This window comes from Candoia aspera, chromosome 5 (genome assembly GCF_035149785.1).
Source record: "Candoia aspera isolate rCanAsp1 chromosome 5, rCanAsp1.hap2, whole genome shotgun sequence".
NCBI lineage: Eukaryota > Metazoa > Chordata > Lepidosauria > Squamata > Boidae > Candoia > Candoia aspera.
The window spans coordinates 82,129,820-82,251,715 of record NC_086157.1 but is presented as its reverse complement, the minus strand read 5'-3'; the positions used below and the strand labels follow the sequence as shown (position 1 = coordinate 82,251,715).

General features: G+C 37.9%; 1 protein-coding gene across 3 annotated transcripts; it reads right to left on the bottom strand.

Moving 5' to 3' along the window:
* Positions 1-7,043: 7,043 nt before the first annotated feature.
* CBLB (Cbl proto-oncogene B) lies at positions 7,044-98,440 on the bottom strand. 3 transcript variants are annotated; one of them, XR_010068094.1, is made up of 20 exons: positions 97,881-98,440; positions 97,223-97,397; positions 88,415-88,665; positions 59,644-59,790; positions 52,315-52,471; positions 51,218-51,339; positions 50,425-50,562; positions 49,504-49,591; positions 47,849-47,980; positions 44,540-44,743; positions 40,948-41,133; positions 38,504-38,872; positions 37,777-37,871; positions 21,673-21,813; positions 20,749-20,837; positions 20,524-20,652; positions 18,576-18,719; positions 14,572-14,691; positions 12,831-12,959; positions 9,149-9,235 (listed from the first exon to the last, which is right to left on the bottom strand). XR_010068094.1 is itself a non-coding variant. In XM_063305584.1 (19 exons), exons 2-19 carry the CDS (start codon positions 97,388-97,390, stop codon positions 8,973-8,975), a joined length of 2,943 nt encoding a protein of 980 aa, XP_063161654.1. In that variant the 5' UTR covers positions 97,391-97,397; positions 97,881-98,438; the 3' UTR covers positions 7,044-8,972. The 3 variants fall into 3 exon arrangements, 2 of the variants coding, with proteins under 2 accessions (XP_063161654.1, XP_063161655.1); XM_063305584.1 differs by lacking the exon at positions 12,831-12,959 and having other exon boundaries at positions 7,044-9,235; positions 97,881-98,438; XM_063305585.1 differs by lacking the exons at positions 12,831-12,959; positions 88,415-88,665; positions 97,881-98,440 and having other exon boundaries at positions 7,044-9,235; positions 97,223-97,298.
* Between the last annotated feature and the right edge of the window lie 23,456 nt (positions 98,441-121,896).

The window sequence follows — 121,896 nt, the reverse complement described above, 5'->3', positions numbered from 1 at the left end:
AGAAACACTGCTCTAAAGTAACTCACAGGGGGAAATTTGTCCCCAGATGAAGGAGTGCTGGCAGCTTACTAACAATTGCCCTCTCAGATTGTGGGAAATTGCAGCACTTAGACTCTGAGAGAAGAGTTTACAGGCTCTACTGAGGGAGGCTTAGAAGCCAATCCACCACATTCCTGTGTATACGTGGACCAGTATAAGCTCCACTGGATAGCCTACCGACCCCTCTTCTCTGTCCTTTTAAATCACCTTCACTTTGGGAAAAAAACTAGAGTTGGAGAAGTAAATATAAATAATTGAGTGAATGAAAAATATGGATTGATGTCGTACCATCTGACTTATTGATGATAATGCATGAGTGTGCATGTACATGGTGATATAAACATCAAAACACATGGACAACCATGCATTCTTCCTGAAACCTAATTACAAGACTTCATCAGCAGCATTCAGCTTGCCATTCATTTTAGCATTCATTCATTTATAAGTCAAATAATCTTTTTTTCTGTTCTATTGAGATGTATGCCATTTCAAGGCATCTGCCTATTTTGTTGTTTTATAATGCTCAATTCCTTTTGTTTTTAATTATAAATTGCTAAACATAAGCTGGGATGAACTGAAGCTCTCATTTATCAACCTTTATTTTGACCCACCTATCTGAAATTTATTTGCAAATTCCTAGATCAGTAGGAATCTGACAAAATTCAGTTTGCGACATCAGTTCAGTTCAGAGAAATCAACTCAATTCAACAGTTTGAACCATTTCAGATCATTTATCCAGTTTGGATTTCTGAATTGATTCACAAAAAATGCCTGTGCAAAAACATCCAAATCAAACCTGTTGCATCCTGTTCAATTCTATAATTTGATCTGAGTTGTGATTTGGTGGGCATTTGAACTGAATCTCCACCTCACTTTTTTAAAATTATAGCTTCCTTTCCCAGGATGAAAATAAAATTCAAAAAAATCACTTCTCAGCATGAGCAGCACTACTTGTACATCACTGCATTCCATATATCAGATTTTGAAAAACCTGTAAATATTTTCCTGTTGGACTTAATATATTTAGGATTTTTAAAATCATCATTGAGTAAGCCTCTTTTTCTATTCCTACCTCACCACACCAAATCATTTATCTTGTTTTAAATTGACTGCTAACTTGTTTTGCTTTTTTCAATTTAATGGTCAAGGCTGTTAATTAGAGTCTGGGCCTTTCTGTTAAAAGTACAAAGTGATTGGCACAGACAATTAGGCTCAGTGTGAGGATACACTAAATGCAAAATGCACATGGATAAAAGCTCCCAATTACTGAAGACAGAGTAAAGAAAAGCGGGGGGGGGGGATACACACTATCTGGCAGGACTGATTGCATTAAAGCAGGAGAGAGAGAGAGAGAGAACTGTGCAACCAAAATTAATCATGTCACTGGAGAATATTGAAAGGAAATTGAGCTGCCAGAGTTTCATTCCTCCAGTGGATCAATAACACAAAAACAATTGCAAGCTAAAAAGCATGAGATTACATTTAAAACAGGTAGAACAGACAATATATCCTAAGCATTCAATCTATAGGAATCCTTCTACACTTACTGGTCATGAAGGAAGGGGATTCAATCATGATGTGAAACAACAGCTGACATAAAGATTTCAGTTTTGGATTTATCATTGAAATTTAGAAGTACAGTTTGGAAGGGCATGTGTCTGTTTCCCAGTGTTACTTTGTGAAGAAATCAAACGCCACTGTTCCTTGGGAATACCTTAAATATGGGGCTGCCATCTGCCTTATTTTGATTAACGTGATCCATCAGCCTAAAGCAGTTTTCTTGTTGTGGAACCCAAAAGGAAAATCTCTCTCTGTTCTGATGCACAGTAGCAGAGCACGTCAGTAACAATTTATACCACAGGCCAACTCAGATCACTATGGTGGTCTGGGGAGCTCATTTCAGAATCTTACTAGACAAACCTGTGACACATTGGGTCATCATTTGAAAGGTAGCACAGTCTGATGTGACCAGAATGAACATTAAATTTTATGTGGTCCAGGTTTATGTGGTTTATTGAAAAATATACTGGAAGATCCAGAGCTCCTTTTTTGTGTCCTTTGCTGACTTTAGATCAGCATTCAATTTTATTTCAAGGCCTCTCCTATGCAAGAAACTCCAGTGTCTTGGCATTGACTGGAGATTACTGTTTCTAATCCAGAGTCTGTATAATGACTCTAGGGTTAGAATATGTTGTGACCCACAGGGCCTACTATCAAAGCTAATTCCTATACATAGAGGAGTTAGGCAGGGATGTATCTTTCCTCCTTTCCTATTTAATCTATACATAAACTCACTGGCTAAGGAACTTCCGAACCCAAATTCTCATCCTCCCAGAATTGCAAATGTGAATATTCTGCTATTACTTTATGCAGAAAACAGCCACTATATACTATATGGCTGTGGAAGGAAAACCATGTAGTGGCCAGCACTGAGCTCTTCCTTCCCTTCGTTTTCTTCTCAAGGACTTTAAGGCAGCCTGAAGAGCATTGCACCACACCTACTTTTCAATTATAAAAGGAAAATGCCAAAAGCACCAGAGTGTGGGTGTGTTTGGAGGAAGACTTGTGTTGTAGGAGGAGAGCAGAAAGGAAGAATTTTCAGCTGGGAGTGGAGCAGCTGTCAGCTCAACAGGCAACTGATGGTAGAGGAGGAGCAGGCTTGGACTTCACCAAGCCAGCGGCAGACAAGCTGAAAGGAGAAGCAGAGCCCAGCAGCAACGCCGAGGAGTGCCAGCCAGTCAGCTGCAGATAAAGCAACTTTCCTTTCTCACCCCAGCATGGACTGAGAAACTGCCAAGCCAAAGCTTCAGCAACAGTTTAGAACAGCAGCTGACAGCAGCAGAAGCCAACTTGAAGGTGGTTAAAGACGTTGGTGTAAACTCAAGCAACAAAGAAGAATAGACTGTTTAGGAATAACATATAGACATAGGCGTAGACATGGTGGTATAGTATAGGATAGCATAGGCTTAGTAATAAGCAGTAAGGTAGAAAATAAGTAAGTTTGTTAATCTTTTTTTTTTTTTTTTAATAAAAGCCTCCCTGGGGAAACACGGGAAGATAAAAACAGCCTGTTTGGTGCTGGTCAGTACCATTTCCCAAAAGAAACCCCCCATAGTGGCCATCATAAATTTAATAAATTATATATGTGAAAATAGGCAAATCAGAAAAAATAGAAATTATTCTTAAAATTTTAGTAATAATTCCTTAGCAATAGAACTATTATACTATTTGCCATTCAAATATGGGTGACCATAGTGGTGCAGTTCCAGGAGCCTAGCTCGAGGCAGAGATTGCCTTTTAATACATCACAGAGAATTATTCCCACCAGCTGTAAACATTCACTAATGCCTAGGTCCCTTATAACATGATAAACATCACATGCTAAAATTAATGAACTGCCTACTTGTTTGTGTTAATCCTTGCAGAATGACAATGCTTGGCATTTTTTTAAAAGTTGGTACTGCCTAAAGAAACATGGGGCACCTTGCAGCATTAAATAATAGAATTCAAATAAACATCAAAAAAAGAGAGGAAAATTAGTCCAGGAAGAAACATTGTAAGAAATCAAAATTTCTGAATAAATTCTACAGGCAAGTGACAGTGTATTTCCTAAGTTACTTTAAAAAGTATACTATCTTGAGAAATAAGTTCCAAATAGGCTGAAAGAAAAAGAATAAAGTCATGAGACAATCAATATAATTGTTAGTCTGTTTTTTTTTTTTAAATAGATATTGGAGAAATGCTGAATTTGGTTCTGATTGTACCTTGAATTTAAAGGATTATAAGCATAAACAGCAAAATAAAACTATTTAAAAAAACATGCAAAGAACAAAATGGCAAATTACAGTCATATTTATGGGCGAATTAAATACTATATATAGCAGCAACAAGACTTTTATACGTACAGAGGTGGAAGGACTTACAAATACCAATGATACAAGAATGGATGGTGAAGTTAATGGAACTGGCCAAGATGGCAAAATTGACTACTTTGATTAAAGACTTTGTCTAGCTATGTTTCTATTTAGAACCCACTTTTGGACTTGAAACTGAAAAAAATGTAACTTTAATTTTGGGATTCGAATAGAATTGCTTATGATTATAGAAATATTGTGTACTATTGTTAATTTTAGAGTAAGAGGTTAATGTATCTTATATTTGTATCTGTACCAAAGAAAGTCAGAAGCTATTATTTTCCTTTTTCCTTTTTTCTGCACTCTTAATTTTGCTTTTCTGATTTTTTTTCTATTTCTTTATATTTTATCTCTTGTTGAAAATAAAGTTTTATGAAAAAAATGAAATTCACAAGTTATGACATTTCTAAAATTTGTTTACATTTATAGAAGTATAAATATGTCAGCTCTTATGTACTAATAAGCTTCAGAAACAAACAAAGTAGCGCCTAAAATGATAACTACTGCAGAGAGGGTGACTAGAAACTACATAGATCGTTCTAGGTTTGGCAAGTAATTCTATGTACATAAATGAGCAATTCTAAGGATTTGGGCACTGATAATGAAAAATGTTAATTTGTTAAAGATTGTATCAGTCATAATCAGAGTCAGCAAACTCTCCCATAGTTTGCTGACTGCATCAGCTCTTTAGATGAACAGTTGGTGTGATCAGAATATGCTCACCAGCTGTTTCCTCTAAGATATGGCTTGGTGTGTCATGCAAACTAGCCCTATAGGGCAACCTGCTAGTATTATTTATGCCAAGCCTTCGATGTGGGTGTCCCTGTAAAACTAATAGAAACAAATATGGTCGCTAAACACACATTCTTGAGGTCTGTTATTAGGAGGCAAATTTTGCAGGACAGGGACAAGTCTTGAGTAAACTTAAAATATCTCTCTATATCCCAACAATGAAGGATAAACAACTCAATTGGTATTTAAAATATTTAGGGTACAAATTAGACACATGTTAGAGAAGGGTAGTAGCTAAGAACTATGGAAAACTATTTTGCAAATGCACATCTGTACATTCTGATACCTGCATATATGTATGTGAGAACGATATGCCACAGTATAGCAAAACTAGGGTGATACATGATAGAAAACAAAGAGAAGTCATGTTTTTAACATTAATTTTATAAAATACAAGAACAATATAGTAACTTGAGATTACATAATATTCAGAATTGAAAAAAAGAATGCTGAATAAAATATAAATTGATCACATCACTATGTTTGCCACATTAAACAAGTTTATAAAAGTTTTTTCTTTCTTTCAGATAAAATAGTTATTTAGAAGAAACACCTTCAAAATGAAAACTATTGAAGTCCTTTCAAGAAACCAGTCTGAGAAGCATTACGTTCCAGGTCATCAGGCTATGCCTTATTTAGAAGTCACTTGTCTGCTTCCAAATGTATCAAGCTTTAAGACACAAAACATTTACCAGGTCAGTGCAAAGTAAAGCTTCAAGCTGGAAACAGGAGAAACAGAAGAATGTTTCTGGTCCAAAATAAATTCACATTATGAAAAATCATTAGGCATATTCTTGGGATAGAAACAAACTGGCATTAGACTACTGGTAAGAACAAAGATTGAGCCATTAAACGGGTGATGTGTTAGTTTAGATGCTGAGCATCTGTTCCTGCTCTATAATGTGGGAAGTTATCAACACAATTGGTATGCATCACTATCTGTTTAAACTATTTAGAATTGTTTAGCTGCAAGGCAAGGATGCATAAACTGCCCTCCCTGCCCCCAAGACTTGCATATGTGCTCCCAAAGCCATTCCTAAAACTGCCATCTAATTGTAGTTTTTTTTTTTAATAAAACAAAAAAGGAAGTATTAAGTATGTGGGAAGTAATCATATTAACTTTATTTCACTTAAATCAATTTAGTTCTTGTACAGGACCACAGGACCCCATTCAAGGCCAGGTGCACCCCTTGGCCTGATCAACACCCATCTAAAAATGTAAAATAGGAGTTAAAATATGATAAAAAATATTTCAGTTTTTGAATGACTGTCCATTGGAGGAATATGGTCATACTTCCAACCTAGCAAGTAGCTTATGGATAAACTCCAAAACTGATTCATTTGGCAAGTGTACCATCTAGCACAATATTACGTGCTTAAATACGTCTGTATACTTGTAAGAATGTGTCCCTTATCTCTGGAAACACAGAAATCTTGTACATAATGTTTGCTATTTATGCTTGTGGCTGCTAATTTGCGCACATCAAGCAATTTATCAAGGAATGATTTAGCTTAATATTTTGTTAAATTTATATCCTGCTTTTCCTCTAGGAACCAAATACATGATGCACAGCACTCTCAAAAAATTTACTCCACAATAACGGCTTGGCAGGTTGAGCTAATAGTGACCAATCCCAAGCCACTCAATGAGCTTCCTTGACTGAGGATGGACTTGAATCTGGCCCAAGCCCTACTTCATCACAACTACATTACACAGGATTTCTATTTCGGATGGCTTTCTTCAAAAGCTGCACTTGAGGACCAATAGATGACTTCTGGAACGGTGAAGAGATTTGTAGAAATATTGTTCGTTTGGACATGATATCCTTGTAATCTCTTCAAGAATTTATTTTATTAGATGAATCCTGGATTCTCTTTACTACTATGTTGGCACAATCAATGTAATGATTTTAAACATTCCCATTCATAGGAATTTGGGTTTTCTTTTTTAAATACACTGGGCATGGTCTTCTGATTACCCTAAACTATTACAGTTAAAAACTATGCACAGGCATGCGTGCACAAACATACACATATACAATCCATTTTTCTCCACTAGAACTGGAAAATTTTATTCTATGAGAAAGTATATTGTAGGTGAATTGCAGGCTTTAACTTAGCAGCATATTAACTTTTTAATATATACTTAAATTGGGAGTATTAAAAATCCTTTTTGGATTTTGACTTCAAGAGAACAAGAGAAAGACTGTAATTACACCTTTTGATACATTTGGATTTAAATGTGGTCATATTACATGTTTATTTTTCACAGGGAATGATAGGGCTGAGGTACAATCCTTGAGTGTCAGTGAAAATTCTATTTTTCAGCAATCAATGTAAATGAAGTTAGAGCTCCTACAGTTTTATTAGACATTTCTTGACACTTTTCCAAATGACCAGGGATAACAGATGTAACACTGACATTACAGGGGAATACAGGCGTACCTGGCTTCTTATATTAATTGCAATTTCCATTAAACTGAATCCAATCTTTTGGATTTACCACTGCTTTGGCCTGTCAAAAGGTTCATTGGATGCTGAAATACCACAAAGCCAAACCATATAAATTCTACATGTTGTATGTCCTTCCCTCAGAATCAACATTCATTTGGATGTCTCTAGTCTTGGATTACATAACATATGACCTTAAACAGGTCAATGAAGGATATATGGTGAAGCATGCCCAAAGTATAATATAAATGCCAATTTCCTCCAGCAAGAATGTATTTCATATGTTAGTCTAAAACAAGATAGGGAAAACAATCATCTCAAGGTTAAGTTTGTATTCAGATTACCCTGCTTCAAGTCAAAAATTTCAGAGAGTTTGTGAAATGGAAATTGGAAGATCTAGGGCAGTGTTTCTCAACCTTGGGAATTTTAAGGAGTGTGGAATTCAACTCCCAGAATTTCTCAGCCAGCATGCTGAAGTCCACACATCTTAAAATTGCCAAGGTTGAGAAACACTGATTTAGGGGAAAAAATTGAAATCACTTTTGGAATTATTCTAGGTTGAATATAGCAATTCATTGAAAAACCTGATTTGGCTTGTGCTTCAAAAGATCACTAGCAACTCAAAGCAGAAAGTTATGTCCAAGAACAAAGACATAAGATAGTAAGTTGATCTGGGGACTGAATAAACATTTAAGGAAATAATGCAAATTAATTAAATGCTTTGTACAATTTGTTGCTATAGAAGCAACATAACAGCATGGAAGATTTAAAGTTCCGTTAAAATGATCCTATCCCCAAAGCTGTGATGCATCAGAGAATAATTATCCACACAGGAAATTAACCAAAAACTACTTTCAAAAAGACAGGATAATAATTTACCTGACCACTGATAATATAATTCACTATGATGGATCTATTTCACATACCTACAGTATTAAGGCATACACAGCCTTTCATTAAGCTTACCATGGAACAAAAGTCTAATTTTAATCCCATAACCTCTGGATCTTGAATAACTATACCAAAATGGATTTAAATTTCGAGGTCATTATCATGCAATATTGTATATTTTAATTTTTTAAGTTAACCATTTTGATCTTGAAGCTTAACAACCACATGTCAGAGAAAAGCTACCCAGTGTTGCTGGTCAAAATCCCTTTAAAATAGACCAGAAACAAAGGAACATGTTACACATTCATTTTTCTTTTTCTTTCTGTAAATAGCAAAGGTCTACCAGAAAAATAAAATCAGTAGTGAAGGCCTCATTTTTCTTGCATTTTATTTGAGCAGAAATGCAAAAAGCTTTTAAAGCTCCTTGAAAAATAAAAATGGAGAGTGCACTTATATATGTATAAAAAGTAACTGACTTAGTAAATGGGGCACATCAGTATAAAGACAACTGGAAATGCCTCACAATAGAAAATACGAACAAGAACACAGGAGGACTATCAGCTTGAAAATTGTCATTTACCATCTTGTAAACATGAAAAAAGCATTTCACAGATTAAAAGTTCATGGGAAGTAAACTTCTTTAAATTATTTGTCAGTTCAACCCTGATTCAAAAAATATGGCTAGCAAAAATACAGATTTAATTCACTTATATCTTGAACTGAGCAGTTGATCTTAGTCTGAAAAACTGCTCCAACTCATTCTTTGAAGATATATCCAGGAAAAAACATCTCTCTTGAATCCCATCTCATAATTGTACAATATTTCTCATGTTTACACATACACATATATGGAGAATTAGGCTTGCTGCAAGGTTTTCCATACTACTATAGATTGAGTCGTGGGGAAACGGATGGAGGAAAGCAAGCAAATTCTCTCAGAATGCTCCGTGCTACATCAAGATTATTCTGGGCTATTTCAAGGGCCCGCTTCACTTCTTCAAAAGAATAGCCTTCTCCCATAAGTTTTGCAATTTTTGCATCGACATTTTCAATAGATGTATTAGTATTATGTGCCTTCCTATGGTGTATTTCTGGAGCAGTCCTACGAGGAAGTGGTTTTGGAGGTCTGGCTGGTGCTTGCGAACCATCTATATAAAAAGAAAAAAAAAGAAGAATGGCCAATTGATATTGAAAAAGAAAAGATATTCCTGGTTAATTCAAAGTCATTGGTTCTATTCAATTGTATCACTATCAAAGTTAATTGCAGAATTTGAACTGGATTGTGGATTCAGATATATTTAAACTCTGCATAGATAGAAGCAAAATTGTTATTTGTTTTGTTTGGTATAGGAACATGCCCTACTAGAAGCCACTGAACAATACAAGAAAGATATAATTAAAACTAATTCATCTTATACTTAACTGATTTCATCAAGCAAATGTTTTTTATGAATGGTACTCTGTGCTGTTTAGTTCAAAACCTTCATGTTTATGATCCTCTGTTATAGCAATGTTTATCTCTTTAATGTGCAGTTGCAAAAAATACTATAAAGTATTATTGGAATTTATGAAAATAAGGGATAGCATTTTAAAACATAATTTAAGAAATATAAATGCAAATGAATATCTCAGAAATAATTACATATCAGATGACCTTCCATTCTTAAGGTTTTTGATTGAACTCATTCTAATATATTAACTAGAATGAAAGAGAGTAAGGATACTTATCAGCTTCCTTTCTCCTTCCAGAAGTGCTTCTTAGTTTCATTTTTTACTATTTTTTCTAATACTAATGCCACACTCTCAGCTATGCGGTCCTTTGTTTATTGGCCATACAATCTTCACTATTTTAGAAAAAATATATATTTTCAGTTATCCTATGATTTAGTACACAAATTTCCATTTAATTTGGCTTTAATGGTTATTTGTATTGATACAAATAATTCTGCATTACTGTATTACTCGCAATGTGACTAAGGATATGGATATTTAGAAACAGTGTATTTTAAAAAAATAAAAAGCAATTTCAAATATTAAAACATCTATTTGAAGTTGCCAACAATGAGCATCATCCAGTAGTAACATTAACCCACTGGCTAGTATCCAAAGTCCCATTGCAAACAAACAACCATGTTCAAAAAAACAAAGAGGACTCCATAGTTCAACCCTGAGCTATATATATTCTCTTTTATTGGAGTAAACAATGCATATAGCTTATGCATAGCCATTATAGCTTTACACCAAGGATACCAACGTCTGTATTAAAAAGATATCTGAATGTTTTAACTTGTACAAAACACATATGGGAACATATTACATAAAACTGATGAAATTGAATTTCAGATAAAGATCTGTATTACTACTACTACTAGTAGTAGCATTAGAATATCTTTGAATTTGTTCCCCAAATTGTCAACTATTATTAATAATTCCCTATGCAAACATGTCGATGAAGATTCTCAGTCATCCAGGTGGAATTGTCTGTAGGTTGAGTCATGGCAACTGGATTTCTTTCTTTTTGGTTGGAACATTTCACTGCTTGTCCAAGCAGCTTCTTCAGTCTGGCAAAGGTTGGTAAGGGGACCCATATATGTCCTCCAGGGATTTAGGAACAAGGGATTTAGGAGTAAGACATCCCAAAGACAATCCACACCTCCATGGCACAATTAACAAGCCATTCAGGTGTAGGGACAATGCAGCCACCCTGGAAGACATATATGGGGCCCCCTTACCAACCTTTGCCCTGACTGAAGAAGCTGCCAACCTACAGTCCCTATGCAAACCAAAGCAATATATTGTAGTAACAGCTTGAAGATATTTTTTTTTCATACCCACTATTAGACTAAAACCTCAAAACCCTGGGACAGGTCTTATTACAAAGCAAAATATGTTGAAGTCAAATTTAAACTCATAGACTTAATAAGTTCAGGTATATAAGGAGTTTCTACTGTTCCTACAAGTGCACTGAGGATTATTTGTTCTACTGAACTTGAGATAGTTTTGATTCAGCAGACATTAATATAGAGAATGTCCACAGAATTTGAACAAAGGAATGTTCTGCTCATATTTTTTTCCTGGAAGTTTTAGAAATCTGTAATTTTTCCAGCATAAGTTCAGCTTTGTTCAACGTTATTTACTTTTTATAGTTTTCTGGGGAGCTCTGGGCAATGAAATAGGTCAGGACAGCTAAGTGTAAGACATACCATGGAACCAACTGGATATTCCTTAATTCACTCAATTCAATATTCCGAAGTAGCTATCCAGCAGAGTTTAGAATGGTCAAGCCTTATCATCATCTCCCCCAGAAAACTATACTGGAGCCTCAACGACCACTGTAACAGATTTGCAAGTCATTTCAAGGATAAAATTGCCAGAATGCTACTTCTGACATACAACACCTTAGGTGACCAGTTCTAATGGTTTAAATGTACAGGAATGCTTTCAGGTTTTGAGGCCTCAGATTACAGACAAGACACTTTACTTGCATAGCCTTATACTCTTATAACACCTCTATGTTTTAGTTTATTAAAGTTAGGGGACTGACTAGGCAACTCCAAGGCAATTATAACTGCACCTTTCCACCACAAACCTTAAAGGAAGCAGTAGTCTATTCCTGAAAAGTTCTCCCTGGATCCCTAAGGTTACACTCACTACCACCCAATTACAAGTACCTCTCTCTTCCTAGAAATATAGATCATAGAATCAAAGTTGTAAGGTATCTTTTAAGCCATCAAGTCCAACTACCTTGCCAAGAATAACGGTTTAAAGCTTCTCATAATGAAGACTGTCCAGCCTCTGTGTGGGCAACATGCTTGATGGGGTAGTAATCGGATAGCTGCAGATGTTTTCAAATGACATGATTTTAACCCTTTTCTGGGCTTAGGCCTGGATTTGAGAATTATTGTATCAGATGCCCTTCTGCAGGACAGAGATAAATGGAATGTGATATTACTGATGTTTTGATGTCCATGTAGCTTAATACTGTCAACCAGAGTATTCCCCTGGCTTGTCTCTGAGTTGAAGGCACTGTGCTACAATGATTCTGCTCCTACTTGCACAAACTTGAGTGACTACCTCTCCATCCTGGCAACTAAGTTGCGGGGTACTTGAAAGCATTATTTGTCCTCAGTGATACTTAATATCCATACAAAATTGCTGGGGGAGGTCATCTGGTGTTTGGGGACTAGTAATAATCAATATATTGATGACATCCAGCTCAAGTTCTCTGTAACCTCTGAATCAGGAGAGGCGTATTCCGAACCAGGACAGCAACGAGGTAGATAACTGCCAGTAAACTGAGACTGTATCTTTAAGATTTTAGGGTGGGTGGTTTCCACATATGAGAATTTCAGAAATCTGCTTGCTTTAAAAAGGTTCCTCCTAAAGACATTATTACCAGTGGAGCCTAGTGATGTATTTCCAATTTTGGTAAGTGCATTAATTATATCTTTTCATGGAAAGGAACAGTTTAGCTATATTTGTTCAGGCAGGGGTAACTTCATGTTTGGATTACTATAGTATGTTCTATGAAGGTATCCTTGTGCTTGATCTGAAAGGAGAAACTGATACAAAATGTGACACAGCCAGACTAAGAATGGCACACGGTCATGCACACATTATGCTTCTCCTGAAGCAACTGCCCTGGCTTCCAATTAAGTTGGTTGAAGATTCTGCTTTTTACATATAAGGTCTCAAATAATGTGGGACTAGGATACCTAACAGATCATTTTTGCTGTTACAGACCTGATTGATTGGTAAGATCATCAGAGGAGGTTCTGCTGCGTGTGCCGAGACTGACTGAGTGTCATCTTGCGGTTACTCGCAGACAAGCCTTTTCTGTGATGGTGCCTGTACCCTGGAATGCTCGCCCACCTGAAATTCATGAGGCACCTACTGTTACATCTTTTAGGTACCTTGTGCCTGGATTTCCTTCTATGAATGTTGGATGGATAGCTTTGCTTTGTTTAATAGGTTTTTACTTTGTCTTTACTGTTGTATTTTAATCCTTTTGATTGTAAACACGTTCAGTATCTGACTGTATGAGAAGCACTACATAAACATTAAAGATACATCATGAGTTTGCACAATATTTCAACACATTGAATTATGGATTTTTTTCTTAGTAGTAACTGTGATGTTTCTTCTTTTTCTAAGCTAGTAGTGAACATCTAGATTCTAACACTAACAGTTATAAACCACTGTAACCAAGACTGACTCCCAGCAATTTACAAGACAATTAAAAAGAGAAACACAGATTAAAAGCAGGAATGAAAACAATGAGTAACATTTAACAGCACACAACTTTGATGCCAGCCCTAACCCAGGAACAATAGATAAGCCCTGTGGAAAAGCTCTAGTTTCACTGCCTTGCAAAAAGATTAAAGGGTTAATACAAACTGAAGCTCTAGAGGGAAGGTTGTTTCACAAGATGGGACCAACCACCAAAAAACATTGCTTCTGAGCCTTCCCCTCTCCTACTTCTTGTATGTGGGAAACTTTGAGTATTCCTAGGACGAGCATGTAGCACCAGTCAGCTTTATGTAAGGAAGGAGTCCTGAAGGTACCAGGGAACTAAGCCATATAGGACTTTGTACCTGGAAACCTATTGTAAGCCTAAGAGTTAAATGACACCCTATTCAGAATTAAGAATTTAAAATGAAGCAAGTAAGTGCAAAATAAGAGGGCAAGCTGAAATATTTTCACACAACTGAAAACAAGTTTATCTCTGGGAAGCTGGCAGGGACCATCAGAAATCATTCCTCATCCTCAGCTGACCCACAGAACTGCCTGCCATTTTGCTGGGGGGTAGAGGAACAAAGGGAGCCACAGACCATGAGGAAAGCTGCAACCCCGATCCCCATCCCAGCATGTCCCCAAGTGCCCCCTCTCTCCAGGGAGGAAGAGGGCTCACCCATCAACCACTGGCACCCCCCAGCCAGCCCTACCTCTCCAGCAGGCATCCAAGTCGTCCACTATGATTAAAAGATTTCAAATTTCAGCCTCAGTTCCAAAGCAGCCAATCACCGCTTTTGCCTGTTGGGCTTTGCCGCCAGCCAACTGGGTGCAGGGGCCAGAGGGAGGCAGGGAAGAGGACAGGGGTATGACCTTCCCATCTCCCCTTGTGCCACACAACCTACAGGTTTCTGTGAAGTGTAGTTAGGAGGTGCGGTGGCATGGAAGCAGCCATAACTTTGCCGGATTTCAATCCCATGGGAGTAATGGGTCCCAGATTTTGGACACATTCTGTAATTTAGGCCATTTGAAGTATCTTGGTTCAAAAACTGTTGCCTTATGATGCACCATTTTGCCCAATTGAAGGTTACAAACATAAACAGACATGAGAGTTTTAGTAATATATAGATATATATTTTGAAAGATTTAATCTGAAAGATTAAAGCAACAAATTCATCTTTCTGGAATGATGCAGGAAGATGCCAGAGAAACAGTCCTGCAATTTTATTCCTGTATATTATGTTTTAATTACCTGAAGAAGATGGCAGTTGGTCATAATTCTGGGATGTTCTGTGGGTCTTCATATTTTCACCAGTTGATCTTCTAACAGGGGGTAAAGGAACTGAGCCATTTGCAGGATCAAAGAAAAGATCTATGAAATGAAAAATAAAATCTTTCTACGCATTTCTGTTCATAGGATATAAGCTGACAAAAGAATTTGAAAGTTTGAAAAAAAACACATAAGAGATTAATGGTATAATACATTAAATTTTAATTTAATTGAGCTGAATTATAAGGTCCCCCTCGTGCAAAGGACTCCCTTCTCATGCAGATTTCACCTTCCCTTTTATGGTTTACTGTGCTAATCAGAGAAATTGTGGTTAATACTAACCAGCATTTCTTTCAGTTAGGATTTCAGATGAAGGTTACAATATAGTGTGCTACTTGATCATATTTAACTGTTGAGATATACTGTCAAAAAGTTGTAGAAAACTTGAGGTACACAATGGAAAATATGTGCTCTAGAAGTCTTACAGATTTAGTCTTCATGAAATCTTTCTATCCACCAGTTTGTGGCTATTGCTCCCCACTCACCTGCTACTGCTTTGCTCCAATTTGTATTTTGTAAACTTAGTTAGATCTACAATAAAAAGCCACCCATGCAACAAAGCTTCTCAGAGCTTTCTTGTAGCCTCTTTAAAGATTTCTAGAATAAGCTGGATATTTCCTCTTCAGTGGGAGGAAAAAAGATTACTCTAGGTGAAGATACTGTACCTTGCATGAAGAGGGTGTCAAACTAAAGGTTATTGGCAAAAAGTTAGTAAACACAGGTATGCTGTACTTGCTCTCTTCAACAAAGGAGAAGAGTTATGTTTAACTAATAAAAATTATCATATATAAATGCAATTATTTTTTTACAACAATTACTGGAACTTTTCAATCACTCAAGCAGTAGCTATTTCAAAATGAAATACTTTGAGAATGAATTAGTGTGCAGGCTAAACAACATTTCCAGACCAAGTGCTGCACTTGGTTTTGAATAGCATGCTGGGAGCTTCATGCCCTGAGATAACTACTAGAATCAGGACAGAGGCTAAATTTGATTTCACTTCATTTAGTTTTGCATTGAGTTAATATTAAATTCAGTTACTACGATTACTCTCTAATCATGTTTTTAATTTTCCTCTCATGTCCCTTTGTACTTTGAGAACCTCTGGAAGTCTCTGAGGACTACCCCTAAAGACTTTTGAGGGCCTCATGTAAAGTCAGAGAAGCAAGCATTAGCAATATTCAATAAGAGACGCAGGGCATTAAAAATTAAAACAGAAAGTTAAATTTATAAAATACATAAATTATGCAAAATTAGACTTAGCTAATTTTACCATTTTATAAAATTCCAGAGGTAGAGGAAGGACGAAGGGCAGAGCAAACAGCTCTAACAGTTATAGATCTTCAGCCAGCTACATTAATAGTCTGCAGCAGAGGGAAAGCAGAGAGCAGTAGCTATGGATCCTCCCCTTCTTGAATTTCCAACTTTGCTTCCTGCCTCTCACCTTCATGAATGTGTTTTAGGTACTTCCTGAACCAATTTTTATAAACTGTACGAATTTTTATAAAGGTGCTAACTTTTATAAAGGCACGTTTCTGGATATTGCTTTGGTTAGGGTAAAATTGCTTCAAACGAAATAAACAATTGCCCTACACCATGAAAGACAATGAGTAGTGGTTGTCTCCGCTGAAGTTTATCTCAGTGTTTCACCATACAATTAAATCCTGATACAGAAATAATTTTACACTCTTTATTAAATGTACATTTAATAACCTTGGATAAAATATTCTGGCACAGGATTCAACTGTAACTATCCAACTTACTTTTAAATAATACTCATTAAACAAAAACTACTTTTTACTTAATTTTTTCATAGTAATTTTATTAAAGATTACAGTTACAACAGTAAAAACTAACACAAACTAAATAAGAAAAAAAGAAAAAGTGCAGAAAAGAAAGAAAAAGGAAAACTTGAAAGAGAAATAGAAAATAAAAAATAAGAATATAATAATAAAAAAGAAAATATATAAAGAAATGAATTCCCTCTTCATCACAACAAGCATCAACAATTTTAATAACTTATCATCTTCTCTTAAAATACAATAAATGATCTCTTATTCCCATACCCCATCTCTTATCTATAAACAAATCCATAAAGTCTTGTCATTTCAGTTCTGATGTCACCAAAAATCCAGTAAGGTTACCAGAGCAAACAACGTATGTCATGTTCACTGTACATCGTAACGTTTCACATGCCATGGTGCTGACGCGTGTTTCTGTTGGGAGGGAGCTGCTGTGAAACCTTGTGCCAAGCTCTGTATCTATGTTCATTTCAATGGAATGTGTTTGGGTTATGTGCTCTGCTCAAGGACTTTTCCCGTGGACCAGCAGAAGCCGTTAGGAGCACCTGGGATTGTGAGCCTGGGAAGATTCTACGGGGGGACGGATCTCGTTTGTACTGGTTTTTTAGTTTGCATTTGGCATGCTTTTTCCACTCTCAGCTTTCTTTGTGATCCTGCATACTATTCTTTAATAAATCAGATATCTTTATAAACCTGTTCATGAGTCTGATGGTGTTTTAGGATAGGCAATCATTACAACATATCTATTTTAATCTTGATCAAATAAAACAACTTTATATTCCTTCTTTTACTTCTAACAATCTTGATCTTTAGTCCCATCAAATAATGTCCTACAACTTGATTTCTTTTCATTTTTTCTTTGTCCCTTCTCACAAAATTCTTCAAAACGTTAGCAAGTCTCTTTTGTAAATCCAATATAGGAAAATTATCCAGGTCACTCTCTTGATTTGTTATTTGTATATCCCTTTCAATTATTAAGACATTGGCCAGTTTCTTTTGTATGTGAGCGTAGCATCTTTCCATATCATTCTTGTAGCCTGTCATTTTTAAATCAATTTTCAGATCAGTCTCAGTCTTGTCCAGTAAAATTTGTTCCTTTTTCATAACATCTTTTAAACACAATAGACACTATTAAAATTAACTTTTGGGTCCATTGTTCAAAAATATCCTTCAATATGTTCAATGTTAAAATATTTTGCTTCATTCTATAATTGTAAGTAGAGTTTGAATGTTCTTCTCCTTTAATTATAACCTTTAGTTCCCTCTAATTTCCTCTAGTGTCCAATTTAAAAACAAAAGAATTCAAAACAGAAGCATTTTCCCACAGGAAGGATTCTTTATAATTAATTTCAAAATCTTATTTCAAATTTATCTGAACCCTTAGTCCATTTGTAGCTTTCTAAAATCAAAGTCTTAATCATCCTATTGCTGTTTATTCCCCCCAAAAATATTTTTTTAGGTCCTTATAATTGTATTTAAAACTTCTTTTGCTAAGGATTGATGGAAACTCACCTGGTGCTTTCAGTCTTGTCAATCAAAGGTTCCTAATAGCTGAAAAGCAGTTAACAAGCAATTTCCAAAAGTGATTAGAAAAGTAGGTGAACTTAGTGTCCTTTCAAAGATGCTGACCGTGGTTTGGGCAAGATGGCTATTCCCTCGTCTCCCAGAACGCTAAACCTGCCGGAGACCTCTGTCTTGCAGTCACCTCGCAAGGAGCAGCTATCTGGAGCACTTGTGGGCGATCTCTCCTTGTCCAGAGAAAAATTAACAAAGAACCAATCTAGTCGCCAGCTCTTCATTCCACACAGTCGTTGGCTCTGCTTTTTGTGGAGCCATCTTCAGTCTGCCATTTCTTCCCTGGAAGCCAGAACTCCTAACAAAAACTACTTTTTAATTTGCAGATCACTATAGCATGAATACTACATATATTTAGGAAATGGAGGCAATTAACTGTCTTATTTTTCTAAATAATTTCATAACATTCTTCCATTTTATAGTGCACTCCTCCAAATGCATAGTTAGAAGTATGCTGAGAAGTAGCTGAATATTCGAGGACATTTTTTTCTAACTAAACCTCTACTATAAAATCAAATCATTATCACCGTTATCATCATCATCTCTTACCAGCGGAAGGGAGGTATAGTTCATGTCCAGACAGAGGTCTGTTTCCTGTAACAAGTGGCCTTGTTTGCTCAATGAAGCTATGGCGTGCAGGGGGTGGTGGAGGTGGAGGAAGGGAAGGTGGTGGATTGTCAGACAAATCTTCACCTGCATTGACAGAGAACATATTGTATAAACCCATTTTCATTAATAGATCTTTCTTCAAAAGTTTATCTAGCATTACAGTGACTTCAGTAAGGACACTGTAAGCTTCACTTCTAAGTAATTTAAGCTTCCTTCTATCTCCCTAAATCCCTTGCTATTCCTTTTCTATGGCTTTTTAGCAAGTTTGGAAAATAGAATGGCTAATTCAGCAAAAGATAAATCTACATACACATTGGTCAACAAACTCTTATCTCCTTCCCAAGTTATAAAATTATTAAAGCACATTTGGGAGATACACTGGTTGCTTCCTTGACCTCTTCAACAATCTTCTTGGCTGAGGCTATAGTCAATAAGAAGTTGCGGGACAGAAATGTTCAGCTGTTAGAAGCAGAAGTATTTTGGGCTTCAAGCAGCCACCTTGTTTTTTATCTGAATCCTATCTGTGGATACAGAATCACCATGGACTCAAGACTGAAGAAAATTGTTCTACTGGCAATTTTTCTCTCAGGTTTCTCCTTGGCTACAATACTGTTTGGAGGAAAGACAATCAGTGCTACCTCAGTTCAGTTATTTGAGATACATACAGTACTTCAGGATTTCAATCTAGACTTGTCCCTTTGCAGGAGCCAAACTTTTTAGCAGCTATATGAATTGAGGGGGAACAAATTTCCATTAGATCAGTCCTCAATTAAACTCCAAGGGTATTCTGATTGATACAATGGAAATAAATTTAGCAAAGAAAGTAAGAATAAAGGACTTTTGCTTCCCCATTTCTGTGTCAAATGTGTGGGGTTTATTTTTTTTTGGGGGGGGGGGTAAAAACTTCCAGCTCAATATTTTCCTCATGGAATGTAAATTTCTTTGATGAGTACACACTTTGAATCTGTATCCAGACTCAACATTTATGCTGGTAGAAAGTTTCTTCATTTGCAAGTTATTTCTCCTTCCTTTGTCCAAATCAATGGTATACAACACTGCAGGAACCTACAGTCACTACTGCATTTTATGTTTCTTTTCCCTGAATGAGGTTTGTAAAGCTATTCAGGCTCTCCCACAGCTGACGCAAGACACAGCCCCACCTTCTCGTGACATCCTACATTAACTATAGTTCTTGGAGGTGATTCCACAAAATAAAAGTAAAGTTTCTGGCTAGAGAAAAGTTGCTCACCCTTGTTTTAGGTTCAGATACAAATAAATAACATAACAAAATATCCTAGTCTTCTTTTTTCTCTAAAGTGAAAACACACACACACACAAAAACTAAAAAAGGATTTGTGAACTGCTTGAGGAATAACAGCCAGGCCAATCCAGCCAATTACAAAAAAAAATATGTCCTGCTAAAATTGATGATCTAGTTTTTGGGGGCAGTTATATCTCCCCCCCCCCGCAACTTTTGGGATATAAATTAAAATAGAACACAGCATTTTTCTGCAGTATTATAATTATGCTGTTATATTTCTGACTATCTGAGATGGAATTTAATTCATTTTGATATTGAATAAAATGTCTACATCTAGCTAAATTTATATGCAGAAGACAAATACGTAAAATTGGCCAAAAATATTAGCACTGCTTAATCTAATACCACTAGATATTAATACATCAAATAGATTATATTATCATCATTGGCAGCAAAATGTATTATTGGATTGAACTAGATATATGTAGAATACATCCATAAAAATGAGGCTTCAGTTACTCAATACTGATTTAGTGTAGGATATTACATTTAGCCTACATATAGCTTTGTTTGAAGGACTTATTATAAGGGACTCACTGTATTGGAGAGAAAAAAAGAATATATAACCTGGAGGGTGCACCAGCAAGTCATAATCAGAGGACGTTCTATTGAGTATGGATGCATGTTTCAAATTTTCCCTCAAAGGAGGTCGCACAGGCGGCAAAGGTATTGGGATAGTGGACTCAAAGGCTTCTCCTAAACAACAAACATTTAAAATACCTTAATTTTTAAAAAGTAATATTTTAAAAACAGCATATTATTTTTTCTTCTCTAAACATGTACTACTCATACCTATATCAGGATGTTTCAATTTTTTCATCTCAGAGGACGTATTGTGCATTTCATTAGTTATTCCAGAGCACTGACCATTCTCAAATACACTGTAAGCAAACATAAAAACTGGAGTTTTAATGGAAGTCATATGGAATTAGATGCAAAAATGAAATGCAAAATGAAGATATTTAAGCTAGTACTAAGAACTAATTTACCTTTGGACAAGTTCAACTCTTCCCCCCTATCCCTGTTTTTAATGACTATCAAATGTTTTAATTTTTAATAAAAGACAGCAATATCATTTTCTAGCACCAACTGCACATCAGCTGAATAAACAGAGGTAGAACAGAATTAAGTCAAACCAAATAAAGTTTAATGAAATAATTGACAATTATAACTTCTTTCACACTGCTTCTATAAAGGTAAATAAATTTATGAATTCTTAGTTAAAGAATAAATTGTTCTTGCTAAATTAAAAAAAAGTACTAATACAACCCTGGTAAGAAAATCAGTAAACTCACCAAGGGCAAAAATCTCTCAGCTATAAAAAAAATCTGTCAGGGGTGTGTGTGTGTGGTGTCTGTGTGTGTGCACACTGCTGAAATATATATTAAAAAGGTGATACTCCATTAAGATATTTAAACTATAATTGTTAAAAGCTGAGAAACTAAGAATTATATTCTGAGGAAGTACAAGCCAGCAAAAAAGTGTATTCTTTATACTGTAAAAACCAACAAAAACCAAAAACACTGTAAATAATGCCTAACATTCTAAAAATTTAGCAGATAGGTACTGATACATGATACCAAATATTTTAAATTCTATGTAAAGAGATAATTTTAAAAGTAACATTATAATTATGATTAACATCAATGAAAACATAAAACCAAATTGAATGTCATGCCAAATGGTTGCTCTACCATCATCTTCAAGTAACCTTACCGAACATGAGGCTTTATATTATGACAATGAAATGATTGTGAAGGCAAAGAAACAGGATGCGATGAAGGAATCTTGTACTCATCATCTTCTACATGCTCTCTTGATTTTTCAGGAAAGGAATTTATAACAGCAACAGAAGACCTCAAGGGAAAAGTACACCAGATCCACATGAGTTTTTGTTGATACAGAAAATAAATATATCAATCACTGCATTACGAATGGATTGAATTATATTTTTCTATTTTATTGCCACAGCAAAGCGAAAAATAGAGTAGGTATGTGCAGCTTAATGAGACACAAATGTGTTCCACTTCCTTAAGGAAGTAGTGCACTTTGCTCTCTTCCCTCTTCTTCCATACACCAAGGAGACGCTCAGAAACTTCCAGTTTTGATTAACTGCAGCTTGCTCTACAAAACAAACTCAGACATCCCAATAGAGAGAGAAACAAAGCAAAACTTAAGTTTAAGTCATACTATGCTATTTAAAAGAAATTAGAAGACCTGAATATAAAATTAAGGAATCATAGCTGCATTTTGTTTGCGTAAAAACTTAGACTCTATATTGCATTTCAGAAAACAATTATTCCCTGAAATCATTCAGTGAATTAACAATTAATTTATAATTTATAATGAAAATTATCATTAAAATCTACATCAGAATACAAGATTTTTGTTGTTTATTTGTTCAGTCGCTTCCAACTCCTTGTGACTTCATGGACCAGCCCACACCAGAGTTTCGTGTTGGTCGAATACAAGATACTATGAATCTATTTCCCAACTCTGAGAGCCCGAATGTAATTTTAGGAACATTCACGAATTATGTATGGATTCAGAGAGATGTTTTAAAAGTAGATATTTAAGAAGTTTGGCTCGTATTACAGTTCTCTAAAGATTCTGTTTATACTTGCAAACACCTCAATGCATAAAGTTATGGCTTGTTTAATGAAACCTGCCTATGTCCATTTTTGTTAGCTTTAGGACAATTAAAAGTGGATACAATGGGAGAAAAAAGGTCCAGTGTGATGCAAGGGAGTGGAAGAGGTAACTAGCTTCAAGCAACTATAATTTAGGAGGAGGAACATAAGAGAGGGAACATTCTCCCTTCCAAAGCAGGCTTTTAAGTGTCAATTTTCACTATTATGCATTTTGTACTACACAAATTGTAGAAGGTATTTCAGAGCAGTTATTACTTGAAAAAAATCAACCTATATAAAGTATAACCATGAGGAAGGTGGCTTTTTAAATTAATTTCAATAAGAAGTACATAACATTCAGTGAAACAAAAGGATTATAAAGCTGAAATGCAAGATTTCACTACATTTTGTAAAAAGTCTCAAATGAAACAAGAACAAAACAGAGATTTGTGGTTTTTTAAATCAGTAACTCAACTGAATATTTCACTTGCCAGCAGGAACACTATATATACTGTAACTACAGAAACTGAATTCAATTGGATTAACAAAGATGTGATTCAAGATTCAATATTATACTTAAACTTAAACCATAAATATGACATGCTTAACTAGCACTGATCATGTGAGAATCCAGCCTGCCTCTGACTCAGAAAACAAAACTCTTTCTGAGTCAGAGGAGGAAATAGAAACTTACCAGGCTGAAACCGGGAATGCGATACCCAGAGATGAGTCAGCAGGGAAGAGCCACAGGCGCTGACTGGCCAATCTTCTGAGGAGGATTTGAATCTTCCAATTAGCATGCGCCAACGACAGGCAGAAAAGCAGGTGAAGAAGGCAGCCCGATTGGCCGCAGAAGGGAACAGGTGTGCGAAGGATCGGCATAAAAGGCAGACACACGAAGAGCAAGCTGCCGGAGACAACTGATCCTACAAGCCTGCAGCTTCTGCAGAAGCATCCTTACCAGTGTCTGTTACCAAAGAGGAATCAGTGCCAGTGTTCTGCACCGAACAGTACTTGAATCCTGCTTCTGCTGCCACCAAGGATCTTCTCGTCGACCCCAGCAACCTCAGTCTTGCGTCCAGCATCGGACCTCTGCAGTCACCTTGTGCGTGTTCCAGGCACGCTTCTCGCCCCATTTCAAGATTCCAGCCATGTCCAGAGTCTCCAGTCCAGCCTTGTCATGCCTCCAGTCCAGTTTTGCCCCAAGGCTTTGGTGCAGCCTTGCAATGTTTCTAGCTCGCAGATTAGTTCCAGGTCTCCAGTATGGGTTCAGTGTGCCCTTGACCTCCAGGCTCGCCGTGAATCTCCGGTCCAGTTCAGTCATGCTTTGGGTGCTCAACCTTGTTTAGGAGTTCCACAACTATCTGGCTGCAAACCCGAATTGCTCCGAGTTCTCAGCCTTGCTCTGAGTTCCTAATCCAGAGTATCCAGCTGAGTCCAGCCTTGCTTCAAGTTCTCACCCTTGCTCCAAGTCCCTAGTCCAGAGAATACAGCCTAGTCCAGGGCTTCCAGCCAAGTCCAGCCTTGCTCTGAGTTTTCAGCCTTGCTCTGAGTCTTCAGTCTCCAGTGTCCAGTCCAGCCTGAGCCATCGAGTCCGGTCCAGCCTGGTCCTTGGATCCCAGAAGTATCCAGGGGGCACCGGTCAGCGTTGCCCAGTGTTCTGGTGCCAGCCTATTTCAAGTGTTGTGCCAGTTCAAGGTAACTCGACTTCAGTAGTGCCTCGCACTCCAGCTTCTCCCACTCTCCCAGTCTCAGTTAAAGAGTCCTCCCCCACTGCCTTGCTGCTGCATCCTCTTGCAATCTTGCTGGTTTCTTTGTTGCTGCCCCGTTGGTCTTGACTAAACTCAGTTCTTTCTTGATTCTAAGGACTTATTTATTGTAAATAGTTATTTAATAAAGAGTATTTTTGATATTTAATCTGCCTGGCCACCTCTAAGTCTGATCAGGACAGATTATCTCTGGCCAGAGGAAGTTTGCCCCTGATGCGCTTCACCATGGCACAAATGGGGCAACTTGCAATGTACTCCTCCATATCCTTTCATAGGGATGGCCACCAAAATTGCCATTACACTAGGTGTAGAGTTTTCACAAATCTGAAGTGCCCCACCACCTTAGCATCGTGGCACTGTTCCAGGACTTTCCATCTCAAGGTTTCTGTTATGTATATCTTCTCTCCCTTCCACCATAATCCCAACTTTTCCACCAAAAAGGTTTTATTGTTCTGTAGCCAGCCATCTTGGAGAACTGCAGACTGAAGTTTGGTGTGTAAGCCCTTCTCCACCCATGCAGCCATGCCAGCTGTCCAGCTATGAGTGGGAGCCACCATCCTGAATTGGGCAGGAGAAAGGACAGAATCCAACCTCTTCTCTCTCACTGTTATGTTGGGGTAGGTGAGATAACATGCCAGCCAGGAAATTCCTACCACCAGGCAAGTACTTTAGCATGAAGTTAAATCTACTAAAGAACTATGCCCACCTGCTATGTTTGGGATTCAGTTTTCTTGGGGATTTCAAGGTCTCTAGATTCTTATGGTCTGTCCAAACCTGGAATTGGTGTGGAGCTCCCTTGAGCAGGTGCCGCCAGGTGACAAGTGCTGATTGTACCGCAAAAGCCCACTTCTCCCAGATGTGCCAACGCCTCTGTCTCCAAAAATTTGTGTGAGGTCTCAGCTCTCCATTTACATCTTTTTGTAACAGGATGGCCCCAATGGCTATATCCGAGGCATCTGCCTGGACGATCAGGGGCCATGCGGGGTCGAGGTGTCTTAGAACCAGCTCAGATGTGAAGAGTACTTTGAGGTGGTCAAATGCATCCTGGTATTCAGCTGTCCATTTGATCAGGACTCCAGGTTTCTTCATTGTTTTTGGGTCTCCTTTTCCTTTCATCTTCAGCAAGTCTGTGAGGGGCAGTGCTACTTGGCGAAGTGAGGAATAAACTGCTGATAAAAGTTGGCAAATCCTAAAATACTCTATAGTTTCCTCCTGGTGCGCAGTGGTTCCCAGTGACTATATCTCTGACCTTAGCCGGGTCCATCTCCACACCCTTACTAGAGATCCTGTACCCCAGGTAACCCAGTTGCATCTTGTGGAACTCACAGTTCAAGAGTTTTGCATACAGTTGATTTTTAAACAGCCGCTTCAGAACTTCTTTCACCAGCGTCAAGTGTTCATTGTTTCAGAGTAGATTAGGATGTCGTCCAAATAGACTAAGATGCCTCGGTAGAGGAAGTCATGCATGATTTCATTTATGAGGTCCATGAAGGCCCCTGGTGCCCCCTGCAGTCTGAGCGGCATAACTAGGTACTCAAATGACCCGAGTTGGTAGTTAAATGCAGTTTTCCACTCATCCCCTTCTCAAATCCGTACCCTGAAATATGCCTCTCTTAGGTCAAGTTTAGTGAAAATCTTCCCTCGTGAGAGGTGGTCCCATCGGAGAAGTAAATCTGCCTTGATTTCCAATTTACTCTTGGGTTACAGTCCTGGAACCAAGCAAGCCCTAAGACCACAGGGTGGATGGTGACTGGGGCCACTAGGAATCTCAAAACCTCATGTGTTCCCACCTGCATGATTACTGGCTCAGCGTAATATTTAGCAGGGTCCCCTTGCATGTCCCCATCTAGTTGGGTGAAGATGATGGGGTCCTTCAGCCTTTCTACCCTCAACTTCAGTTTAGCTACCATTGAGCGGGGCAGCAGGTTACGAGTGCACCCAGAGTCCTGCTAGTTCAGCATGGTCCCCTCCCTCAGTGGCCTAAGCTGGGCGCTCACCATCAATACAGGATAGTTACCACTCATCATGGGGTCTTTGTGCCCATTCTCACATGCCTGTCCCTCTTCAGCTGAATCTTCTGAGTTCTCACAGGCCTCATGGTGTTTTTTTTTCAGTAGCCGCCGCTGCTGGTGCCCCGATCTTCCGGGCTGGGGTGTTCATGTCGGTTCTACTGCCTTTTGGCTTTCCTTGCCAGTGGGGGGTATGCAGTCAGCTGCTTGATGCCCCTCTTTCCCGCAAGTGAAGCATAAGCCCTTTCGTGCTCTTTGCTCTCTCTCATCTCTTGGATGGTCAGCTGTCTTCCGCTCAAAAGGGTCTTTTACAAATGTTGAGTGCTTTCTGGTGGCATATGACCATTGCTGGCATCTTACTTGGGCCTGCACTTCCTCAACTTCCCCCACTAGGCAAATCCAGTCCCTTAATGATTTTGCGTTTCCTCAGGCCAGGGACCACTCTAAAATTTCGGGGCATAGGCCCCCCTTGAAATGTTCAATTTTTAGGGACTCCGGCCAGTTGGTAAGTCTCCCCACCAGAGTTCTGAACTCTATGGCGTACTCTGATACCAACTTGCCTCCCTGTCTTAGGGTATGCATACTAGTTCGGGCCCTTACCACTGCTAGTGGGTCTTCAAATTGCTCTTTTAGTGCTTTCATAAAGCCTTGGAAATCTCAAAGTTCTGGGGCTGCTGCCTTGTGCAGTCCCTCTAACCATTCCGCAGCCACTGCTCTGAGGCGCCCCAATACGTATCGCACCTTGGCATCCTCTGAACGGAAGGTCCCCTTAAATTCTTCCATGAACTCCTTCATGTGTATAAGAAAGCATGCTAACTGCTTAGGGTCTCCACTGAATTTGATGCTCAGGCCTCGGTCTCCAAAGGATTCGTCCCTCTTCCATGGGCTACTCGGTCCTGTAGGGGTTGGCTATCCCGCATACCAGGCTCCCTGTGCAACAACCCCCCAGTTGTTAGGCCTTGTTGCTTGTTAGGTTTGCTGCATTCCCGCCTGTAGATGGCACCCACCTTGTCATCACGCCTCTTGCTGCAGATTTGGCCTGGTTTTTAGGCCTCTTAGTTTCAAACGCCCCCCCCTCCTCCAAGCTTCACTCACTTCTATGGGGGTCGGGGTTGGTGCTTCCCAGGGGCTCAGCATGATCACCTTCCAGGCAGGAAATCCTCCTCCTCCAGGTGCAGCTGCCGTGCTTTCATGCCTAGGCTGCATCCCTCTCCCTGTCGTTGCTGGGCTTAACGCTGCCTGGGCCGGGTTTTTGAGTTTCCTGCCTTTGGGCTGCCTTGCCTTTCTCTTTGCTCTGCTCGCTTGTTTGCCTATTTGCCTGGGGCTAGGGGTCCTCGATTCCCAGGAATCCAGTGCCACCCCCCCAGGCTGTAGGCCCTCTCCCCTTGCCTTCAGGGGACATTAGCATTGCGGCTCTGTCCCTTGTCATGGGGGTTTGGGCTCCGCAGTCTAACTTCCAGAGCAGGTCTTCAATTGCCCCTCATAGGGCTGACACATCTCGCTCTAGATGCACCATCTTGCTGCCCGACTCCACTGGTACCTTATGCTGGGGTTGGAGCTTGCTGCCATCTCCCCACTTGCACTTGGGTATCAGGGGGTCTCTGAGGTCTTTAAATCACTTTAGATCCATGCATTGCCCTATGGGGCCCCACACACTCCTGGGTTCTGCTCTGGGTAGGTTGTTTCAGGCCTGCGGCCCAGTGTCCTCCATTCTCCCCATGGTTTGGGAGCTCGGCCATCTGGGTTGTCTGCATCGCTCTGCCAGTTGCCCTGTGTGGGCTGCTTTAGGGTGCTCTGCATCCTCCAGTAGGGCCACCATTGTGAGGAAAAAGGAGTTGTGGCTTTCTGTGAGGTTCTTGATCTTTATGCCCCAAATCCAGCAACTCACATCACAAGCCACTAGAGATATGCGTAGTTCTTTATTGGAACAGCATCAAACTCTGTTAAAGCCACGAATGGGGCCTACTTCCTCCCGGCTTCTCTTTTAAGCCTCCTGCCTTCTGCTTCTGTCCTGCCCCTTCCTCTCTTCAGCTCTGTGTAAGGCTGGAGCACCCAGTCGCAATTAGCCATTGTGACTGGGTATTCCATCCTTACAGGTTGAAAGCTCACGAGCCCCACATAGAGTGGGCAAAGACTGCAATTTCATTTCCAAGTCCATGATGCTCCTCTTATCTCTCTAGTACCTTGGCGTCCAGTCAAATACAGCCTTTGAATTCCTTGATTCCACCCCAGCTGCAAGATTTTGCAGACATTTTTGACAAGAAGGACGTGGATCAGTTGTCGCCTGTATAATTGTGCCATTGAACTGAAAGTGCCAAACTTCCTATGGGAAGGATTTACTCATTGTCAGAACCAGAAAGAGCTGCCTTGAGAGAATTCTTAGATACTAATCTGAAAAAGGGGTTGATTTGACCCTCCACCTCTCCTTTAGCCATTCCAGTCCTCTCCGTCAAGAAAAAATCTGGTGAGCTGCGTCTTTGCTTTGACTATTGTTTAAATGAAATCACTGTCAAGAACCGGTACCTGCTGCACTTAATATCGGAACTATTGGAAAGAATAAAAGGGGCCTGGGTCTTTACCCAATTGGACCTATGTGGGGAGTACAACCTCATTCGAATAAAGGTGATGAGTGGAAGACTGCATTTCGCACCCAGTACGGACATTATGACTATACAGTCATGCCCTTTGGATTGTCGAACTCTCCTGGTATGTTTATGCACTTCATGAAAAATGTGTTTCAAGATCTGCTAGATCGAAATCTAATCATCTACCTAGATGACATCTTGATCTTCTCTTCTTCCTTGTCAGAACATTATCAGCATGTATGTGCACTACTGCTACGCCTTCGAGTGAATCACCTGTATTCGAAATTGGAGAAATTTCAATTTGCCAAAGACCATAGATTTCTTAGGACACTGAATCTCTCATGCTGGACTGGCAATGGAGCCAGAAAAAGTCGAGGCTTTGCAATCCTGGCAATCTCATAGGGCCAAGGACATTCAGAGATTGTTGGGGTTTGCAAACTATTATAGAACTTTTATTCCTCAGTTTGAGAAGCTTACAGCTCTGCTCTCGGACCTGTTCTTTTCGCAATTGAACTTCTGAGTCACGTACATTCCGTGTGGGCAAAATCAAAGAGCTAACACTTTATCTAGAAAACCTGAATATGAGAGGGATTCTCTCCCTCTGCCTCCTCATTCTGTAATTCCCGTAGAGAAATTTGCAACTACTCAAGATGCTGGGGATTTGCTCCAACAACTTCAGAAACAGCATCAGAACGACCCCTTTGTAAAGAAACAGAAGAGTTACTCCAACTCCCAGCTGAACAAGAAACATTATGGAATTGGAACCATGAACTGCTGTTTCTGTGGTTGGCACTATGTTCCCCCTGGGGAACTTCATTAAAGAATACTTCATTGGTGTTATGATAACCTAGCCATGGGCCATTTTAGCTTCTTCAAGTCTCTGAATCTCATCTCAGGAATTTTGGTGGCTTCACATGTTACATGATGTGAAACAGTATGTCCTTTCCTGTCCAGAATGTTGGAGGGCAAAGAATCAGATGGGTAAGCCTTCAGGACTTCTCATGCCGCTTCCAATGCCAGAGAAACCTTGGGAGGTGGTATCAATGGATTTTATAACTCATCTTCCAAGATCCGATGGAGCCGCAGCTATCCTTCTTGTCATAGATAGTTTAACCAAGATGGTGCATTTTATCACCTGCCCAGGACTACCTACAGGTCAAGAGACTGCACAATTGTATATACAAAACACTTTTCACTTACATGGACTGGCCAAACGAATAATAACTGACCGCAGTGCACAATTTACAGCAAAATTTTGGAAGGCGCTTCTCCAAAACTTAAAGATCCAAGGAAATCTTCCATCTTCTCACCACCCCCAATCAGATGGAAAGATTAAACGTGTTAATGCCACCTTAGAACAGTACTTAAGGTGTTACATTAACTATCAGCAGGACAACTGGTTCAAGCTTTTGGCCCTCACCGAATTCACTTACAATAATTCAGTACGTTCCTCAACTAAGACCATACCTTTTATGGCCACTTAAGGTTTCCATCCTCACCTATTTCCCCTAGAACCACCACAGTCATTGTTCCCTGCCTCTGACCGATTCATAGAAGAGCTCCAAGCTTGTCACCAGGTATTGCGGAATCAGCTGGATCAAGCCAAAGCTAATTATAAAAGATTCGTTGATCGCCATTGGAAAGAGGGCAGCAGATTGGCAGTAGGGGATTATGTTTGGTTATCAACTTGAAATCTACCTTCAGCACGCCCTTCAAAGAAATTAGACCATAGGTTTGTGGAGCCCTTTCCCATTGAAGCAATCATCAATCCTGTGGCTTTTCATCTTACTTTACCCAGACATATGAAAATACACCTGGTGTTTCATCAGTCATTGTTGGTTCCTGCCACAACCTCAAGTCCATTGAGAACATCCAAGCCTGCTCCGCCGCCTCTTCACATTAATGGGGAACCAGAATATGAAGTCTCTTGGATTCTAGATTCTCAAAAGAGGCATGGGAAGCTCCAATACCTCATTGAATGGAAAGGATATGGTCCAGAGGAGAATTCTTGGGAGTTGGCTTCTGACATACAGGTTCCAAGGAAAGTCGCTCAGTTTCATTCATGTTACCCCCTGAAACCAGCCCCCAAACTGTGAGGGAGGGGTATCCTGGGGGGGGGGGATAGTGTGAGAATCCAGCATGCCTCTGACTCAGAAAATGAAACTCTGAGTCAGAGGAGGAAATAGAAACTTACCAAGCTGAAACCGGGAAAGCGAAACCCAGAGATGAGTCAGTAGCACGGGAAAAGCCACAGGAGCTGATTGGCCAATCTTCTGAGGAGGATTTGAATCCTCCAATCAGTGTGCGCCAACAACGGGTAGAGAAGTGCAAGGAGAAGGCAGCCCGATTGGTTGCAGAAGGGAACAGGTGCATGAAGAATCGTCATAAAAGGTAGACACGCGAAGAGCAAGCTGCCAGAGACAACCAATCCTACAAGCCTGCAGCTTCCGCAGAAGAGTCCTTACCAGCGTTGGAGACAGCATCTGTTACCAAAGAGGAATCAGCGCCAGCATTCTCCACCGAAGAGGACTCGAATCCTGCTTCTGCTGCCGAGGATCTTCTGCTCGCCGAACCCAGCAACCTCAATCTCATGTCCAGCACTGGATCTTGACAGTCACCTTGCGCACATTCCAAGCGTGCTTCTTGCCCCATTTCGAGATTCCAGCCATGTCCAGACTCTCCAGTCCAGCCTTGTCATGCCTCCAGTCTGCAGTTTCGCCCTGAGCCTTTGGTGCAGCCTTGCAACGTTTCTAGTTCACTTAGTTCCAGGTCTCCAGTATGGATTCAGTGTGCCCTTGACCTCCAATCTTGCCGTGAATTTCTGGTCCAGTTCACCTGTGCTTTGGGTGCTCAACTTTGTTTAGGAGTTCCACACCTATCTAGTTGCAAACCCGAATTGCTCTGAGTTCTCAGCCTTGCTCCAAGTTCCTAGTCCAGAGTATCCAGCTGAGTCCAGGGCTTCCAGCCGAGTCCAGCCTTGCTCCGAGTTCTCAGCTGTGCTCTGAGTCTTCAGTCTCCAGTGTCCAGTCCAGCCCAAGCCATCAAGTCCAATCCAGTCTGGTCCTTAGATCCCAGAAGTATCCAGGGGGCTCTGGTCAGCTATGCCCAGTATTCTGGTGCCAGCCTATTTCGAGTGATGTTCCAGTTCAAGATCATTTGACTTCAGCTTCAGTAGCACCTCGCACTCCAGCTTCTCCCAGTCTCCCAGTCTCCGTTAAAGAGTCCTGCTCCACTGCCTTGCTGTCTCCTCCTGCAATCTTGCCAGTTTGTTGCTGCCCAGTTGGTCTTGATTGAACTCAGTTCTTTCTTGATTGTAAGGACTTATTTATTTACTTAATAAAGAGTATTTTTGATATTTAATCTGCCTGGCCGCCTCTAAGTCTCATCAGGACAGATCATTTCAGGTGTAACATTTATAGGCTCCTCTTCATCTGTAAGAATTATACCAAATCACATCATTGCTCTGGAATTCAGTTGTCAACAATGACCAGCAAAGTGTTTCTATGTCATGCTTTATTGTGAGCTTCTCACATCTCCTCTTATAATCTAATGAACAGATGATAAGCACTGGCAAGTTAGATTTACTCATAAAAGCTTGTATGTTGACAGAATCAAAACTGGATGTTGGAGTGCCTGCTCCATAATAACTATGAGCAAATGATAGTGCAGATACACATATGAGGTATTATTTCTGTTTATACAACTTAGTTGATCCATTGTGATGAACATGCATAGATCAGGTAAGCATACATAACATACAAAGTAATAAAATCACACAGAATAGTCATAACAATGCATTCTGGCCTGTGTATTGAAACACTAAAAACTGTTCAATTGCATATTCTTTACTTCATATCACTAAACTTTGTTGCATACACATTTTATACAGTACTTGTTACTGAACATAAAGCCACATTTACAATCAATCCACAAAATGACTTAATGTACAAGGATTTTTATTTGCTTGAATAAAGTACCTACTGTTAAAGAAACATTTTTGACAATGTTTCTTTAACAGTATTTAAATGTTCTTAGTTTACAACATATGCTATTCTTAGTTGTATTTTTTGTAGGGTTTTAGTTTGGCTTGATTGATTTCTGTATTTAAAAACTTGTTATTCTAAATCAACTGGAGGTGTATTAGATGTGCAGTAATGAAAGAAAGAAAGAAAGAAAGAAAGAAAGAAAGAAAGAAAGAAAGAAAGAAAGAAAGAAAGAAAGAAAGCCGTCTGATATTTTCCTGCATTTTTTTAAAAAAAAACTCAGGTCTCGTGTTTTATCAACTGCAGTACGTATCATGTGGCTTATGTAAGACACCAGCATTAATAAAATAACCAATTTCCTCAAGATCCACTCAGATGTTCTTGCATCTGCCACTTCCTGTTTACAGATTTTCTTGACTAGAAAGAACACACTCTTGCCTTTATACTTTCAGCCTATAATAAACAAGGATGATGGCAACCTCTCAAAGAGGTGGTATCAGAGATATTTATATTACCTTATTCACAGAATTGAAAGTGGGGGGGGATTCATTTAGTGGTGAAAAGGAGTATTTATGAAGCAGAGTCCCTATAGAAAAAAATAAAAAATCTTATTACAAGTCCTTTTATTAGCACTATAGCTAATCCTGGGTTTTGTTCCCCCAGATATTTGTGTGCGTGTGTGAGACGAGAAAGAAAGAAGGAATGAAGGGGGCTCAAAATCCATCATCCTGTCTCCCTTAGGTAGTTAATTTCCTATTCTGAAGTTCCAATTTGAAATTTTAGGAAAAGTAAGTTCTTTCTTACTCCCTTCTCTATTTTTCTGATGATGGCAGGTTGGGGACCATCATAACAACTTTTCCTCAAATCTGGCCATTGCAACTGCCAGATCTTTTTTAAAACTGCTTTTGAAACAGTTTCAACAGCATCCTTCCATGCAGTATCAAACACTTCTATAATTAATTAAACATTTCATTGTGCATGTGCCTTGGAGTCAGTGTTGACTCTTGGTAACCGCCTGGACAAGTCCCTGCAGTTTTCTTGGCAAGATTTTGGAAGTTATTTGCCATGGCCTCTTCCCTAGGGCCGAGAGAAAGTGACTGGCCCAAAGTCACCTAGCTGGCTTGGTGTCTAAAGTAAAGCAGAACTAGAACTCACAGTCTCACTGTTTCTAGCCTGATGCCTTAACCACTATACCAAACTGGCTCCTTACATCTGAACTTATACTATAGTTGTTCATTTGTAAGAAATGTCAGGATTTTTAATTTATGGTTTGACTCAGACTTAGTCATACTTAGCCCAGAATACATCCCACTGGAATTTTACCAACAATTCATTTTAATAGGTCTACTCAAAAAATACTTTAAATATTTCTTTTATGTACCAAGCATTTTATGCATCAAATTATTTCATTAATATTTAGTAACTCTGTATGTCAGTTACTTAAATTTTCATGCATCCAGTTTTAGAATGGTTAAGATGTACCCATTATCTATATACTACTAAAACTCTTGTGTCTATTTGTAACCTTCAATTGAGTGAAACGGCGCATCATAGGGCAACAATTTTTCAACCAAGGTACCTCAAATGGGCTAACTCACAGAATGCTTTTACAGAATGCATCTAAAATCCCACCCTGAAATTTGGCAAAGTTGTGGCTGATTCAGTGCCACCGCATTGCCGCTACTTCAGTGTTGCCATACTGCCGCGGTCAGCCTCAGTCACATGATTGTCATTTCCAACACTTCCTGACAGCTTCCCACCAATCAATGGGGAAGCCAGCAAGAAATCTAAACTTGACTGTGATTGCCAATGCTCCCTGCAGCTTCCCACAAGCAAAATCAGTGGGGAATCTGTCAGGAAGTTGCAAGCCCAAAGCCAGTTGGCAGGATGGAGGGAGGGAGGGAGGGAGGGAGGGAGGGAGGGAGGGAGGGAAGGAAGGAAGGAAGGAAGGAAGGAAGGAAGGAAGGAAGGAATAGAGAGGGAAGGAATGGAGGGAGGGATGAAGAGAAGGAGGGAGGGAGCGAAGGAAGGAGGGAAGGAATGAGGGAGGGAAGAAAGGAACAAGGAGGGAGGGACGAAGGAAGATTAACGATGCTCCATGCCAGCTTCCCACAAGGAAACTCAATGGGGAAGCCAGCAGGAAATCAGAAGTCGGTCCCACTCCCACTGTGTTTTTGCCCGCCCATGGTCATTCTGTTTCTCTGTTTAGGTAAGGAAATATCTCTGAAATGATGACCCAATGGGTCATGGGTTGTTGAGTTATGTAATTAAAAATGTTATTCTGCACAGAATTTTAACTATTACATTACACTTCATATTTTCCATTTTAATTTGAGTTATTAGTGAATACAAAGAAACACAATATTGTTTTATCTCTACTAAGTCATTTTCTTAGCATCAACTTACTTTTTATTAGATGGCATTATGTCATTTACATAATAGCATTTGAATGAGGTGAATACATTCACAGTCTCTAGAAGACATTTCAGCATATATCATAGCTTGTCAGAAAACAGTGCATTTGCATTCTGTTCTAATTTTGTTTCAGTATACATATTATTAGCTAATAAAAATATTTAAATATCTGACTTACTTAACTAGCAATCTTTAATGAAACTATGTGAATTCTCTTCCCAAATTCTGTCCATTTCAGTTCTCAAAATATTAACAAGCACCCAAAAAATCAAGACGGCAGTCATGTCAATGCTATCAGAGCCCCACCCATTTTGTATATTTGCTCACAGCACATACCCATATAAAAGGATGTAGCTTTGATCATGCTGCTGCAACAGCTGTATCTGTCCTATTTCAGCCTTGCATACATACATGGTTTCTTGGAAGATTATCAGGTTTATTTTCAGGTAACAGAGTTAGCAATGTATTCAGGAATGTCAAACAAAGCAAAGGCTTGCCTACGAAATCTAAAGTTGGCCCAAGATTCAAGAGCCGGGTCAAGGCTGGTAGCCAGTCCAAGGGTCTAAGGTTTCAATAAATTCCTACACAGGGATGACACCTGAGCTAGACGAAATTTCCAGTAAAGAGAACAAAGATAGCCAAGCCTCTTATATAGGCTGCAACCAACTGCCACTCATTGGAATGTTTACTCTGTTGCTTGGCAATAACCTAATAGAACCTCTGTTCTGCCTTCCTCAGGTCACTGAATCAGAACCAGTGAAGAAAACTGTCTTGGAGAAATCTGTATCTGAATAGATTCTAGCCACATCACAAATCCAGTCAGTCTCAATAATGTTACTGTTTTTGAATAACCTTTTTACAACTGAGTGAGCTGTAGTTTATAAAACAATTTCTGAAATACCTCCTCCATTCTGAAAACTTTCATTATAATCATACATGTCAAAACATTTTGAAATCGAAATGCCCCATTTCTAGCTCAAAATTCAGTAGGAAATATATTATTACTAAGGAGTTTTATAACACTAAAAATTCTAAAAACATATAAAAAGATTAAAATATTAAATCACTGTAAAGAAATAAGTATAAATTTTAATAAATCAATCAGATATAAACAATAACAAATTATACATTAAAGTTGTTAAAGTATTGACAACATCCTTCTACATTAATGCCTCTTACAAGACATAATTTTTTTCAGGATAATTTAAAAGCATTAAACTAAAGAGATTGAACTAGGCAAATCTGCTGACATAAAAGGAGTGTTTTATAAATGAACAATAATTTAAACTGGAGATTTAATGTTTTGGGACCAATCTGGCTATACAATATGTATAAGCTTAATCATTTCTTAATCATTTCTTCAGATGTAAAGGAAGCAGCATAATGCTCTCCTGCTGATTCTGAAAGGATAATTCTTTTATCAGAGGAAAATACTAAATGGACAGTGTCAAAAATTTACACTATCTTATTAAAGGCCTCTGGAATGCCTTTAACAACCCACAAAACAGCTATGGGAATGTGATCTTGCTATAAATGTGGAAGATGAGAAAACTGAATAATCTGTGGAAATAGAAAGAATTTTTGGTATAATTATAGAAAATTGTTGAGATTAGTACACTGTGAGTATTCTACCATGATCATCCTAGCAATTTCTTTTTTAAAAATGTGTATCAGGATTCATGTGAAAAATGTGTTAATGTTAGAACAAATCAGCATGTCTAGTGGATTGTCCAATGACCCAACAGTCTTTAGGGAGATAAATCTATGTTTCCCCAGTTTTAGCAAGTGTCATTATCACTGTTTAAAGAGGAAACTAGAAACCAACCTAATGATGCTTTAAACAGAATTTTATTTCTCCTGGCAAAGAGCCTGCTCAGGAGCTGTTGTTTCAGCAAATTATACAAGACTAACTGTAATCTGATTGTTCCTTTTTATAGTGATTAAACAGAGGTGAAAGAGAAAAAGACTGGTTAATTCTAGCAACTATCTTTTGACTTTAGTGAATCCCATATTGATACAAAACTATTATTTCCTTGTTAAGTCTGATTTTTCAGAGCTTTGTATGTACCAGAAGTTCTATGTTTTTCAAGAACTTGAGTAAAGAATGATATTCTTGTAATGTATAATTATGAAATGCCTGTCAACAGGATATGGAGGAACTAGGGTATGGTAACTTTCAATATTTATTCACAGCCTTCATCTAATGCTCTTGTAAAATATTTTTAAAAATATTTTCTAATTCACCCTTGTACAACGTCTGTGACTTCTAGACAAATGGACGAAGATCTGAAAGGTCCCAAATTTGTGAACATATTCTATTCAATACATAATTCTAATTTGTAAAAATAAAAAGAAAACAAACTTTTAACCAGCTGAATTTTCCTTGTAGTTTATATAATCAATGTTCTTAAATTTAACATTGAACTTACTTCATATTTGGCATGACTGAAACAATTGGTGGAGGGGGTGAAAGGCGAGGTGGAACATCATATTCTTCATTACCTAGATGGCCGTTTGAAAATATCTGCAACAGATGAATTTCTCAGAATGGTAATTTGTAAACTATATACAAATAAAATGTTCAGTTAAAGCATTTTTGGAACCCATTCTCAACTTTAATTTTATGTTTCATTCTGCATGTCTGCAAATTGCCTGTCATCAATATAAATTCCATGTGTTCAGCACTATAAATAATTCAGCTAAGGTTCCCTCACACACTTTAATAAACATATTCCTTAAAAATGCCTGACAGAGAATTATTTGCTTTTAGCCATTTTATTATATAATCTTCAAACATTATAATTAAATGGGCCACTAAATGATAAGATGCAATTATCCTTCTATTGTTTACAGGCATTTGTGTTAATTAAACTTCATGTATCGCATCACATATCTTTTATGTTAGTATCTTCTAATGGTAATTCAAGACATAAGAATTTTTGCAGAAATCTTGGATCATAATCCATGCGACAATGTTTTCTACTGATATTTGAGTTTGCAGTAAGTCAGGTTTGGGATAATAGGGAAATTATCATTTCCTACTAAATGACATTCTATTATTTGATTATTCCCACACACTCCTCTGGATCACCAGGCTTCAACAGCAACACTCTTAACTAAAATTAAACTTCATGCATCATACCATCTATCTCTTACCTTGGTACCTTCTAAAGGTAATTCATGGCATCTGTGTTTTCGCAGAAATATTGGATCAGAACCCATGCGACAATGTCTTCCATTCATATTTGAGCTTGCAGTAAGTCCAGGTTTGGGACAATTATCATTTCCTACTATACGACATCCCATAATTTGATTATTCCCACATACTTCTCTGGGGCACCAGGCTTCAAGTGGCATTGGTTGATCTCTGGCAGATACACTTTCAGGATGATGCAAATGTCTACTTAACCTATTATCTGGAGGAATGGGTGGGGGCCTTTCTGGTGGAGGTGGAGGTGGATCTCGAATTGGTGGTGGTGGTGCTGGAAGAGGCTTGTCTTGTTTCCTCATCATACATGGAGAAGACTAAGACACAACACAGATTAAAATGTTTCATTAAGTATATCATGTATGTTGTTATTGTTCAGTCATTAAGTCGTGTCTGACTCTTTGTGACCCCATATATTTAGTGACAAATACAGTATTTTGTATAGTCACCTTCATACATCACTGCTTAAAATGATGAGCATCAAATAAAAACAATAAACACTGAAAACCATTTGAATGAATCAATACATACACACCTAAATATAAAAACAAATTGATTTCAAAGTACCCAGTTTGTTGTTTCAAATCAGTATCTGTACTCTCTATTAAGACCAGAAACCTAATCTTTTGATGTCAGTTAAAATGACAAAATTAATTAAAATGATATCAATAAGCAAACTTTTTGTAAATTTCAATAAATTAATATCCAACCATAATTGAGTTAACATGTAAAAAAAAGTTGTCAGGTCAGGAAATAAAACACTAATATAGTACATTGCTAGATGTTTGCATACAAATGGGAAGAACATATTCTCAATAACTTTTTTTTTACTATGCATCCAACATTCAGTTAAAAATCTGTGTTTAGTTTTCCAGTTATAATCCAAAGCTGGATTTTCTTTAGTATGCTTATGAAATAATTATTTCCCTTCTTATACAATATTATGTTTATTGGAAACAGAAATAGTTTCTACAATTTTCTTTTAACCAGTTGTAGACAATAGGCTCAAGTCTCCCACATAATTTTATTTGCTCTAATATCTGACAAGTGAAAATAAATTGTAGAATATGCAAGTAAAGTAATTAATTTTACAAAGTATCTTGCGATTTTTGAAAAGAACACAGAACGGTGTGTGTGTGTGTGTGTGTATAAAACAACTATTATGAAAAAGGCAGATCAAAGTATCAGTGTTAACATAGAAAGAAGCAGAGCTCAGAGTTCAACACTGAAGATACACATATAAATCTATATCACGGTTTCTCAACCAGGATTTTGTGGAAACCTAGGAGTTCCCTGGGAAATCACAATTTATTTAAAACATTATTTCAAATTTGGGCAACATTTACCTCTTTAATGTTTCATTCTTTTAGTTTAAGAACACAGTTAATGCATATATACAGGCCTACACATGAAGCAAATATAATAATTTTGTAACCTCTGGCCTATATTGAAGCCTGAACGTGCAGGGGTTCTCTGAGGCCTGAACAATATTTCAAGGGTTCCTCCAGGGTCAAAAGGTTGAGAAAAGCTGATCTATATATATCAATATAAATAGCAATAGCAATAGTTTATGCTTGCTCTAATTGCTGTTGGAAATCTTTAGTACAGTTGGATAGCAAACTCTAGGATGACTGTAAAACTGACTTTAAATTTAGGCCCGTGTGCAGGTATTTTTTTAAAAAAAAATCTGTTCAATCGTGCCTGATTCTCAGAGACTGCCTGGACAAGTCCCTGCAATTTTCTTCGCAGGATTTTCGGAACTGGTTTGCCATTGCCTTCTTCCTAGGGCTGAGTGTGTAGCCCAGAGCCTTAACCACTACACCATCTGGCTCTCATGTGCAGGTAGATAAATAAATATATATATAAAAGAACAGAGAATTCAGAACAATACGCATTAGGAGTATATACGCAAAAGAACCAAATGTAAAAGGATTTTGTAATTGTTGGTTTACAAAATACCTGTACAATTTCCTCACTGAGCACAAAAGCTCACACTGAACTTTTTCCAAAGACATAGAATATTGGCTTGATGAAAGAAAAACATGGAATTAGGTGCAGGAATGACCACAAGTTAATTAGGTGAATTCAGTAGATTTGAGTAAAAGGAGAAAAGCTCAAAGAACAGCAGTTGAAAGTGAAAAGAAACCATAAGAGTAAAGAATCAAGGAAAAATGAAAAGAAAACAACCTTTAGCCAATGATCAATGATATTCAACTGCAGTGATCTGCATGTGGTTGGGCTTGTGTGTGTGTATGTGGGCATGTGCACACATGCATGAAATACTCATTCTTATAACCATGAAATTGGGAAGAGAAGCTTAAGAAGTCCTCAGTATGTTTCTAAGAAAAAGAATGATAAACTCTTATGTTCTATCACTAAATGGTACTTTTACCTTTGGTGAGCTTGTTGGGCTGGCGCAAGGGGATCGGGAAACTCCTTTCTGTATTAGATCCAATCGAGGAGGCACTGGTGGAAGGGTAAGATGGGATCCTTGTATGGTATCAGGAAGTGGTTTCCTTCTTTGAGCAAGTGGAGATGATCCTGGAGATGTCACAGGGGAATTCTGTCTTTCAGTACACTGCAACAGAAAATGTTATGAAGTATGTAATATTCATTGCTCAGGAAAAGCAGAAACATGCAAGTTCTTACTAAGCACCTGTCAATGATGACAATTACTATTATTTACATTATTGCAGTTATATCCCACTTTTTCCAGGAGCACTTAGCAAAACTCAGTTCTTCTTTCTCCTCACCATTTTATTCATAAAATACATCACCTGCTCATTTAGTGACCACAATCTGTTCCTTAAATCAGAAGTGAAATGGTCACTAAGCGAACACAAGAGAGAGAGAGAGAGAGAGAGAGAGAGAGAGAGAGAGAGAGAGAGAGAGAGAGAGAGAGAGAGAGAGAGAGAGAGAGATGCTGCAAAGGTTACTGGATGCTGCCACCTCATTCAGATAAAGTTCTCTCGTATGGTGTCCTATGCCAGACCCTAAAAAGTGCTAAGGCAAGTTAAAAAGTTTGGCTCTGTGATCTTAATTAGTTGATTAGAACCTCCCATGCACTGCTGCCTGAATTTTACCAGACCTTAATCAGTTTCACATTGAAGGCTTTTGTTGTCAGGTGCAGGAAATTTGGTCATAAATGTGTGCAATGGTGTGAAAATGATTTTTTTTTTATTTTACTATTACCGCCGTATTTGAACAGTCGCTAAACGTGGTAGCTGCTAAACAAGGAGTGGCTGTAGTTCCGTCAGGTTAGGCTAAGAGCTTCATAGACAACTAAGGATTTGGTGTTAGGGTTGTTGGATACATCATTCCCATTCACTAAATTGTTTCCTTCCTGGAGCAGAATAGAGGAGAAATTGCCTGCTTTTGCCAGCCTTTTGTCCCATTTTTGCCAGTTAATGTTCTGTTGTTTTGCTGATGTTTAATAAATAATCCATCTGCATTTTCATCTTCATGAAAAGGTTTAATAACAAAGCAAGAGGTGATAAATCTGCTCATTCTTTTTCTATGTTTACCCATACTTTTAATATGCTGTTTATTATTGAATGATTTCCCCTAAAGTGTCTGTTTCTGTTTATATCAAAGGTTTTTGTCTAAAACAACTGGAAGTCCTGTTCCCTCAACACAGGTAACCCAGCTAAAGTCAATGTAATCCAGTCTGTTATCAAAGTTAGACAACTAGCTTGATAATAAAGTTTGAAGTTTGATGCCGCTAGACAACCTCATTCTTTCAAATCTTGAAATACCTTAAATTTAATCCTCAATCTTTGGTTCGATCTTTAAAAAAGTTTTTTATATAAACTATCATATAAAGCATATATAACATATAAAGCTAGTTATTTGTCTCTGTCAGTAATTTAGCTTTTTTAAAAAAATCTGTTCAGTCATGTCTGATTCTCAGAGATTGCCTGGACAAGTCCCTGCAGTTTTCTTAGCAAGGTTTCAGAAATGGTTTGCCATTGCTTCCTTCCTAGGGCTGAAACAAAGTGACTGGCCCAAGGTCACCCAGCTGGCTTTGTGTCTAAGGAGGGGTTAGAACTCACAGTCTCCCAGTTTCTAGCCTGATGCCTTAACCACTACACTAAACTGGCTCTCCTTAGTAATTTAGTACCCTATCTTTAATATTTATTGGAGTCCTTTAAAACATAAACCTAAGCTTTGGCAGAATGTTCATTTTTATAGCTGCAATTCTTCTTAAACAAGACTATTTTAACTTTCTACATCTTATACTATCAGCCATTATATTTTTCCAAATCAGTGGATATATTTTTTTTAAAGATCTTTAGAATTCCTTATCAAGTAAATTCCCAGGTATTTAACCTTTATAACAGTAATATTGAAGCCCACTGTTTGTTGCTTTTCTTCTTCAGGTAAGTTCCATTACAGTTCTTCGTAATCCGATAAGTCCTTTAGATAAGTAAATGTAAGTAGAATATCATCAGCATATAATTTCAATTTCTGTTCTCAGTTTGCTAATTTGTTTCCTGAAAATATATAAATATATTTGTGCAATGCATGTATGTGTGCACATGTGTATATAAATATACTGTCCTAACAGCCAGGAAACATGCTGAGACAAGGAACTGGTCTCTAATGTTTATTGCTAGTACATAACAGGAATCCTAACAAACTGAAGAAGCGTGGGAAAAACCCAGCCATATAAACCCCAAAGGTTAAGGCGGTCCCGATCTGTGTCTCTTTGAATGGCTGACCAATTCCTCAGTGCTACGCATGCGCCTGACAGTCTGGATGGGAGCCCCCTGCTCGCCATCCTTACTCATGACATATACACATATATGTATACACACACACACACACACACACACACACAAACATACAGAATCATCCCAGTGGGCAACTTTATGCAGGCTGGATAGCAGCCACCAGGATTGCCACCTAGTCAGAAAGTTCAAGCAATACAAATTGTATCATTATTTTTGTTGTTGATTTTGTTTGCATTTGCTTCTTTATTTATTTTATTTGTCAAATTTTGCCACCGCCCATCTCCCCCCAGAGGAGATATTACCTTCATTTATTGGTTTTCTGTTGCAAGTTAGGTGGGAGCAACCCCAGAACTCTACCCCCAGATTACTCTATCCAGGCTAAGGTAACAGCATCACAGACATAAATACAGTGTAAATACAGCCATTCAAAAGTTTGTTCTAATTATGAATAAAGCCTGCTTTCAACTGAGCTTCATAGAGATCTGTTACAATGTTTTGTTCTATTCTTAGAACTCTCAAAACAGCTTGAAGTATACTAAAATATAAAATATATTAGCAGTATATATTTTTTTTATTTATCTAATTTATCACCGCACATCTCCCCGGAAAGGGACACTTATTATATTCATAATCAGTTACGGAAATAATATCTTCAGCTATAAATAACATACATATATGAATTGGTGACAAAATAGGGTGGCGGAGTACCCATGGTCCTGCAGATAACAAAAAGCTACAACATCAGGGATACTAGGAATTGTAGTTCAGCAACATCTGGATAGATGCAGCTCACTCTTATATTTTAGAAATTTGCCTTTAACTATGACTAGTTATGATAATTAATGGAATACCAGAGTGAGTCTGTCCCTGCAGCTGGTTTTAGACAGAAAACAACATAGAAAATACTGATGTATCCACACCTTTTTTATGGAAGCACTTTGAGGGCTATAATTAGGTATAAGCTGCTGAGCGAAATAGTTCCCTGTAATAATGCAGAAGGGCTCTTCTTATTTTTCAAAACAGTCTCCAAGAAATGAAATGAAATGAGGAAAGAAAAATCAGTTTATACCCAGTGAATATGCAATTTTGTGATCCATATTTTTATTACACTGTATAATAATGTGGTTGTGTTAATGTTTAACAAAATTTATTAATTTAGCATGTATTAAACAAATGGCAAATCCTTTAATGAATGTGGAAACTATATTGCAAACCGCAAAGACATTACATATTTCAGGAAAAAAGAAATACCTTTCGCACAGAAGCTAATCGATTCATCATCAAAGACTCTTCTCTGTCATCATCATCATCTAAGTCAAGCATAGGAATACCAAAGCTATCCAAAATGCTGCAGCACCTTGTGTTTTCATCTCTGGGATCAAAAGGGTCCACAATTATAGGTTCAGTTCCTTTGATTTCACAACGACAAAAAGGACATCCTTGACCATCAGATTCCTGCATTATGAAAAATAAAAACGTTTAATTGCTGAGAACAATTTAGCATTATTTTACTACATAGAAAGATCTTACGGTAATGAAAACCAGATTAAAGCACACACACATGCAGATGCAAACACATATACATATTTATATATATACCAAGGAAACCAAGAAAATCCAAACGAATACCAGTACCAGAATTTTCGGTTACATATCATGTTGGGGAAGACTAATTGTAGTTGGACAGACTATTAATTATGTAAAATATGCTGAAGGTAAGAAAACCTTCAGCATATTTTACATAAATAAGATAAATTCATGCCTTTTCATCGATCTTAGTACTCAATTGTATTGAGAAATTGGAAAATTGATATTATTATCCTAGGTGTTAGGGAATATAACTTTCTTGTCTAGGAAAAGGCAATATTCCTTACTGATCAAAGAATGAAGTAATATGTACTACTTTGGGAAGATTTTAGAGTATTTTACAATAATATTTTGTATTTGATTATACGATAGTACTATATGGTATTTATTAGTATACCACTGATGATTTATAAGTTTAATAATTAAGATTTTTTTTAAAAAATCTTTATTTTCCCTATTTTTTTCTAGTTTCTATCATTTTTTTAAAGTTTAAGGATTGTTTCATTTAATTGTGATTTTAGTATACTTTAGTGTTTTGTCTATATTTGTATTTTTTCTAAATTTAAATAAATAAAAAATGTCAAACAAATTGGTGACAGCAGATGAAAAATTGCATGTCGCTATTTGTGAGCCTTTGGTTTTTATCTGATCGAATGATTAAGCGCCATCAAGTTGGTGTTGACTCTTAGTGGCCACACAGATTCTATTTAAGTAAAAGCAGATACAAGATCAATAAACTGCCTCTGAAAGGAGAAGTTGTAGTTGTGAGAAAGTAGTGTAATGAGATGGTGGATCGGTAACATAATCAATACAAGATTCTTTTAAGAAAAGCTATATTCAATGCATTTCTATCAAATATTTCATTCAGGAGCTTAAGGTGCCTTCCTCTTTTAATTTTCACAACAATCGTGAAACAGTTAAATTGTAGCAATTCATCAAAAGTTACCAACTGAATTTCATGGCTGAATGGAGATGTGAACCCAGATCTCCTTAGTACAATGATCACATCACAGTGGCTTTGTAACCAGTATTGTCTATAAATGATTAAACTTATATTTGATTTTCAGAACAGAAGAATTCTAGGTAATATTGTGAAAAGTTTGGGGGGCTACAAGTATAAACTTTTGTATTATTAAGGACTAAGCTGAGGTAAAATTCTAAAATCTCAAATCAGAATAGCCAACTACCATTGTCCCTCCTTCTTATGTATTATAACTATTCATTACCATCACTTCTAAATACATAAATTATATACTTTTATATTTTAAATACATAAATTATGTATTTTTACCTAAGCCTTGTTAAATATTATAATGCAAATGAAGGTTTTCAAAATTCTTTCTACTGAGAGACTTAAACATTAATTGGACCTGGTCAGCTAAAAAATTAGTGGACGTTACCAACCCTGCTATAACTAATATGAGCTTATACAAATGGGTTATTTTTGTCTGTTCTGTTGAACTGAACTACAGAAGCATAAAGAATGCTTCTAAAACCAAAAACAAAAATATGTACAAGCTCCAACCTATGTAACTCAGTTTGGGCTTTGGACAGGTACCTGTCAGGTTTTAAAATGTTTGCTATAGAAAAGGTGCCAATTTATTCAAAGACCTCTGCTTCAGGCTTTAAGTTAAGCTTTGAATCTCTGCAAAATTATATAAAAATAAAAATATATATATAAAATGTTGCTATATTAATCTATAAGTGGAAAGCAGTAAGAAACCTTTGCTTTAGATAAAAAAACTCATCTCATCTTACCTTAGTTTTATTTATTTCAGTGCCTTTAAAACAAAGGATACCCAACATGCACAGGGACTGTTTGACCTTCAGCATAAAATATCCTGCAAATACGATTTTGTATTCACTGAGGAGTTGGAGTACCTTATTTTATTAAGTAAAACAGATGCTTTATTATGAGAAAAAAGTATTGGCACTCTCTCCTTAGGCATCTCTAACGAGCCATTATGACAGCAATTAAACACTAACCACTGGCAAGTAGTAACTGAACTGTTACAATATGTTCCCTTCATCAGCTTGTTAATTATACAGAAGTTAAATGTGCAATGAAATTTGTTTTAAAGGAAATGACTGTTAATGAAAGGAAAACCTAATACTCCATTTCCTTAGAGGTCACTTGCTAAAGTTTACAGCTTAAGTGGAAATTAAATATTTTTGTTTCATTAAAGTCTGAGTCTTCATTCCCAATGATGCTGTGTCACAGAAAAATTCTATGATGCTGTGCTTCTAATTCTATATTGTTTTCACAACTGCTCCCAGGAGAGAGAATCCCCATCAATGAACAAATGGAAAGTGTTTTTTTAAACAGGGATTCCTATCATTTGTGTAGCCTCTCTCAATATTATAAATCGTTAATTCTTCTGATTAACTGATTTCAGAAGTTACAAGTCAATGTGGCAGATGAAATATTTTTACTGGCTGAATGTTCATCTTAGGTGGGAAAGTTATACCGCTGGTTGAATTTTGTCTCAGTTATTTGGGAATACTTTTCTTTCCCAAATACACATTTCTTTTACCTATTCCCAGTTTTACACATGGCCAGTTATGTCCCTTTGCTCTTACAAGTGTCAAACCTTTAGGAGCCACTTAGAAACAAAAAGCAATTCAGAGCCTTTTTTAAGCAGATTTACTGCAAAGGAAAAGGGAATTAAGTTACATAAAACTTGGCAGTTGGGTATATTAAAGTTAGTGCTCAGGTTTGTTAATACAGAGATTTTTTGTTCTTCTTGCTAACTACCTACTGATACACTGCATTTTCCAGATAAAGAATATAAAGTGTTCTATGCTCGCAATATTTTGCAAGATGCCTGCTATTTCTTGCATATGAACGAAGTATAAGTTAGGATTTATTCCTACAATTGGTATCTTTAAAACATTAGTAAAAGTATAGAACAAAAAAGAGTGAAAAGTAGAAAAAGAACATGTCTATGAATATGGTTACAGAAAGACAGTTACCTGCCATGCTGTCAGGCAAGATGTACACATCAGATGTCCACAAGGTTCAATCTTCACATCTTTGTCATTTTCAGCACAAATTTTACAAAGCTGGAATGTGGAACCCATTTCACAATACAATTCATATTGTTCCTGGAAAGGAATGACTGCAATGAAGAGCCTCTGAAAATTATAATATAAGAGCTACTTGGCTTACCATTCAGATTATAACTTCTAAGCCATAACATACACTGGTGAGACAAACTGTTATTGAAGACATTCATATGATAAAATATATGTGTTATAGTTTTTCAAACTTGTAAATGTATTTACACGAAAATCCCATAACTCATAAACAACCATAACAAACCACCCACACAGTCTAGTGGCACCTTAACTAAAATGGGTTGTTCTGACCCAAAACTGTTGCACAAGAGTATACTTCATCAGATGAATGACACATTATTTTCAATTGTATTCAAACATTACCAGTAGGGGCAAAATTTTAAGCAGAGAGTCAGAAGAAAAAAAATGGGAACAATTCAACTATTTTCTTTACAATCCAACCCCAAAGCCTACTATCAGCTGTATCTGTTAATGATAAAAAGACACTAGTTCATTAAAATCTATACCTAATAGATTAATTCAGGTTTCAAAAAGCCCAAATACTTTTAGTGGTTTATGCTAAACTAATATTTCAGGACTTTTAGAAATGCATTATATTTTTCTGATATATATTGAATTTGGTATCATTTAAATAAGTAGTGCTTTTTTTTGTAATACAATTGTCATATTGATGATACAAAGTCTCAACTAGCAGCAGAAACTGCTACTGCTTAAAGTATGTTTTGTTAGACTTTTTCCCTTAGACTTTTGAACAAATATTGGTTGCTGTCTCTTTGCCATTTTTGAAATAAATTTATTTAAATTTAGGGGAAATACACAAAATATAGGTAAAAATACCAAAATATTCTTTAAAAAGTTAAAAAGAACAATCCTTAAACTTAAAAAAAGGGATAAAAACCAGAAAAAGCAAACAGAATCAGGAAAAAAAAACCCAAACAAACTAAACAATAAAAAATAAAAATCTACCTGTCTCTGTCATGGTTAATTTCCTTTTAAAATGAAAACTAGCTATGGCTAATCTTCTCCACAGGAATAGAAAATTCACTGAAGTGATCTACTTATGGAGATACAAACTTAAAAGATACCCATAATAATCTTGGCAAGTCTCTTCTTGCCATGGTTACTCCTGTCAAACCTGGGTTTTAAAATCATACTCAAGCTTTTCATGCTCCTGCCAGATGTGTTGAACTGCTGCCCCCAAAACCCTTCATCAACACAGCCATGCTGACTGCTATCAGCCATGCTGACCTTTTGTTATCAGGGGACACAGTACGTATTAAGCGGTGTTTAAATATGCTTATATATACATATTAATATATTTAATGCCCTTAGTTCTTTTCAGAATGCCTTCTACAAACCTCTTCTTTCTCATCCTTTTCAACTAATTTGGCTTCTTGTTTCTCATGTTGGTCTGAGCATCCTTTAACAGCAAGTTTTAATAAATATTTTTTTCTGAAAAATTAATATATATATATATATATATATATATATATATATATATAAAAACAGACAGACAAACAGACAAACAGACAAACAAACATACATCATACCTGTGTAACTTTTATGTGGTCATGTGGAATAGGTTCACATAGTCCTGTCAGATCAGGATTATAACTTCGTCCATCTGGATAAAGATAGCTGAAATGCAAATAAATAATTTTTGGCTCGGCATTTATATACTTATTGAATACTTAGATGATGAGTTTGAAAGTTTTTGTCTTTTCCATTACAAGCAGCCCTCAGTTGACAACGGTAATTGGAACCAGAATTTCCATTGCTAAGTGATGCGGTTGTAAAGTGTGACATCACATGACCATGCTGCTTAGCGATGGTGGTCCCAGCAGTCCCCGGTTGCTGTCATTAGGTGAGGACCACACAGGTGGCTAAGCAAGGACCTCACGTGATCATAAGTTCCTGCCAGCTTTCCCATTACTTTTGTTCATGGGAAGCTGGCAGGGAAGATCACAAATTGCGATCACATGACTGCAGGTTACTGCAATAGTTGGAAATCTGGGCTGGTTGCTAGAACTTTGGGGATCAGTCATAACTACCATTCATTCAGCACCGTCGCAAGTTTGAACAGTCGCTGAACAAGTGGTGGTTAAAAGAGGACCACCTGTATCTCTTGCTCAAAACTGCCTTCCAGAACTGCCCGTTCCTCATCGAAATGTCTGTATTCTTAATGTTTTGCCATATATACTCTCTTACTGCACTTCACTTTCCAGCACTAATTTCATTTCACAGTTGACCTCATTCTAATTCTGTTTGCCCTAATCTGGGACACAAGACAATTTCTCACTGCTTTAAGGGAAAACTAAAGTTACATTTATTTGAGGAGTTATGAAAAAGGAAATTACACTTTGCAATTAAGATAATCAAATTAGATCAAACATACTTATGTGTTACTTATGCACCTTATGTGTTAGCAAACCAAGTCTTCTGTTTATAAAGTAATAATAATTTATACTCACAATCCTTCCCGGCTGCCATCAATCAGAGCTTGAAATAAAGGCTTATTGTGAGGTATGGTCTGTAAAATATTTCCATCACCAGTGACATAACCAATAGCCCACTGCCCAAGTCGAGTGCAACTTAATCTGAAAATGTAGCTGTAAAACAAAGGACAATGCTATAGTTAATAAAAGGAAAAAATGGTTTAAATTGTGTAGTCTAAATGTACAGTTATCTTTCCAATTTGACTAAAAAGTGGATAAATAAAATCTCATGTAGTGCTTTGTGCAAACCTAAGTATTTTGTAATATAGTTGTGGTCAGATCCAGTGCCAAGCTACAACTTCACTGGCACTTATTGACTAAGAGTGTGTTATAAAGATTAAAAAATATGACTGTCAATTAGTTCTACTACACTGTCATTTCCCCAATACCCATCTACTATGGCTGTTATTTTAAGTGCTTTTGTTTTGACATGGCTCACCATGTCACTAGTTTTCCTGTCACCACTGTTTGGAAATGAAGACAACACAAATCATTTTCTTGTTGTAGATCTTTAGCTGCTCTCAGCAGACCTAAATACAGACTTCAAGTTTCCCTCCCTGTCTAGATATTCTTCATGAGGATAGTTACTATTTCTTTGAATCATTTCCTCCCAATCCCCTTGAACCAAATCATCTCTTACTGCAAGGTTTGTTTGTAGTCCCATGTCATTAAACTATGAAATTTGCCATCCATCCAGAAATGTGACTAATTAGTGGCAAACTTCCATAATCTACTGGGTCAAATTGATAAGAAATATTGAGTCCATTACCTTCCTGGTTTGTTGCTATATTTCTGTAACCGTGCTTTAACTTCATCGTAAGTCAGAAATGCCATATATCCAGGATGAGTCACAGCTAAGAAGTTCCAGTTTCTTAATATTGAACCCCAAGGCTTAACACAAATGAAATATATACAAAAATGTATTTATATGTATATACTTAATATATTACTGTATTCTCACTTCACTTTCCTCTAAGGATAATGAAAATATTTTCTGTAATATTTGCTACCTACTCATCAACGCTAAGAGCCATGTGAAGTTACAATGAAAGATAAGGCTCATTTTAATGTAATGTTCACCTTAAAAAACAATAGCTTAGAAGCATGCAAAGCATTAAGAATCTGAATAGCTATCCCAAGTTACTGGAAATAATCCAAGCTTGAAACAACCACATTTCAAACCCAAAACTAATGAAATCTAAAAGATCTTTCTGTTTTTTATTAGAATGATGAAAGCAGCATCACATTGCAAGCTCCCCCCTTTGAGCTGTATGTGTGACATCATAATATATATAGAAAAGGAAAAAGCTTCTGTCATCTACTGCTTTCATCAGTCTGCCCTTCACCCCTTAACACTTACATTATGCCTAACTTAAACCAATTTCGCATTTTGACATAAAAATTTAGAGTAATTAAAAATAAAAAAATAAAACAGCACATGAAGAGAAGGGAAACAGGATTAATGTGCAACTTAATAAATCATGGTTTATTAAGCCAAGGTAATTATGTCTGAACCAGAACAGAGTTACAATTCAAACCCAAGTTTTCATAATATACTGTAAATTCATTATTCCAGCCAGTCACTTTTAAAATTTGTATGTCTGCCTTTTAGAGTTTTATGCTATGTACAGAACTAGTAATACAGCGTTAATTGTCTCACCTCTGCTATGACAAACTTAAATTATATCATATTTACCAAAAAGGAATAGAATCCTCAATTTACAACACCACCTACCAGGAAGAGTGGATAGGAAAAAAAATAAATACAAAATCCTTCCACACCTTTGCCTAGAATTGCAAAATCCATCTATATTCATATAATACAGAAAAGTAATGTTCAGTATTACTTCATCTTAACTAAATTACCTGAAATAATCTTGTGAAGATATCAAATTCAAAAACTGAAATGTAGTCATTGCAAGTTAGATCAATAGTAGACTTCAAAGCCATCGCTTCCAGACCAGAACTAATCTGATGCACCTCGTGAAGACATTGTCGGAATACTTTCCAAGGCACTATGGTCCTAGAATAAGAAAACAATATATATATATATATAAAGTCAATGGGGAAGCTGGCAGGAGGTCGCAAATGGTGATCAAGTCACTGCAGGATGCTGCGACCACATGGGATTCACCTAATGATGGCAACTGGTACTGTCACAACTGCTGTTGTAAGTCAGCAGAGTCATGTGACATCTCACTTTACAACCGCATCGCTTAGCAGCGGAGTTGCTGGTCACAATCACCATTGTTAGGTGAGGACTACCTGTTGTTTTAAGAAAGGCAGTTGGTGAATTAAGCTCCTTTTATTTGACTCCAAAAATAAGTAATCTTGTCTGTTGTAACCCAACTTATTGTGGACTTCACCAAATTAGAACAATTCTTCCTGTTTACCAAGTCTCTTTTGACACTGATAGAGAGCTCCACCACATTCCTTTAATATCAAAATAAGATAAATTTCCCCAAAAAGTTTAAATGAAAACTAACATCTTGGACATGATGTTGAAATCATAAAATGATCCAGAAGTGGTCAGTCAGAAGGCTCTGCAAATCCTCAGAAAGAGATGCTTCACAGTGTATGGAAGTATGCAGGAAGCATCTCTCTTCAAATCATTAAGCAGCCATGTTTTCTCAGGTTCCTGTTGCTGTTTCATAAGCTACTCCCAGCTGTCTGCATCCATGTAAATGCACAGCAGTATCTTTTTCCAACACTGCATACTTCACAAACTGTTCTTCCTGCTGTCTTCATATGAAAAAAAAAGGCCAACCACAGATGCTTTTATGATTTAAAGAGAGGTGCTCTGTACATGCTTCCATGTGCTGTGAAATACCTCGTCCAAAAGATTTGCATATGCCTATTTCATCAAAGCCCTAAGTCCTGGGCCTGCATCCCTCTATCCCTCAGTCCCACTCTGTAAAACCTCTGTTCTCCTTGTTTTTAAAGATGCACTGCCACTGAGAATTCTTTTCCTCTCTTCATCTCTGCAACTCAGTAGATCTAAATTTTGCCTTCTACCTGATTTGTCCTTTTCCTTTCCTACCTGGACATACAGTTTCTGACACTTACAATTCCCCATTTTACTTTCCACATGTCTGAGGCAACCTTTATTGCTCCAGTATTTAAACACCATAATAACAATAACAATAACAATAATAAATCAAATTTATATGCTTCCTAACTTCCAGTGACTCTTACTATATTGTAATTGGAAAACAAACTTTTCTCCCAGTTATTACCCTTCCTGTGAAACCTAAAAAGCATCTTAGTATCTCAAACAAAATTTCTAATATTACCCATTATGCATAATCCTTAGAATCTAGTTTACAAAGGTTTTTAGGTCCAGATCTTAATTCTTCAGTCTTTTAAAGAATGTAATACAGAAAACAAATTTTGGCCGCTATAACTACACATCTCAAAAAAAATACAGTAACATTTCTTTAAAAATACTTCATGAAGGGACACTGACAGAGCAATAAGTGTAGAATGTATTTTTTAGAAGATTCAAAAATATTCAGAAAATACGTTATATATTTTTCTCTGTCTCTGTATTGCCATTCCTCCAGAAGCTCAAGGATGCATCTAATGTTATCCTCACAACAAACCTATGAGGTAGAGTGAGCTGGCTCACTTATTGAGCTTTCTGACTGTGAGGGAGCCTGAGTACACCCAGTTTATTTATTAGGTTACTATCCCCCTTTTCATTCAAGTGCTTCCCCCCTTACATCTTATCTATGAATTTTGAATTTTGAATTTTCAGTATTTCTGCATATATGTGACCTAAAATATGATCTTTTCTCCACACAAGTCCTAAAACTAGATAAAGAGAGCCCAATTAAACAAATGAGTCACAAACATTATACTTGTTAATTTATTCATTCAGGAAAATGATCTGAAACTACATATTTGTATGTGGTAAAAATACGTGAATCTTTGCTTTCAGTAACTGGTGTGTCCCCCTTGGGCAGCAATAATTGCGACTAAATATTTCTGATAACTGTTGATCAGTCCTGCACATTGGCTTGGAGGAATTTTAGCTCATTCCTCTTTACAGAATAGCTTCATCTCAGGGATGTTGGTGGGCTTCCTTCCTGACTTGTGTGTTTTGATCTCTGTCTTGCTGCATGACCTACCTTCTCTTGAGCTTCAGTTCACGAACAGATACCCTGACATTTTCCTGTAGAATTTGCTGGTGTAATTCAGAATTCATAGTTCTGTCAATAATGGAAAGCTGTCCTAGTCCAAAGTCAGCAAAGGAGGCCGAAACCGTGATATTGCCACCACCACGTTTCACAGATGGGATAAGGTTCTTATGCTCAAATGTAGTATCTGCCTTTCATCAAATATAACACTTTGCATTCAAGATAAAAAGTTGTATTTTGGTCTCATCTGTCCACAGAACATTCTTCCAATAGCTTTTTGGCTTATCCACATGGTCTTTCCCAAACTCCAGATGGGCAACAATGTTCTTTTTGGAGAGTAACGGCTTTCTCCTTGCAACCCTGCCATGTACACCACTGTTGTTCATTGTTGTCCTGATGGGGATCTCATGAACACTGACAATGCAAGAAAGGCCTTTAGTACCTTAGAAGTTATCCTGGGCTGGTTTGAGACCTCCCTCCTTGAGTACTACATGCCTTGCTCTTGGTGTGCATCTTGGTTGATTGACCACTCCTCGGGAGGGTAACAAAGGTGTTTAGTTACCTCCATTTGTAAACAATCTGCCTAAAATAGTTTTGTAATCTTTTCCAGCCTGGTGAGCATCAACAACTGTTTTTTGGCGGTCCTCAGAAATCTCCTTTGTTTGAGCCATGACACACTTCCATGTACCTGTGTTGTGAAGATCAGACTTTGATAGTGAATATCCTGTCTTGAAATAAGGCAGGACCTCCCACATTCACGCCTGATAATCCCCCATTGATTGAAACACCTGACTCTAATTTCTCCTTCAAATGAAGTGATTATCCTAGAGGTTCACAGATTTTTGTCATACACAAATATGTAGCTCTGGATCATTTTTCTCAATAAATAATGAACAAGTATAATGTTTGTGACTCATTTCTTTAACTGGGTTCTCTTTATTTAGTTTTAGCCATGCTCTGAGATGGAAGCTATACACATTTGCTAAATAAATAAAATAACAAATATTGTGTAGTCAATTATGTAATATAAACAAACATAAATGCAAGTTTTGCATGTGGAAAAAGTAAATACGCCCCTACATTTATCACTACCTCAAACATCTAAAATTAGAAGTAGATGTACTAGATCAGGGGCAAATGATTAGAACATCATTAGAGAAGACCTGGGAGAAACTTGTTTTATCTAAACCTCAGATTTAGTTTGATTTGCTCTTAGTTGTTGAAGTTTGTGGTATCACCATGCCCAGACTGAAACAGCTCACTGGGGCCTTCAGAAAGAAGGTTACAGATGCGGATGAGTCTGGGAACAGATTTTAAAAGTTTGTCAAACAATTGGACATTAAACAGTCCACTGTCTGGAAGATCATCTACAAGTGAAGAAGATTTCAAACAAGTTCAGCCCATCCCAGGAAGTTCAGCCTGAGAACAGAATGCAAGATGCTGAAAGAAGGCTCTAAGAACACCAGAATTTCATTATGTGACCTACACATAATGCACAAATCAGATCTACATTGGAGGTGTGCCAGGAAGAAACCTCTGCTGTCCAGAAAGAACATTGGGCAAGACTAAGTCTGCTCATGAACACTTAGGCAAAGTCCAGGACTTCTGGAACAATGTGCTCTGGACTGATGAGCAAAAGAGTTACCTGGCCACCATACCAGAAGACATGTTTGGCAGAAACCAAAGACAGTATTTCACCAGAAGAACCTGATACCAACTGTAAAGCATGGTGGTGGAAACGTTATTGTTTGGGGCTGTTTTACTACGTCAGGGCATGGGAAGCTCACCATCATAGAATCCAGTAGGAATTCTTCACTGTACTACAAGGTGTTTGAGAATAATGTGAGAAGACTGAAGTTCAACCAAAAGTGGACCTTGCAGCATGACAATGTCCCTAAACATTCAAGTAAATAGAGAATTCAGGAATGGCCAAGTCAAAACCTGGATCCAAATCCCATCGAGATGCTGTGGGTTTGTACAAGAAAGCCCCTAAACATCGCACAGCTTAAAAAATTCTGCATGGAGGAATGGGAAAAAATTCCTCTCAATGGATGTCAAAGACTGGTAGACAGGTATAAGGAACACCTACTTGAAGTTGTTTCTGCCAAAGGGGGTAATACCACATATTAAAGCCAAGGGTGCAGGTACTCCTCGCTTATCAACCATTCATTCAGCGACCATTTGAAATTACTACAGCGCTGAAAAAATGGACTTACAATTGGTGCCTGAAGATATGGCTGTTGCAGTGCCCCCACAGTCATATGGGCACTTGACAGCCCGCCTGCACTTACAACCGCAGGGGTGTCACAACCCCACCTGCCTATCTCCCCCCATCTATGCCTTTTTGGCCCCCTGCCACCCTGTGCTCCACTGCCCTGGCTGACCTTGTTGCTGCTGCTGCTGACAAGGCATGCCCAGCCAGGCTTCAGCTGTGGGGGGGAAAAAAGCAAGCAGCCCCTTTGCAAAGAGCTGCTGGGTGGGGCTAAGCTAGCTGCACTTTAAAAAAAGCTAGCTCAGCCCTACCCAAGAGCTCTTTGCCAAGGGGCTGCCTTTACCATTTTTTACCACTTGCTCATACTTCCTTTTGCCACTCCTGCCACCTGGAAACCTGGATATTGCTGAGGGCCAAGGAATGCTTCTAGGCTTCAGATCTATCTTTTCAGAAAAAAATGCAACTCCATTCAGAATAATCTGACTCCTCCTTCCACAGCCTGTTTGATTACCTACTAACAGCACTTCTGTCTTAACTGGATTAATTTCAGTTTGTTTACCCTTATCAAGCCCGTTTATGAGTGTATTAAAGAGTCAAGGAATCAACTTGGAAGTTAGATGGCAAGGAGCAATAAACTTGGAAGCTCCTTGTTCCAAAAAGCAGAAATACCTCTACAGCATAGTGGAGAAGATGGAAACCTGTAGGACATCATGGGCAAATACCCGAGGTATCAAAGAGTAGTATATAGTGTCACTTTCTGGAAACAACTGATAGAAAGGAATTGAATCATTGCAAAACAGTGTCCCCAAGATGCAACCCTACCCTTATTTCAGGAGAATAGCACAACCGATATTACTAAAAGCTATTGAGAAGTCCAAGCAAAGCTAGCAAAAACATATACTTCATATCCAATTCCTGGCAGAGGTTATCCACTAACAGACCAAAGCAATTTTATTCCCATTTCCTGATTGGGATCCCTGTTAAAGTAGCTACTTATCTATCCTCCAGATGTGCCTGGATTTCCAAGGCCCTTGCCTTCTCACTCATCATAGACAGATGTGGTAAATTTAAGACCAGACCTTCCTTATCAAAGAAAGTAGTTGTTCTTTTTTCTAAATGGCCTTTTAACCAACTTAATTAAACTGGAGGACAAATGACCCCCTTCAAGGAAGATATTAAGTCTCTTTCAGAATGGGGCCACACCCACCTTGACAAGTTACATCAGCCAAGATAAGCAAAAGTCAACTAAATAGATGCAGCCTGCCTACATCTTCAAGATCCACAACTAAAAAAAAAATGTTCAAAACAATAGGATAAATGGTATGTACTCCAACATTTAATATTTGTGTTAGCATGACATTTAACTATAAGTTATTGATTTTAACTATATTGGTAAATGTAGTAAATGACGTATGAGGCTTGGCATTAAACTAACTCACTGACTAACATTCAGAATGCCCTAAGGAGGCACATTTGCTCCATTATCTGGTTAAAACATGGTTGCAATTTGGTATTCATTAACTGCTGCTTTTAATTTTTGATTTTATGACTGCTTCTGTTACTATTGATTAGCTTTTATCTTGTGTTGCTTTGAGCCAAAGTTTTTTGTTGTCTCTCCCTGTTATTTTTTTGCTGTTTTATCATGTTTTGATTCCTGCCAATTGATAATTATTCATACTGCCTTATGACCATAGCTAACTTTTCCTCCTTAAAATCTTCCCAATAAAAGACTAAATATATTATTTATAAATGTAAAAATAGTAAAACACTGCTGTCACATTACAGTAGTTACACAAGATTCTGTTGTTAATGGCAATGTCTTCTTACTGAGTTTTTCACTTAATTCATACACTCATTGTGATTTTACTACCTAATGCCAAGTTATTATATCATTAACTTTTGCATTATAGCCAGGTAAATCCTTTGGTACACTACACGTGATGTGTAAACACCTGCAATTATATACAATAAACCAATTCAACTATGTGTCCTTCATCAAGTCTTCATTTAGTAACAATAAAAAAGCTTATTTTCCTGTGTATTATATATCACACAAAGTTGCTGTAATCCCTGAACACTGGTTCTGCGGCTATCAATTAAATGTATTTCTCATACAAATTCAAGAAGTCATAATCAGTTTTCAGGTTTTTATAAAGAAGTATCACTTGACAAAACACCCTAATAAGATAAAACAATATCAGAGCTTTTTTTCATGTACATTGAAATATACACTCCTGATTAGATTAGAGATATTTAATATTTTGTATGTTTTTAGGCTGATTACTGTAAAGTCTTGAGAGTTTGTTTGATTGGAGTGGCATATATGCCGAAGTAATAAATTAAGAAATAAGAAGCATTTTCCAACTACCTTTTTATAACAAATATAGTTTCAAAGATATGATCTAAGGCAATCAGACTTGTTGATTAAAGGAGCTTTCATAAGCAATAGGTTTCAGGTGTTTCTTTAGACAGTACTAAGTATGCTTCATATTAGCAATTTTTGAGAAGCTATCAAGTATGCTTCCATCAGCCATTTTTGCAAAAATATTACCAAAAAAGTCAATTTTAACAGGAGGGGGGGAGAGATGTCCATTTTTAAGGAATCTCCATTAAATATGAAAGTGCACCATTGCAGGGATTTATTTGTTGTATTTCTTTATTTCTTGTATTTACTGTATTTATTCCATTTGTAACTCACTGCAAATTATGTCATTTGTGTGATGACATTATACAATTTACATGAATGGATGTAAATGAAAATAATAAAAATAATAAAAAAGGCATTCAAGAGAAATAACCACTAGCAACCATTCTACCTTCTATACTGATATAGCTGATACTTACTTTTCTCCAAAGAACTTCTTCCAGAATTCTGCAGCATCTGCTTTTGTGATACGAAAGTTGTCACCCTGGAACTGGGCATTAGGGAAGATTGCCTTTATTTCTGCAAGCATATGACTGAAGATGAGGGACAATTTTGTAAGATTTCGCCTGCCAATACAAAAAAGAAGAAAAAACATAAAATTTGAACAAAAATTCCACTGAACAGAAAAAGGGCTACATCATACAATAGGAATCCCCTTTCCTAATATTAGGAAATAGCAGCGACTTATAATTGAAGAAGGTACACCTAAAGACAAATAGAAAATGTAAAGGCAGAAGAGCCACCTGAGAGGAAAACAGCTTAAATCACTGTTGACAAGCAAAGGGCCATCATGAACTGGGCTAGGGCACAGAAAACACTCCAATAAATTTGTTTTGAATAGAGAAGGCAGTCTATATGTTCCAGAATTACTGCTTCTACATATAATCCTATATAATCTGGGTAAGGTGGGGGAGCATAATAGGCTTGAAGAGAACAATTTAATTTTTGAGATAAAATCCACAAAAAGGGATAAAAAAGGTAAGCAGAGGCATCTGCACTATAGCCAGTGAAGTCAATTGACATAACTTCATTTCCAGAACTTTTTTTTTAAAAAAATCCAAACTGAGGGCAGTCAAAAAAAAAAAAAAAAGGCACCTTAATTCTTACTTGCTGTGAAATCCAGGCTAGCAACAGGCTACAGCTACCCTACTCTCAGTCAATACCATCAGAAAGCAAGCTGGTTGGGTTGCCTAGGCTGTTTTTTGTCAGCAATTATGGAACAAGATTGCTTTTGTGACACCTGAGCAGTGACATCACTAGGTAGGCCATACCCTGCAGGTACATAAAAGAGGGACTTCTGAAGTAAAGCTTGTTAGAACTTGACATTCCTGCCTGGAAAAAATTGGCACATTTCCAACTAGTTCAACTCTTTCAGCTGTACTAAGGAAGGGTACAAAACATCTGAACTTACTTGATAAAAATAAAATTAGCTTCTACTGAATTATTTGAGTATATTATCCTACCATTGATTAATATACTATCTCAGATTAGTACATTTTCTCCTCTTTTCCTTAGGAAAAGGAGGGCAGCAAGTGAGTTTGAGTATTGAGTTTAAAATCAGAAAGTGGCTGTGGGTAGTAATTTAGGCTTAGATAAATATTTCCTTAAAAGTCTCTCAAGTCTTTTCAAAATCTCACAGCACTGACTACCCGTACAACAGGAAAATTCTAGCAGTTTTAAAAAGTATACAATCTCTGGTAAAGTTATTGTCTTGGCCTACTTAAATTTGTAATTTACTTTCCCCCACTTCCATTTATTTTGGTCCAGCTAAGCCTAATGAGAAATTCAAGTCCTATTGATATTGTTTCTAAATATTTTCCTAACTAAATGAAAACTCTATCACTATGACAATAGCAGACAGTAAAGTGATTTAAAGACTAATTCATTGTGACAAATGTTTATGGACCAGAGTTTTAACCATGCTACAAAAAACTATATTTTCTATAACAGACAAATTTAGGTAATTTCCATAGAAGTTATTGGGTTCGGAAATGAACTTAAAGTATGGGAATCTGCAGTATGGTTGTGATGAAATATTCATTACAAGGAATCAAAAATTAATCAAAGGACAATGTCCCATTAAACAAAATGTTTTCATTTTTTGTCTTCTAAAGCCTTCAGTTTAATTTGCTAAGCTTAGATACCTATAATAATCTGCAGAGTCATTTATTTTCACATTTCTTCAGCATTCTAATTCCTTACTCTTTCATTAGATTCACAAACTTCCTTCATTCTGTCCTAAAGAATTAAAGTGTATATGCTGACTTCTAATCACTTGGAAACAAACCTCTATCACATGTCCACAACTCGTTGACTTTAGTAGCCTCATATTATTTCTAATAGTAAGCAAGAGTACAGTAACAAGTTCCTCCAAAGGCTTTCCCTTTCTATCTAAGCAAATTGACACTTTGCTTTTCTAACAGAACTGAAAAGGGCTAGTAACAGGGCATATGACATCAGCAATGTTTTCAGGTGGTAGATATCATTGGACAATCTCACTTTATGGCACAGGCACCAAATAATAAATTGTAATATTATTACTACCAATACTAGTACTACAATAATGGTAATACAACAGCAATAGTGTTAAAATCCTGTGCAATCTCAAGCACATATAAAACTTTTTACATGGCAACACAAACATATTTCCTAAAAATACCAATATTGGGCAAGATTTCAGCATTTTTTTTTTTAGAAAAAATCAATTTTAAGATATCATCTATAGTAGGAATCTTAAGGTCAACCCCTATCATATAGCATCATTTCCTACTACCTTGCAGGTCTGTTTTTGCTGAATTTAACATTATTAAAGGCTATCCTTGCTATGCCCAAGCATTTTTTTAAAGCAGTGTTAAAAAGGTTAGGTGATTTTACTTTTCGTATGAAGGAACAAAAATACAGATTTGTATTCCTTACATGCAACAGTTTATCTTTGCAAATCATTATATTCTTCTTTTAATTAACCCCTTATTTCATTTATTAGTGAAAAGGGGAATAGAATTGAGAAGGGGGGAAAAAGGTGTAAATAGATTTGGGGAATGAAAAAGGCTATACAAGAACATACAAGGCCACACTAATCAATCTATTTAGATGCAAATTTATTTGCTCTTTAAAAGAATCTACCTGCAGCTGGAATGAAATAGAGCTTCTTAGGAAACAATACAAGCTAAGAATAAGGTGAAATCTAGAGTGATAGGTGGGAGGCAGAGCCACAATTGGCCAGGGTAAATATTTTGTTTCATCTTGTTGCTACCTTTGTTTTTGTTTCGTTTTTTCTTTCTGACATTCTTATACTGTTCTCCTTTTCCTCTTTGACTACTGGGTTTACTTTAGGGAATTTAAAGACTATTTGTCAGAGTTCTGAACTTATTATTTGCAAAGGCCTTTTGCCACTAGGCCAAGGACTAGTTACAACTTTAGGACAAGTCATTCACACATGAATTAGATATTCCAATTTCCTTCACATGATTTTTTTCAGTCTCAAAAGATTATAACCTGGATACAAATAAGTATCTTAGAATCAGCTAAAGATACACATGGTAATGTTTCTCTCCCTAAAAGCACATTTCCCATGGTTCTCATTACTGTTTTTCAAACCTTATTCAGCTTCAGAATGCATATGCCACTCTGATCCACTGGGAGTTAGAGAGGCACAGAGATGTTAGTAATAAAAATGAATGAACTAAAAAATGTCTGCCAGGTAGAATAGGGAGTTGCTCTTCAAACAAGCATAAAGATTGTCCATTGCATTTTATTATTCTGTGTGATTAACTTAGGAGAAGACATTCAGTATTTTTATTATAGAAACTATTTCTAAAAAATAAAAATGCCATATTACATTCCCCATAGCTATTGTCTACATTTCTTTTGTTCTTAAATTCTAGGCGAAAGACTGCAGCCTAGGGAGGACCTATTCAAAGAACAACCAGACAATAGACTAGACTCTGCCACTGCAGAGTTCTAGATGACGAAAAAGTAAAGCTGGTACTTTACTGTTAGAAACCACCCATGCCACCACCAACAATTTCTGTAAGAAGTAGGACTGTGGTTTTACAAAAAGAAAGAAAAAAATTATGCAAGTATCCAGTTTTAGTTTTTGTTTGGCTAACTGGAAATCTAACACAATCCAACTAGAAATACTTTTCATTAGCCGTGAAATGTTACATTGAGTATTTCATATAGCTATTACGTTTGTTGTGTGTACTGTTTCCAGTACTGTTTTGAACTGTTGATTTGCAATGTGATGTTTTAGCAATGTTACTGCTTTACCCCAACTGGAATGCAATTTTTGAAAAAAGTTAAAAATAATGAAGCAAATCAAAAGCAAAGCTTAAAAAAAAAGTAGTTCCATAGCTACCAAATGACAATACAAGATAAGCAACTGGGCAATCAAACTTCTGATCTGAAGAACATTTGGTGATGGGGGGGGAATCCTTTTTTATTATTTTCAGAAATATCAAATAGTTTTCTACGAGCAAAATTCATTTCAACCCATACCTGAGTGCTAAATTATGACTTAGGATGTATGAACATATTAAGTAATGATAGGGAAAATTGTTTTGAATCTGTAACATTTCAAATTCATTCCTGCAGAGCCAATTTTTTTTCTGTTTCTACAATTCAGTTTTAAATGGAAGTGATGAATAGTTTTCACAAGAAAACAAAAAGACTTCACCAGCCCAAATATTTATTTATGTACTTTATTTGTATGCCACCCAATCCCAAAAGGCTCCAGGCAGCTAACAATCCCATTATAAAATACAAGAGAAGAGAGAAAAGAATACATTATCATAAAAGAGCCAGTCAGAAATAATAACAACAGGCTAAAATCAGACACTTGCAACCACAGTACCAACCAAAGAATCTCCTCCTGTGCTGGATGGAACATACAGGTCTTAATAGCTTTCTCAAAGCTCAGGAGGGACAGGGTGATGAAATCTCTCCAGGACAGGAGTTTCAAAAATGGGGACAGCTACTGAAAAAGCCAACCTCTGAGGCCTTGTCAGATGGCAATCACAAAGGGACAGGACATGGAAGAAGTTCACCTTATTCAATCTTCTCATAGAGGCAGATGCATACAGGAGGCCGTCCCTCAGATAACTAGGTCTGGAGCCGTATAGATCTTTGAAAGGGATAACCAGCACTTTAAATGGTTATCCCCTTCAATCAGTCCCAGCAACAAATGCAGGTCCCTAAGTAGTGGGATACACCCATCATTGCCTAGGCAGACACACTGTGTTCCAGCTTTAGTTTCCAAATATTTTTCAAGAGCAGCCCCAGGCACAGCCCATTACAGTAGTCCAAGCAGGAAGTGACTAGGGCCATTTTTAATAATATTTTTATTAAAGTTTAAAGATACAAAGATAAAAAACTAATACAAACTAAGAAAAATATTAAGAAGTTTTAAAAAGTACCAAGAAAAAAAGAAAGAAAAAAGAAATATAAAGAAATGACTTCCCCTTTCATCACACAAGTAGAAACAATTTCAGTAACTTGTCACCTTTTCTGATACTACCACAAAAGATCTCTTCTTCCCATATCTCATCTCCTTTTAGAAACAAATTCTAAAGCCTCATCATTCAGTCCTAATCAGCAGAAGTCTATTAAGAGTTACCAGAAATAACAACATATTTAACCTCAACCAAATAAATCCACTCTATATTCCTTTTCTTTTGACACAGCAACTTATCACTTTCTCTAAAAATGCAACAAAATATCTCTTCTTCCCATATCTATTTCTTGTTTATAAACAAATCTTTAAAGCCTTGTCATTTGGTCCTGGTCTGCGAAAATCCACTAAGAGTTACCAGAAACAACAACATAAATATTTTAAGCTTGATCAAATAAACCACCTTTATATTCCTTCCCTTTGCTTTTAACAATCTTGATCTTTAATCTCTTTAAATAGTGTCCCAGAACTTGATTTCTTACCAATCGAAGCAAATATTTGTAGCTCAGGGTTGAACTGTGGAGTCCTTGGTGCTCTCTGAGCCTTGTTGTTTTCCTGCAGATGTTTCATTGCCATTCATAGTCTGGCAATGAAACGTCTGCAAGAAAGCAACAAGGCTCAGAGAGCACCAAGGACTTCACTTGGTTTCTTTTCATTTTCTCTTCTCAGAAGCTCCTTCAAAACTTTAACGCATCTCTTTTGTAAATCCAAAATAAGAAACTTATCCAAGTAGCTCTTCTGGTTTATTATTTGTATATCCCTTTTAAATATTAAAGCATCAGCTGGTTTCATTTGTAAATCCAGTGTAACATCTTTTTCCAATATCATTCACATAGCCTGACGCTTTTAAATCCACTTTCAGATCTGCATTTGAATCAGCCTCAGTCTGTTTTGTCCAGTAAAATCTGTTCCTATTCAATAACCATTTTTAAATCCATTTTTATAATAGCAGATAATCTTAAGAGCAATTTCTGAGTGCACTGTTCCCAAATATCCTTGACTTCTTCCAAAGTAAGATTATTTTGCTCCATTCTGTATTAGTGGGCCTCTTCTCCTTTAATTATAATCTTTAATTCTTTCTGATCCCTTTAGTGTCCAACCTTCAAAGTCTCATCTTACCGTGTTTTTTTTTCTAATCAACAGCATTTTCCCACGGCATTTCCCCATTTCTTATATTTAATTTCAAACTCTTCATATATTTTTTACTGAATTCTAAATAACCCACATAAAGGATTCTTGTAATTATTTCAAACTCTTATTTCAAATCCATCTGGCCCCTTAGTCCATTTATAACTTTCCAAAATCAATGTTCTAATCACCCTTTTGCTGTTTATTCCAAAACAAGAATTTTTTAAGTCCTCAAACTAGCATAAAACTTCTTTTGCCAAGGATTGAAGGAAACTCACCTGGTGTAATGAACCTTGTCTTTCTGAAGGTTCTTAATATCCAAACAACCGTTAACAAGCAATTTTCAGAAGTGATTAAGAAAGAAAGTATGCAAACCTGTTGTCCTTTTGAAAGGCACTGACTGTGGCTTGGGCAAAGATGGAAAACCCTCAGCTCTGCTCACTCCCAGAGCTCTAAACCCACCGGAGACTGCTGTCTTATAGTCTCCTCACAAGAAGCTGCTGTACGGGGCGTGTGTGGGCTATCCTGAGTCCTCTCCTTGTCTAGAGAGGAATTCTGAGAAGCCGGTCCATTCACCGGCTGCTGCAGTCATCAGCTCCGCTCTGAGTGGAGCTGTTTTCAGTTCACCATTGCTTCCCTAGTCAGGAAGTGACTAGGGCCTGAATGACTATGAAAAAAGACTCAGGAATTGCTGTAATGTGACACACAAGATGTACCTGTGCAAAAGCCCTTGTATCTGCTACCTGTTTCTCAAGCAAAGCTTTGAGTCTAGGAGGACATCCAAATTGCTTACCAACTCTGAAGGAGGAAGTACAACTCTGTTCAGTCAAAGATGGCAGAAGCCTGCAAATCCAAAGCCACTCCATCTTAGAGGCATTAAATCTGATCCATTACTCCCTATCCAGACCCTTACAGGAATTGGTTCAGCACTGCACCAATCACTTGTTTGGCCTGAAGCTGAGATGTGTAACTAGATATCAATAACAAACCCCCATGCCAATACATGACCTGGTCCAGTGGTTTCATGCAGGTGTTGAAAAGAAGTGAAAAGAGTAATAGTAACAGACTTAGAATATAAATTAGGACTGTGCAACACTATAACTTAGATCTCCAGCAGGTGTTCCTCAGCATGCAGAAGTACAAACACAGTACTTATCTAAAACAGCTTAAAGCAGAGACATCCTTTTCAAGAGGCATGACACAGTCACATGATCTGAGGAAAAGATGTAGCTGGTTTAAGGTATGGCAGAGAGGTGTTAAGTTTGCATTCCTTTGTAGTCCAAACTTTGTTTTGGAGATTAAGCCTATAGCATTGCATAGCACTAATACTAATATTAAGCACATATTTAAAATCTATTTGAAATCTTAGCCTCTAAAAATTCAACTTTTTAAAATTAAGACAGAGCAGAAATTCACTAATTTAGAAACATTAATATTTTGAATATATATATAACCATAGAATATTCTGTAAATAACAGTTACATTAATGAAAACATTAAACGTTCATAGATATATTGTTAAAGGCTTTTAACTGAACTGTATTCAGGGGAAAAAAACAGTAACAAAAATGATACAAGGCTAGAAACAATGAATACATGAATAATGACTTTTAAACTACACACCACTTTTTAACTTACTAATGCTAAGTTCTTCTGTGCCTTCACTTTAACATTCTGATAGCAATATGATTTATATGGAAATATGCCATTGTTACAGCTTAAATGCCTGAAATTTCATGATAATTATTTTTAATTACATTGGTGGGAAAGAGATGAGAGTAAACTGCCCTATTTTTAACTGCAAGACAGATTGAGAGGTTTTGGAAATGTAAACTCTACTTTATTGGTCACCAACAGGGCAACATCTGAAGCAGATGGCCGCTGGTACTCCTTCAAAAAGTTTTGCCAGTGCAGGTGTGTAATTGCACTGGAGGACAAAATAGGGAGTTTTTAAGGGCCTGGCTCCATCCATTGGGTAGGTCACGTGGTGGGTGGCTTCTCTTTGAAGACCTTTTGATCTGGATCCACACTGTTTATACAGGCTTTAGCTGTAATACTGTACACCTGTGCAAATTAGTGCCACCTGCTCACCTGGTCTGACAATACCTTCACAACTAGCTGAACCACCCTCAGCTCCAGTTGGTTGAAAGGCAGCATCAATTCATGACAGGACCATAATCCCTGCACTGATCTGTTTGTGAGGTAGATTTCTACCTCATCAGGCAAGCACCTGAGTGGTCTCTGAGACATTCCCTATGCTAGTTAGTCTAAGATTAACAACCAATGCAATGATTCAGCTATCCTACTTGGCAACACTATTTCTTAGGTAGAATCAGTTGATTGTGGGGTGGGAAAAGGAATAGCCACTGGAGCAGGAAGCAGACACCACTGGAGTAGAAGTAGGCTTTGATAATTAATCCAGAGCCTCAACCATTAGCCCCATCTAATCTTCCCAAATCTCATGGGGCTCAGGGCAAGCATTTATTTTTATTCTTGGTTTCCACTAGGGTAGAGTTGACTTTTACTCCCCAAATAGCTGCTTCTTCAAGGACTTTGCTGCAAGGTTGGCTCTTGTTTAGTGGATCCATGAACCACTAATGTATTGCACTTCAAAGGCCTTGGAGATGACTGAAAATTATAAAGAATACACTAACATGTATTCTGTGAATTCCACTGTTCCAGTTAATTCGTTAATGCCTTCTCTTAAGCAATGGGCTTCTACTAGGATCTTTAATTGGAGATCAGGTGTGCATATCGCTGACATCTGGGTGATGATGGGAGAGATGACTGCAGCTGATTTCCAGTACTGTTGGTTCATGGGCTTGCCTCACCATTCCATGTGTTCTATTTTGTTGGGCTTATGAGCACTTCTCTTCCCTCTTTTGGAACTATTAATATAGAAGTCAGGACTGCTACTGGCTTCAGTGCTGCTGCTCCTCTTTTTCAAGCCTCTGAGAAAAAATTAGCATAGGAGCACTGTCTCAGGTGACATCACTTGATCTCCTCTCAGGCCACTGGAGAGGATTACCACAATTGACTGTACCTGGTACATAGTCCAACAGTGTTATAGAGGTGTTTGATGTTGATGCTGCTGCTTGATTGCTTCACTTTGCTACAGTAACTCTGATGATCATTTCCTTGCTACTTGGGGTTTGCTCTGATCCTTGTGGCTGGCAGACCTCCTCCTTAGTTTCTAATTCTTGGCCATCATGTGGCCTCTTGGTTTGACCCATTTTTGGCGTACCAAACAGCTCAGTTTTGGATGCCAGAGATGCCTAGCATGCTCACATTTGGCTCACAGTGCTAGCCCTGCCTACCACCTTTTCTGTTCTCTTTCCATGGCTTTTTCCAAATGCTCTCCCAACTTCCCCACTTCTTCTTTCATCTTCCTAGAAGGTATGGCTAATGATTGAAGAAAGGGGGCTCTTCTAGAGACAGAAAGAAGTCTTAAGTCTATCTTCTATCTAGATTAGGTGGACACAACTTTTCCTATTTCCTGTCATTGTCCGGCCATAGATCTGGAACATCTGGTTCAGGTTTTTTTTTTAGTTGTCATAGAGATTTTTTTTCCAAAAGGCTTTTGTTGGCAAGTTATACTTTTATGCTTTGATTCTGATTTCTGATCCTGACTTAATTGTTCTATATTGTATTTGTGAAACTGTGATTTCAAATATTAAAATGGAACAGTGCTTTTACAGTAGACAGGATATAAAAGTCAATAAAAATGAAAAAAGGAGTTTAAATAAACTAAGTAACACTACCAATTCAAGAAATCAACAAAATATAATCAATTCTTATCACTTGAGCAAATTTATTTTGTTCTGTTTTGTTTTGGAAATATGGTGTTTGCCAAAACCCTAATTATTATGAATTGACATAAGAGTTTTCTGTAGGACTGCATACAATGCCAAAGTAGATTTTCTCCCCCCCCCCTACTCTCCAAAGCTGTTCTGCACTTAAGAGACCTTGAGGAACAGGGGGAAAGCCAAATCACATAAAATTGGGTGCAACTATAATTTACATTTCTTCTAAGTTTTAACTAATAACTACATTTAATTAAATATGATTACATGATCACCCAATTTTAAAGTTGTGTGTCTTAAATATGATATAGCTTTTAACTGTCATGTTCCCCATTGCAAGGCATAAGTGCATCACAACGAGGAACATGCCCATCAGGAAAGAGGAAGGGATAACCATTATCCTTTAAAGACACACATCATCCCTTAAGCACCCAAACTCCTAAAACAATCACCAGGACAATAGAAGCGCACCTCGGACAGGACATGGAAACCATTAACAGATCAGGGGAACTCCCACACATTACCCCAGGGGACGCACCTGCACCGGATGAAGGCAAAGAGACAAAGGAAACCATCGGAGATCACCCGAATCGCCCATCGTCAGACCCATACCAATTCAAATCACCCATCCGGACTCGGCTTGGGGAACAATGGGGGGTGGAGGAGGACAAGGTCCGCCACCAGGGTATAAACGGGGTACCCTGCTACCACGCCTGCATTCCCGTCTTTTTCTCCGTATGCATTCTGCTTCAATAAACCCGGAAATCCTTAGACCCTCTGAGTCCGTGTCTTATTCAAAGTAAGGCTACCCTGACATTAACTGATAGTTTTATATTCTGTTTTCTTTTATTTATTTATTTATAAATTTGTTTTATGTTGTAGGATACTATTATTGTTATACTGTATTTGCTGTGTTTTATTATTTGCATTAATGCTTTTAGCTACTTTGGAGCAGTTTGTGGAAAAACAAGATATAAATTTAAGAAATAATGTAATAAAATTACCAGATGTATATTTACATTTGAAGCAACCCCTTCAGATGAGATTTTTCACTCTTGAGAAGGTACATTAATGAGTAATTTCGAAGCCCTTCCAGAATGGACTGTCTGCTGCTACTCCATGATGTATTATTTATTATTTATAAATCCATGATTTATTATTCCCTATTCTATTTCCCTTGATCTTTCTTCTTTTATCTATTGGTACATCACAACATCTTTCTGCAGCTTATAAAATCTCATTTACTAGGAGAGTCAAATAGTTTCCCTTAAAAGTGCTTCACATGTACTTTAATACAACTTCTCAGAATCTTTATGATGTGACAATTTTCAGATTTCTTTTTTGAAGTCATAGTGCAAGGGAGAAAAGAAGTTTTCATGTTTGAAAGCACATATCTTATAATTTATAACTCCTAAACTTCTGACTGGACAGTGTCTTATATCTTACATTTGAGGGGTGTATAACCCTGTTCTCTTTTGAATTCTTCTGTCTGGCCCAGTGCTACAAAGGAAGCAGCAAGCCCTCACTCAATAAAAACTGATGCTTTCTGCTGCTGACTGGCGGTAAAGAATTTGATTACCTGGCTGAAGCAATCTCCATGGCCCCAATACTGTTTTATTTTTAAAGTTTCAGTTCCAATTCAGCATAGTGGAAGGAACAATGTCGATCTTTTTACTTAGATAAAAAAGAGGGATTATCCCATTTACTTCCATTCCATTACCTTTCAAAATCTCTTTGACCTAAAAAAAAAGAACCTTCCCTCCAAAAACTGTCCTCCCAAACAATAGCACTGTTGTTTGCTAGATGCATGTGCACATATAAATAGGACCCTTTTTTCTTGTTTCAGTCAGAGGTATGCTGTTTCTAGCTAGGACTATATCTCCTCTGTAAAATCCCACTGAACAAACCTCACCTAGGTGATTAGTCAGGGGGGTCAGAGCAAGATCTGCTGGTCAAGGGAGGAGGAAACTTGACTTTAGTACTGTTTTCTCTCCATCCTGGGGCAGAGCTCCACTCCTCAGACAAGTGGAGGATACTGATGCTTCAGGCAACCAGCCTGCTCAACTATATCCATTAGCAATCTAGGAGCTGTGGGGAAGGGTCAGAAGGAGGAGCTGCCCCCTTCTGAATCTGAGTCCAGGGCACACGGTGGAAGTGGTGGCCCATGAAGCATTAACAGATTAGCCACTTCTGATGAAGTTGGTATGCTGTAGGTTTGAGGGCATCATGGCATAGACACCATTTGACCCTAGATAACCTTAAATACCAGTTGAAGGAATTATCCAAGTATCCTTCCTACCTCTAATTGTCTAGTTGCCTGTCACACAACTGTGACAAGGCATCTATTCTCAAGCAGAGCAAAATCACCCATGCAGTCAACCCCAATCTGTTCTAGGTAGTCTAGCCTCTTCAGCATGGTCTTTGATATGAAAATTGTCCCTGTAAGAAGTACAGTACGACACTTATCCTGGATGTCTCAATATTTCTTAGTTTTTTTAAGTTAGGAACTAAGTGAACAGCACTTTCTGCAGAATATAGTTTGCAATCAAACAGGATACATATGTGTGATATCTTCAACAGCTGATGCACCACATATAAACAGTCTCTTCAAATGGAACTTCATGGAACCTCCCATATCTTGGAATCAAGTTGTTCAAAAATGTTCTAGAGAAAGCTCTTCTAAGATGTTTGGGCAAATAAATTATTAAATACTTTTCTATATGGAAGGCTAATTTGTGCTGAACCAGACACTTTAAGGACTTAGAACATTTATGGAATGTGATATTATCTTAGGCAGCAATGACCCAACAAACAACTTCATTTGAAATTTGTTGGCCTTCACAACTGATTGGACAGGGAATCCATACTGTGAGATGGTATTTGCAAGTTGGGCAGTCCAAGTGCAAGGAGACATATTAAATGTCTGTTCTTTGAAACACAGCATTCTACCTGGGTTCATGAATAAGATCTTCAGCCAATAGTTGAATACTTAAATTGCTAGGTGACTTTGTATATAAGGTATACCCAACTCTGCCCTTACTGCTGGAATTGGCCTAGATTTGTCCACCCCCATAATGCTTTTCAGGAAAGCAGATTGTTCCAAAAAGGAAGCATTTATGTATCCCCTTAGTTTTGCACCATATGTAATTAGTAGTAATATTTCAGTGTTTTTGATGAATTAGGGAATCAGGGTAGCTATGGCTGGTGAGCTGCCTTATGACACTGGCTATAGTCATTAAAGAACTTCTCTTGAAATGTGGGAGCCAGGAGCCTGTTTCTGTGAAAACAATTCCTAAGTATAGATAGGACTTTGCCTCATCTATAAGTTCCCTGTCCAAATTCCAGGTATACCTAGTCCATCTTTTCCCAAAGACAGACTTAGACTTATTTATGCTTATATAATTAAGTACACAGTATGCAAACTAATTCACATAATTTGTGCAATAATATCATAACACATGTAATGTCACTTGCCTCCCTTGTCCTTCCCTGCTGACACACATGCATATGGCTTGTCGTGTTATCTGAACATAGTAGTCCAATGGAACTAGGATGAGTTAGAACGATCAGCAGAGTTTTACAGTACAGGCACCTTCAAGGAATTCATACTGATAAAGTATTACTTTTTGGACAAAATGTAGAATTTTATAGAAGAAAAGAAATAAATAAATAAAAGGTAGTTTTGATATTTTAACAAGAAAAAGAAGCAACACATCACTGGCATTGAAGAAAAAAGTGTCTAAGCTACTAGTAGCTGTATTTTTAAAAAAAGTATTATAGGCAGGAAATAACAATCAGCAAATCCTTTTGACTAAGTTGTGTAGCAAATATTTATTCTGTTTATATATCTTTACATTATGGATGCCATTAAAGTAGCCAAAATAAACTGATTTAATTGATGAAACATATTTATTTAATTCACTCTATATACAGTTACTTTTATATTTGGCAAAAAAATAATAAATGTTATCAAGTTGATGACTAATATCTGTTCTATCTATATTTTACTATCTATTCTAATCTTCAACTCTAAAACTGTTAAAATTAATATTAGAAAATTAGGATAACTGACTTTACTGCTGCTAGAGGCAAGAATGTATTTGTTCATAATAAAATGAGGAATATTAGCTCATGAATGCCTTGTTTGATTCATGGAAAGTACAGAAAAGTCATTAAGCAAACTCTGTAGAAATATTACAGTTATTGGGATGATTATTTTATCTATGTAAATCTATCTCAGGATTATATACATACATAATATTCACAATAATATTTTATGATTCAGGAAAGATGTTATTCTCAGTCTATCTGCATTTAAATCTGTCAAATGTGATATATTAACAATTACATAAATATTAGATTAGGAAGAATATTCAAAGGGATCTCCCACTGAAGTCATCCAGCTTAGCCACAATGGACAGCTCAGTCAGATCTTGCTTGTGTATGGTCTGGATAAACGATTAAGCAAATTACTTTTTAAGTCTTGATATAGAAATATGCTGATAATTTGATTGTCAATACTGTTTATGCTAAATTAACTTTCCACTCTTGATATTTTTGCCTGCTTTAACTTCAAACAGAATTGTGTTTCAATAAAAAGACACTTGCCTCAAAAATGATTCAAGATAAATACTCAGCATTTAATAACACAGCCTATTAATTTAAGAGAAATTTAATAGTATATGTCAAAAACTCTTGAACATATATGGTAATTGTTAAACTATCAGCTTAACTAAAATTAAGATATATACAAGGAATTTTGAATACAGACAATCACTGTCAGTGAAAAAAATTATGGACAAATGAAAATTAAAAGGAGATTTTGCTGAGGAAATTAAAAGTTGTCTTGTGTAAGCACTCTTCCTTCCCCCAAATCCCAAAACAAAAAGTGAATGAATAGAAGCAATGGAAGAGGCAATGCTACATATGCCACCTTGAGCTTCTGCATGGAAGATGGCATATAGATCTACAGAAAATAAATAAATAACCGATAGATTAACCAACAAATAGCTATGCATATCACGAGGCTGGGGGGTGAGAGGTATGCTTGGTAAAAACTTAATGCAGAATAATAAAAAATACTGAGTGGTTAAGTTTGCTTACACCATCAAACTACACAAGACAGTAAAATCAAAGAACCAGGATTATGAAGAGTTCTCATAGTTAGAACTTTGGTGAGTTCCAAAGATCCCACCAAACTAGGTGAATAGGCTTCAAAAAGGCTATTGCAGTTCAATATAGGTATGTACAAAATGATGCGCACTGGCACAGAAAGGCCTAAATTCACATCTTAATTAAAGGGTACTAAGATGGTGTGACTGATTTCGAAAAGGATAATCTGTTGATCCATAACATTATTCATATGGTGTATACCTGCTGTAAAAAAAAGTAAAAGAAAAAAAGCAGATTCAAATCTTGGAATCATTAGAAAGAGAATGGAAAATAAAACAGACAATTCATTAATGACCTTTTCATCTATACTGAACCTACACTTGGAATATGGGCTATGTCACTATACATCAAAAAGGATATTGCAGAGCTGCAAAACTGCCAAAAAAAAAAAAAGTACAAAAAGAGTAGCCAAGATAATTAGGGGTTAGAGCAGCTCCCCTACCAGGAAGGACTGGAGCTTTTAAGCCTGAGTGAAAGACAAATAAATAATAAAACAAATACAAATTAAATAAACAAACATGACAAAGTTGTATCAAATCATGAATGGATTAGAAAATATAGATAGAGTTTCTCCTCCTCTTGCAATGTTAGAATAGGAAGTCATCTACTGAAACTAACTGCAGAGTAATTTGAGACCTGTATAAAGTACTTCTTTATATAAATGCATAGCTGGATTGTAGAATTTGCTGCCATCCAATGTGGTGATAGCTTTAAAAGAACAGACCAATTCATGGAAGGCTAGGTATCAATAGCTATTAATCTTAATAGCTGTTTTCTATTTCCTGAATCACAGGTATCTTGTTTGGAAGCAACAGAGTCACTTAACCACATAGAGTGAGGAGTTTGCAGGGGTGTTTTCCACAGAAATCATTTCTGTAGGAATGGCTTCATTTTGTTTGTCAGTCCAGACAATATGATTTACTATTAGAAAGAATCCTATGAGTTTTGTTTATTTTCATTTTTAAAGAACAAACTTTGGACTTTGTAAATAGGTACTACAGAACTCAAGCATATGGTGTATATGCCCATAGAGGGAACAATACTGTCAAGTGTTATTTTGTTAAGTTATGTTATTTTGTTAAGGAAAGCTTTAGCAAAAGATGAGTGAATCATTATTAGCCTGCCACGGTTCTACTCTGTGTGCCCCTTCTGTCATAAAAATCTGTTTCTTACATTTAACAAAGCTACACTATACGATTAAAATTCATTTTTTCCATAACATTTTCTATCTGCTATTTTCCCATTTTCACATACTTAGAGGACTTCAAAGGGTAACACAGATTTACAACTATTTTTCTTATTTCTTGTAAATTTTGTGGGGAACGCACTGCTCATTAGCAATACATTTCTGGCAGGGATTCAAGTGGAAAAAGTAGCGATCATGTCTTTTCATAAAATTGGAAGGAAAATACTTTCATTCTTCCTCTTACATTTTAATCCCATTTTGGTTGCTTAAAACTTCTTAGCCATCAAAACAGAACCATGCTACAACCCACATTTTCTATTAATCTAACTATCCTATGAGAGCTTGAATCAAATGTAATGTTAAGACAAAAATTCTGTAAGAATTCAAGGACATTTCCATTTGCATGTGTTTAGAGATATTTCTAATTATCTAGCCTGTTAACACATCAAGTGTTAATTTGCCAAAAGAAACTAAAACATCTTTCTGCTGTTCTCACCTGCCTTTTAACTAACCACAAAAATATATAAACAGGAAATCTGTTCTCAGTATGTTATACGGCAGAAGTTTTTACAAAAATGTTTGCTATTTCACAATGGCAACAAATTTTAATTATTCAATATTTCCATTTCTTACAAAGCATTATAAAAACTACATGTGATAAATCTGTTTTATTTCTAGTACATTAATCATACCATGTAAATACCAGCAATAGCATATAAAATATACTTCCACCATGAAATTTGCTTAAAATGAATGCAACATCCATCAAAAGAACTATGTATTCACTAGCAGGATTAGGAGTCTCCACATTTTTCCTCAGACAGCACAATTTGGGTTTAGACAAAACAAGGTTGAAGTTCAATCCAAGAAAGATGGAATGGTTATTTGTTCAGCAACTATGTGGTGGTTGGGTGACTCCTACTGGATTTGGTGAGGGTCTCATTCTCTGTGAAAGAGTAAGTCTACAAATAGAGTGCCTCTGAATTCATGGCTCTACTTAAAACAGCAGGTGGAAGCTACAGGAATGCCTTTACCCAGCTTTGGCTGGTACACCAACTGTGATCCTTTCTGGAATAAGAGGCTCTCGCAATCGTCATTCATGTCCTCACTACTGAATCACTGCAATGCACTCTACCTGGGGATGCCCTTGAAGACTATCCAGAAACTGCAACTGGTGTAAAATATAGCAGCCCACACATACACACACTGATAGATACAAGTCAATTCAGCAATACAGCACCTATTTTCTAAGTGGTGTACTGGATTCCAATGGACTTCCTACCCTGTGGGATATTTATCGCAAGATTAAAAAACTGAGGCAATGCTAACGAGTCATCCTAATTATATATAAGACTTCAGACATACAAAACAAAATAAATCTTGTTGAAAATGGTGAAGAGAGGTACAACATTCTCATGAAAGCTTATGCAGGGCATTGATAACTAGCTCTATATGACACTTCCCATCTGTAAGTTGCATGCAGTATAGCATAAAAATACTCAGAAAAGTAAAACTGGCTGTACAGTTAATCAAATTCCAAAAATGGGTTTGGCTATCTTTTTTCTCTATCACCTCAGTTTTGACAATTAAATACCAGGCCGAGACACTGAAAGAGAAAATTTTGCTTGGACAATTCACAGCCACTTCATTTCACAAAACCCTATCATAAATTGCTTATAAATTATAAATACTACAAAACAAAATAATAATACTGTGTTTCTTGCATAATAAGCAGGAAAAAAGTGAACTTTAAAATTTTATAGACATAAAATGTAAGATTTCTTGAAAGAAACCCATTTTAAAAAATACACAAATGGAAACTGGATGAACTCTATGTGAAACTTGAAACTATTTGAGGTTTAATACCTATTTTTAATGTCCCAAGGCAATTTATTAAGAAAAAGTATTACATAATAAAAAAGCTTTTAAACACAGAAGTAAGAATATTTAAAACAGCCAGGATTTAGTTAAATTAAAATTTTAATTAACTTGTTTACAATCTGATGGAACACTCTGGGCTGACTGAAACAGCCCCTTCATCTTTTGTGATGGAAATAATACAGCAAGGTATCTTTGTTACCTATCGTTTCTTGCTTAATCTAAACCAAGGTTAAAGGCTTTGGAACAACTAGGGCAGGAAGTAAAGTTCAAATTCTTTCTTCATGGGCTGCCTGAACCCATTAACCACTGTTGCTCAGTTGAAATGAAACAGGAAACTAATTCATAGAAAACTTCCTGGTTTGGCTACTGATGAGAAGGGGACGCACACATCCAAAAGGCAAGATATGATCATCTAAACTGAACCATTAAGAGCATTAACATTTTGAATGATTAAGCTTTTTATGTGCAGAAACCTGAAGCATTTACTGTTCTACCACTGACAAAGCAAACTAAAATGGCTAACGTGGCAGTGACCCCTTCATATAAAGATGAGGGGAGCGGACAAGCCCTTGCATGTGCCAGAAAGCAAGTACTAGACTAATGATGTCCAAAATAAAGTATAAAAATACTCAAGTGGCAATCAGTGGTGGGGGGGGGGGGGAGAGAAAAAAAAAGAGAGGGGAGCTACCAGAATGTCATTTTTATAACGTTTCTTAATCCTTTTTGGGTTTTCGTTTTAAAAACTTTTTCTTCAAAATATTTTCTGTATGTATATGTATGTTTTTCCTTTCTCTGTATTTCCTTTTTTTGTTTGCATGTTTTATTTAACCAATGAAAAAGAAAAAATGTAAAAAAAAATCAATAGATTTTTAGATTACATGTTTTTCTACAAGAAATATTTTAGAAATGACCTCACTGCATTTACAGGTAGTCCTCGTTTACCGACCACTATTGGGATTGGCAATGTGGTTGTTAACTGAAGCAATTGCTAAGTGAAACTGTGACCATGCTTACAATCTTACTTCAGCTTTCCTTTGCTTTACAGACCTGCAAAGGTCATAAATTCAAGGTTTGGTCGTAAAGTTACTTTTCCATCATCGTAACTGTGAACTGTCACTAAACAAGCAATATCTATATGTTGTTGGAGATGCAGTGAAATTAATGCTTTATTTAAATATATTGTTTCATTTGGGAAAGAAGTTATTGCATGTATTAACTCTGAGAGTTAATATTTTTGGATGTTTATATTCTTTTGAAGTTTATCGCTATCATATGGAAGTTGATATCTGAACAGAGAAAATTGATTTTTTGTGCTTGCTTATACCCAAAAAACTTACTGTTCAGCATGGGAAAAACAAACATATGACTCCAATTATTCAGTAATCTGCAGAACTGATTAATGTAGATTAACTACGGATGACTGTAACAAATTATGGCTTTCATTTATTGATGTGTATGTGTAATTACATGCTCTATATGTTTTTGTTTTTGTTTTTTTCTTTTATAATTTTTTTTTTGCATTAGCTAATAAAAAAATAAAAACAAGACAGACAGACAGACAGACAGAAGCCATCTTAGAAGTAGCAGTTTGTCCGTTTACTCCTCTCCCCAACAGGCAAGTCTGGAGCACCAGCCTCAGTTGAGAAAATTTACTCATCCTTTTTCTTGACAATAACTAGCTCTGTTTCCTCCTACTTGGCATTCTTTCTCTGGGAGACCAGCTTGGGAAACCCAGGTCTCTTTGAAGGGTTGGGGGAGTATTACAGGCCAATAACAGTAACTGGCAAAGCCAATAACAGTGAGTATGTGTGTGTATGTGTGCATTATTTTTTTATTCATTTTCAAATAGAATTGTTCTCACTATATCCTAGTAACACAATCTAAATGAAATTTTTCATAATGATGATCTCTTTCTTTCATATTATATTTATATCCCAACTTTCTTCTATGATAAAACTAATTATTACAATTAAAGACTCCCCAATCAATTTTCTACCAAGGTACTGAGCAAATCAGGAGCTACTAATCTAGATTTTAGAATGCAAAGATATTCTTTTTTATTCCTTTATATACTTCAGGGTTTTAAAGGATTGTAATACAACCTGAATTTTATGCAATATTCTGCAAGTTGGCTGTTACATTCTGCCTTATTGGCCAACTTCAACATTAATTATGCATGAATATAGTGTTCCAATATGAACTCCAAGAAACTTAGTAAATATTACTAAGTCACTGACATTATAGAGAAAGCTTAGATGAGGAAATAAGCACTGCTAAATTACAAACTTGTAACTGGAAAAAAAAAGTTTAGAAGTTCAGTTTTGAAATCTGAGGGGTACTTATGTCTCAATGCTGTTGAATCGGAACTACCTAGCTGATTTTGGTATACCTTCTTCAGAAACCTAGCCTGATCTGAGCCATTTTCAGAGTCAATCTTTCTTTTGCCCTTCCCACACCTCCCAACCAGTGCTGTTCAATTTTTGCTAAGTCATCCTGCTGACAGAGCCCCAACCTCCCTTACATAACTTATTTGCAACCTACAGGTAGTCCTCGACTTACGACGGCAATTGAGACCAGAATTTCCATCCATAAGCGATGCAGTCATAAAGCGCGACTGCATCACTTACAGACAGCAATCCCTGCAGTCCTGGTTGCCGTTGTTAACTGAATCACACAGTCATTAGGCGAGGCAACTTCCTGCAGGCTTCCCACAACCAAGTAATAGGGAGCTGGCAGGAAACTGCAAATCCCAGGCAGCTTGCAAGCAGGCCAGCAGGCAGGTATGTAGCTGCTGCCAGGTGGGGGAGGGCACGAGAGGGTGTGCAAGGGTACAAGGAAGGTGCAACGAGGCTTGGGGAGGGTGCAAGGGACGTGCAGCAAGGCTCAGGGAGAGTGTGTGAGGGTGCGCAGCAAGGCTCAGGGAGGGTGTGAGGGGGTGTGCGAGGGTGCGGAGGAGGTAGGACAAGGCTTGGGGAAGGTGCAAAGGATGTGCAGCAAGGCTTGGGAAGGGTGCATGGAGGCGCATGAGGGTCCGAGGGAGGTGCGAGGCTCAGGGAGGGTGCACAAGTGGCCAGCGCAATGCAAGCACAGGGATGTCCTTGACTGTCCTTGAGATGTCAAGAATTGTTATTAAAAGAACTATTTGCAATTTGAGATGGTAGTAGCCACTTTTAAATCACAAATAACACCCAACTACAGGGACTGCATCTTCTCATTCAGCCTATCCACCCTTATGCAATTTTGCAGTTTTTGCCTGCATGGTATGACCCACCCGTTTTTTCCCCCTTCACCCAGGTGATTTAATTTAAGTTCATGGTTTTCAATTCATTTTACCTGTGTCTGATTATTACTGATTATAATAATACAAACTCTCACGTGAAAAAGTACACCCTTGGTCTAATACCTGGTCCCCCTTTGGCAGAAACAATTTCAAGAAGGTGTTTCTCATAACTGTCTACCAGTCTTTGACATCAACTGAGAGGAATTTTTCCCCACTTCTCCATACAGAACTTTTTCATCTGTGCAATGTTTGAGGGGTTTCTTGCATGCAGAGTCCATTTCAAAGCAACTCTCGGCATCTAAATGGGATTTAGATCCGGGCTTTAATTTGACCGTTCCAGAACCCTCCATTTACTGGAATATTTAGGGACATTGTCATATGGCAAGGATGACTCAACTTTCAGTCGTGCTTCAAACTTCTAGCAGATGGTCTCACATTATCCTCAAGCATGTACAATGAAGAATACGTAGTGGATTCTATGATAGTGAGATGCCCAGGCAGCTCCAAACAATAATGTTTCCACCATCATGCTTTACAGTTGGCAAGAGGTTCTTCTGGTAAAATGCTGCCTGTGGTTTTCACCAAACATGTCTTCTGGTACGGTGGCCAAATAACACTATCTTTGCCTTATCTATCCAAAGCACATTGTTCCAGAAGTCCTGGTCTTTGCCTAGGTATTCATGAGCAAATGTTAATCTTTCTGGACAGCATAGGTTTCCTCCTGGCACACCTCCCACTAGTTAGATCTAATTTGTGCAGCTTCTTTCTTACAGTAGACTCATGCATTTTGACATCAATAGTGGTGAGAGCTACTGTACCTGTAGGTCACATGATAAAATTCTGGGGTTCTTAGAGACTTCTTTCACATCTTGTGTTCTGCTTTTGGGCTGAACTTGCTGGGATGGGCTGAACTTCTTTGAAAACTTCTGCAGATGATCTTCTGGACATTGGAATGATTGATGTCCAGTGAGCTCTTTCAAACTAAGCATGGTGATACCATACACATCACCAACAAAGAGCAAATGAAACTAAATGTCTGTAGTTTAAATAAGACAGGTCCTTCCCAGATCTTCTCTAATGATGTTCTAATCATTTGCACCTGATCTGGTGCATCTGATTCTAATTTTAGATATTTGAGGTACTGATAAATGTAGGAGTGTATTTACTTTTTCCACATGCAAAATTTGCATGTATGTTTATTCAAATTACAAAATGGACTACAAAATGTAAATGTTGCATGACATTTGTTATATTATGCCCCCTTTATCAATATTCTTGAAATGAAGATCAAATATCTATATGTTGAAATATGTTTAAAAAGTAAAAAAAATGTCATTGAGTGTACTTATTTTTTCACAAGACAATTGTTTATTGTTTATTATTCCCATATTCTAATAGGATAGAGAGTGTCTATGCTATATATATAAACATACAGATATCATGGAACCTTTTTCTTTTTCTTATTGGATTCCCCAAAACTGAGAATTTTCACTGTATTTAGGAGAAGAGCCATGGATCATCACATGGAAACAAACCTTTTCAATGGTATGGTTGTAGGAGATTTTTTCTAAACATACATTCCATATACTACTTTTCATCTTAACCTCAGACATAAGTTAATATAGCTTCCAACCAAGGCTTTCATGGTTTTCAATCAAAGGATGAACAGATCTAATTATTCCCATTTTATTATACAGTTGAACTAACATGTATTTCCATGTTTCCAGATGAAAGAAAAACTGTAAAAAATTATTGTATAAATCCTATTGTGCAAAACTTGAAAAACAGATTTTTTAATAACAGAATCCTCATAAAGAACTCTTAAGCAGTTGGGATTAATTCTCCTATGCTCATACACACACACACACACACACACAGGGAGAGGGAGAGGGAGAGGGAGAGGGAGAGGGAGAGGGAGAGGGAGAGGGAGAGGGAGAAAGGAAAAAAATCCCAACCCTGCCATATAAAATCTTTCAGAACTAGACATGCAATGTGCTACTTCAAAGTGATTGCTGTACATATTTGTTTATTCCAACTACTTTTTACATAAATAGCCACACTTTCATATTTCAAATTAAAACAATATGTTGTTAGAAAATTATTCAAATGAAGTTAGTAACAGTTGCTCAAAGTGTGACAATGCTTAAGCACCAACTAGTTTGGTCTTAAGTGATCAAGTATATACTTTCTGCCAAAGGATAAGCCAGTTCTACTGCGGAATATTTACCACTCTGTTAGTCTTAACAGGGAAATGATTTGTGACACAAAAGGAAGTCTGAAACTCACAGACTGAGTTCAAAGATAACATGCCAACCATAGTTATTGGTATATAAAGTAGAATTGCCTTAGTCTTAATAAAGATTTCTCCTTGTTCATGTTTCTAATGACAGTGTCTCACTACCACTTCAACAAGCCATACAGTATATCCATCAGTCTCAGGTTAACTGTTGGCACAGATGTTACAATAGTGAGTTATATGGACATGGTTTCTTGATTTTATTAACATATCTATATTAAAGTGTAATAAATGGAATCTGGAGTACACTATTTTAGGGACTCTCCAATTTTGTTAATAAGTTGTACTCCTGATTAATTAAAATATCTAAGCTACCAAAAACATGTACAGGACATATATGGGTTGATGTGTTATTAATTGAAGCATTTCCAACATCAGATTTTGTCATCCAATAAATTAGTGGATCAGTTTTATTATCATAAAATTCCTTTAAATTATATTTGAAAGAAAAATATCTTTATTTCACTGATATTTGTGAAGAAAAATATCATCCATCTATTGATAGCAATAACATTACCATCAGGTATCTGTTAATATGTCCCATTCTATTCCATCTCCCCACCTGTTCTTGCCTGTGCAGCTAAAAAGAGAAAATGTAAGCTTCTTTCCAATATACTACTATTTCCCTCTTGCTTTGCGGTGCCCTTGCTACTCCACCAGACTTTTTCTGTACCTAGGAGCATACTGTATATCGTAAGACATTTGATTTGGGAGGCAATTCTCAGTGTCATTAGCAATTAGAATTGCTAATGAAGATATCAAAGTGGTAGATAGCTTCTGCCTTTTAGGATCAATCACCAATAGTAAATGAACAAGCAGTCAAGAAATACACCACAAACTAGCACCTGGTAGAGCAGGCCATGAAGGCCCTGAAAAAGATATTCAAATGCCGTGATGTCTCTATACCTACAGAGATCAGAATAGTGCAAGTAATGGTATTCCCTGTGACACTCTATGGAAGTGAAAGTTGGACTTTGAAGAAGCAGGATAGGATGAGTATTGGCACTTCAAACTTTGGTGTTAGGGAAGACTCTGAGAATACTATGGGCAACCAAGAAAACAAACACATGGATCATTGAACAAATCAATCCAGAGTTCTCACTCAAGGCAAAATGAGCATGCTCAAATTATCCCACTCTGGACACATTATGCAAAGCCCTAGCTCTCTAGAGAAGGCTGTAATGCTGAGAAAGGTGGAAGGGAAGAGAAGAAGAGGACAACCAGCAGCAAGGTGGATAGACTGAGTTACAGTGGCAATGGGTGCACTGTTGGAAGACCTGAAGGACCAGGTTAGTGACAGATCATCACAAACATCTATTTATGTGGTCACTAAGAGTCATCACTGACCTGATGGCACATAATCAATCAATCAATACCAAAAATATTTATAGAAATATATTTAAGGCAACTGAAGAAAAGAAAAAAGGGGAAAACCTCAGTTTTAACCAAAAACTTACTAAGGCATAATTCAGGGATTACGCCCATTTCATAAAACAGAAAAGCACATTCTCTCTTTTCCATACCCTCTTTTATCGATTTACAAGGGTCAACTGCACACCCTTCAAGGTATAATATGCAATGATTGTGTCTATCTAAGGGTGTAAATTTGCTACTGCAATGTTGAACTTACAGAAAGGGGGTTTCAAATACATATGGCTAAAACCAGATGAACAAGTTGTAAGACTGCAGCCTATAATCTGCATACACAAATGAAGAAAAATAACTTAAATAAATTAAAATTAAGAGAACAAAGTGAATAAATCTAGGAAAATTGATGAGTTCCAAGAATGAACATACTATTACTGTGACAGCTGAAAAGAAACTGAAGAGGTTCAGCAGGAATCATGCAAGCTATACCTGGGGCAAGCCTTCTGCCAAGACAATACGTACATCTAGACGACTGCAAAGAGACTCTGAACAAGCACATTATGTATGAATCATAGGAGTTCACAAAGAATAACTAGTTACCATTCAAGAAACATATATAAAACTAATATCAATATACTCCAAATTGCTTGCACACACACACCAGATACTGCTCATGGTTTCTTTCCTCTGCCCCCATTCCTCTACTCCTAATTCTTGGTGTGTCTTGATTTCTTTAGACTGCAAGCTTGAGAGTAGGCTTTGTCCCTCTTCTTAAAATGAAACTTTTTCTGAGATCATAATTGCCTGAAAAACAAACTAAAAGTTAAGGAAACAACTTAACCCTGTTGGCTAATCATGAAGGGGTCTTTGATTTGAATATGTATATAATCCATGGATGATAAGAATATGATCTCTTCAGTTATTTGGGATGGAGATCTATTGGAAAAGAGGTCCTTCCCTTCCACCCCAAAGTAATATTTGATCTTAAGGACCCCAACACCCCCACATTTATCCCTGTCCTTAAAGGCATATGCAGAAAACCCAAGGCATGCATGCATTCATTCATTCATTTTTCAAATTTCTATCACTGCCCATCTCCCCTAAAAGGGGACTCTGGGTGGTTTTACATGTCCCTTAAGTAATTCAGAACCTTCATTGAAGAAGTCCTCCCTGGACCCTGAGGCTTAGAATAACTACAGTCCAGTTACTACTTCTGGGGGGGCAAGAAAATAGCCATTCATCTACAAGTGTGTTTGAAGGAACCCAATTACCTAGCTCTGTCTCACTCTGGTTCAGGCCTGGATGTAGCACAGACTCTCTTCCTGAGATTCTGGCATATGTTTGTACAGGGAACAGACAGTACTATTACTAGAATTGTCAACGAAGTGAGGTGGCTGTGCATGCATGTGAATGCACAGATTCCCTTTGGAAGTCTTCAAAGAAGTCATGTCAAACCTTGCAAAGGATGCAGCTGTTTCAATGTCTTTACAAGGAGCAATTGATCACACTAACAAATTTTGAAAAACACTCCTTTGAAAGCATTACACAGCCTTAATGCATATACCTACATTAGAGAAGAGACTCTGTAGAATATAATTAGCTTAAATTCAAAATTGAAAAAAAAATATTGGGGGATAAAAGCTGGTTAAGATAACAGAAAATTCTATGTGTGCTGACCATGAAATAAGGACTTGTGAGTTCAGTAGGATTTATTCTTTGTAGGTATGCTTCATATTAGTGATTGTATCATATTTCTACATTATTCAATAACATTCATGTGCTTTATATGGAACTCAACATAGTGTCTTAAGCAGTTAACACACTTTCACCTGTGCTTTGAATTGCCATTTTCTTTCCTCATGGCACAACACTTATCACATACACAATATGTGTGTGTGTGTGTGTGTCATTTGTTACTAATTGGCTAACTTCAGGTAACAAGCTAAGTAAATTGAAGCTATTCTGCTTTGCATTTGTTGTAAGATGTTCCATTGTTTTGTACCATTTATAAAGCTGTTTAGTGGGCTGTATGGGGTGTCCAGGGAGGGGTAGCACCTCTGGTGGAGGGGCCTGCCATGCCCCTTTTTAGGGCTGCTCATTCACCCTTGGTCCCCACCTGGTGCTAAGCTCTCATCTGTGGCTCCAAGTAGCTGTAACATGCACAGCGGCCATTCCCTGGTAGACCATCTTGACAGACAGGCCAAACCAGGTGAGGGTAGCTGATGGGTCTTCGACTCTCAGCGAGATAGGGGATTTGTCTATCTCAGCATGTGAAGTCTGGCCCTGGCAGATTGAATGGTGGAGACTGATCAACAGTCCAATGGTCAAGAAGGCAGGCCCAGCAGGCATTGTGGAGCACTAAGAACACAACAAGACACTTAAGACATCCTGCTTATCCATTGCAGCAGGAGAGGTCTCCAGCTGTAATGGTTCTCCATGCCACTGGATTAAGGTCTTTTATGCTGAGAGTGTGGGACTGCCCCTGTGCAACAGCTGTTCCACTTAAAACTGCACAGGTTTATTAGTAACAAGTGATTTAACCTTTAAATATAAAACTCTGTTTCTATGTATATCCATTTGCTGTTTTACTCTGCTTATTAATGGGGAAAAACCCCTTCTAAGCTCTTTCAAATATGAAATGATGGGTTAGGCCACTTTAATTTAAAGTCAGAAATCAAGAAAATCTTTCGTGCAATACAAAAAGCAAAGAGGTACTAAATTCTTCCACTCATGCTTGCCACCCACTTTCCTGTCTCAAAGTCAAAAGGTTCTCCTTGTTTTTGAGTATTTCTTTCTCAAAGCAACACCTCTAATTATCTATTTTTAGAAATTAACTTTATCCAATGTAGGAATCTTTGGTATGAAAAATTGTTTCCTATAAACGAAATCAATACACCAAGCAGGTGGATACCTTTATTCTTACATCACAGAAATTGTTAATTTTAAATGAAAACATGCTTGGTACTCTTCATTTTAAATTATGAAATGGCTCTAGCCAACAGAAAGAGATTGCATTTAAAATTGCCCCAAGCTGTTAAAGATATTAAGATATGGAAGATATTAAAATGTGGCCTGCATTCTAGGCACTAATGGTTAACATTAAAATGTGAAGTATTAACTAAAGAGCATATATTTTAAAGCATGATAATTATTTCACATAAATAAAAATACAGTTCCATAATGTGGTTCAAAAATATCATATAGTACCATTAACTCACAAGGAAACAAGTGTGAGCGTTGACATTTAGAAGCCTTCACAAACACAGCACTAAACTTCAATTGGCCTAACAGAATCTCCAAAACTATTTTACAAATAAGAGGAACCAACTCCATTCCAAATTGGTATTTCCAAACAAGTTAATCTTTATTTGTCCTAAACATTCTAAGGATCCATAACCAAAGCTCAGTTGTGGCTCTCTAAGAAAACACACCTAAATTGTGCAACATAAACTTGCACATTCATTAAAATGTTATGTATTTTCACTTTGAATAGCAACAAAAAGTCTGATAAATTACTACATGGTTCCTATATTCAGAAAGTATGTACAACATTCCCAAAAAGAAAAAATATCTAAATATACACTGAAAGTATTAACCAATTTAGATGGATATGTAAAAATTCTCTTACCTGTCCTGTGACTGCTCCTCGTACATTCTCTCCTTTCCCTCCTTAAAAAGCCTTATAGCTCGTTTTGACTTTTTCATGAGACTATCAATATAGATTTTAAAATATTCATTTTCACTGAGCTGTGCAAGTTTCTGGTTGTCATCATACTTGCTCAAAATAAGTCGCAAGTGTTGGTAGGTATCCGGTAAAATGTCAAGTATGTAAGGTGGGCTATTTTTCAACTGAAGTTTGGGATTCTGACACAGTCTGACCTACAATTAAAGAATAATTTACATAAATTTAACAATAAATTCACCCAAAGTCAAAACTTTACTGTACATAAGAAAATGGTGGAAAGCTGACACCTAAGCTATAACATTATCCAGAACTCAACTGTCCAAATAGAGAGACCTATTGTGAATGCAAGTCAAGAACACTGTTGGTTCCTAACTTACTTACTTACTTGCTTATTCAATTTCTATAGCTGCCCATCTCAACAAGTGACTCTGGGAAGCTATAGAAATCGAATAAATTTCTATAGCCGTTGACAAAGGCTGTTGAAAGAATTTTAATATTATTGATCAACAAGAAGAAAAAGCAATAAAAATAGCAAGAGTTAAAGACAAAATTGTACTGAAATCAGACTGTATGATTTCCTCATCTTATAGCTTTATCAGGATATTTGAATAAATACAGCACCTTGCTGGTCATACATCAAAAGTGAGGAAAGAGTGATATTTATCTCTTGTCTTCTATTTATGTGCTTTTAAAATTTTACTTCCATTACAAGCCATAGGAAGGAATTAATTGAACACCATCCCCAAAACAGATTTAAGTTTCCACTCCAGGTATGGTACAGATTTGTCAGTCTATCTAAATCACAAATTCGTCCAAACAATCTGTCACAACCAATTATGTTACCATTGTTATTACTTATTAGAATTCTTTATCTCCTACCTTTTCAGAGGAGCTCAAGGCAGCATGCATAATGATCCCTCCTTCTATTTTTCTCCAAAACAACCTTGTAAGGTAGGTTGGGCTGAGAGAGAGTGACTGGTCCAAAATCACCCAGTGAGATTCCATGGCTGAGGGTGAACTAGAACCTCCCTACTCCTAGTCCAACACTTTAACTGTCACACAACACTGCCTTTCATAATATAAATTATGACATATATTACTGCTATTGTTATTGTATATTATCTGTAAAATCATTTATCATTTTTCATTATGAAAATAATATCCAAACAAGCTTTATATTGTCTTTTATCTTATTAAGCTGTTCAGAGTCCTCTGGAGTTGGATGGCCTCTGAATTCAGTAAAGCAAATACATGTTAAAGATTTTATTTTTTTAAAAAAATGTATGGAAATGAAAATAGGCATCTTCGTCATCATACAGATATGTCAAAACTTTACACATACTGCTTATGTGTAGCAAGTATTCCATCTGACTAAAGAGACAGCACACCCTACAAAAGAAAACAGTTCCCCTTTCAGAGGCTCTTCCATTACACTGGAGGCCAATACACTTAAATAGACGCAACAGAACAATTCTGCAGTTACCTTGGTATATCAGTTAAGGTTTTTGCAATGGGCAGAGCCAATTAAAAGAAAAAAAAAAGTATACTGTCAATATTTTGTCTTTGCTATATGATTAGGAAAACATATGTTGTATGCAAAATAATATACTAAGTTTCCCTTCTCAGCTAGTGCTACATTTCACCTATTGTATAGTTATTTATTCTGTTTTTTTAATGTTTTAATAAATAAACTATTAAAAATATTTCAGCTGAAATGAATTGGTCCAAGGGTCTTATCTGGGGTTTCTGAGCATATTTTCTAATGCAACTTTTAGATATTTGTATTATTCCATAGTTCCTATGAACAAGATGACTTGAAAGAACATTCACTTTGTAGTAACAAGACGCCAGTAAGTCAGTAACATAATTTTTTTACAAACTGAATTTGTAATGGGAATTTTAATTTCCCATTAAAATACATACACTTGATTATTTTCTAAGGTTACAATAATTGTTCAAGAGCATTTTAGTCTAAATATTGAGTGCATATTTCTGTATAAGTAGTACATAATTAAGCAATAGGTCACATTTAGCTAATAATAAACTGCAGGAAAAATATTTTTGGCTTGTTTTAAAAAGGCCAAGATTCCTTTTTTGTGAAAACACAACTTTTAAGGTTTTCCAAAGAAGGGAAGGGGAAATCACAAGGTTTGATTCTGCACACCAAATCACTCCTTGTATACTTCTATACAAATGTGAACAACTAATTGCAATCCCACGGTGGAAAAGTGGTCCTTGTAAGTCTGCCCTTAAACAGTTCTTCATAAGGGAAAACTTCAGAAACACTTCATCCAACAAATAATAAGGAGCAATCTAGTTCCTTTAAGAATGTTTCATTCACTGCATAGGGAATGCAGTCAAACAGTTCCAAAACAGTTTTAAAGTATAAAAACTATGCATTATTTAGTTATTTATATGGATCTGGACAAGTATAAAGCAACTGGCCCAGACTTAGTTGCAAAGACACTCCATTAAAATTAAGTAAACATCTTACATACTTTATCACAGCTAAAAAAAATTTCTTATGAGATTATCATTCTATTCTATACCAAAGGATGGTTATAAAAATATACATATAAATGAAAGCAGGCTTCCTTAGCACAGGAAATCAGAATGGCCTCACACCCGTTACACCACTTCCTCATATACAGAGTTAATTACTCTCAGGTGCTAAAAATTTGGCCAGAATGAAATTGGCCCATTTCAACTGCTTGCCTAATAAACAATAAAATATCAACTAGATAAACTGGTTTACCTGACAACAAGCAGATCCCAAATATTTTAAGTCTTTTTTTTTTTTATCCAAAGAACCAAAACCTTTTTCTGCAAGGAAAAAAAAAGCCTAACTATGACAGAGTACAGAATAAATTTCCATAAACTAGTTTTAGTTTATATGAAAACCATGTGCCTATTAGCAAAGATACAATTGAAACTAAAATTTCAATTAAAAAACAAAGTGAAAAGATTTATTGATGACATTTTTAGTGGGACAAATTAAATTCCTGAGCTGACAGCTGTAATTTGTCAATAACAATCTTGATAAATTACTAGGGTTTTTTATCCAATATTTCCACAGTCTAATTCTCCATTAAAGAGGTAGAAAATTAAGAGATCCTCCAATAAAACTGTAGAAATGGGATAAAAAAGCAAATACTTCTTTACTTGGCACTGGTTAACATATATGACCATTGCTGAGAATTCTGTAAGAATTTTGTCCCTACACCAGGAAAGCAGTCAAGTTGGGAGAATGCTGGACTAGCCTACAGTTTGTTGTAATCATGAGTCATTTAACAAGACTGTGTCCTATTTTACACTACCCAGTTTACAGACCATAATATATGACTACATATCACACTAAGCCCCATTCCCCAACCCACATTACTGCTTAATATGATGTACAAACTCAGTCATAGTCAAGGTAAGAATTTGCTACCACCAGTGCTGCCAACACTGCTCATTTTGGTGCAAGGAGAGGGGTTGTTGATTGTCACAAAAAATATTAATTAAATATTTATTATTAGTTCTTTGTATGGGCCATTTGACAGGGACGCGGTGGCACTGCGGGTTAAACCGCTGAGCTGTCGATCGGAAGGTCGGCGGTTCGAAACCGCGCAGCGGGGTGAGCTCCCGTTGCTCGTCCCAGCTTCTGCACACCAAGCAGTTCGAAAACATGCAAATGTGAGTAGATTAATTGGTACCGCTTCGGCGGGAAGGTAACGGCGTTCTGTGAGTCATGCTGGCCACATGACCCGGAAGTGTCCTATGGACAACGCCGGCTCCAAGGCTTTGAAACGGAGATGAGCACCGCCCCCTAGAGTCGGACACGACTGGACTTTACGTCAAGGGAAACCTTTACCTTTACCTTTACCTTATGGGCCATTTAACTGGAAAAAGTGATTCTCTGTTTTTAAGGGTTAATAGTAATAGAGCGACATTGGGCTAAGGGTAGCATGTATCAACTGAGGTATTAGGTATATTAAATGCAAATTAGAAATAAATAAATAAATAAATAAATAGATTTATTTCCCTGCCTTTATTATTTTTATAAATAACTCAAGGAGGCAATCATACCTAATACTACTTCCTCCTATTTTCCCCACAACAGCAACCCTGTGAGGTGAGTTGGGGTGAGAGAGTGACTGGCCCAAGGTCACCCCCCCAGCTTTCATGCCTAAGGCGGGACTAGAACTCACAGACTCCTGGTTTCTAGCCCATTGCCTTAACCACTAGACCAAACTAAAGATTGGAAATCTGAAATGTTTAGCCAATGGGAAGGTATTCCCAGAAGCAAAGACAGAGACAATGAAACAGCGTGCTAAGAGCTGAATTTAAAATTGTGCCACATATCAGACTGATTTGGAGAGAAAAATAATACATGTAGAGAGAGAGAAATAACAATTCAGGGCACAAATGGAGGCAGGAAAATCAGAACTACTGACAGAAAGCCAATGGGAAGCAATGAAATTTGGGAACAAGCAAGGTTCCTCCTAGTCAACCCTAGCTGATATTGAAAAGTTAAACAGGATTAGACCTACTAAATTGTATTTGGACAGGAGACAACCAGGGAAACATCAGCAATGTAAGCTAACTGGTATCATAGAAGTAACTGCTGAGCAACAGAGTAGCTGTATTTTGTTGTGAACTACTTATGTGTTAAGAAAAGCAATATACACAATTATACATTGACTATTCATAAAAGACCCTTTGGGGGGATGCCGCTTTCACGAAGTTTTCTAGGAAGACAATATCGGTGACTCAGTCCTTGCACAGGGGACCTTTCACCTTTCATTCATAGAAGAGAAGCATGTACTTATCCTTATTTATCAGAGGTTTCTGGCTAAATATTAACATGCATGGAAATACAGGTTCAAATATAGAAGTTTTACATCACAAGAATGTATCTCCTCTCCCTTCCAATCAGCTTCCAAAAGATCTTTCTGACAATCAAGATACATACAAGAATAATGAGGGATTGCTACATGGGCTATCATAAGATGGAAAAATTATTCTAAATAAGAATTACATGCACAAAATTTTGATAAACCAATTCAAACATCAGAACAATACATTGCTCAGGAGAGCACACTGAACTGTGGTGGGCAGGGGGCATGCAGGAGACAGGAAGCTGTTTTTGAAATTCCTTATCTTAGAACATTGCTCACTATATTAAGGCACTTCAAAAATCATGTGCTGGTGAGGCATAGTCCAATCTAAACAAGAAGATTAAACATTTTCATATTGTTTCAATATCAGTTATAAAATGAAAATATCATCGAAAAGCTTCTGAAAGCTTGGTCCCAAAAGTAATAGTGTTCGATTTTGACCAGTGAGCTATTGATTATGGATAATCTGAACACCTAAACAAACTTTAACACACAATTTTCTAAATCTAGACTTAATCAGTATACACTCTGCCATTTTGGGGTGGGGGGGACTTGCTATCACGTCCATAAAGCAATTTCCTGTACTCTCAGTTTTATGTTGCAGCACAGAATCTTAGTAGATTATCCCAGATCATCACAGTATCCAAGGAGAAACTTAAAACTACACATACTACAAAACTTAAGATGTGACAAAATATCTCAGCAGATATGGTTTTTAAATGGCATGCCACAGAGGTTTAAACCCAAGGACATTAGAAATCTCTCTCAAATCAGATAAATATCATGATTAGTATGTAAGTTTAATTCAAAGGATGAAGAAAATTAATATGAATTTATAACATGACATTTTAAAAAATCTTTCCCATAGAATACCAAAATTAAATAAAATTGATATATTAAACACACATTTCACTGAGCCTTTAAAAAACAGAAGCAAAATATAAAAACAAAACCCAATTCAGTTAGAGTATCATAAAAACAAGGATTTTTAACTTTAAACTAAATAAGTATTTTTCACATACACAGATCATGGGAAGGAAATATAACATTTTGAAGCTCAAACAAATCAAAATCCTACTTGATTTTGTAGACCAAGTACTAACAAACTTCACAGTCGTTGGGATCAAAGCCATGATTCCATTTACCACACTAACTTACCAAAATAGTATCAATCATGGTTTTTAATATTTGTGTTGCTGGTTTGTGTTTTACAGTTTTAAACTGCTACCATGTAATAGTGCTGTGCAAATCCTTCAAAAGAACCTTCTCAACTGAAAGAAGTGTGGCAGAAAAAAGTGTGGCAGGGGGAGAGAGAAAGAATTGATGTCAAGGTATGCATCTGAGTGTGAAGCCTTTTCTCTAGTCTCAGAGAAAGACATCCAACTGATTCCATGAACTGGGATTGCAGGCTAATTGTTCTTTAAAAATTAAAATAATCAAGAAGAGCTGGTTCAAATTCTTTTCAAATCCCAAATCCACTAAAAAAGATGGTTCCAATTGTTAAAGCAACCTTTTTCTAGAGTCATGCAGCTGTTTTGGGAACTGCTCTTGACTGTTTGCATAGATACGTGCATGCACATATCACAGCCAAGAGACCCAATGAATCAGCCATATAAGCCTAAAAAAAAGATATGGCTGCTTTAACAGTTTGAAAATACTGGCTTCATTTATAGTCTGTGCTGTTCTGAACCAGCTCTTTAGAAGAATTTTTGCAGCTCTAATATTCAATTGTTATAAGATGTCTTGAAATCTGAGGTAAACAGGCAAGATATATTTTAAATAAATAAAACCAAAAGTAAGGAGTCAATATAGGTATCTTATATTGTGCATTTAAAGCATGGCCAACACTTTTAAAAACATTTTTACTTTGGGAAGACCATAATTAGCAGTCAAGCATTTTTGCAAAATGCTCCACATTCAATTTCTGGTATTTCTGGTCAAAAACATCAGAACAGAAAACGCTGTGAAAGATTCAGGCCCTAATAGGCAATGCTAGACTGTATAAATATTCTGAATTGGCAAAGCCAACTTATTATGTTTACATTCAATGTAATATAAGAGCCAGTTTGGTGTAGTGGTTAAAGGCATCAGTCTAGAAACTGGGAGACCATGAGTTCTATTCCCACCTTAGGCGCAAAGCCAGCTGGGTCACCTTGTGCCTGTTACTTTCTCTCAGCCCTAGGAAGAAGGCAATGGCAAATCACTACTGAAAAATCTTGTCAAGAAAACTGCAGGGACTTGTCCGGGCTGTCTATGAGAATTGGACACGACTGAACGAATTTTTTAAAAAAGTAATATAACTAGAATTGCGCACCTATATTCTGTAATTTGCTCAAATTTCAAGTTACAGTATTTCACAGAATTATACAGTTGGAAGAATAACCCAGGTTACATCATGTCCATCTCCCAGGTTAATACTGGAATCCAGCAAAAGTCTATACAGCCAAGAAAGGGACAGACCATAATCTCTGCACTTAATTGTTTTCACTCTTAACTGCTTTTACCCTAAATAAAAGTTTGTTTGTTTAAAATTGTACTAACAACTATGATCAAAACTTAAAAGTGGAATTCCAAACAAATACAGATTTGGAATTGACAATGACCTGGGCAATTAAATAAAAAGCTTACAGGTCTTCCACACTGAGTTAACAATAAATTTATACTGGTATTTTAAATTCTGAACTGATTCTAAGGAAGCAGGCATTGCAAAAATATGTTTTAATCTGAGTTACTGCCACACTCTTGACAGTACTTACTATCTTTAAACAACTTTCATAAAAAAAAAAACTAACTTTCATGAGACATCCAAAGCAGGTAGTACATCAGGATTCAATTCCTGGAAAAAGCTGTAACTAACTTGCCACACAACAGTAGTGGGAATAATACAATGCATAAATCCCCATAAGTAACTTGTGTACCTTGATTATTAATGCAAATGCTTCCAAGTGTTTATATCAGGCCTATTTCATGTACAGAATCCATAAAGAGGGATTATTAAACGTTTGCGTGGAAACATGTACTATTAGACAAATAGATTGGTGATCTCTTGAAAAATGTTTTATACACTGTGTGTAAGAGTATCACATAGTTCTATGCATTTAGCATTCTCTACTTACAATTATGATGTTTTATATATATGACAGTGAAAGCACCCACACAAATCTATGCATAAAATGTAATTCTGAAGGATTAAAAATAGGTCATTATATCAAGCTTATCACAAATGGTCCATATATAATTTTAAGAATGTCCTACCTCTATAACAATAAACAATGTTTTAGTTCAGGAAAAAAAATGCGCTCAACTCCTTCTATCTGTATTTCCTAATAGATGACCCTACTGCTATAATCTACAAAGTAATTCTAGTTACTTACTAAAATACTATTACATGTTTTATCCTACAAGGATAAATAATTTTTCAAGATCTGGTTATCATAATACAATACATTTTAGTGGGCCATTACAACTGAAGGCAATACTTAAATTGTTTGTTCATTTGATCAAAATAATAAACCTATTTCTTTCACAGTAGATTTGATTACATGCATATGATTATCGTAAGAGTAGTTCTCAGCCTGGTTGTCTTAACTGAAGTTTCATTTTCAAGGAAACAGTGTAACAACATGAGCCAAAGTGGTATATCTAAAACAAACTGTATATTCACAATCCTACAGATATCTGAAGAGCTTAAGAGTACAACATTTAATATTTCTTCTTTTGTACTGAGAATAAACACAGCTAAAGGCAGAATAAACATGGAAGATCTCTCATGAACCTGAAAACACATATTGTTTCATTTGTCTAATCCAATAATAACAATTCCAGTGTGTGTGTGTGTATTTGTTACAAATATAATTCACAGACTCACCACTTTATCCATTAATTTCCAAGTTTTTTCCACAGTCCTGCGATCAGCAGCTGCCTGCTTGGGGGGGCCAACTGCATCCTGAATAGCATCAATGAATCCCAGAATACGCCCTTTGCGGGGGTTTCCTCCTCGGCCACCTGGGTTCCGGCCATTGAGGGAATTGGCCATCTGGGATCTTAATTTTATAAAAGAAAAGAAAAAAAATGTAATGCTGTGATATTGTTGCTCGCCCTTGCCCAAGCATAAAATAAATCAACACTGATTTCGCATAGTCACTGAAAGAAAAAATATATGTAACAGTATTGTGGGAGTTTTAACTTTTAATGGTTAAGCAGAAAAGCCTGGTAATCTTTATCAAGAAGAAATTCGATCAAATGTCACTGTCTGTTAATCGAGCACATCTTATGGAAATATACAGTCTTAATTGTCAAACACATTACTGCATTTTCCTTCCAGCTCTTTTTATACCCTTAAAAATGTTATCAGCCCACTCTCAGTTTGCATGCTCACTCTCCCTTGTTAAACTTACTTTCACAAGGGACAAATACATTTAACGAGTAACAAACACCCACCCCAGCATCTGGTGGAAGAAGGGAGGTGAAAAATTACATCTCTTACATCATGCATGTAATTGGTCAGATACATTCAAAATACGTACAAGTCTGCAACTATACACGATACTTGTATGTAGGTACTGTTGTGGTTTTAAAAAGTAACGAGAAAAGAAAATAAATTCCAGAGAGGAAGGGAAAGTTGCTTTTGTAAATCCACAGTGTCCAAGATTAGTTCCAAACAGCCATCAGTCTCCTTTCCCTTCCTGGCCAGCGTTGGAGAGGTCGAAGGTTAGGCAACAGTGTCCCCAAGAAGTGTCTCCTGGTAAGCTTTTCTGCCTCCTCACTTTGATCTCTCGTTTTCTCTTTTCCCTGCCTCCCCTCCGGGCACACAACAGCACGCAGCACAGCCCGTGTTATTAAATCCCAGCAGTTTTCCTGGTTCCGGTTTCTCGTTAAGCGCTCTTCGTCCCTCGGAGCAGCGGGAGCAGCCAGCAGCACCACGCGACACGCCTTAAGCCTCCGCAGCGAGGCCGGCAGGGCCAGCAGTGGTGGGACGCCTCTTCCCCAAGTCGTCGCGGTTGCTGGGGTTCCAGAAGGAAACATGGGGAGTTAGTTCGCCACCGCGGGCCCGTCGCAGCGGCGGCAGCGCTGTTCTCGCCCGCTCTCGCTCCTGGCTCGGCGGCGCGAGGGTAAGGGGCGTGTGGGGGCGGGCTGTGGGGGCGGGGCTAAGAAAAGACAGGGCAGGCGGCGCTGAGACCCGCCGCAGCCCAGCCTTTTCGAAACGGCGGGCGAGTTGCTTTAGTTCTGTTCTCGCGTTCGGAATACTCTGGTAAGAAACCCGCACGCCGCCTGCGTACTGACACGCTCGCGCCGGCCCTTCTTCCCTCCCTGCCCCCCCATTCTAACGGTATTAGGGTTCAGTTCCCAGATGTTGCCCAATCCAACATGAGCGCGTTTCGGGAGGCAGGCGGCGGGTGTGGGAGAGATAACTGAGACAGAGACGCCGAAAGGACACACATTCACTGACCTAAAGAAGCGAGACCTTGCGAAAAAAAGGGCAACAAGGCCACAGAACTCCCTTTTCTCCCCCTCCCAACTTAAAGAAAATATGCAGGGCAGCGTTGGGAGTAAGTTGGTCCTCCAGTTCCTGATTGATAAAGTAAAGGGCCAATGAAAGCTCGGGAAGGACTTCCGGCTCTGCGCTTTCCTCCTCTCTGACTGTGATTCAAGTATTAGTTGGAAAGGTGAAGCGGTGGGCGACTTCGGGACTTCTGCATAATATCTGTAAAAGGGCCGGAAGTAATCCATATAGAAAAGAAACTGAAGCGCTTCTTTGGAAAAGACGACTTGCATAAGTAAATAGCCATCGATTACGACGGTGGCGAAATGCTTAGATAGTCATTAAGGGAAATCGTATTGTAGCCCAAGGCTTACTGTATTCAGTAGCACTGTGTTTCCTCACTCCATCGTCCTGTGCATGCATGGACTTGTAAACCAGTATTCAGAATAGTGTGTCATATTGCCTATCAAATTAGTAATCCTGTAACACTAGAGAGAAGATCTTTTTGAACTCCATAGTACTTAAATTCTGACTAGACATAAAGAGGATGGCATTGAATGAAACTTCCATTTGCCACAAGATGTGAAGTAACCAACTTGGACTATAAGATGATGCTCTTACATAAACAGCAAATTTATGTAAGAGCATCAACAGCAGTAAACACAAATTGCTGGCAAATTGAATAATGGAGAATAATGGAGTTGCACTTAGGTCCATCTGGTAGGCTGTTGACACATTTCCTCTGTGCACGAAATATTCTTGAATATATGTTTCATCACAGAGGCAGGAACAGATGAATTTATTTTTTAATAGAAGTTTATTAAGTTTACAGCAAAGTTAAAAACTACAAAAAAGCAAAAAAACTACAAAGAAAAAAGTGAGAAAACAGAAAATGAAAAAAAATATTTTTACATAACAAGGTGACTTCCAACTTTCAACAACAGGAATATACAACAACTTCCATAATTAATCCCTTACTCTATCTAACCAAGATCACATTATTTCTATCAGTCATTTCATTAGAACATTATAAAAATCATTAAACACAATTGTTCCTTCTCTTAAATAAACAGATACATAAACCTCAAAATCAACTCACCGCCAAAAAACATTTAAGTATTTCCTTCCTACCACTATTCTATATATTTCTGACCACTATAATAAAAATCAAATTATAAAAACATTTAAATTGTTTACTTTTATACTTAATAATGCTATAACAATCTTAACCCTATTAAACCTAAAACCAAACAGCTATTAATAAATCTTATAAATCTCAAAAAATCAAACTTTAAAAACAATGGAATAAATCTTCATCCAAATCATTAACAAAAAATGGAATCATATGAGCCTTAATATCAATCCAAATACATGTTCTTAATTCTTTATCCCACATTGAAACATACCAGAGCATTTACTTGTCTCCCTGTTACACTTAGGGCATTTTTCATTAAAAAAAAAAAAATCAAACAGCCCAACTGCCCCTCTTAGGAACTCAGACTTCTCAGCAGAAAACCTCCCACAGAACAGAGCCATTTCACTCCCAAAATATTCCCTCAGCAAAACATGCCCATCAATATCTTGCAAGTCAAACTGTCTTAACCCCTTCAACACCAAAGCATATTCGTCACCTGGCATTTCATCAGAGACTCCAATCTCGCTGTTGGTAAAGACGTCTGGATTAAACTCTTCCTCTTCCTCCAGAACATCCTCAGCCAGCTGACAAATTTTAAAACTGATATTTTCTGCAATATCCTGAACATCTTGCAGAATAATTTGAAAGGTATCATGAAAAATCTGTTTGAGTTCACAACAAAGCTCAGAACAAAACTCTGAGAAAATCTCCTTAAGCTCTTCCAGGCAGTAGATTATGGCACCCCCCCCCCCCTAGATACTTGGCTAGCGCAGATAGGAGCTAATGAAATGACTAATGAAAGGCTTCCAAGAGTAATTGATGAAAGGGAATTCTAGGATGCAGTTCATCTAGATCTGGAACTTTATACTCATTCAAATTGTGTAGGATTCTTGATCACATTTCTCAAATTAAATAAGATTCTTGATCATATTTCTCTAATGTTTAAGCTTTAATTTTCTGCTTCTGTAAAGCTTCTACTCCTTCACAATTTAGCCATACTATATGTATTTTCTTGTTGACAATACAAGTTCTCAGCAAAATATGATTTATTTATTTATTTATCAGATTTGCCACCGCCCATCTCCTCCCACCGGAGGGACTCTGGGTGGTTTACAACAATATAATCCAAAAAACAATAAATATATAATAAAATTCCAATATAAAATACGCTATAAAACAATTTCACAAAACTAAATGTAAATAAAATCCAGATGGCTGCGGTCTCATTCAGTCATTGCGTAGGAGGGGCACTTCAAGGCACTAGCCAACCCTAAGTATGACTATTCCCCTCCCTGCCCCAAGCCCGGTGGCAGAGCCAGGTCTTCAACCTCCTCTGGAAGGCTAGGAGCGATGGGGCTAACCTCACCTCCAGGGGCAAGACGTTCCAGAGGGTGGGTGCTATTGCAGAGAAGGCCCGCCTCCTGGACCCCGCCAGATGGAATTCTCTTATCGATGGGGTCCAGGATTAATTAATTAAGTAGATCTTCTTTTCCTTTCTTACCTGTTAGCATTTTGCTGTCTTGAATTAGTGTAAAAATCCAGATCTGGATGGAACATTTTCACATGTTGCAGTAAAACTTTTAAGCGTCAGATTTATTTCATAATAAACCTCTTCTGAGATAATTTTCATGAGTATATAAAACATTTTGTGTTCTTCCCCCGTTTGCTGTCTTCCAGTCAGAAAAGTATCTGCCATTTTGAATAAAAGGCAGGCGAAATGGACTTAAATTCAGCCCTTAATAGAAAGCAAATTATATGAATTACTTACAAGATTTTTGCTGCCTGAGAACAGGAAAGTATTTAGGTCTATCATTTTGATCGTATGAACAAACATGTAAAGGAAGAACTATTCTTTCAGCAGTTCAAAATATGTTATTATCCATAAAAAAAAGGCTTTTAGCACAAATGAAGCCCTTATTTCATGTCTATAAGAAATTATCTCCAATCTTCGGTTTGCTGATTCTGGAAGAAATTTTTGATCTTTGATGTCTCAAAATGTTTGGGATCACACACAACGTTCTGTATAAAAATTATTTGTGCAGCTTAGTATTTTCATGGTAATGGCATATCATAGTACAACATTGATATCTTAATATCTGTATCACATTAAGATCTTAGCTGTTCCATTAGTTGTCTTCTGGTTAACTATTGTGGGAACACAATGTTGGACTAGATAGGGCTTTGTTCTAATACAGCAGGAGTTCTTATTTCTGAATAAAAGTTTTTACAATTTTGAATCTAGGCTTCCAGGGTCCTATGTACTGTAGATGAAAGCTGCATGTCTATTTTCAGCACTTGATCTAAGGTATATAAGCAGCTAGAATGCTGCCCTTTCCTACAACAGCCCAGCATCACAGTCTCTTGCTGCCAGATGTCCATTCACGTTGCCCATCCATACTTGCTTTTCTCCACCCTTTTCCTGGTTACCCATCTTTGGTTGAACATTAAGATAACATTGAGAATGCCAAAGAATAGCATGCCCACAGTCCCCTGAACTGGCCCTTCCTGCCTTCCTTCCTGCCTTCCTCTGATAAAATCAAGAGGAAAGCTTACTTTTGCAGTTTTCACCATTTACAGGTAGTTCTCAGGTTACGATGGCAATTGGGACTGGGAACTCTGTGACCCAGATATAAAGTGCAACATCACATGAAAGCGTCACTTAGTGGCAGCAATTCCAGCAGTCCCAGTTGCCATCATTAAATGAGGACTGTGTGGGTCATTAAGTGAGGATTTCACATGATTGTGACTTCCGACTTCCTGCCAGCTTCCCTTTGACTTTGCCTGTGGGAAGCCAGCAAGGAATGTTGGAAATCATGATCAAGTGATTGCAGCTCGCTGCAACATAATGGCAAGCTGAGTGCCGAGCACCTGGATCACAATCATATGACCACAAGGATGCTGCAACAGCTGGAACTCTAATAAGTCCTTCTCATTCAGCCCGTTGTATCTCTGAATGGTCACGGAATGAATGGTTGTAACCCAAGGATTACCTGTATCATAATTACTGAAGACAGGACCAATAATTTGCTTCAGGCAGCACCATAGAATAAATAAAGGCAGTAGTTTTTTCTAGCACTAAAATATCATGGATGACACTATTAAAAGTTGATAGTTTTAACTGTAACTTTAGGTGGGCATAAGAACTCTCTATTCAATTTTCATATACAGTATATATAGTTTGTTCCAAAAACAATGCCCCTTGCACTGTACAGGGTATTTTTTCTAACACTAAAGTAATCAGACTGATTAACTTAGTTTACTCTTTATCTTAGATTTCATCTGTATGGGCAGGCAAAAGTTTCTGGGAACTCACTATAAAGAACAGTTAGTTGAAGGATGGTATTTCCAAACTTTTAAGTGCAGGGTTTAATTTTAATTTTAATTTATCACATTATCAAAATGCATAAGCTTAGGTTCAAAACACCTTTCCCCCTGAGGAAATTAGTTTATTTTCGTTGCCATGTCCCTTTTTAAATAATTTCATTCCAGCTGCTGAAACAGGTGCAGGGGGCTCCAAGTAAAATGTAACAATATTCTAATGCCTTAAAACAACCTCTTTCATTTCTCAAATCTGCTAAATAACATTACAGAACATTAATCAGTTCTGATTGTATTCAAGTTTCATTGAGGTACATATTTTTCAGTTTTTCTGTCGAATTGTTTTTTTTTCCATGTTAGGAAATTGGACTTCTAATCAAATTGAATTTTTTATAAGTAGTAAAATTGTGTAGCTTTGCAATGTATCATTTTCAGTTTTAAGAAAGACTAGCTCAAATAATCTCTAGCTTTCATTTGGATGAATTTTTAGCATAGGGTGCTATCCTTCCTACATTCTTTTGTCTGTTTATTGCCCACTTAAGGTGAAGGATATTTAATTTTCTTGCAGTTGGAGAGTGTTTTGTTGTTTTAATTTAAGCTAGGCACATTAGAATATATGTCTCTGCAGCTACCCAGTGTTTACTTCATCGTTACCCTCTACTGGCATGCTGCTACAAGGGCAGAAGAAGGCCTTGGCAGAAGGAAAAAAAAAATATTGCTTTCTGTTATTTCAGATCTACAGGTGCTACCAGTATAGTCTTGTTTAGCCCTGCCAGACCACATTCAGCTGTCTCAACTGAAAGAAGTGTGACAGAAAAAAGTGGCAGGGAGAAAGGGGGAGAACTGATGTCAAAGTATGCATCTGAGGTTGAAGCTGTTTCTTCAGTCTCAGAAAAAGATACCCAACTGATTCTACAATCTCAGGATTGCACACTACCCGTTCTTTAAAAATTGAAATATTGCTAAGTGGTATAAAATCTTGGAAGGGGTATTCCTAATATTATCACTTCCAATGGTATGATTTTAAATTAATATTACTGTAGCCAAAGTAAATGTATTTGACAGTATTAATATGTGGTAGTTGTATTTACAATAGAAGCATTTATAATAAATGTGCAAGCTACTTCCTCATCTCTAAGACCCTGTATACAAACTACACATGTATTTATTCTTTTAGTAATCTTATGTTCCTCAAAAAGGTGATTTGTATTGCTTCAGAGGGCAGTAATATAGAACAGAGACAACATATTTGAAATTATTAGTGTGAGGAATAGAAAATAGAAAAATGGATCTGGCTGTCAAAAAATAAGCTGAAGGAACATGTACTTTAGCCAATTAAATAACATAATAGGCATAGTGCTTTTGGCACAGTACAGTAGATTGTAGACAATCTTGTTGCATTCATAATTATATTTTATAAAGGGGCTTTATCTTTAGAAAGTATGATCATTTTTGGATTTTTTTTTTGGAAGCCTTACATTTTTAAGCATTAACTAGTGAACATATTAGTAAGAATCAGTTTTGTTCCTATCACCTTATAACGTGCAGGCTTTGGTGTACTTTGGAGCAGATTATTAATGAATGAATGAATGCCAGTGAAGTATTTAAGGCTGTCCAGTACCCTGCAGAAACATGTACACCCTAGAACATTAATCTGTAAAATGTTAAATTTCAGAAATCGTTTTTTTTAAGAGCTTCTAGAAAGGCAATCCAGTATAGAAAGCACTCCCTGAAACTAGGATGAATGAAAACCATAAACAGAGTATTGAAAATCTCTCAGATTGAAAGATACTTTCTTTTTACACTTGTCCTGTTACATTTATGTAGATTGAAATAGGACACAGTCAGAAAAATTAAGAAGGCTTTCATAATTTAGAGGCTGAAATCTTGATGCAGAAGACTTGGGTATCTTCTTAGTACTGGAGGAGGAGGAATCCACTGGATAGACATGAACCAACTGCTTGTACTTTGGGACATTTATCTGAATCGCTTACAGAGTATTTTCTGACTAATAGGAAGATGCAGACCACAAAGCACTTTTCAAACTCGTGACCCATTCTAAAAATTGCGAAGAGAATGACTACAGTATATGAATAACTGTGATAGTTATGAACACAGATGTGAGAATTTAGGACATTGAATTCAGTAGGTTGTTTGCCATTGATTTCAGCAGGATATGTACCTCTGTGGTAACTGATTTCAGTGTGATGTGGAATTCTCTGAGACCCCAAACAGGCTGAACATACAGTAAATTATCAAAAATCTAAAATTATGGTTTTTGCCAATAAACTAAACAACGAGCTGGGTTAATTGAACAGAACAGGATTGAACAGGTATATTCCTTTAAATATCTAGGAGTAGTTTTCTGTGATGAGGTCCTGGAAAACCCATCATGAATATATTAAGCAAGTGGCATCAAGATCTACACAGGCTATTAAAAGTTTTTGTTGTTGTTTTTACTCCAAAGGAGGTGAACTGATACCTCCAGTGTTAAAGCCTTTTGAAACTAAAACATTAACCCAATACTTTATGCAGCTCAGGTTGGCCTATATATGAAGAAAAAACATCCTAGAGACAATTCAAACCAAGTTTTTAAGGTATTTTTTTTGTTGTACCCCAGGGCACCCCCAATACGTACTCAGGCTTGAGTCTGGGATATCCAAAATTGAACATAGGGCATGGAAACTATCAACAGCATATTGGTTAAAGATCAGATTTTGTCCTACAGAGTTGCTACTGCTACTCTTATCTGACAATTATCTCTCACTCGAGACAAAAGCAGAAGAGCAGAAAATTAAGACTATCTGAAGTGTCTGTACATTCCTTATTAACTTCAGACTTTGTTCAGGCCAAAAAGCTGGTGATGCAAAGATTGGAAGATGTTGAATATCAGTCTGATGTCAGCTCATGCTCTCAGAGCCCCAGAAGTATGCTAGACATAGGCTGTTACGAACCTGCAAGATCCTTCTCTAGCTTCAGAAAAGGATTTTTCTGGGCCAGGCATAACATCCCCTCTATCTGTGCTATAATCTGGCAAGTATGCCAGTATTCCTCTAGCTCAGCACACTTGGCCTTGTGATTCTGGGGAAATTGAGACAATTCAACATGTTTGTTTGTTTTTTACTGGAACCTTTATAAGGACCTTAGGAAAGACATTATAACCTGTATTTTACTAAGTACTGCTGTGAGAACAGACAATTTTTACACCTATTCCAAGAGTCAAACCACAAAACCACTTACACAGTAGCCAAATTTATAGTTGCAGCAGTTAAAACAAGACAACAACTAAGTTCAAATATAACTTGACAATCCTTTCCTTTCTTGTAACTGTTTGATTTTATCTAGTGGTATCTATTGGTGATCTCTGATCATAAGTAAAGAATGTTATTTGATTTAAATAAATAAATGTCATGCTCTGTGCAATGCAGATCAAAAGAGCATCTGCTAATTCTGTTAAAATGGCATTGCAAACTAAAAAGAAACAGCTATAGAAACCAATTCCTAGCATTCCTTTTTCTAATCTTTTTAGTTTGATATTTGATGGCTATAAAAAGCTGAACATTCTGAAGGCGACCTACAGTATTATGGTTTTTTTTTTGTCTTCAGCTTGTTTCTGAAGAATGGCAAAAATATAAGCACTAGGTTGTACCATTGTGGAGAGTAAAAAATAAAAGCTTCAAGTTGAGTTTGACTCTGTATGAATGCATCGATGTAGCATTACTGCCAATGATACAGAAATAGTTGGCATTGTCTTCATCATGGATCAGTTTTTGACTTCTAGTCTTGTCTACAACCTTGTACTCCCTGGGGGTCTTCCATCCATGTACCAGCGAAGCATAATCATGTATAGTTTCTAGCCAAACAAAGTCAGCCAAATGCCACTACCTGCTAAGTAACTGTGCAAAAAAAAAAAAAAAAAACGAAAACTAATACTGATTTTGTTTGTATTTTTTATTCATCTTTTTATGGCATTACTCCACAGGAATTTTGCTATAGAAAAAGAAATCCTGCTGCATTATATTTTATTCAGCAAAAATAGTTTGTAAACTATTACAAGGTCAAGGTCAAGATTTTGAACAGTCATTGGTATCTGTCTAGTACATAGATTTGGCTCAAGCAAGGCATTTTAGGTTTTGACACAGAAATCCAGACGGCTTCCTCACCTTCAGTAAAATAATTGCCAGAAATAATTCTGTCCACTCTTTTTCCATGGAATGAAAACTCATCTGAAGCCTTGAGCTTCATGATCTTCTTTGATAGCACCTTCTGAAAAAAAAGAAGCAAGAGAATAATAGGTGTACAGCCACAGCTCCTCTGTAGTCTCCTGGAACATTTTATTGCTTATTCTTGAATTTCCTTCCTTGATCCAGCCTGACTTTTCCATGAATCATGCATGATCTGCTCATCTTTATTAATCCCATTTATGCTATGTAGATCCTAAAATATAGGATGGACCAGCCCACGCCAGAGCTTCCTGTCGGCTGTCAACACCCCCAGCTCCCCCAGGGATGAGTCCGTCACCTCTAGAATATCATCTATCCATCTTGCCCTTGGTCAGCCCCTCTTCCTTTTGCCTTCCACTCTCCTTAGCATCAGCATCTTCTCCAGGGTGTCCTGTCTTCTCATTGTGTGGCCAAAGTATTTCGGTTTTGCCTTTAATATCATTCCCTCAAGTGAGCAGTCTGGCTTTATTTCCTGGAGGATGGACTGGTTGGATCTTCTTGCAGTCCAAGGCACTCTCAGAATTTTCCTCCAACACCACAGTTCAAAAGCATCGATCTTCCTTCTCTCAGCCTTCCTTATGGTCCAGCTCTTGCAGCCATATGTTACTACTGGGAATACCATTGCTTTAACTATGCGGACCTTTGTTGTCAGTGTGATGTCTCTGCTCTTAACTATTTTATCCAGATTTGTCATTGCTCTTCTCCCAAGGATTAAGCGTCTTCTGATTTCCTGACTGCAGTTAGCATCTGCAGTAATCTTCACACCTAGAAATACAAAGTCTTTCACTGCTTCTACATTTTCTCCCTCTATTTGCCAGTTATCAATCAAGCTGGTTCCCATAATCTTGGGGTTTTTTTGAGGTTTAGCTGCAAGCCAGCTTTTGCACTTTCTTCTTTCACCTTCATCATAAGGCTTCTCAGTTCCTCTTTGCTTTCAGCCATCAAAGTGGTATCATCTGCATATCTGAGATTGTTAATGTTTCTTCCAGCGATTTTAACCCCAGCCTTGGATTCCTCAAGCCCAGCTTGTCGCATGATGTGTTCTGCGTACAAGTTGAAAAGGTAGGGTGAGAGTATACAGCCCTGCCGTACTCCTTTCCCAATCTTAAACCAGTCCGTTGTTCCGTGGTCTGTTCTTACTGTTGCTACTTGGTCGTTATACAGATTCTTCAGGAGGCAGACAAGATGACTTGGTATCCCCATACCACTAAGAACTTGCCACAATTTGTTCTGGTCCACACAGTCAAAGGCTTTAGAATAGTCAATCAAACAGAAATAGATGTTTTTCTGAAACCCCCTGGTTTTTTCCATTATCCAGCGGATATTGGCAATTTGGTCCCTAGTTCCTCTGCCTTTTCTAAACCCAGCTTGTACATCTGGCAATTCTCGCTCCATGAATTGCTGAAGTCTACCTTGCAGGATCTTGAGCATCACCTTACTGGCATGTGAAATGAGTGCCACTGTTCAATAGTTTGAACATTCTTTAGTGTTTCCCTTTTTTGGTATGGGGATATAAGTTGATTTTTAACCAATTGGATAGCCATTCCTGTGTTTTCCAAATTTGCTGGCATATAGCATGCATTACCTTGACAGCATCATCTTGCAAGATTTTGAACAATTCAGCTGGGATACCATTGTCTCCTGCTGCCTTGTTATTAGCAATGCTTCTTAAGGCCCATTCAACCTCACTCTTCAGGATGTCTGGCTCTAGCTCACTGACCACACCATCAAAGCTATCCCTGATATATTGTTATCCTTCCTATACAGGTCTTCTGTATGTTCTTGCCACCTTTTCTTGATCTCTTCTTCTTCTGTTAGGTCCTTGCCATCTTTGTTTTTGATCATACCCATTTTTGCCTGGAATTTACCTCCAATGTTTCTAATTTTCTGGAAGAGGTCTCTTGTCCTTCCTATTCTATTGTCTTCTTCCACTTCCATGCATTGCTTGTTTAAAAATCATTCCTTATCTCTTCTGGCTAACCTCTGGAATTTTGCATTTAATTGGGCATGTCTCCCCCTATCACTGTTGCCTTTTGCTTTCCTTCTTTCTTGGGCTACTTCTATTGTCTCAGCAGACAGCCATTTTGCCTTCTTGGTTTTCTCTTTCTTTGGGATGTATTTTGTTGCCACCTCCTGAACAATGTTATGAACTTCTGTCCATAGTTCTTCCGGGACCCTATCCACTAAGTCCAGTCCCTTAAATCTATTCTTCACCTCCACTGCATATTCCTTAGGAATATTAGTGAGCTCATATCCAGTTGATCTGTGGGTCTTCCCTAATCTCTTTAGTCTGATCCTAAATTGTGCAAGAGGAAGTTCGTGATCTGAACTACAGTCAGCTCCAGGTCTTGTTTTTACTGACTGTATAGATGTCCGCCACCTTTGGCTGCAAAGGATGTAGTCAATCTGATTTCGGTGTTGTCCATCTGGTGAAGTCCATGTATGAAGCCGTCTCTTAGGTTGTTGGAAGAGAGTGTTTGTTATGCAGAGTGAGTTGTCTTGGCAAAATTCTATCAGCCTACATCCTGCTTCGTTTTGTTGTCCCAGGCCATGCTTACCTGTAATTCCAGGTGTCATTTGACCACCCACCTTAGCATTCCAGTCTCCTGTGATGAAAATAACATCTCTTTTAGGCGTATTGTCCAGTAGGTGCTGCAGATCCTCATAGAACTGCTCTACTTCAGCTTCTTCAGCATCTGTGGTTGGGGCGTATATTTAGATCACTGTGATGTTAGATGGCTTTCCCTGAATTCGAATTGAGATCATTCTATCATTTTTTGGATTGTATCCAAAATTATGAAGGCTACTCCATTTCTTCTGTGGTCCTCTTTTCCAGAGTAGTAGATCTGGTGGTCATTTGATGTGAAGTGGCCCATTCCAGTCCATTTCAGTTCACTGACGCCCAAAATGTCTATCTTTAATCTTGACATCTCACCAATAACCACATCCAATTTGCCCTGGCTGATAGATCTTACATTCCAGGTTCCAATGGTGTGTTGATCCTCATAACATCGGATTCGCCGTTCACCACCAGCACCGTCGGCCGCTAGCCGTCCTTTTGGCTTTGAGCTAGCTGCGTCATCACGTCTGGGGCTAGTTGAACTCATCCTCTGTTCCTCCCCAGTAGCATTTTGACCATCTTCCGACCTGGGGGTCTCATCTTCCGATGGTATACCGACATATCTCTGGTTGTACTGATCCATTTATTTTCATGGCAAGAATAGTGGGGTGGGTTGCCATTACCTTCCCCAGGGATCGCATTTAGTCTGACCTCTCTGTCATGACCTTCCCGTCTTGGGTGGCCCTTCATGGTTTAGCTCATGGCATCATTGAGGTGCTCAAGCTCCAGCACCACGACAAGGTAACGATCCTTTGCTGAAGAAACAACAACAAAATTTATACCCTGCTACAAGACAAATACTATTTCTATTACTATCACTGTAGGAAGTAAATAACATAAAGGTGATGTGATTAATATATTTTGTTTTTCAGTATAATATAGATTAAGAACCGGTAGCAAGTAGGTCCTTTACAGAGAATTTAGTAGGCAATTTGATTTCTATTTCCAGTATATAAGATAAAGCATCTACAAAATATGTGGAAGGCAAGGGGGAGTAAAAGATGAAGCAATATTCAAAAAATAATGTGCATTTGACATTTAGGTACCATTCCTTTAAGATTTTTTTCTTAGGATGAGAATACCACTGTTCATTTAGAGAAAATCTGTGATCTTGCTATAATCATTTTTTTTTGTGTGTGTGATAATACTGTGAGTATGGGGTTTCACACTGCTATACTAGGCTTATCTGAAATTCAAAGCTTTGGAAAAAACAGATTACACTGAAGGACTTCTGCAAGTATATTTTGAACTATATTCTGAGACCTCACAGTTTCAAACGGTGCTTAACAATTACAAGATTGGACTATGAACAGGTAAATTTAAATACTTAACAGTAAGTGTCCATGATCTTGTGCTAAGGGGCTTTCCCCTTTTCAGTTGAATTAGCCTTGTTAATGTCAACGGAAGTGAAAACTTTAACCACAGGCAATGTGTCTTTGCAGTTGTCAAATCTCCCATTTCTTAATTCTGCAAATATAAAACTTACAACCTTTAAATAAGCTTTCCTTATTCCAATATTTCTATCTTGCACAATTATATTTATGCACTGTATATTCTTGGGCAGTATCAGAATCTTATTTAACCAGTTTGATCAACATATAATTATCAAATGCTCAGATTTAAGCAATTAACTTGCATCAGTACAAGAAATTCAAGAACTCTTACTCTGATGGCGGGAGGATCACTTGAAAGAAAAAGATTAAAAATTGATGCAGCAGCCTTCCTTATTCTGTTCTGATTCCTCAGAGTCCTTAAGACACTCATCATTTTATTTATTGTCACTTGGCAACCCAAGCACTGTTAACATCTGTTCATTTCAGTGAGGTTTCAGATGAGTTTTCAGAGAAACTGCAATGAACCAGTACTAGACAGCAATAACCTTTGATGGGCTCCTTTTGTAATTCCTATCTACAACTGTCTTAGTACAATGAACCCATAAAATTTGTAATGTTGATTAGCTATCCCAGAAGAATGTGGCTGATTGCTCTTTGCTCACATGTTACATCACATGAATGATGTGAGTGAATTCACCCAGATTTCACCATATCTAAGGGCTTCCAGTACAAGCAAGTCCTGAGTCCTTTCTGTTTCTCTCCATGGCAATAAATGTTAAAATCTCAAACTGGATAAATAATTCAGTGTGAGCCTGTGAGAGATGAAATTCACGTGTGCCTTAGAAGTGTTTATTATTGTTATTGTCGTCATTGTAACTATGTAGATTTTGACGGTTTATCATCAAAGGAGCTAAATACTTTAGTTTGATTACATTATAACATTATTGCAATTGATCCACCAAAATACATCTCTCAATTTTTGAAGGTATAAATGGCTATTTACTTATTTAGTTATCTGTAGTACTAACCTCTTCCATTTTTTTCTGAAGCAGCTTGCCAATAAAGATTAAAAGCTTAACGTTAAAAATACCTACAGTAGTAACCATCAACATATTAAAGATACACATTCAAGCCAGAATAAGAATATGAATAAGAATAATGTTTAAAAACCCACCCATTGTAAAAGGTGAACTAAATAAATTTTAAAAAAATACAGAGGTTCTCCTTTTCTGCTGTTTGTGGTCATGTCCTGTTTTCAGTATTTGTGGTCAAAGTTCCTGCCTGTATTATTTATTTATTTATTTATTTTCATCCCACCTTTATTATTTTTATAAATAACTCAAGGCGGCAAATATCCCTAATACTCCTTCCCCCTCCTATTTGCCCCACAACAACAACCCTGTGAGGTGGGTTGGGCTGAGAGAGGGGGACTGGCACAAGGTCACTCAGCCGGCTTTCGTGCCTGAGGCAGGACTAGAACTCAGGGTCTCCTGGTTTCTGGCCCGTTGCCTAGACCAAACTGGTTCTTCACACAACTATTCACTATTCACACAACTATTCACACTACTGACAGAGTCTTCCATGTAATGTATCAAAATATTGTTTACATGTCAGAAACAGTGTTCCTAACTAGACCACTCACCATAGTATTATTATTTTTCTCAACCAAAATAACTTAAGTGAAACATTCTAATAATGCTTTTTGTGCATTATGAAGCAGTAGAAGTTTGTGGCATATTGCAGTACATGCCTACTTTGTCGTTTTAGTTGTTTTTGCAGATATCTCATGTATTTTCTTATATGATACTCTGTTTACAAAGAACAACATAAAGTACCTAAATTATTTAAAGTTTAAAATTATTAAAACAAAAGGACCTTCATTGTACTAGTTTGTGCAAGTAGTATTTAAAATCTGATGCCAAGTTATCTTTCAGTGATGGAAGCTCTTTTTCAACTATTTCTATTTTCTTTCTTCATTCCTTACCCTTTCTATCCTGCAACAAACTTTTTCTTTAAAGCAAGAACTACCAGTGACATTCTGCCTATTGTTTGTTCCTTTAATACAATATAGTCAGATTTGTATTTCATAATATTGCTATATGGATAGGCATAATACCTGTATACAATTAATTTAAATCAGTGTACATTAAATCATATTTAGTTCTTTCCTGGTTCCACCCACACCTTTGTGTTGCGGTGGACAAAGAGCAAGGAACCAGGAAACAGGAAGAAGGAAACATATTCGGGCCGTTCCATAGCACACAGGGAACGCTTAGCCAATGAACAATGAAAACCACCAAGGATTACCATATATGGCAAACTTTATGTGCTAATGAATATTAAGTGACCATGTGACCTTTTGTCACGCGACTTGTAACTCAATAAAAGGGAGTCGTGGAGACCGTTAGAGGGTTCTCTCTCTCTCTACTTCCCCCACCACGAGAAAGCACTTGTGTCTGTGTCATTTTTTGGGGACGAGGACCCGCCGGGTCAGTCGGACCTGGTGCATTCGTCCCAGTATTGTGGCGCTCACCTCTCATCCCGGACGGGACCAGCGAACGGCCACAACTGGTGACCCCGACGTGATCGCAAGGTGCGATCTTTGGAAAAAGGTGCACCTCCTTCGCTCCTGTACTACGCACCTGGAATAGGCACGCGCATCGTAAGTATGGGCTCCTCATTTTCTCAAGTTCAACTCAGGCATAGGGATGAACTTCTCGTTTTAGTGAAGAAGGCAAATTGTTTGCAAAAAGTTAATGGCACAAATGTGTACCCGCTTTCAAAGCGAGAATTGACCTCTTTTCTAAATTATTTAGAAAAACACTGCCCCGCATATCCGGCGGAGGGCACGTTCAAGCGCTCCACTTGGGAGCGTTTGGGAAAATGGATACATGAGCCCCCAAGGGCCCCGGCAAACATCATGTGTACGTGGCGTGCTCTAATGGCCGCCATTAATGTCTTGTATCCTCTTGACACTCCAATCCCTGAGATAGACAAGAAAAAGGAAGAAAATAAAGACGAAGACTTGCTCTCACCTGCCTTATTAGATAAAGAAGAACCGTCTCCTAAGACACCAAAGAAAGATTCGTTATATCCCGTCATCCCCGAACCCGTTCCCTCGGCACCACCGCCTTATAACGCGGCCCCGAAGAATTCTCAACAGCCCGTATTAAACACCTTTCAGACGGCATTAGCCACCGGAAAGATCTCTTCTGATGATCTTTCTTGTTTTCCCATGATTATGCATATTCCCACTGGCGCCGCGGCTGCAACCCCCCATTATGTTCCGATAGAGTGGGAGTTATTGAAAGAACTTAAGACTGCGGCCACCAAGTATGGTATGACCTCCCCGTATACGCGCCAGTTGTTGGACACCATTTCGGCCCACCACAATATATTGTTTTCTGAATGGAGAGGCATCGCTCAAATGCTTCTTACTCCGGCCCAATTGGCGGCATGGCATAATGATTACTATCTTTCTGTTGCGGCTTCTCAAGCCGCTGGCCTCCCCCAAGGGGTCACTATGGACCACCTTTTGTGCAAGGGCACTGTTCTTACCCCTCAGCAAGAAATTACGGTGGGACTAGGAGGATATGCGATCATGCGCCAAGCCGCTTTGACTGCCTTTAGACGCATTCCCGACCCTACTAAGCCCACTCACTCCTTTACTTCAATTTTGCAAGGGCCCACTGAGCCTTATGCCACTTTTATCGATTGGTTAACTGAAACCATTAATAGGCAGATCGATAATCCTCAAGCACAAACAGAGCTGTTGCTACGCCTGGCAGTGGCCAATGCCAATGTTGATTGCCAAAAAATATTAAAACCTCTTCAGGCAGTGAATCAACAAAACATTGCCGAATACATCCGCGCCTGTCAAGAGGTGGGAACTGAGTCCTATAAAACTGCCGCACTGGCCTCTGCTCTCAATTCTACTGTTGCGGTTTCTTCTGCACCCCGAAATGGTAATTGTTTCGGCAAGCCCGGCCATTTTAGATCTCAATGTCGGGCTCCGGGGGGGGGGGGGTGCTCCAAAAGGAGGGTTCAAAAACCAAAAAGAAGATGTCGCCCAAAAACCAAAGACCGTTTGTCCTCGTTGTCGCAAGGGTTTTCATTGGGCAAGCCAGTGTCGATCCAATCCTCCCCCTCAATCACAGTTGGAAAACTAGAGGCGGGGTGTTCGGCCAGCCCCACACCAAAGGCTGACACCTTGCTGTTGAAAAGGGAGACTACGCCTTTAAAACTAGGCAGCCCCCCTTCAGCCTCACCACAGACCATTTCTACGTCCTTTCCAGTTTATTTGTCCCAATCTATTGTTTATGATGAGCCTGGTTCAGTTTTCTCAATTCCTCTGGTAGTTGAACTTCCAGAGCCTTTACAACCTTATCGCCCACTCCTTATCATCCCGAACGCCTCTCTTATATTAGAAGGGGTGGTGGCGACACCCTTCTTATATGATCATGTCTCTTTACACGATCTCTCCATTGTGTGCATTGGAGATCGTTGTTTTTCCATGTCTGAAGGGACAATAGTGGCTACCCTTATTTTGTTACCAGCCTTAGCTGAAATAATGGCGTTAAGCCAGACTGTTGACCAACACAAGCCGATGTTAACCGTTCGTTTAAATGATCGTCCCTTTTTAGGCTTGATTGACACTGGTGCAGACGTGTCGGTTATTCGCCTGGACGATTGGCCCACCGATTGGCCCCTTTCAAAATCTCCGTCTGTTCACGGCGTGGGAGGCACTCAGGTGGCGCAGGTTAGCTCTCGTTGGCTCCAGGCTTCGACGGCTGAATCATCTCGCCCTGCTCACATCCGCCCCGTTGTGCTCCCGCTTCCGTTTAATTTGTGGGGCCGAGACTTGTTGTCTCAGTTCCATGCCTCTTTATATTTTCCATAATGACCCAACAATGGTCTACACCCCCATTGCTTCAATTGGCACTAAAATCTCCTGTTCCTGTATGGATAGATCAATGGCCGCTTCCGTTGGAAAAACTAAGAGCTTTGTGGAAGCTGGTAGACGATCAGTTGGCCCTGTCTCACCTTGAGCCTTCTACCAGCCCATATAATACACCAATCTTTGTCATACGAAAAAAGTCTGGAAAATGGCGATTGCTTCAAGACCTTCGAGCGGTCAATGCCATTCTTCAACCAATGGGCGCACTACAGTGTGGACTTCCTAATCCCAATCTTATTCCAAGCAGCTATGACCTTATGATAATTGACTTAAAAGATTGTTTTTTTTCTATTCCCCTTTGTGTTCAAGACCGCCTTCTGTTTGCATTTACGGTGCCCGAACTGAACAATTCTAGACCGACTCGCCGGTACCAATGGAAGGTTCTCCCACAGGGGATGGTCAACAGTCCCACCATGTGCCAGTCTTTCGTTGCACGTGTGTTAGAGCCGTTTCGCACGAGTCATCCTACTTTTTTGATTTATCACTATATGGATGATATTCTAGTGGCAGCCAATGGCCCAAGAGGCTCCGTGCAACAGACCCTTCCTGAGCTTATCCACATATTGGCACAAGGTGGACTCCACGTGGCCCCTGAAAAGGTTCAGTCTCACTATCCTTTTCAATATTTGGGTCACCGCCTTTTACAGTCAGCCGCCAGCCCTGATGTCCCTCACATTACTCTTTCTGTTGACCCCACCCTTGTTCAGTTACAACAATATTTGGGAACATTAAACTGGGTCCGCCCATATTTGGGCTTGTTGACACATGAGCTGGCCCCTCTGTTTCAAGCCTTGGCTGGCTCTAAGCTCCCCGCCCAAAAAATTACCTTGACACAACAACACCAGGCGGCCATACAACGAGTTAACCAGGCCCTAGGTCTTACATGGGTTGATCGCATGAAAGAAGACTTACCTGTTTCATTGGCCATACTGTCTACTCCATCTTTGTTAACGGCTATTTTGCTTCAGGTCCCAGAGAAACCAAAAAACAAAAAAGGGGTCATAATTCTAAAATGGCTCCATTTGTCTAACACCCCGCGCACTACGATAGTTACCAAGGCCTCCCAAATGGCATTGTTGTGTCAGAAGGGGCACGCCAGGCTGAAAAGCCTCGTAGGGATAGAGCCCTTTGTCATTTTTATTCCCTTTAAATTAAACACCTGGGAACACCTATATCAAAATTCAGATGATATTCAGGCCGCGCTTGAGGGCTGGTGTGGCAGAGTTTCTTGTCATCTCCCGTCTGATCATCGATTACAACTGGTGAAAACTGTTCCTATCACCTTTCAAAACCCTTTGGTTTTATTCCCCATTGCCCGGGCCATTACAGTCTTTACAGATGGTACCAAGGCCGTTGGTGCCTGTGTTTGGCAGACTGATGATGGATGGAAAAAACGCTTAACACAACCTCAGCCATCCGCCCAAAAGGCAGAATTAGCTGCGGTGATATTGGCTGTCACTTTGTTTAAAAGAGAGCCGCTTAACATAATTACTGACAGTTTATATGTCGCTCATGTTACTTCGAACATTTTTGGTTCGTATCTTTCTCCGGCCATAGAAGAAGGGCTGCTGTCGTTAATTCTGTCGCTCCAGCGGGTGGTCACTGAGTGATCATCCCCCTTTTTTATCGCTCATATTCGGAGCCACCAAAACCTTCCAGGGTTTTTGTCTGAAGGAAACCAGCGCGCTGACTTGGCTTGTCGCGAGCTACTTCCTGTGACCATCATAACCCCCCGGCAAAAATTGCCGACGGCAACTGAAAGTCATCAATATTTTCACCAAAATAAAAAGTGCTTGGCTAAGCAATTCGGCCTTTCCTTGGCTGAGGCCGGCGCTATTGTTCAACAATGCCCGACTTGTAGCCGACAAGCCCGAGCATATCCTCAGGGTGTTAACCCTAGAGGAACCAAAAGTTGTGAAACCTGGCAAATGGATGTCACCCAATATCTTCCATTTACCCCCTGGAAATACTTACATGTGTCCATTGACACTTATTCAGGGTTTATGATGGCCACCCCCCAAAGGGGTGAGACCACCAAACATGTTATAAATCATTGCATTCGGACTTTTACAGTGCTGGGATGCCCAACCACGTTAAAAACTGACAATGGCCCTACATATACCAGTTCTGCCTTTGCCACTTTTTGTTCAAAATGGACAATCTGTCACAAGTTTGGCATTCCATTTAATAGTCAGGGCCAGGCAGTTGTTGAACGCGCCAATTATACCTTAAAACAGGTGCTAGATCGCTATATAGGGGAAAAAGGGCCTGGCCCCCCCTGCCTCCCGGCACTGCAAGATGTTTTAAATCTTTGTCTATATACTCTTAACTTTCTTAACCTTACTGGCACCCCTCCCTTGACGGCAGCCTCTCACCATTTTTCTCACCCACCTGTTCCCACTTCTAGACCACTTGTTTATTACAGGCAGCCCCCCGATCCAGCTTGGAAGGGCCCGGCGGAGCTGATTACGTGGGGACATGGCTACGCTGCGGTTCAACTGGCAGATTGAGCTTTGTGGGTTCCGGCCCGCTGTGTGCGTCCGTGTCATTTTCAGCCCCCGTCTAGCTCAGAGATTGATATATCTCCAGACAATTTCTTATTGAACCTTTAAAAACATGCTTTTTTGCATTTTGTTTTTTATTGGCCCCTATGGTTGTTTGGCTTTTACTTTTGCTCCTCGAGTGGCCATTGTACCATATAACTTCTCTCTTGTTTTTTCCTTTTATGCCACTTATCAAAACCATTGTTCTTTTCAATTTTTGTTTAACGACCACCCCCTTTCCTTTAGTGATGACGTATGGATAGATTATCACCACTCTCCCTGTCGCATGTTTCTCCATGTGCGGGAAACGCCACAAACGGTGGGGAAATATACCTGCGCTGGTCTTGCGCTCAACATTGACGGTACCATGACACAGGGAAAATGGGATGTTTATCTGTTTTCTCCTCATTCGGTGACACCCCCCCCCCTTTGTCTCCATTTTTTCTTTATTGGTTAGATTTTTTTCATCTATACCCTCGCTGTTTTCCTCACTTTTTTGGGCCCCCTACACCTGATTTTCGGAAACCCCTCGTGTCACGCGCTCAGGACGCGGGCACAGTTATTTTGCCTTGTCAACGGCATCGACGCCCCCACTCCCCTGCTGAGAGCTCCCACCGCCCAATTAATTATACCTGGACGGTGCGGGATTACCAGGGGGTTCCCCTTTACCAGGTTTCCAATCGTACGTCATGGCCCTGGTTTCCCGTTCTTCATTTTGACTTTGCCGAGATGGGCTCGGGTGTCACTGCTTTTCGGGACAAAACCTCTTGTACTCCATCTCCACGGGAAGTTTCTCATTTGTATTTATATTTTTGCCCTGGCCATCCATCTACGCCGACTCGTTCTAACCTTTGTGGGGGGCCCGGCCATTATTTTTGTTATAGATGGCAGTGTGTGTCCACCGGAGACATCTATTGGACACCTCCTGTTACTTCAGATTATGTTAATATTGTTCGTGGCCATGGAAGGCCATCTTTGTCGTGTCCAAATGATTGGCATTGTTGTGGGCTGCGGAAAAACCCGATGAACATCACTTTTACTGCTGCGGGTGAGGCGCTTCCTATCGGCTCCTGGCTAACGGGTCAATGGTGGGGAGGCCGCGAGTGGAGCGGCTCCGGCGACGACGGCCAAGTCTTTTCCATTCAGCTTTCTGCGACCCCAGACCTGTCTCTACCGGTTGGCTTTAACCGCGTCCGGCCCCCCAACCCGTTGATTAAACCTCAAGCTCCTCGTCACAACCCTCTTTTTCGGCTACTGGATGACTCTTATGCCATGCTTAATACTTCACGCCCCAATCTCACCACTTCTTGCTGGCTGTGTCTAACTACCACCCCACCTTTCTATGAAGCCGCTGGATCAACTGAAAACATCACCAACAGCACGACCGACACCTCCTGTCGCTGGCGCAACACCTCACAGACCATTGCGGGACTTGTGGGTCAGGGCTGCTGTTTGGGTCTCATCCCCAGCAATCTTTCTCACCACTGTTCTTACGACCTTCTATGTAACATACGGGTTTCTCTTCGACCCCCAACCTATGGGTGGATGCTTCCGTGGAATCGTACCAACACAACAGCAGACTTCTCTGACCTCTTTTTTAACCAATATTTTATTCCCGGAAATAATTCCATTTGGGCTTGTTCTTTTGGCCTTTCCGCCTGTGTGTATGGCCCCAGGCTTTCACAGTCTGATCACTATTGTATTCAGGTTTATTTGTTCCCGAAAGTTATATATCACTCTGACCCTGACTTGCTTTCTCACTTTTCTTCTTCCCCTCTGTTGGTTAAAAGAGAGGTTGTCACGGCCCTTACCTTGTCTGTGTTATTGGGCCTGGGAGTGGCCGGCGCGGCCACCGGTGTTGCCGGTATTGTTACCAGCAATAACAATTTTCACTCGTTGCGGATAAGCATAGACGAAGACCTCGAAAAAATTGAACAGTCTATTTCCCACCTTCAGGCCTCTCTCACATCTTTATCAGAAGTGGTATTACAAAACCGTCGAGGCTTAGACCTCCTTTTTCTTAAACAAGGAGGACTTTGTGTGGCCCTGCAAGAGGAATGTTGTTTTTATGCTGATCATTCAGGCATTGTTATAGATTCAATGAAAGAGCTACGAACCCGGCTTGCCGACCGCAAAAAAGATAGAGAAGTTCGGCAGTCCTGGTTCGAAAATTGGTTTTCGGCATCTCCTTGGCTCACCACTTTGCTTTCGGCAATTGCTGGACCAATAGTTATTGTACTGTTAATATGTTCCATAGGTCCCTGTGTGTTTGGAAGACTCCTGTCGTTTTTAAAATTTCGCTTAAATTCGATTGATTCGGAAATTTCTAAAATTAACGTTCTGTTCCGCATGGGTTCCCCCTCTCCCCGAAACCACGAAAAACGCTCCCTGTTAACCCTTTCAGATTCCAGTGACTCTGACGAAGAGACCTTGGTAGCTGACAAACTTCCTCGGGTTCTCTTGCGCCAACAAGACCTCGACCTGGTGGGGTCCTGAGCCCTGGGTCACGCAAAGAGATAGAGGACGGTTTCGGCTAAAAAATAAAAACAGAGGAGATGTTGCGGTGGGACAAAGCAAGGAACCAGGAAACAGGAAGAAGGAAACATATTTGGGCCGTTCCATAGCACACAGGGAACGCTTAGCCAATGAACAATGAAAACCACCAAGGATTACCATATATGGCAAACTTTATGTGCTAATGAATAGTGACCATGTGACCTTTTGTCACGCGACTTGTAACTCAATAAAAGGGAGTCGTGGAGACCGTTAGAGGGTTCTCTCTCTCTCTACTTTCCCCACCACGAGAAAGCATTTGTGTCTATGTCATTTTTTGGGGACGAGGACCCGCCGGGTCAGTCGGACCTGGTGCATTCGTCCCAGTATTGTGGCGCTCACCTCTCATCCCGGACGGGACCAGCGAACGGCCACAC

What these genes read in the sequence shown, in the direction of transcription:
- CBLB (XM_063305584.1), bottom strand. Translation starts at nt 97,390, where the DNA reads ATGGCCAATTCCCTCAATGGCCGGAACCCAGGTGGCCGAGGAGGAAAC. An exon ending in ACCACATAAAAGTTACACAG is followed by an intron (nt 47,981 to 49,503) that starts GTATGATGTATG and finishes ATTCCTTTCCAG; the next exon opens with GAACAATATGAATTGTATTG. An exon ending in ATTGAAACATCCTGATATAG is followed by an intron (nt 20,653 to 20,748) that starts GTATGAGTAGTA and finishes TTTGTTGTTTAG; the next exon opens with GAGAAGCCTTTGAGTCCACT.